The 144,179-nt window shown below is 42.7% G+C and overlaps 1 protein-coding gene across 1 annotated transcript; it reads right to left on the reverse strand.

Annotated features, from left to right (window-relative positions):
• Window positions 1-858: 858 nt before the first annotated feature.
• WNT7B (Wnt family member 7B) lies at window positions 859-97,010 on the reverse strand. Its single transcript, XM_037390431.1, has 4 exons — window positions 96,926-97,010; window positions 42,370-42,596; window positions 13,768-14,039; window positions 859-2,623 (listed from the first exon to the last, which is right to left on the reverse strand). The coding sequence occupies exons 1-4, from the start codon at window positions 96,994-96,996 to the stop codon at window positions 2,144-2,146; spliced, it is 1,050 nt and encodes a 349-aa protein (XP_037246328.1). The 5' UTR covers window positions 96,997-97,010; the 3' UTR covers window positions 859-2,143.
• Window positions 97,011-144,179: the final 47,169 nt, after the last annotated feature.

Consider the following 144,179-nt stretch of genomic DNA (forward strand, 5'->3'; position numbering starts at 1 on the left):
TTACAGTATCTAGTACCATAAGACTGTGCATTACTGTGTTTGGGAGCTTTATTTGCTTCCTGTCAAGAATGTAGTGAAGATACAGTATATCACTATTATTCAACAACAATACCCATGAATCAAAGAGACTTCAAATATGGAGTGACTCTAGCATTTTTGAGGGCCCCTGCTGACTTCTTTGAAGGTGCACTCGTTCACACCAAGGCTGGTATTTAGAAACCAACAGCAACAATGGAAAAAATGAGCTCTTCAGTTTTGGATTGCTCTGTGGCAGACTCAAGAAAGGGGTCTGATTTTCAGAGGGTAAGTGCTTGGGATCAGAAAGGCAGGTCCTCATGAGCATTCAAACGAAGGTCCCCAAGTGAGTAGCTACTTTTGATAATACAGGTCCAAAAATTATGGAGGCAATCCTGGCTCGTTCACATATCCAGCATGGGAGTTGGCAGAGTGGTAGCTCTGCCAGCCCCTTGCCCAAAGAGCATCATGTGGTGTGGCAAGTGCTCCCGTATCAGGTGGGGAGGGCTCATGGCTTGCAGCCCTTCAATAAAAGTAATCGAATGAGGCAAAAGCTAGTAATGCAGATATGCAGACATTAGGAAGTTTTTAATCCACGTTTTCAGAAAATCAGGTAGCGACCTTTGCTACAAGCAAACATTTGTCACTCAGTGTGCTGCATTGTAAGTGGGCATATCTGGCTCTCGGGGCTAAAAGCACTAGATTTTACAGTAGTAAAATATCCGAGGATTTTTTTTAAATCTCTCATAGGGAAAAGGTGTATGAGTTAGAATTGAGCGCTGGTGTAAAGTCAGCTTCTTTCTTAACATTCATATATTTACCGGGAGGTACATTATTGCCAACCTTAGAATAACAACGATGCAAACTAACCCAAATTTTAGCTTTCTTATGCTTGTGAAGCCACAACAGCTCACAGGTTGCAGCAACCTAGAGCTCAGCTACCATATTTTTATTAACATCTCAGTTCATACTGAGCATAAGTTATTTAAAACTATTGGTAATATTAACTTTCAACCATTAAAAGCAAAATGCAATGCTTGGAAGATCCTGCCAGTGCATTTGACGGCAAAGCAAAACCTTTGATATTTGTCGAAGCATGTCTTTGTATCATAAAACTCCCTACAGGGAGCTGAAAGCAGGTGCTCCATGCCTCAAGCCTGAGTCTAAAGAGTCATTCTTATTCAGGAGGCAAGCAGGAAAAGTCTTTATCAAGCATTTGTAACCACAGTTTCACATGATCTTTTTGCTTAGTTCTGGTAATTGCTTAAGGCCTACAGTAATTGAACTCTAATAGTGGAGTGACAACATATCAGTAGCATTGAAGAACTTAGGGAGAACCAAATACAAAAGTCATAAAGTCAGAATTCCAATAAGTTTACATTTAGTACAGAATTAAGACATAGCTACCCGTTAGTGCTTAGATTTTTTTATACTATTAAAAACATAAATAATTTTTTTTTAATGTTCATTCAAAGAGTTCCAGTGTCACTGGCAGCTGATGTAATTTTGTGAACATTATTTTTTTCCAAACTGATAGTGGAGTATTTCCACCAGAGGTTTTGTCTCCCTACCAGTTGTTTTCTCTCTACCTGCTTTCTTAGAAATTTAGGTTTTTGCAGGAAGACTGCTGTGTTCTAGTCAGTGAAGATTTCGTTTCCTTAAAAAAAAGTCTTTATTTGCACAGGGCTCGGTGGTTTTGTTGTTGCAAAATAGGAGAAAGTGTCTTTTTCTTTTAAGTTTCATGGGACCTGCAATGCAATCAGCTTCTCTGATATGTATAACTTACAACACTAAGAGAACTCTACGACACCCAGATTGTTGTAAAAAAAAAAAAGGGGGGGGGGGGGGCTCGGGAAGAGAGAGACAGAGGAAGTTTCATGTGGTTGTCAACATCACCTTAATCCTATTGCCCTTGTTTCCAAAGCAGTTACAACAGCCAGCCAGCCAAAATGCACCATCCTTAGAAGTGTAAGTAGTGGGGAGGGAGTGGTTGTTGTGGTGTTGGTTGGTTGTTTGGTTTTTTTTTTTTCCCAAAGAAGATTAGATGTGCAAAATGATGCTGTCGTTGTTTGTTGTACTCCACTTTCTTCACTCATGGTGATTTGTTCTGTTCATTTGCACGATGCCGTTATTTGCAGGTGAACACCTCTGTCCGCTCACTACATGTGTTGCACTTCACAAAGCAGCACCAGTGGAATTTGCAATTACACTGCCACACCTTGGTGTACTGGTGTGTGTTGTACCCTCTTCCACAGCACATCATGTCACACCCATCAGCGTTGGGAGAGGTACGGTTGCAGAGTCGTCCCTGGGTACCGACACTCCCCGTGGAAGCATCTTCCTCACAGTAGTTGGGTGACTTTTCGATATACACTAAATCCGTTTCCATGGGTTTCTGGTAACTCTTAATCTGCTTGATCTTCAGGAAGGTTGGCTGTCTTAGTCTACTGGCTCGTACCACCTCCACTTGCACTGCAGCATTGTATTTCTCTTTCAAAATATATCCAATTTCTCTGAATTTAGGAAGCGTTGTCCAGCAGGTCTTAGTTGTACAGGACCCTGAAACTCCATGACACTTGCACTCCAATTTCATCCTCTCTTCAAGAACCTATGTGTACAGACATTTGCATATTGTTACTGCAGGAAAACAGTATTGCAAGCTTGCTAAATCTCAATCTGTTTACTTCATATGAATATTCATTACTGCTGGTTGAATTTTACGAATGCATGCTTATAAATCTTCTCACCTCCCAGCAGAATGCTTATAACACATTTTGTTTTACATGGCATCTAGCTGGAAATGCAGTGTTTTGTCATTTTGTTAAAGAACATTTGCATTCTGTCTCCAAATATTGGAAACTATTTACTTAAATTTCACAAGACATGTCTTTAGAGCCAAAGTAATTCATGGGACTCCACTGACTTAAAAAAAATTATTCAAACCATTTTCTTTTTGAAAATTGAAAAAAAAATATTTTTAGTCTTGTAAGATTCAGAATATTTAATCTTAACTACTCTAAGTAGTGTTCAAAGAATGTTTAAAATTTTTTGACCAGCTTTAATATCACAGAACAATATATACTGTGTGGCTGGTTGGAAAAGCAGCCACATGTTTTCACATAAATTCATGTTTACTGCATAATTAAAAAATTATCCTGTACCAGCAGTGGCAACAGTAGCACACCTATTACCTATTCAAACCACAGAGCATACCATCCCCTTTAAAAGCAGCGCTCCTTACACTATTTAGCCCAACTATCAAGCAAATGTTCAGCAACAAATATATCTGTTGCACCAGGGCAACAATTACAATTGTTAGAGGAAATAAAATGCACTGAAGGGTCCTGTCAGCTGTGAGCCAAAGAGAAAGGGGAGCTTTTATTATTGCTATTGCTGGAGGAGGTTAAGCTAGAGGAGATTAATCCAGCATCAGATGGTCCCTAGAAGGGACCCAAACTGGTGGGTGCTCAGGCTCACGCTCTGCTCCCAGCCTCCCACCTCCACTGGCACATCCCTCCTTCTCCAGTCGTGGGTGTATGCCTGGGGGGAAGGCAAGCAGATGCCATCCCGCTCCGTGTGCATGGCGGAGGAGAAACCAGCCTCACGGAAGCGCCTCTCTGATTTTCTGCCCTTGCGCTACCACTTAAGCCTGACCACAATTACACCCACAGCCATCATTAGCTTATGAAAATCAAGGCCTAAGAACAAAGCAAACTGATCTTTCCCATTCGCCATGGGATGCTAACAAAGAAATATGAGCTACCGAGCTTGTCTTAAAGCATTACTGATGCTGCAGACCATCTCCTGTAGTGGTTTTGTTGCAGATCCCAGAACATGACTGAAATGGGCAAAGGATAAAAGGGCCGAAATCCGAGTACAATGGCATAATGAAGTAGAAGGGAGTAAAAAATGCTTACTGCTTAAGAAACTGGCCTTAAAATAAAAGCTGTAGGGATCTGCTTATCCCTGCAAATAGAGGGCACCCTCCTGAGTTGTTCGAGTTTCACTTAAATTGTATGTTTTGTTTATTTCCAGATTTCTGGGGTTTCAATATTGAAAAGAATATTTGGTTTTGATTCTGCCTTGCCAACACACAGTAGCAAGTACAAGATAGCTGAGCATCCTATTGAAGAATACCTTAGACCTCCTGGAACTACAGGCTTTGCCCAGGTCAAGGTCAAGTTAGCCTAGCAGAGGCAGAAGTGATATCCAGGAAGGGTTAGCGGGAAGAAGTTCCTATAGGTGTGACTACTATAAAAAAGAAAATCAGAAAGGCTACGATGAACTGTTTTTTTGTGGACACTGGAAAGGCCACTGACAAATGGTATCACCTTCCTGTATTCCCTATCGAAAAAAGAGAAAACTTGCCACCGTCTGCTGCAGTGGCAGCATTTCAGTGGTGGTGAGTAGGGGAATGCCTTATGAAATACTCCAGGGTTTTTCAGGGGTCTCCACTGTCTCCACTTCGTGCCTGGGCAGAAGGACATGATTTTTCAAAGACCCCAAGCACAATTGCAACCCTATTCCGCAAATCTGAGTTAGAATAATCTATTGGTGTTTAGATATGCATGTAAATATGTATAAAAGCGCTTACAAGATTTGGTTGATATTGCTGAAATGTGCACGTTTTTTGAAACTAGCCCATTTCTACAGCTTTCTCAGCCACTGGTCAACACGCAGCTGCAGCTACAAGAACTGCAGCAAAATCCATGAAAAAATGATGGGTGGAAGGAACCTTTTCTACACCTTCACCAAAAACCCCGAAGATCTAAGGACTTCCAGGAAAGCATTACCAATGGGATGGATCTGCCACACCTGATCCACTCCGTAAGTAGTAAATCTTGATGAAGAATACATGTTTTTTCATGTTCTGCACGTGTTTCTGTTGTCTGGTGTTTGGTTGAAAAGGCCAAGTCAGTGACTCGCTCAGAGTGGGAGGAGGTGAAGCTTGTGAGGCTCCTTATTCTCAACACCCTGGACACTTCCAAGGAGCTTCTGTCTCTGTCATTGATGTGCTTCCCTGATACAACAGAAAGTGTCATTGTTCCTGAAAGACAAAGATATCACCATTTCTGGTGTCCTAGGTGATATCTTTGTAGATGTATATTTATATATGGATATGTGTATATATAAATGTTTGCCTGTGGGTTTGTGTATTCATTGAGATGCTGCCATTTATACGCAGCACTGTCTGGCGCAGTCTGTCATACAACCTCCATCTTTATCCTAAGTCTTGATTTCTTTTTTTGTTGTCTTTCTGAAGGTCCAGTTTTATGAGTCATTTTGCTGTACAGAAATCTGATTTCACTGCTCTATTTTTTCAATGGTTCCCACTGTTTATTGTGCTGGAAGAACTTGCAAATATAAGCTGCCACGCAAGCTCAAAAACCCAGAAGTTTCAAAAAGTATTAATTCATGATTCTGAAGCCAATCTTACAGGTTTTTTATTTTTTTGGAGGCTTCTCTCATGAATGTGGAATGCTTGGGGTTACAACACTGAGCGCAGGCCCAATCATCAGGTAGTTAAATTCCTGAATGCTATAATTTGTGTGCCCACAGTCAGCTGTGGGTATAAAATTGTGCCCAAAAACTTGGAGGTCAGGGAATACAGGGCCCAAACTAAGCAGATTCTAAGCAACATTTTTTTCCTTCTTTCCACCCAGATGGTGTGGAGTGTTCCTCTTTGCTGACCAGCCAGCGTGCTCCATCTTTCCTGGAGGTATGTCCGTCTGCATGGTGTTTCAAGCAGCTTCCCACTTGCCAGCAAGGTGCCACTGGCAAAAGATGGCAGGATTTGACCCTGTTCATTCAATGCTGTGGATGAAGAGTGACTAACGTTTTTCTTCCTAAATCTCCCTCCAGCTCGGTTTTCCTCAGCAAAATTCCCATCAGAGCTTTGACCCTGAGCCTTAAAGGTACTTATTTACTCAAATGTAATACACTGTGCCAAGCTAGGTGCCTGATTAAAGATTGAAAATCATTAGCTCGTACAACCCACTCTCTCAGCAGTTTCATTTGTCATATGTCAGTGCCTTGTATCTAATCTTGAATGGTTTACAGCAAGATCTACCTCCCAGAGCAAATTCCCATCGTTGAACTGTGCTGCCTCAGACTAATCATAGGAACATTCCTTAGGTCCCTTTTCCACATACAGACCCACTCCCACCCCAGTATGATCTTGCCAAGTAAAATTTTCTAACTACTGCTACTTTGTTAAATGAATTGTGAAATATAATGTTTAAGCTTTCTTATCCCACATTTTTGTACCTATATAAATCATATGCTGAAAATGCAATTTGAAGGTTGTCCGCTGCCAGTTAAGTAGAAAACGACTCATGAAGAATGAAATAAAACAAAATGATACGCATGAAAAGAAATTATTTTTTTCAAGTTCCATATCTAGACCCAACTGCATAACATCAGATACAGTTTCTGTACATATTAAAAATCCTATCTGAATAAAATATGTAAAAACAATAGTAACATTTTGTGTGTGTTTGTTTTGGCTTGCCTGTTCTGGTTTGTGTTTTCCTTAGTGGAAATGCACATTTTTGGACCAGATGTTGAATGTAACAAAATCCATATTACTTTTTGACTACAGTATCAAAAAGAAATAGAAGACCTTAGGAGTCTTCCCCCATCAAATATGCAAGTTATCAATTTTTGTTCTGGGTAATAACAGTACCAAAAGAGATGTATCCTGGTCGCAAGATGTCAGCACCCCTTTGGATACTTGCAGCTGCAGCCACAGGAGCTGATGGCTTGCTGATGGTGTGTGGGCACTGGCTAACCTTAGTCTCAGTGCAGCCTGGGGTCCACCACTGCTGACAAAACGCTGATCTCATGGACCCATCTGGGAAACAAAGTTGAGTTGGTTTGGGTTTGGTTTTTTAACGTGGATAGCTAGGGGTATAACTAACATTAGTAGGGTGTAATGCTACTTCTCTAATACAAATGTCCTGAAAATATCCTTCATTAATAGCAGATCACAGAGCCCAAAATTGAGCAGTTCATGCCATGTCTCCTCGGGTAGTGCCAAGCCCTGAAGACATGGAGCCAGCAGGAGAGGAATATGGGTGCTTCAGCTGCATATTTTTCTTTTTGCTCCTCTGTGAAGCTGTTCCATCAAGCATCAAAACACTATTTATACTCTGTGGGATGGAAGATGAGGAACTGAATCACTGTGCTTACCCCTTCTCTTGTCACATCCCTATTTTTCCTTTTGTTTAATTTGATGAGAGCAGGGGGCCACTGCTTTGCAGCGGGTCAGTATCCAGCCACAGCGTGAGATGGTTTTTCCCTGACACTGGCCAGAGCTCAGAAGGGCTGGGGACCCTCTGAAGTACCAAGAGGCACCAACTGACCTTCTGCCCTTCACCTGCCTCCTTAGGTAAGGTATGCTCTCCCATAATATCTCCACTGAATGTATTAAAAAAACTGAAAGCCCACTGCTTTCTTTACCCAAGTTCTCTTGGCTAACGGGAAAATAAGCCTGGGATTCTGGGACCTCCTGCCCATCAGATGAAATTCCCTACTTTAATGAGGATGAGCTATAGAGCCTAACCATCTGTGCCTCTTCTCTACCTTCTAGAAGAAGAGAAAAAAGCCACTAAGTTTGAGCAATAAACCGCTGCAATTGGTTAAAACTTCCTGAATTTTATTTTTACAGTGAAGTGTTGCAAAAAGCAAAAATCTTGAGAAGCACCCTTCAAATCATCCTCAAACCAAGTGTGATTGCAGTATTTCACACTCTCTTCTATGAAATTTGCTGTAAAGCTTGAAGGTAAAATTTTACGTTTCATCTTAAAGGGTTAAAAATATTCCATTGCTGGTTTTGTTCTGTAAGGCTATATAGAGATGTCAGGTTTGAGGAGGTGCAGTAATATTTTACTAGATGGATGATATCTGTCTTGCATACATAGAATGATATGCATGAGCATGTGCATTTCTAGAATAAATCCATTTAGCAAGTCCTAAAATATTTGGCTATTCCCCCCCTCTAATTTTAAAGCAAAATGTTCAAAAGTAGGATAGTACCAGATGTAGCTTCTGGCAGTCAATATTAAGGGTGTGTTTCTGGAAGAAAAAAATAGGCTAGTAAATCCAGCCCGACTGGAAGCAGGAGAACTATCCTCATGAGCTTTTGAGCCAAAGCTTGAATATTCAGGACATATGGATAAGCATTAGTTATCCATCTAACCCACCCAAGCTGTAACACCAAACTTTTTGAAATTGGATTTATATCTGTCTGCAAATCAATTTAAGTGGGAAAGTGAAAATTATGCCATGAAGCACAACTATCGAAAGCTTTTCTTTCATGAGTGTTCTCACAAGGGATGTGCAGTGAAATAGTTTGTCTCTTTTAGAGAAAGAAACTTTCAGCAAATGATGGACTTAGGGCTGTAAAACCTGGAAAGTCGCATTCTTTAAATCACTGAAATTACTTAGGAAACAAAGTCACATTTTAAAGAATATTTTAGGCTTATAAAAACATAAAATTAGTTGGCTTTCACTTTTGAAACTGGGATTCAGCCTGCACTAGGACTTTGAACCGTTTCATCCAGAGTCGTTTTCTGGGCATTGCTTCTAACCTTTATGTCCTGTTAGGTGACAGTGAGGGCAGCCTGCAACGTATTACAACATGCTGTGCATCTTGCAGAAGTGAACTTACTAATTTAAATATTTCATGTGAGGTGAAGTGAGCTAACACTTCCTTACATATTTTGTGCACAAACATAGAAATGTTTTTAAAATCCATAAAAATGTACACACACACACACTCTACATGTGTGTGTGTGTGTGTGTGTATGTATATATATAAAGCATGGTGACCAACAAATCACCTCATTAGCTGTTCTACAGCCAAGGCATGTCAGCAAAAAAACCCTTCCCAGTACCACAGTCCTGTGGCGCCAGGAACTGTGAGAACAAGCCATGGCTTAGATGGAAATGTTGTCCCAAGTAATTTAATAATCTCTTCTGAAGAGAGTCTGAATTATTTTTTTTTTTGTCCCCACACTCTTATTGTTTCAAATGCAAAATAAGATGTTGTCATCTTCCAGGCATTCAAAAAAACCAAGAAGAAAAACCCATAGACATTACAAAGGAATAAATATTGGGATGGTACCAGGCTGAGTTGCTGGCAGTCAGCGTGATGGGTGTGTTTCTGGAAGGGAAAGAAATAGGCCAGCTTTTTCTCCGCATAACCACAGTCATTGTCTATCGTAAGAGCCTAATTGATTGATAAACTGTTAGAAACATTTGTTTTCTTCTTTTTGGTAAAAGCTGTGATCTGCTACCAATTTGTCAGCTTGTTCTTTTAGTTCCCCCCTTAAAAACAAACAAACAGAAAACCCCATTTTTATAATTGAGATTCCCCATGAGAGCGGTCATTGTTTTGAAGCTTTCAACAAAAAGTTAAGATTAATGGTGTGCATTCCCAGATGTTACTCTTTCTAAGTTCATTTATTCCAGAATAAGGATACTTGTTTCTAAAAATACATGGCAGAAAGCTATCTCATAAAACAGCATCAAAGCTTACTTGGTTTTGTTGGTATTTAATTTTTCATTACTCTATCAAATTTTTGCCCACAGATCTCTCTGCAATCATTCAGATTTACAACAAACCATTCTTTCAGTAACATTTGCATTAGACTTACACCAGTCTTCCTTTGGGGGCTTGTTTTCATTTACCACACTTGTACTTTCCACCCTGAATCATAGCGGCCATTTGAAAACTGATGGTGAAGTTAACTGCTTTGCTCTTTTACACAGCACGGCGCTGTTTTGCCACAAAGCATAAATCTTCCATCAGTAGCATCTCATGTCACCAGGAATCCCTAAGCATTTATTTCTTCCAAATGGCACCAATGGCAAGTCCATTATTTTGTCACTGTTGCTATTCATTATAAATTTATTAGAAACTTCACAAACTTGCCATTAGCTGAAACAGTTCTTAGAAATGAAATGCAGAGCCATTAGGGGAGGCAACATGGGGCAATCAGGGGATTCATTCTTTCCACTGTCATCAGAAAGCCCCTGAAAAACCTAAATAAATTTATTCCAGGGAATTACTTTATCAGAGTGTTGTGCTAAGCATCCCAGCCCCAGACTCAGGTTAAAGAGCCCCCGGAACTATTTCCCCCCTTCATCTGTTTGCAAAATTTTTGCAATTATTTATACAGCGTGCTGTTTTTTCCTCAAAGAGAAATTCCTCAGGACTCTATTTTTACCAACAGTGAAATACCAGCAGGCCAGCTTTTGAGAACATCCCTATGAGAGCAAAACATTATAGTCACTGATATAATTACAAAAGCCTCCAGCTTCCAGGCATGTCTGGGACAAGTGCTGGGAGAGACTGAGGGTGGGCAAGACTCCTGCCCCGGCATATGAAAAAATCCATGTGATGGTATAGGAAAGCATCCAAATATTTGCTCTGGGGGAAAAACTGGTGGTCAGAGTCCTGGATAGTGATCCTAGCAGTGATCTTCTGGCCACCTGTTAGAGATCTAGTGACGTTATCAAGTGCTTTCCACTGACTTCAGAGCAAGCTGAAAATAACTGTAGGTAGGGTTGGGAGCTCTCTGCATCCTTTTTTCCTGTTTCTGCCTTAGGAGCCTATGGGATTTAAGGAGAAGACTAAAAGGAAGATAACAGATTTATTGGCTAAATACCATTAATCTTTACCTAACTCAAAAAGCCAGTTTGGTGTGACTAAAAAAGAACTGTGAGCCTTACAATTAGAGTTGTAAATGTTGGGGGGTGAGGGTGAGTGGGTGCGGGATGTTAAATAGTGAAAGTGCTGTAAAATCTCTGTAGGAAACTACAAAAGCATATATATTTCCTTTACTGTCTTGGCATTCCCACTCTAAGGTTGAAAAGATTATTTGAGAAATTCAGAAGCAACAAAGAAGTAAAAAAATAATCTGAGTTGCCTGTGATCTCCTTCTTACCTTTTATTCCTATTCATAAGAAGGGGGAAATAACCTTGCTTTGGTCCCTAATAATAACAGTCATGAACAGAAGCTTGGTTCCAAACTGTTTCCGAATTTTAAGATTAGTCACATGCTGACAGAGTCTTGCTCAGAGAGGTACGAGCTTTTCCCAGTTGTGTTGTGAGATTTTTGGAAGGTGAAATGAGGAAGATGGAGGCTCAGTGTTGTGCTTCTCACAAATGTCCAGACGTAAATGCAGTTGTTTCTGACTTGAGTGTCAGTAAGGACCATGTGGAATGTGTCGGAATGACATCCACACATAAGCAAAATCTCCTGGTTTCAGATTTTGTGTCAAGCTCACAATGCAACCCAGGTTTACCCAGGACCCCCGTAACTGCCAAATTTCAGGTGAGTGTAGGTCAGATTTCAAGTCTGCCTGGATTCTCAGAAGGGACTTGTGATTTCACATTGAAATTGCACAAAATTCTGTGGCTGCTTTTGTAATGGCCCAACCTCAAAACAAAGAAAACAGCCTAGTTTCCAGAATTTTGTCCTAAATTTAGTTTCAGTTACTCTCGAATTCATAATGTCTAAATTATACAAATAGTAGATGATCTCAGATGAACCAAAATCACTAAGTATTATATACTGTACACCTTTGCATATCCATTTCATGGGAATGTATGTCATCACACCAACATTAATTCTAAACATGACCCCAGCAATATTTTATATGAGCACATTCCTTGGGATTTGATGGATTGTACTTAAAAACAAAAACAAAAAGCTACACCAAATCCTTTCAGTCATCCTTAGCTTTTAAAAGCGATACAATACATTAATGATTATAATGAATATATGTGGGTATAAATAACTACTGAAAATGCCAACAACAAAAAAAAGTGGCTAAATTCCAAAATACTGTTTATAAAAAAAATATGTTTGGGAAAATATATTGTCAGTATCTATAGGCCTTTTTGTTACTGTCTCAAAAACATGAAAGTGAGTGTTATCCTTTGTTTTCACAAGAACATTTGCAAAAAAAAATTAAGTTTTAGAAAGGTTAAGAGAAATGCATTTGCATGGATGCTGCTACCCTGGTATGTGTAAAAACACACACTTTGGTTTGTTTATGTCCCCTGCTTATGAAATTCTGATAAAGAGTACAAATGCAATTTGCTTAATAAGAATCAGCAACGTGGCCTAGTGGTTACTGGTTATTGGGTTATACTGGGTGATCTGGGATCAGTGCCTGGCTCAGATACTGAGCTGTCTTCTGTCCTTGGGCAAGGGACCTCACTGTTTTCTATCCATGCATCCGCTTTTGCTCTTTTGTCCCTCTTTCACATCTAGACTCTTTCACATCCCCATGTTCAAAATGGGACATGCATCAGCATCTCTGTGGCGGTGACACAGTGCCCACCACAGAGGATCGCCACTTTAAGCAGGGATGATAATGCACCTAGCAGTAATAAAATGCTCCCTTGCAAGTTTAACAGGTGGCTTCCATCTTCTTTTGCATCTGAACATAATGTATGATGCTGAGGTGAAACGCCCAGGCTAAGAGAAGTGGTGAGACCTGGAGTGGGTCTTGCAAGCTTCTGTTTTACCAAGAGAAGAACAGAACTTCTGTTCTTACACCTCTTAAGGATGCTGTTCTGTCTGGCTTTTCAGTCAGCTCTCTCCTTCACCTCTCAAGACCTCAGTGTCAACCATCATTCAAGTATCGATCCTGTCTCTTCATTTGAGATTATGCCCCATAATTGGTCTTTGCATCACATTGAATCTATACAGTACTTTCATGCCAGTGGATAACTGCTCGTACTTCAGTTTCAGTGCACAGCCAGCTGCAATCCCCAGGAGTTTTTGTTGCATGAACTGAGTGTTAATAAGGAAAATACAGGCAGTAAGGTAATTGTACTGCTTCTGTCACTGCCAATTCTGCCACCTCTGCCCACCGCAGCGGCCAGTGCTCAGTGTAGGACTGAAAGCACACACTATTTTAAAGGAGAAAATTTCAGTCTAACTTTGGGGGCTGGTTGTGGAGGACTGGTATACTGGAGTCTTCTACAACACCGGAGGGCAGAAGCAGCATGTTTTTAACCCTGCGGAAAAACTTGGAAGGGTATAGTAAAATCTCACCTGAGGTAGTTATACACTACGCAGAAAGATTTGTTATACTTTTTCAAGGGCAAGATTTGAGACCTATGAGGACTGTTATTCAATGGACGTATATTGGCATAGCTCTGTGATGTTTATTGTTTCCATTGAAAGCAACGTATTAGTTGTTGTAGACATTAAAATTTCTTCTTCCAAAGTGATTCTTTCGCAGCTGCTTGTAGCCCGCCGCTGAGAAATGGACAGTTGTGCATTTGCTATGAAATATTTCATTAGAGCTGTTGTCAAAGAAGTATTTTGGTTTGGAATGGAATAAATAGCTACAAATGCAATGCAGACACTCAGTCCTGTCCCATCATGGGCCCCAACATCTCTTGCTAGATTTTTGCGAAGGAGATGAAAAGCAAAAATTTATCGTTATGCCAAACAGCTCCACCAAAACCCTCTATGTTACCAGCGGGCCTGAAAAGAAGACAGGAAGCAGAAACGTTTAGGGGAGCAGCTACAATACATGGTCATCTCTGAATAAAAAGAAACACCAACAAAATATAAACATTAGATGCCATCAGGTAACTTGATGAGTGAGTGTGGGATAACAGCAGAGAGGGGTAAATTCTCGGGATGGCCTCCTGCCACCAAGCCAGCCTCCCCCCGTCCTCCAGTGCACACATTTCCCCATCCCTCATCCTTTCTGGAATACCTTTCTTCCAGCCTCATTGTTGTGCAAGTTCATCAGCCTCCGTGCATTCTTTTTGATTTCTCGGGCATCAACAAATCTCCGGGAGAACTCAATGCCGTATCTGATATCCGCAGAGCAGCCTCCCCACTTCCAGCCCTCCTCCTGGTTGTAGTAGCCCTGTTTCTCTCGGTCACAGCCACAATTGCTGAGGTTGCCCTGGCTGCAGGCGGCCGTGACAGCGTGTGCAACCCCGGCAGCAGTAATGGCATAGGTGAACGCAGCTTCCCTGCTTCCTGTGGAGAGAAGCCAAAAGCTGATGGGTTGGCAGAAAGGCAGCACTTACTAAAGAAAGTACACACATTTTCTACAGGAACGGTGTCAGGCAGCAATGTGAGGAGGGCATTAGTACTACGTGTGTATTTCTTATTCCTACAGAATTAGATATGTAATTAAAATGCTTGGCTCAACCAGGGCATATTACCCCAGGTAAGCACCAGCCATATGGTAGTCCCACCTAAACCCATTCACCAGGGGGCAATTTGGCAATGATTCTGGACAGTGGTGAGGTGAGGCAACTTGATTTGTTTTTACACTGTCTAGTCAGGTTTGCAAGCTGAACTTTATCTATTTCAGATGAATAATAAGCGAGTCACTGCCGGCAATGCTTACTGGAAAACGACAGTTACCTCTAACCGTTGGCACTGCATGGAAAAAGAAAAGCATTCAGACAACGTAAAAAATACCAGACCCTTTCAGACATGTGAGAGGACTACAACACAAATGAGGAAGATTACTAATCCACCTTTATAAATGCTCCAGCAGCTTCCGTTAGTGATGCTGAAAGTATTGCAAGAGAGGACTATAGAGACAAGAGCTGGGTAGGTTTTGTTTTATTTCTAGGTAAAGTAGAAGCTACCCCTTTCCCTAGCTGACTTCTCTGCGATATTAATTTTGCTGTAATGACCTTTTTCCACTCCCACTCTGACTCAGACCTCTGCATTACCTTGGCTATTGAGCATACAAGGGGTATGGAAGTGCTGTGGCAGCATTATTTCCTCTCCAAAACAAGTGAGATACTGTTATGGAAGTACAGCCTTGTTCAGAAAAAAGTCTGTTTAGAAAGTTCCTTTTTTTTTTTTCTGTGAAGCCACTGCTTGCCAAGGTTCCTCATTCCCAGTTCCATGTTACAGCTGTTGCTATTGACTATATGAAGAGAGGTAAATAATCCCCTTTCTTTACTGTACCCTGGTTGGCCGAGTTGCCTGTGGGGTGCACATAAGCAAGGAGATACAGGGGCAGAACAAAAGGGATGCTACAGCCCATTCCTGCTCTCACATGAGACCACACTGTCACTGACCTTCAGCAGGGCTGCATCACAGCCCTTGGCTTTTTGCTGTTCTGATCTATAACATTTCCCTACAAGTTCCCTTCTCAGCGCTATCATCGTTTTCCTCTGCATGTTTATCTGGTGATAAACAGGCAATCTTGTAATACTGCAGCCAAAGAATAACTGTAAAGAATTTGCAGAAAGTTGCTGAAATGCTTTAATGACCACACACAGAGCTTTAACATCGTTAACAGATTTGTAAAGGAAAAAAAAAGAATAAATTTTCCAGAGGAGAAAAAAACCAAAAAACCTTAGACGGTATTTTTAATCTTTTATTTTAGGATTCATATGTATCATAACTATTCTTGAATGACCAGTGCACACTATGGGGCTTTTTGTGTTTTATATTTCTTATTTTCACAGATAGCTTCCTGAAAGGTTACACCACTGCCGGATACGAGAAAGATCCTACAAGAAAAAATCATAAACTGGTTTTTGGCACCCTTTACTTGTTTCTCCAAAGCAATAAAAAAGAAACTTAAGGTAAGAGAAAAACAAAAGGGTGCTGTGTTCTTCAGGTACCAAGAAGGTTAAACTGACTTGTGTATTATTTGAGTACATCAAGCAATGGAAGCACTGACTTTGCTTTCAGACACAGGATTGTTTTGTTGGGGTGTACGATGTGTGTAGTCTGGTTCAGTGGTTCCCAAACCGTGGTCTGCAGAACACTGGTGGTCCAGGAGGCCACGGTAAAGGGTTCGCAGCTAATCCACAGAGCCATATTAAACACTGTTTTTAATAGTGTTTTCAATTAAAAGTTTGATGATAACGATGCCTGGTGGTCTGCAAGAAATTCTGAGGGTTGATAGCAATCCAAAAAAGTTTGGGAACCACTGTTTTAGTTCCTAGTGTGTTCTCTAAAAATGCATATCAATATTCATTCCTCTCTTCTTCACCCACCAGCTGAAGTCAAATCCGGGACCCGTGTTTTAAAATGTATCTTGTTGACTTTGTTCTTCTAAAAAAAAATTTATTCTTAACTATAAATTAAATGACTGGAAATACCAGATGTAATAGGAATTACATATATAGATAACTTTTTCTTTTCTTCAGGATGGGGGTAAATAAGAATGCATAATCAGACCCAGGAAAAATTTTTGTTCAGACACCTTTGAAACACATGTAGAAATGCTTATAAACAAGCAGAAACATATTCCTGTCAGGCAATATAGCAGCTGTGACCCACAGTTCAGTAGATTTACTCAGAGATTAACCAGAGAGGTTGCTTATGTTTTATGTTGAAGCTCAATACATGCCAAATGTATCCAGAGTAGAAGGCAAGCCATTTTATCACAGCCACTGTGTCTGTGACCTGTCTGTGAGTTTTCACATGGTGCTTTCCTCAGTCAGTTTTGTAAAACTGAAGAATATCCTGTCTTTACCTTTTTTTCACTCCCCCTCATCCCCGTTATACCCCTGATTACTTATTATCTTCAGGAAAAGAGGAAAACATCTTTTCTTCACCCACATGAGAGCTATAGCAGTGATGGAATTCTCTCAAGTAATGGAGTAATACCAAATGCAAACCATACTGACTCTCCGAAGAGATCGCTCTTCTGTTTCAATGCAGCTCTAAAGTAAGAAGGGCTCAGAAATAAATCTGGTTTGAAAATCCTATTCCTTTTGCAAGATCTCCTGCTAAGAAATAAGAATTTTTTAGGTTTAGGTTTCTTTAAGTAGAGGATGTTCCAAAACTTGCCTTGAACTTTAGTGTAAGCATTACTTCAGCAGTTCTTTAAAGTCCTAGGATCAGTAGAGTCCATCAGAAAATGCTGATGGGGGGAGGGAGGGGAACCTCTGTGCTCAAATAATGTGTCTGCTGTACACAAAGCTTTCCATTAGCATGTCATCACTTGGAATCAGTTCTAAGCAAGTCTTTGTTGGGCAGCTAAAAATATTTAAGTAATGATTCCTGTGATACCTGAATGGAGAACAGTAATCTCATTTTATGGAATTTTTTGAGATTTCAAAAATATTTTTGTTCTGCAATGAAACAGAGACAAGTCTTTCCAGAAATGTTCATGACATTAAGAAATAATTATAAATAGCAGTAGATAGGGAATTCAACCCAACTCTGAAGCTAGTTTTTTTTCTTTTTCCAGTGAATATCCTGGTCATCTGGTTATTTGGTGCTGCATATGCTCAGTATCTGTGTCTCAGAAGTAAAAATCTTGTTTGACTTCTTCAAGTTTTCTGTCACATAGATCAGAATAATTCTGTCAAGTTTTTATTTTGGTGGAAAAGACACTGTTTTGGCTTTTATTGTGACCCTTGGATTCATCCATTTCTCTGTTAGAAATGCCTGCTTTGGGGTCAAAGAAGACAGATCTGATTTAATTCCCAAAACAGAATGAATATTTACATGAGTAACATGAACGTTACTCTGTCTGATGTAATAATTGTCTGATCTGATAACTGCCTCATCTAAAAACTCCAACAGCAGATGACTACCAGTACTAACTGAAATGAAGCCTTTTGTCTTTGGTGAAAGCGCTGAAGGTCACTTCTTGCAATCTGCCATGCCATGAGAGAAGACTTGTCTGTGGTCTGCTGGTCTGAGTTACTGCCATTTACTTGAGTTCATTTGCATTCTGACTGAGGGCTGTATTTTAAAAGCACTCCAGTACCCACCAATGCAGGCAGCTGCTGCTCAGCCAGACAGATATTGGATCATTGCTTCTTCACATGAGTGATTTCTGGCAGATAGGGTGAGAGGAGCCTATTTATCCATTGTTGGAGTTGCGGAGCAGCCTATACCCCTAATTTAGATGTCATCTCTGACTAAGTTTTAGACTGGTAACTGAGCAGTCTAAACTTAGTACAGTCTGATGTGGAAATTATTACAAGTTCCATAATTGCTGTAGTTTACTACAGTCAAACATGCATATATTCAGCAGCATATTTTTGGCATGTAACCACAATCAGCTGAGAGTCATATACACTAAATACATTTTTTGGTCATTCAGCTGTGAGTGCAGGATTAAAGATTTAACTGTTTCATAGTTATTAGCAAGGCATCTCTTTTTCTGAGGAGCTAGACGAGAATATTTTGCTATTCCACACATCATTCTGAAATGGCTTATGTCAGCAGCTAGATGAATAAGACTGCCACTGAATGTCAGCTATTAGAACTGTAAATTCACTTGTAATACAAAACTGTAGAATACATGCTATTTAGCCAGTAATTTGCTAAATCTTTCTATCAACAATGATAGAAAAAAAATACTACACGCTACTGTTAAACAAAATAAATTCCTCATGTATTTACACAAGACACCAGATTGATTATATGACACAATACAATATAGGTCAGTGGTAACAAGAAATGAACCATGGCAGAAGTTTGATTTTTCTGCCAAACCTATCCTTTTCAACAAGTCTTCTTTTGCAAGTGAAAGCTGAGGACACATTCAGTCATTTTTAATGGGTAAAAGACAATAGGCACAGCTAGATGAGTAAACTAAAATGCAAACAGCACCCTAAGTAGGGCTGGATGAAGACTTTTGCAGACAAGTTTAGTTCCTTTGTAATTCTGTATTTTATTCAACACACTATTTAGCAATTCTCAAGGAAAATAGTACAGGCTCTTCTGTTTGGGTTCAGTCCAAGGGCAATACAAGCCAGCGAGAGTTTTCTCACTGTCTGGAGCAGATCCTTTCTCTATTTGCATTTTCAGTGTAATTGGTTTTGGGCTTCTTGGTTTATAATCTAAAAGCAGGGATTGGTTTAATTCCACTATCCCTCTAATTTACTATATCCACTGCTGCATATCAGCACTATAGACTACTGAAATCAGTTTGTCCAAGCAGAAAAAATCACCACAGAAAAACAGGGCTGGCAGGACCCTCAGAAGGGTTTCTAGTCTGACCCTTAACCCTATCATAGGCTAATAATGTCCTTCACAACAGCTTTTTATTTCTCCTGTTCTTAAATGTCTTCAGTAGTGGAGGTTCCACAGTCATTCCAGTGCCTCAGGATGCCTGCTGGTACATGTTTTACTAATTACTAATATTAACCTGAAACTGTCTTTCTGAACACAAAACCACCGCTGCTTTCTCCACAGATGCTAAGAACAAATTACTCCTTCCTTCTAGCAGCAGGAGCCTAGATGTGTTCCATCATCAGACCTCGCAGAGCATTTCCAAGAGCCCTGCTCTCCTGGCCGGCTGGCCTGGGCCTTGCAGTGTAGTGCCAGAGATGCGACAGCTGAGGTCTTGCCTGCTTGGGGTTAGAGCAGAAGGAGCACTTCACGTCTCACATGCTACATTCCTGTTTACTCATGCCAGCATGGTGTTTTCACAGCAGCAGGACACTTTTGACTCTTACTCAATTTGCAGTAGTCTTCTGTGCAGCTGCTCTCACACCAGATGTTTCACATCTTGCATTTGAGCAGCTGGTTATTCCCACGTACAGATCTTTGTATTTCTTTTTCTGATTTGCCTCTGCTTTATTTTCTTTTTTTCTTCTTTTCTGAACCATTTCTCCATGGTCATTTTCAATTTGACCCAAACTTCCTCCAACTTCCTTGCAGTCCTTCCCAGCCTGACATCCGTGGTCATGTCCAGCATGTAAATCAGTATTAGATCCAGCACAGATCACCAGAAAACCTAGTTATCACATCTTTCCATTTTGGTGACTACCCTCCAAGTTCAATTTCCAGATGGTATGTACCTGCTTGGTGTTTCCTTAGTTTTCTTATGAGAACATCACAGAAAGCAATGTCAAAACCTTCATTTAAGTCCAAGATATATAGTATAAACTGCTTCTTCTCTGCCTCTGAGGCCCTGGGTGGCAAAAGAAGGAAATTAGATTGGTTTAACACCATTTGTTCTTGACAGATACTTGTTGACTGTTACTCATCTCCATGTTCTCAGTTATGAGCTTACAAATGAGGTTTTGTTCCCATATTTTTTCATTTACTGAAGTTAAGCTGATTGGTCCTATAATTCCTTTCTATTTTTCTTTTAGACAAAGGCACTACATTTGTCTTTTCAATTCTTCTTAATTAAGAGTTCTCCACAAGTTTTCAGCGCTAATAGCTGTCAGGACTAACAGCTGTAAAATGGCTTCATTAAATGTTCCAAGGTAAGTGACAGCTAACTGGAAATCATTCAACCTGGACAAATGCTTACTTCTGTCTGGTGCCACGGTGGTATTCCTCTGTCAATTATATTAGTTCTATAACCACTCTGCTCACCATTGACCTTTCTAGCAAAGGCTGATGCAAGAAGCATTTGGCTTTCTTGACATTAACCTTGGTTTACACTCCCCCCAGGGGTCCACTCCACTGAGTAGTAGACCAGATTTTTTTCTTCATCTTCCACTCACTGATGAAGCACCAACTGAATGATTACTGTGTAGCCTGTCATCAAAAAAAACAGATATAACTATCCATGCTCGTGAGGTTCCTCTTGTAGCACCAGTGCTCAGAAGTGCTTCTGAATGATGAGCCTGGTGCAGATTAAATATCTGTTACTCTAGTAGGACTTTCAGGTCAAATCTGATGGAGTCTTCTGATGGTCATGTTGGGTGATGTTCTCCTTACAATATTTATTTGTTTCCCATTTCCTCCCTAAAACCCTTATCTTCTACTACAGTCTAATTAAAATAGTCTTGTTTAATTTTGTTTCATCCAGATAGGTCTTTTTAGTCAGACTAGAGCCAGAGCAGGACTTGCACATGATTTCAGCATCTTCTTCCTAGACAGCTCATGTTGTCTAGTTCTGGTTTCATGTGGTTGGGACAGAGAACATTGCAGATTTCAAAGCTGAGAATGTGTAGTGCTATGACATAATGGTTTATTTACAGATTCTTCTCTATTTAGCATTTTTCATCTCTATACTCCCACTGTTTTTATGGTTGGAGGTGCCAAAATTTTGGCCATCAGTTTAGAATCACTCTGTCAACTGGATTGTTTTCTGTTGCTCATGTGGGTTTGTCAAATTTTCTTTTAGAATGGGCTGTATAGGAGCCAGATGTATTTCACACTTGCCGTTTTGCAGCTCCTTGCTGTCACTATTTATATACTTTTGGAAACATGTCTATTAAAAAGAGCTATTTACTATGCCTCTGCTTTTCACATTTTTTCAAGCATTTTTCTAATTTCTTGGTTATTTTCTAAAGGCTTGGTGGTACTTTCCACCATGATTTCTGTAAGGAGGCTTCCAACAAGTTACAGGGGAGGTTTATTTAATTTACCCCCAAAACATATTCAGCTAATTCCTGGCAACTGTAAACAATAGTCAGCATTTCTGTTCCAAAGTGAGCATAATTTTGTTGTGGTTTTGACTGTCTTTTGGCAGCATGTCCCTTAGTGAAGTTTTCTGGGACAGCTCCTGTGAGGTAAGTTAGCTGTGATCTTTGAAAGGGTGTTTAGAAGTGCCCAGAGAAATATGAAATTTTGGGGCTGTAAAACTGTATTTGTTGCAGCAAATATTTCTTACTAACTCAGCCCTAACAAACAATCTGTATCTCATTCTTACAGAAACTGGGGACATTGAGTTTTGATCCAAAAGCACCACTGCTTGTTTTTGTCAAAGCTTAATCAGAACATGGTGTTAAGCACACATTTAAAGAATGCACAAGAGCATGGCCTGAGAAATACGCAGTGCACAAAGCGTGAGGGGGTAGTTCCCAGATACACTGCACCATTGAGAAAAGCCTGTGCAGTGTCACAGCCGGCTGTGTTTTCACAATGCTACTGCTAATACTATCGAAGTACTATGTGGGAAGCAATAGCTGGAGCAGAGAAATTGTCTCCTGCCTGCGTTCTTTTCTGGACCTACTGACGTCCCATTGTGGGACTTAATGATTCCCTGCTGAATGTTTGGTGCTTTTTCTTTTCAATGATAACTAGTGGTTTGATATATCATAATATATGAAAGCTCAGATGGAGACATCTTGCAGCGTACTGGGGTTTTAAAAAGTTCTTTGCAAGCCTTGTCAGAAAGCATGGACTCCTGAAGGCATCTCAAAGAAACTGGGTCCTCAAGTATGCTGACATCCTTAAATTAAACGGGGCTGTGAGGAACCAGATGTTGTTATATACTCTGTTCTATTCTATTCCATGCTAATAATTCAACCACATCAATCTATTCACAGTCACAGTTCTTATCTGTAGGATTTGCCACTGCATTATGGTCTCTTTTATTAAGTGCATTTCACAGGGAGAAATAAAAACGGTATTTAAGAAAAAGGTAAGGGAATCTATAGATATATGGGCACATATTTTTCTTTTTTTTTTTTAGGTTTGCTCTTGATAGTGCTCTTGCTTGAGACCTGTTAAGTATGGTTTAAATATGACCTGTTAAAGGCTTCTGAGATACCTGTGTGGTGCTCAGCAAGGGAAATGTTGTCCACTCTGATTTAAGAAATAGAAAATATGCTTTATGCTTACTACATCATCAAAAGAAAACCCCGACAGAAAAGAAACCACCACTCTGAACCTGTCAGGGAAATGGAGGACAGTACTACCACATTTTTAAAGTAAATTTCTTTTCAAGTCAATTTTCTTGCTCAGTTTAGTAGGGTACAACAGCAGGGCATGTTGTTACCAAACCATTTTAGTCACTGAAATTTTCATGTGCAGGGATTTTATAGGCTTGAGCCTTTAGTGAGTGAATCAGTCCAGAATGGATGTTCTCCTTGGCTGTCAATAGCAGATATTTCCAACCTAAATCATTCTATGATTCTGTGCTTGTATTTGACTTTGCTACAGACCTAATTTCACAAATACTCTGTCATCCCTACTACTACCCTCATAAATATTAAGAAATCATCGCCTTGCAGAATCAGACTTTCTCAGTGGGCTTTCTACTGGTTCATTATTTTAATTAACTCATTTCAATCATTTCAGTAGCCTGACATACGAATATTGTGTTGCAGAACATCTCTTTAAAAATAAATCTGCACTGCCATTTGCATGAAGTCATCTTCTGCTGTATTATCTTGTGTCACTTCTAACCTAGATAACAAACCCCTGAGGGCAGTGATCATGTCTGTATTCTTTTGTAAATCACTGTGCACACCTGTGCTTTGCTGTAGAAACATGTTAAATAATAACACCTTTTAAAGGGTTCACTGAATTATGAGTAGTTCTAAGCACTAAGTTCCTATACCTGTGCATGCCAGAGTGCCTGTGGGTGGGTGTCTGTGTGTGCGAACGTCTGTGTATGTTGCAGATGAAATTTCATCTCTTGCTTCAGAATTTCTTGAGGCAGTTTAGTTAAATCATGAATGTTACCTCAATATATTGTGCAGAACCTATTAGTGGGCCAGTAGCACTTTGCTATAATTATTGAATTATAGATATACTAAGTGAAACCCAGCTGAAATTGGTGTTAGATGCAAATGTTTATGCAAGAGGTAGTCCTTGCCTTAAGAAGCTGCATCTTTTAGCTGAGGAGGACAGCAGAAGAGAGCTACTATTGCCTCTTTTTCACAAGAGCAGAAGGAGGTTAAGGCATTTATCCATACGGCAGAAGAACCTGTAAGAGAACAAGCTGTCCTCTTGTTGGATTCCCCTTGTGCAGAGGAATTAACTGTAGGCTTCTCAGCTGACAACTGAAACACAAATTCAACCCCATTCTCTGGGAGGATGTCTCAGTGGGATAGGAGAGCTCCAAGAAAGAAGCAGCAGCTCCTGAAGCTGGGACTTCTCTGCTCTCCTGTTCCACATACTGTTCTTGGCATAGTACTGAACTGGTCATCTACTGCCAGAGCCATAAAGGGATTTGGACACAGCAATGCTCAGCATCACCATGCCTGCCAGAGAAGTACACTGCTAACATTCTGTACTCATACCTCCTCACATGCCATACCTGCACAGTATGAGATCCACATCCTTCCTTTACTTTTCACTTGAAAAAAGTAACTAATTTAAGTGTCTTCGTGGAGTTTTGGTGAGGTTGCATTTGCTTCTGTCCCTGTTTGGAGTTGATGATGTTTCTTGACTACTAGTAAGATGTGCAACTTTAAGCAGGATCTTAAAAGCTGGTTCTTCTATTGTCAGCATACTTTTTTCTCATACTCACTTCTTATGTTAGCCAACACCATTGTTTGATATATATATGTGTGTGTATTAATCTAGAAACACACACAAAGCAATAGCAGTAGCAAACAAGCCTAGACCAAGATGTTTCGTAGGTATGAGGTACTGTTTTCAAATTAGATGCCAATGTTTACAGTATACAAAATTAATTGAATCTATAGGACAAGAGCTAGGCACCTAAAATTAAATCTGCGAAGGGGTGTTGGCTCTAAAGTTTGTCTTTTAGATGTTCTTCCACCTAGTATTTTGCATGTGGCCTGGATAGGAATCCAGCCTTACCAATCACTGAGAGAGTTAAACACCAAAAATCAAGACTTCCAGAAGCTATCAAACTGCATGGGGAAGCCCCAAAGCTGGGAGCAGAAAATGCGAAGAAAGAGAGAGAATCTAAAGTTATCCCATCGGAGAGTAAAGCCAGATCTCCCTGCACAGTGAGCTTTTCCAGCTATGTTGGCAGCAGTCATCTAAGTGTAATTACTGAGGGTATATGGTGGTTTTAGCAAAGGAGATCCCACCCTTGAAATATTCCACTATCAATCCATTATCCTGTTTTATATTCTGAATGGAGAAAAAAGATTTCATTACATTAAAAGCCAGAACTTGTCTTTGTTGGTTTCACTGATTAGGATAAAAATATTCTACTGATAACTTCTACTAGTGTATTTTTCTAGGTTTTTTCAGCATATCATTTAACTTGATTCTATCAAGTACAGAATTAGGATGATTTTATATAAAGTACTAATTCTACTTAGTCATGATGTTTTTAAAATAAGGCTTATGAAGAGTAGCAGTATCTTTTTTTAAAGTGAATCACATACACTAAGCATCTACTTGGTCTGGCCAGGATCTGATAAATCTTTATTTAAATTGTTTGTCAGATTTCCAATCTAAATCCAGAGAAATATTATAAAATAGCATAACTATCCATCATTTTGTAGCTTTCACTGCAACAGCAACACAAGAAGAGCATTATGTCAAATGACCATGAAATAATGCCATCTAGAAATACCTTGATCTACATACCCTTTTGTGGCAATAGCAATGAGTATGGAGGAAGTACTGCCCAGCCTCAGAAGTAGTGACAGCCAGGCTGGGGGCCCTGAAAAGCAATTTGTGTAAATAGTGTACCAGAATGTTGCCTTTTTTCTGTAAAATTCTGCACAGGAGTGTAGCAGAGAGGTTCTCGTTGCATTTTCTAGGAATTGCTGTTAGATTGTCTCCTGGAGGATAATTCTGCATATTGTTCATTGAGGTTGTCCTACAAATCTGTTTCTTACATAAATTCCTGGCATGGTTTCTGATGCCTGGCAGGACAACTTAGAGGACCAATTCAAGATGTCAAATTTTGCAAGTAAATCTATAACGTGAGCACTATGGCTGGTGACTCACCACTCATCCTTTAGGTGTGGGGGCTTTAACGTGTTTCTCTGGTGCATTCTTGGCAAGGTAGGGTTTCACATTGAGACGCAGTGAGTCTTGATCTGGTAGTTTAGGATGTTACCACTCCCTTGATATCTCCATGGTAGCAGAAGAACTGTGCCTCGTTGGCTTAGCTTATAGTCCAGCCCAAACCAGCCCCTCCCTGGTGGTTGCAGCAGAGAGGGCTGGGGTTTGCAGGTCACAGTATGAGCCTGTGTTCTGCTCTGCTAATTCTGCTGCAGAGATCACATCTTCTAGGCATAGGACAAACAACTGGGCAGTAACCCTTTAAGTCACTGGCATCCCCTGTCAGAGCTCAGGTTTTGTGGAAAGCAAATTAGAAAGATCTGGTGAAAAGGCTGGGTTTAAAGCTGCTTTCAAATTTGCTTAAATATTTTCCAAATGCTCTTACACTGCTTTGTGTGGCTGCATTCACATTTCTGATACATTGACTTCCCTGACAATCTTCTGGGAGGAGACCTAGGTTCAAGTAACGATGTCTACGCTTCTTGGTGTTTTAAAGGGTTTCGCCTGTAGTCAAGTTTGTAACCCCAGTGAACAAGACATGGCACAAATCACACATATGAAAGAGATTTAAGAGTAAAGAGCTCAGACGGTTTTGGATAAATACACAAAGTTTAGATTCTGGTCCAAACCTCTCTGGTTTGCAAAATGAGTCTGGAAGCATCACAAGAGCAAAGTCTTTTTTTTTTTTTTTTTTCAGCTCTGGAGTTTCTGGTCCTGACAGGAGTTGGAAAGCGACAAGATTCACATAAACAAGGAAGAATTATATGAATCTTCTCAGGACTCATGAAAGATACTGAATCACATGTTAATCTGAACCTGTCCAGATAACCCTACCAGTCATGTTATCTTACCCAGTAGACTAGTGCCTGTTATTTGTTATTGTCTTGTGTTAAGCTTGTGTTTTGCCAGGTGCTGAGCAAGCTCACCCTAAAATGCTGATCCATCCTGCAAGAACTTGACAAATGAGTAGATGCCGGCCCTGTGAGTTAGCTGTCCCTTCAGCTGAAAAAATAAACGTTATAAGGATAAAAAGATCAATTTTCTAGCCACAAGGAGCTTCTTCCATTGTTTTTTAAATGCAATAGGCTAGAACCGAAGGATGAGTTTTAAACAAAGATCAGAAGCAAAATCAGTAGGTTTTGTAGGTACTCCAGCTTCAGACCAGGCTTTGTGACCAGGCAAGGAGGGACAAGTCCCTTTCTGCAGTATAAATACAAGAGTATTGAACCAGATAGATTGGTATTAATACCAGTCTTTGAGATGCTGATTACATAAAAGTACTTTTTAAAAAATGCTAGCAAATGTCCCTACTGCAAATCCACCACTAAAACAAGATATGGGTCTCATTAAATAATCTTTTTAGCCCCCCGCTTTGCAGCAGCCTGTTCCCACATCTGAACTTTGAAGCTGACCCCATCTTTGTGATGGGCCAAACCAAAAGCCAGATCTGAACACCACTGAACTCTGGGAAAGTTCAAATCTATCGTTTGTGTTCAGGTTGAGCTCTAATTAAAACAGACCAGTTAGAAGGCAAATGTCTTAAAACCAAAACAAAACAAATGTTTCACGTGAAAAGTCTTGGATTAGGCTATATGGTACCAAGTAGTGTTTTTGTCTATCACATGATGTCATGTTCCTCTGGCTATCAACGAACTGACAGCACGCACATGCTGCTGTAGGAGATATTCCATGCAGACACTTTGAACTTAACTTTGAGCAGGACACAGTATTCACAGAAATACTTTGTGCTGTGCAAAAACCCATCAGCAATCTTACTGCCACTAAGATTTGAGGGTAGTCTGCCACCTTTCAAACTTTCCGTGCCCATCCCTAGGAGCACAATAGTCCAAGGTCTTTTAAAAATCAGTGTCTTGCCTTCTTTGAGCGAAGCTTATGCCTCATTATGTCAGCAGTATGTGGAATATTGCCACTAATCCCTGAAAACAAACAAGAAAGCAGTGCTGAAGAAATGTTGGTTGTGTAAGAGGGCAGGGAAATCCCAGTTAACTCTCCTGCTATGGGCTTCTGTTTATACTGTAGTTAATACTACAGTGTCTGTAATAAAGCAACATGGTTGATCAATGGACGAAGGCAAAGCAAACAAAAAGCAAGGGAACTTGGTTTCACATTATTGAACTGCTGAAGTAAAAGAAAACGGGAGACAGCAAGGAGAAAAAGAAAGAGAAGGAGGCAAAAAGCACTCAAGCCCTATCGCTGGTGTCAGGATGTCACTGTGCACCGGTAGCTAGAAAAAGAGGGTGTCAGGAAGATTTACTTGGAGAATCACAGCAGATATACAGTGAGCGTACGGTAAGTAACCAGTAGTCTCTCTGCCTGTGGGCTTTGTTCTCTCTTTTTTATGTTACATGTAAGTACTGAACATGTAAGTATTTTCTCTTCTTGAAATTTGAGTTTAGGCTCTTTGTGGACAACTGCCTGAAGTTTCCAAACTACCTTCTTATGCAAACTAAGGTAATAAACTTACCAGGCCTGTTCTACTGAGGTTTTTCAGCATGGTCTTTTTTCCAGGCCTGGACTTTCTTTCTAGAAGACCAAATCCCTCCATGACATTTCTGTCCTTTGCTTCCTGTTTGGATAAGAAGACTTCAACAGCAACCATTTCTGTTTGAGGAGCCCAGAGTATTTCACAAATGTTTAAGTGAAGGTTAGTCCACGTTATTTAAGCCTTTCCATTCCCGGCTGAAATTAGATACCTTTAGTCTCCAGACAGTGAGGTATGAAGTGACCTGCCCAAGATCACAGGTGTATGGCACAGCTGGGAACAGGGTCCAAGTCTCCATTGCCTTCCTGGTCCGTGCTTTAACCATAAAATGATAATTCTCACACTGAACTAGGAGCCGCAGGGTATGTGAAAAATGTGAAAGGAAGGGAAATTGTATTGAGCATCTTGAGGTGACACCTTCCTCTCAGCTTGGACAAAGAGAATGAAAAGTTATTTTATCCATCCTGAATGAATACTTCTCAGGTCAAAGAATATTCAAATATTTTCACTTTTTGCTCAGAGGAAATTTTCAGTTCAGATGCTTGACCAAGTCATAATTAAAAAAGCAACCTTTCTAATCAATCATTCTCTAGCAATATATTAAATTCTATTTATGGCATCCTTTAAAACATACCAAAACAATAGAAAGCAGTAAAGGACCCACCTTTGCAAAGGAAGGAAAGACTCACAGTATTTTCTTCTGCATCAATTGTTCATGAAAAAAGATTGCAGGAACCTGGACATTACTTTAGAATTTTCTTTAAGGCAAGAAGTAGAGTAGAATGGAAAGAGCGACCTACTTGTGTCCTACACATGATTTACAGCAAATCTAGTTGAAAGAATCGCATGTTCTTGTGACATTGTGAGAAACGCAGCAGAAAATATATGTTTATCAACTTGCACTAATCTTTCTCTGAGTATGGAGTGCCACAAGTGCTTAGGAATGAGAAGAAGTTTGAGAACAAAAGCCACTTCATATTTTAGGAAAGTTCACCACCTTTGCTATGCAGTTAATAAAATACCCCATGTGTTTTCACCTGGGATACCAGCATTGGTAGTTTTCCAAAATACTGACTTAGACATCAGGACTATCCTTCAGAAATGCACTGACCTCAACCTTCTCCCAGCTACCTACCGTTAACAGCCAGAACTAACCCAGCTTAATGAACAGCAATGCACAGATGCTCTGCGGACTTCTAATTTTGGAGTCTGCTCATTGCCGTTCACCATTACCAATTTTTCTTGCTCCTGGCTCATCTCTTTTTCTTTCCTTCTCTCTTTCAATGCGTTTGTAGAACTGCTCCGCTCTTTCCCACATCCTCATGTCCCTGGCCAGGCAGTTAAAAGGCTTCCATCACAGAGATTGAAAACATACTCCATATTAAATGTAACAGAATAGTATGACCAGCAAGTCTATGCTTCAAACACATTTGATTTATATCACAGCTGAGAATAAACAGCAGGGGAAGCAACTTGATGGGTTGCTAGAGGCTGTGGCTGCCCTTTCTTGTGGAACATGTCTCTGTCACTTGCTAAATAGGTGCACCATCTGGTGGTAATTTTGGACTCCCACTTGTTCTTAAATTTCCAAATAGCAGTGGTGGAGTTCTGCCTGTGGTTGCAGCATACTTTATTTTATTTCCTTGCCACTATCTGTCTGAAAGTCATCAGCTAAGTCAACTTTTGCAGGTACTCCTGGTGAATGAGTACCAAAGAATAACTAGGACTTCAAATGAAGATCAAGTTCCTATGTCTGCTGTGTGGGGCAAGTGGGTATGACTTTATGAGAGGACCACATGCTCCCCTGAGAAACGTACATGGACAGGCAGAAAAATTTCATAGATATTAACAAGCTTGATACATAATTAGGTAGTCTAAGCTCCCAGGATAGTCAACAGGGACAGTCATGCAGTCAAATTAAGATCCAAATCACCCTCTGGAAGTGCTTCTCTCTCTTCTTTGACCATACAAGGAATACAGGCTGATAGGTTTCTATCTTAGACATCTTGTGCAAATGCCTGGAGCAATGTGGTATGAAACTGGGCCAAAGGAAAGAAGTGAGGAAAGGACTCCTCATTTCTCTGCTTTTGTTGTCTGAAGCCTTTAGTTCAGCAACACAGACAGAAACCATAGCTACCTCTTCATGCCATTCCCCTCAGAAGGTGCAAGGTTGCACTGATCATGTCCAACGGGACTTTGCATGGAGACCTCTTCTGAACCAGATGGATGGAGGCTGAATCAGACAGAGAACAAGTTTCCATGTTGTCATGAAGAAATGAGTGAACAGGTAAAAATAAATCATGATCCATGAGTAAACTTTTTTTGTTTGAGCAACTTGAATAGAACTTTCCAGTCTACAGCAATTCAGTTCATGTCTGTTGAGCTTCTATCTAGAGATAGAAATGTCTTCTTCTTGAGTATAGCTTTCTGGCATGAGCAGACTACTTAAAGACTCCTCAGCAATGCAAGTCCACTTTTCGCACTGACACTTAACCAGAGATTGAACCTCTGCAGTGGAGAGAGTATTATAGACAGCAACAGATTACACTTGCGGCTAAAAGGTGTCTCCTAGAGCCACTTCAATCCTAAACCCAAATCTGATCAAAACTGGATAGGTGTGACAGTTTTTACTAGCTGAAGGACCCGTCATCAGCTTGATCTTGCATGTTGGCTTTCACTATGACTACTGTATTCTGTAAGCCACTCAGGCATGCATTTAAAGTGAAACACTTTCAAACCTCTTTAACAGGACTTACAACGGAGAGTTTAAAGTTAGGCATGTACTGGGTTAACAGAGCACAACTAAAGTTGTTGGCCAGTTCGAATCCTGAGAGAACAGTTACCTCAGCACTACCATGCTACATTCATTTTTTCAAGCTTCCAAATGATAGATAATACAGTCCTTTTACTTCCTTGCTTTATTTCTTTCATTTTAATCTGACTCTTATATCAGTAACAGTTATGGATATGCAATATGTCAGTAAGAAATAAACTACAGTCATGGGTAATTTAATCCAATGCTAAAAAGACATGCATGATACTCAAGAAGGAAATTCTGTCAATTAGAAAATAAAGTATTTGTCAGATGTAATATTCTTGAATACACCAGCCACTTCATAACAAAAAGAAATTGTTCGTGACTGAAGGCAAGACAGCAAAGTGCATGGATTGGTGATCTAAGCCTGAATGCTAAAACATTTGTTTGCAAATCAAAATTTATAGATCAACGAATGCTGTGTGTTTTGTAATGTTTGTAAATGCCTCTCTGTGCATTTCAAGTTTTTCAATTTAGAAACAGATGGTTTACCAAACAGAACATAACCCAAAGAACAGAGGAAAGGGAGGGATGCTTGCTACAAATGTAACTCAGAAGTCTAATGTTATGTTTAGCCTGTCCTGCTTGATGTAGAGGTTGTACTAGATGACCAAGCCTATCATCTGTAATTCTAGGGAAGAGATTTTGACAACATAGTTAACCACAGTAGTAAAGCTCAAGGAATCTCCAAAGTCATTAGAACCCCAAGTTATTACAGGATCACATACTGGCAGGTTAGCTGCCATGCCATGCTACCTGTCATCTTAGGTAAAGAGCTTCCCTTGCAGTGGCAAGTTTTGGCAGCACCTGCCTGTTCACAAAATTGCTCTGTACTTAAAAAATCAAATATTGTATAGTTGATTTCCATTTAACTTCCATTTAATTAGGTTTTAGCTGAGTCCTTGCTATGAAATTCACCTCCACTTGGAACTTCTGCCCATACCCAAAAGCCAAGAGCCTTTTTAGTGGCTGTAAAACCCGGGTCTGTGGTGAAAGCAGTAGTAAAATTTCTACTGACAGCAATAGGACCAGATTCTGGCCCCTGTCATTTTGGATTAAGCCCAGCACCACTCTATTTAACTTTAAATGTTATTTGCCTTTCTGTTTTAAGAGTACATGACATTGTAAGTCACTGACCAATAGGACTGGGACACTGGAAGTGACTAATTGAGTCAACATGCTATGGATCATTTGTAGCCAGCAATTTTATTACAAAGTGACATGAAAAAAAATTACATTAAAGAACATTAGCATTCCAAGTGAGGCACTTGGAAGTAAGAAAATGTCAGACTTAATGTTGCTGCACAGTTAGCCCTGTTGTGTCCAAATTTTGGTACAGTATTCAATTAAATAATAGCCTAGAATTTGCAAACTACCTTTTCCGCAGGACGTCTGACTCACTCATCCCAAGACAGACTAGAAAAGTAACATGGAAAATTTCATCCTGAGTAGCTAAGCACAAGGTTAAAAACAAGAGAAAAGGAGGATTTTTGTTATGGACAATGTTGAGCAGGACATAGAGTTGCAGGTCATTACAGACTGCCTGTAAGGCCACAATATACATAACAGTACCTTTTTCCACTACAGCTAAGTACATATTTATTACAGAATAATATTACAGAATCAGGGTTGGAAGGCACCTTTAGAGACCATCTAGTCCAACCCCCTGCTAGAGCAGGTTCACCCAGAGCAAGCTGCACAGAGTCATCCCAGAGGGTTTTGAGTGCCTCCACAGGAGACTCCACAGCCTCTCTGGGCAGCCTGTTCCACTGGTCTGTCACCCTCGAAGTAAGGAAGTTTTTCCTCATATTCAGTTGGAACCTCCTGTGTTGCAGTTTGTTCCCCTTGCCCCTTGTCCTGTCACTGGCCACTACCGAAAAGAACCTGGGACCACACTCTTGACACTCAATCTTAATGTATTTCTAGACATTAGTAAAATTCTCCTCTCCATCTTCTCCAGGATAAACATGCCCAGCTCTCCCAGACTTTCCTCATACAGGAGATGCTCCAGTACCCTCATCATCTTCATGGCCCTCCACCGGACCCTCTCCAGTCATTCCCTGTCTCCCTTGAACCAGGGAGCCCAAAACTAGACAAAGCACTCCAGATGGGGCCTCACCAGAGCAGAATCCCTCCACCTGCCGGCCACCCTTCACCATGCACCAGGATCCCATTGGCCTTCTTGGCCACATGGGCACACTGCTGGCTCGTGGGCAACTTGCTGCCCACCAGGACTCCAGGTCCTCTCTGCAGAACTGTTTTCCAGCAGGTCAGGCCCAGCCTACTGGTGCATGGGGTTGTTCCTATCGAGGTGCAGGACCTACACTTGCCTTTGTTGAACTTCATTAGGTTCCTCTCCATCAACTTCAGGCCTGTCCAGGTCTGGCTGAATGGCAGCCAGCCTTTGGTGTACCAGCCACTTCCCAGTTTGTGTCGTCAGCAAACTTGCTGAGGGTACGCTCTGTCCCTTCATTCAGGTCATTGATGAATAAGTTGAACAAGACTGGGCCCCATAGACCTGGGAACACTTTAGGCCTCCAGCTCGACTCCATGCCATCGATCCCAACCCTCTGAGCTCTGCTGTTCAGCCAGTTCTCAATCCACCTCACTGTCCACTCATCTAACCCGTATTTCCTGAGCTTACCTATGAGGAAGTTATGGGAGACACGAGGTCAAAGTAGACAACATCTACCTACCTCCCTTCATCTACCCAGCCAGTCATCCGTCACAGAAGGCTGTTGGGTTGAGCAGGCATGATTCCCCCTTGCTGAATCCATGCTGACTACTCCTAGGATGATCACAGAATATAAAAAACCTACCTCACTCCCTTCCCCCAAAAAATGTTTCTTTTCCATACTGACACTTAAATGGAGCTATTCCATTTAATAAAAACCAGGTACATTTGGTTTTGAACCATTGAAACAAAGCCTTACACTGCATCCCCACATCAGTCCACTGTTTTCTGGGAGACCTGAGGTTTAAGGTCGCAAGAAGGCAATGTGTCATGCTATGTGATGTCTGTTACCAAGCTATGCCGTATGCTGTGGAACCCTATAGCTTAGAATACATACAGAAGCATGTGAGAGCAGAGCTCATGAGATACAGAGACTTGAGTCTCTGCAGTGACAGTTCCCTTCATCAATTTACATTAATGCACTTAACTAATTTAAACTACAAACCAAAATGGAGTTAGTTATTCACAGTCAGGTATATCAGTGTATCTTAGTTTGAAAACATCTGCAGAAAAACCTCAATTCCAAGAAAATCGTTATTTTTATAAGTGAAATGAAACAGAAGTTTAAAAAGTTAGCACTTCCCTCAGGATGGAAATTCCAGATTTCATTGAGGTCAACATCTACCATTTCTCATCCAGCTGCAAGCCACACAGAGTTCATGAAGTAATTGTGTTAACATATTAGTGCTATGTTTAGAATAAGGATGTCTGCCTTCTAAAGCAAGCCTGCTGCCAAAGAGGTAAATATTTAAATGGCAACAATAACATTTTACTTGAAGATAACTTGTACTTCAAACTTGTGACCCTTGAGTGAAAAGAAAACACGATTGAGCTACATTTGAACTAGACGGTAGTACCTTACAAAAGGACTAGGGAATAGACAATACAAATTGGGAAATATAGATCTATTTGGGAAATATAAATCTATTCATGGCTGGAAAGTATCATATGCTACAGATTATATATGCTAGACATTTCTTTTGTAGGGAGACGAAGAAAAAGAGATAGAGATAATAAAATTAATGCAGAAAAATGGCATTTTTTTCTAGTAAAGTCAAAAAAAATTTATTACTGTCAAGTCATAATTTACAAATGGTACTGTCCATTCATGTTTATCTTTTCAGCTATGATTTACATTGTGTTTTGAAAACATTACTAAAGTTTCACTGGATCATTATGAGGTTCTGGCATCTAAAATTTTTAAAGCACAGAAAAATTATCACCCACAAATTTTCAAATTGATTCACTAACTGGGAATCCTCCGTCCTCTCAAAATAGGATGTTTCTTTAATACAATAGTACTTCCTTAGAATAGAAAGATATATTTAGTTTTCTAAAAACCTCCAAGTGACAGAAACCTACTAAAATGAAGTCTGAACCTACCACTCTCATAATAGGCTGTCTCCCCAGTTAAAATAATATAAATTCTTAGCACAGTAGCTGTTTCATAACTTTTTTACCAATCCTTCCCAACCTCAGCTACCACCAGCTGGGAGGTTTATTTTCTTATTCTGGTTTGGGTTACTGTCTTGCTTTGCTGCTTGTGATAGCAAAAAGCTTATCCACCCTTCTACAGTCAGAAAGTATGAACTGAATCAACTTCATTTCCTCCAAAGATGATAATGCAAAGTAAAATAGACCTCTTACTTTAGTTTGTAACTGCTAGATTTTTTTCACAGCTTTTTTTCCACTGTTTTGCTTTCCATCAAGATTAATTGCACTGAAAAAAACTGTCCTTGTAAGGCATCTTACATGCCTTATAGCTTACCTTACTGCCTGTAGGGTAACTAGGTGCACAGGTCTTTAGGTGGAATAGCCCAGCTTTGCTCCAACATGGCCTTACTACCTTTGTAAGGCAAGTTGTGAGATAGTCACTGACATAACTTAAATCTTTCTGCAATAATATACTAATAAGCTAGAACAAATACAGGATATCCTTAAGCTTAAGGATATTTTTATTTCTCCTTCCAGCAACAACATGTCAGTTGTGAAAAGAAATGCGCTGTTTGAGACATTTTAAGAGACGGCTTTGCAATGAATGTTTGCAGTGTGATAAATCTTTCCTGCAAAATGAGCACGCTGAGGCCATCCTGAAATTCTGGAGTCTTTTTTCTCTTTACCAGCTGCCTCTGCCTGCCTGCCTGTAAGTTAGCCAGCCGGTATGGGTTGTGGTTCACTATGTGTGTCTTCTTGGGTTTTTTTAATTCAGCCTAGTAATGAGCAAACGTTCTCTCTAAATAACCAGGATTTATACATCTTATTATACACCACTGTGCTTCTGTTAAAAGCTATCCTTACATAAGCTACAGCTCATTAAATTTGCCATGGTATTTATATCATCTACTAGTTTAACTAAATCACACTTGCAAATGCAATGGCTCTGTACAACATTTTGTGGAATGGACATCAGCAGACACTCCGAAGTAGCCATGTGAATAAGAAAGATGCAGTTTCTATTGGTCCTATGTGGACTTCTGTAAGTTGCATACATTCCTAGAACAGATTTCAGCTGATTGAATACATCCTATGCACCTCTTTCCTGGCATCCCAGGCATGCTGCTGCACTAGGAGATGAAAGCTGATGCCATCCCCTGAGAAGTCACTTCTCACACTGCAATGTTTTTTACTATAGCCTAGCACCAACACAAACATCCAGTTCAAATTACTAGAAACAAGTTTCTTTCTGATCAGTTGCTTGGATCCTTATTGTTGTCTGGGACCATGTTATATGACAAAACAAAAACCCAGAAATTTTTCCACATTAGGTCCAAAAGCCACCGTGCAATTGAGGTTCACAATAACTGACAATGCCTAAACCAATCATAGCACCTACTGCTATGACAAGATAATTACTGCCTGCCTTTCCACCAGTGAAGTGTGTACCCTGCTCTGTATCATATTAAAATCTAATTCCAACTCATTTTCCCCCTCCAAATTGTTTCCAGCTGTACTGTTCCTTTCTTTCCCCCATATTGTTTTTATTGGATATAACGCAAGTCTGTAAAGATAGATTTTCCCATAATAAATACACAGATGTTAGAATAATAAACATACAGTCAACCTGATATATGAATATTACTAAGCATTAATAAATATATAACTAACAACATAAATCGATTAAAAAACTGGAAAATGAGAACATAAAGTAATAGAGAAAGAAATGACAGGAGGAAAGAAAGGCAAAAAGTGAGAGAAATGTACTTACTTTAGGCAAACTATCTGGATTCATTTATGGTTCCCTTTACTGATTTTTTGATAGCACTACAGCACAAGTATGGTTGTAAAGCATTCCTAAAATGTCCCTATCTTCATGTATTGGAAGTTTTCTGCTCATACTGAAAGTCAAGCTTTCCAAGTTGGCCAACTCATACCATACTAGACACTACTGTGCTAGATTAATGTATCTGCTTGGACACAAATTTCCATTTTTGGAGAATAATGAGTCTCTCTACTCCTCCCATTTTTGGTAGGAAGTTTTTATGAACATTTGGCATCTCGGTTAAACCACCATCATAGCCCAGAATAAAAATGACTGAATTCATATGCGAGTCTGAATCCAAATTTAATTAAGCCTATATATGGCCTGAACCAAAAATAATTTACTGACTGACACCCCCTCAGCATGTATGATAAGATGCCAACCATTTCTCCATGACACCATCACTTACATATCTTTCATGCCCAATTCCCATATTCTTTCAGGACTGCAGCTAAAACACTGGGATCCAATGTGGACTTAGTTACCTGTTTCCAGTACAAACATAGAAAGAATCATTTTTTTAATGAGGATCTTTCCTTCAGAAGATGTTCCCTCCCTTTCTTAGTCTTTCTTCTGTTTGGAATTATGCTGTCTTCTTAGAAGTTTTTGTGTGCATGTGTATGAGTGCATGCTTGTATATAACTCTGACATTCAACTTTATTTTCTGATTGTGTTTCTCAAAATAACTTGTAAAGTCTTCTTCACCTGTGAGTTAACAAAATCCATGCACAGATTTGTCTTTAGAACTGTAGTTTTCTCTCCCATCCCTCCCCCTTTCTGCCTGGAGAGTGGACCAGAAGCTCAGCAAATGCGTGGTAACAGTGAGCTTCTTAAGATGATGTTTTTCTCCTAAACATCCCATGGCAAGCAGGGTTTTAACCTCACTTCAGATGCATCCTTTCAACATGCCAGAAAACCACAGAACAATACAAAAGGTCAGAGATTTTTTAAAAACTTCAGAACTCCCTTGTTTTTTGCCTATTCATTGATTCTTCCCTGTCAGTGGCCCAGATCAATGATTTGCCAAATCATTGTAACAACAACACAACCAAATGAATACTAAATCATGATCATTTTCCACATCATGAGTCTGAGAAAGGAGACATCTACAGATTGCTTTTGATATCTGGACAGCTATATTTTTCAAAACCCTTTTTTGCCCTGAATTTAACACTTGCAAGAGCAGTCTGTTTATAAGCACTTCAATTTGGAGAACTCCAGCAGAAATGGTCAATGCACAAATAATTAGCCAGAATCATCCACTGTCAAAGAACAACAGTGGATTTCACTTTCATTATTGATTCTGACTCCATACTCAGAGGCTGCACTATTTACTTTGTTGTGTGGAGTTATTTGCTTCTGAACATTATTAGTGATCTGTAACTTTTAAAGGTACCTACATAACAGAATGTTCCAACCATCATTTAGAGGACAAGAGACCAGTCCCTCATGCTGGGGCTCTTTTGCATCAATAACCTGATAGGACCACAGGCTTTACTTTTCCAGATCACTGTCCTTGCCCTCAGAAAGTTAGGTCAATTCTCTTTAAACAATGGTTATCAATAACAATATCATTAACCAATTAATTTTTGGATCCATCTGTTAAAGAGGTAATCTTTGAAGAGGCAATATGTTGATGAAGCTTGCAACAAGAGGAATGAGTGGAGAGTGCAAAAGATGACTTTATGTGAGAAGGTGGCATGAAAACCAGGGATGAGTGCAGGAAGCTGACAAATATAAGTATGTGCAGAGACAGGATGAGTGAAGTGAGTGCAGTAGTGATTTTTCTTTGGGGATGGCATGACTATGGAAAAGTTCCCAGATATAAATATACCAAAAAAAGCTATGCACAATGCTTGGCTAATTCATCCCATGCTACATCCTTTGTTCATGCTATTAATTTGGAACTCTCCATCACTTTTTATCTCTGGCTGCTATAAATCTTTCACACCAACATGAACGCCCCATGCCTAACATAATTTCTACAGTTGTTACACTGTCCTCTAAGCTATTTCAGTTGTTTTTAATACAGACTCCCACGTATTATATAGGTGGTACAGCCCTCATTCACTGAAGAAACTCTTTGAAAAAACGGCTCAGCACCAATCCACCTTAGCTAACTTACTGGGGATTCCCTTGGCACAGTAGGATCCCCAGAAGCCACATGAGTGGACATTTGCTCCTGTGCCATGCCTTCTGGCTGCTGCTTGGTTGTGGCTGGAAGACATGCATAGTTGGAACATAATGGCACCCAAGAGATGTTGTTGTCAACAGGTGCACAGATGTTGGAGAAACCCCATGTTGGGTGAGTCTGGGGATTTGTTATGAGTTTTGATGGGGAGTGTTGCATCAGGGTACGAATTACCATAAATAAATCTGCACCTGTCAGTGTTAGTGGTAGAGTCTTGGCCCAGAGGCTAAAGAGTGGGTCCTTTCTTTCCCATACAGAGAAAAAAGCAACTAATTTCATGCTATCACAGCTACTCACCCTCTCCACGCTGTTACCTGAATAACTTGCCTTGATTGTTCATCTCCCTAAGCAGTTCTGGGAAGAACTAGATGAGCTTTCCTTTGGGTGAAGTGAAAACATGCCTATCTTTTTTAGTCTTAATTCTTTCTTCAGTCTCTTCAGGCAGAACCAAATGTCTGGTTCGGTGTTGCCATGTGTGTCAGATACAGACGTGTTTTGTTACACATAAGAATATTTATGCTTACAAGTATTTTGTACTTTTAAGTAGGGTTTCTTTAAGCTTCGTCCTTTTTTACTTTTTTTACATTTCCCCCCCTACATATTACTAGTGTAATAACACCACTTACTAAACCCTCTCCTTTTCCTAGATACTGACCACATCATCTCTGGGTGCTACTCCACTAATAAAACAAATAAAGACATGTGGATCATGGGATCCTTTATAGACCTGCATGGAACTCATCTGGCTTAGCTGGCAGGGTCATGTAAACCTTCTCCATCCGTTACAGTTTGTGTGGTTTCACACCCAACAAATGTCAAAGCAGAACTCAGCTGCAACTGCCAAGTTTTGTCTGTGTTTGGGTTAAGCCATAAAAGAACCCACCAAATTCCACATCAGTCATTTCAGAGTTGCAAGAAACCACCCAGGTTCGGTGAAGAGGTCAGGAATCTGGGAAACATTTTGGCAAATATGGCTTGACCAGTGGCTCAAGAAAACCTTGGGTTTTTCAGACTTTGCAGTCTGACTAACCTAATAGCTGGTCTATCTTGATGCCAAACAATTTTTGTTCCCTGTAGCTTTTATTTTGTATAAAAACGTTCAGAATGAAAGCAGAGGCATGACTTGTAGTCCTCTTTAGGCATTTTGGCTGTGCTCACTTGCAAGGTTTCTGAGGATGAAAGGAGTCTCTCTGGTGAAAAGGATTATTACTCATGAGTACAAGGATGGAGCTGATGATGTGCCACAAGATTCTCGCCTTAAAGAGGAGAGCAGAACTGGTGAAAACCTTTTCACCGGGAAGCTTAGTGATGACACTAATTTTGGTACAACCTTCCAGAGCGTGCCTCTTCAAGGACAGATGTTAAGAGGGCTTGACTAAGGGTCAGAGCATGCCTGCAAGCTTTGGCAGATCAACACAATACTGCATGAAGAAGTACATCAGTGGTATGTTTGGCAGTTCTGTATTTTCTGGCAGCAACATAATTTTGGACATCAACTTAAGATAAATAAGCATAAGCCTGACCAAGGAGGACCAGACCTGTGTGTCTAATAGTCAAGACATGTGGCTAGATGTTTTTCTAGTTCATTTAAAGTTGAAGGTAAAAGTCAAATGTCAGGTTATTGCCTGTATATGGTGTCTTGAGAATATTTAATGCCTTCCACTTACACTCTTTTAGACACAAACAGCAAGTAACCTAAAATGAACCTAAAGATTAGCCAATAGGACAAATGTGGGAAGAGACACTGATGAGCAAATGTCTCACCACCAGGTTTTCAGCATCAAAACAAAATTCTACCAAGCTTTTTTTGGAAGTTCGAAAGGTCAGACTTCTTTTGCCATTGATTTGGCTTACTGGGTCTTTTTATTATTAGTTTTAGACCTCTCCACTTCTGTGATTTGGTGTGGAGTAACGCTCACAGAATATGACAGATTCTCTGTGGGTGTAGCTGAGCTCAGTTCCCCTGATGCCAATGGATTTATTCAATTACAACACTTTATAGCTGGGCCACTGTGCCCTTTAAAAATGCCCAAACCTCAGCCAGACTCTCAGACTTGCATGTCCTTTGAAAAAATATTCAGTTCCACCATTGACTTAAGCGTACCTCAGCTTTTGGCATTCACTTCACAAGGTTGCTGGGGAAAAAAAAATGAAAGCCTTGATCTCCAGTAACAACCAAAGCACCATGGAAGTAATTTCTTCTTTGCAGGTGGGGTGAAATGTTATGCCTTTTTTCACACAACTTTAACGAGATCTTATGTATGACCATGTTCAGTTGTGTTGGAGGCACAAGACTTACCCAAACCATTGAATTCAAAAAAGAGGTGTTACCCAAGGAAGAATCAAGCACTAGAAGAACAGGATACAACCCCACTGAGAAGACAGATGTTATCACTCTGAGCACCCTGTGAGAGCCACATACTAAACAATGTTATCCCAACACTGAGCAGCAGACAGTATGGGGGGTGGTAAGTGGGCAGCCCTTTGGGGAGAGAGGAAAGGTCAGGGATAGGCTTAGGATACTCAGCTAGGCAATGACGAAAATTATGATCTCAGTGCTGGAAAAAAATTGCATAATCTCCCCTATGAAATAATGTCAAACATAGGGTAAATGGAAAGTGATCAATTTAACCTCTGCCAGCTAACAGCTTGTCAGGCCAAGGTCCTGTATTTTTCTTTGAATAGGTTTCCTGCCTCAAATCACTTGCAGTATTTTCTTTGCAGTATGATAGCAACACTAAAAAGGATGTGTACCGCTGCTTTATATCAGAAGGCCAGCGTTGTATGCACTGTACTTCCATCAGTTAATTGGGACTGTCCCATTACCTAAGCTGTTGGGAAGTCTGCAGAGGGATTTTTAGAGCTGATTTTACTTCCCTTTTGACTGGCCGTAACATTCACCACAGTTATTATGGCAACCTCTAACAGGACAACAGTTGGAAATATTTTTTCACAGGGTGTGATGATGCACAGGGTGCAGGCATCTGGGTCATTGCTGGGTATGAAGTTGCACAGATATGAATGACTTCATCTACAGATCACTAGAGATTTCATGTCTCTTGCCAGTTACTTTTCAATGAGTGGAAACACACAGACCACAGTTGTTCTTGGAGCATCACTGTTGAGCCCCAGTAGGCAAATACCAGAGGGTCATAAACCTTTGCAGGATGAGAATGAGAAAGCTAAAAGAACACCAGCCCCAATGCATCACTTCAGCACTGTATTAGAGATACCCTTACCTACTCGAAGCTCTTGTCCAAAGACTGTTTTCTCTCCCAACGCAGAGCAGTTCCACCTTCCGTACCGAAACTGGTACTGGCACTCATTGATTCCCATTTGTGCCCCTTCCCCGATCACAATGATGGCATCAGGGCGGCTCTGGCAGATTGCTCGCTGCCGAGGGGCCAGGCCTGGGATTTTATTGCAGATGATATTAGCTCCTAAAGCCACCACAGAAGACAAAGCTCTGAAGAAAAAAAAAAAAAAAAAAAAAAAAAAAAAAGCAGAAAGACAGGTTACAACCAAATTGAGGCCATTAATTGCTTTTGCCATGTGCTGCCATGCGGCAGGCAAGGCGCTGGGCAAAGGGGAGTGGTAGGAGTTTGGATTCCTATAATTATGCCAACTTATCCCAGCCTCTCTGATCTGTCAAGAGAGTCTGGAAATCTTGCAGTAAATCCTGATCTGATTTGTGCCAGAAACAGCAAAGAAACGGAATTTTGGCACTTTTGTTTCCAGTCCTACACAGAGCCATCAGCTGATGAGATGTGGGAAGCAAGACATATTTAAAAGCCAAAAACAGTGATAATTGATTGTCCACAAATTGCTGAAACTCATGTCTGCTTTGAACGGCCTTACATAGATTCAGGCTCGGTGTTTTAGTTACTGCAGCCAGTTCATCCATCCTTCATTTGAAAGTGTTAGGCACAATTTAGAGAATGACGACGCTACCAACCGTCTTGCCCATTGTTACACTCAGGGTATTAAGTGATTAATGAAAGTTCACCAGCATGACTGTGCTTTTAGATCTGGCAAATATCACAGAGCCCATAAGAGTAATCCTTAGTATGTGCCATCCAGACTAGAAATATTCTCATTCTTCAAGTATATTTTCAGAATTCATTATGAAGTTTGCATATAACTTGCACCTGCCATATGTTTTCACTTTAGTACATTTATTTTTCATTTTTCCGCTCACTTTTCAACATCTTTAGAAGCTACATTTTAGTGGTAATATTTTGAAAAAATAAGACAGCAGGGGTACACGTTCAGTGATGCCTCAGATCACATCTGCCAAGTACCAGCCAGGCCCATGCTGGGATGCTTCAACTGACTCTGGACAAGTCAGCAGGAGCAAAGAGACCAGTGTAGCTGCATTAGCAAAACAGGCCTTGCTCAGCATGGTGTGATGGACCCTGAGACAGCTACACAACCAGTCTGGCAAAGCACCTGCCATGCTGCCCAGCAGGCTTTCCTGCTCCTCAGCTGGCAAACCAGGGCACCAAGAGCACTGCTGCTTCTTGGCACCTGCAAGGATGCCTCTCCACAAACCCTCTCCCTTCTTTAGCTTGTCCCAGCTGGTATTGTATCACGTGGGTAATTTCATTTTCCCATCAAATTCTGTTGTTGACTGCCTCTGTAAGGTAAAGGTGATTATCCAGATCATGCTGCAGCACCTCGGGCTTGAGTGGAGTTCCACAGTAACAGGTCACAATATATAAACAGGTTAGTAGCAGGATACAAACTAACTTCCCCATTACCTTCCTCTCCATCGTGAACACTGACAAGCCTTTCTTCTGAGTATTAAAAATTTCCCACTGGAAATGTTGCTTTTGGAAAATACTGACTAAACAAAATTGAAGAATTTTATAGGAATTTATCTTCATCAAAAAGGTAACTGCGAAATTACATAAATGTTACATTTCAACTTCATTTCAGAGTGTTTCATTTTGCCATTTCAATAAACTACAGTAAAGCCAGAGCAAAAAGGGTGAAATGGAGAACTCCACCCTGGCCAAAATGAAATACCACTTTTACTGTGAAATGGAAATTCCATGATGATTCACTCTGCCTTCAATAGGTATTTGTGCATCTTTACCGAAGTTAACAATCCATGAGATATTCACTGTGTTTTTTCATTTATGGCTTGGGAGGGGTTTATAGATACAGAGACAAGGTATTGCAAACACAGAGCATGCATGCCATGTGGTATGACCTATTACACAAAAATAAGAACAAAATGCAGTTGCAGCTTCCACCACTCACAGTCTTTGAAGCAGGAGCACTCAGATCTGTGGCTTTAATTCATGTTCCTCTGGGTACTGAGCAACAAAGCTGAAGCATCAATTAGACCCAGTGAGTCCTCAAGACTCATGCAGGTTTTGAGCTAACGTTTTGTTTCTGGCCCATCTCTATTTAAACAACTGAATCAAATATTTAAATTACAACATCTTTAAATGATGACTTTCCAAGAGATATGATAATCTTATAAAAAAAAAACTATGAGTCTGATGTAGAGATCAGTTTCTCTGACCTTTACAATGGTACTTAATATATTAACTTATGGCTTCAAAAGTTGATGAAAATCACAGGGGCAAGTATCAATATCTGGCTTTTTAAAAATCAAGCACTTCCTGAAACAGACAAATGAAGGTGTTGTTTTCTTTCATACCTGACCTCTCTGACTTCAGCAACTTTCCACATCAAGTAGGATGTACATTCTGAAAATGTTGCAGTAAAATGCAAAGAAAAGCATTTTTCCTTTATAGCTGATATGTCGTGTCCAGGAACTCTTTGATGACCATAAAATGCCAGGACCCTTTCTCAAATCATGTTAGGATCCACATCTGGCCCTTCCATGGTTTTCAAGTTATGACAAGGGAAAGGTACCTTGTATAGAGTAAGTAACCTGAAGATGCCGCAGGGACAGGGGACCCTGCCATTACAGTTTAGTCGGTGGTTCTTCTCCCTGAGGGAGGCTGAAGGGAACCCAGGTCAGCCACTCACTCTCTACCGGGATGCACAGGCAGTGATTCAGCTGAGGAAAAGGTGGATTTCTACAGCTGTTCTTCAGAGCAGAGCAACAGCCAGGGCTCCCTGTCACCAACACCTCCCTGGCTCAGCATATGCAGCAGTTCTCTGGGTGCCTCTCAGGCTCTGCCCCATCCTTACCCCATCCCCTCCACCTGGCTTGGCATGGTTCTCTGGGACAGAGCAGGTGCCCAGGCATCCTGCAAGACCTCCCCATCTGGTAACCCATCTTTCTTGCAACAGCAGCTGCTACAGACACTGACCTTTTTACCCTTCTAGGAAAACCTAATCCTGCAGGTATCTGGGGTTGGGCCCTAAGAACAGACCTGCACATTCAAAATTTAACTTCATACTCAACACACACGCACAAGACATGCAGTTCTGGTCCCTTGGCTGCCTGATGGTCATTGACTTACTGAGGCCACACAAGCAACTTACTAATAAAAATTGTATATAAAAATTATTTGTATATGATATAAATATTTTTTTAAAATAAAAAAAACTGATAAAAGCTATAAGATAGCTTTCTGGCATAATTTTTTTAGAAGTGCTGAGTGCCCACAGTTTTCACTATTTTCTCAAGTTGAGCAGCAAAAACTTATGACGTTCAAACCAAGGAAAGCAAGAAAGAGTTGGCCACAGTATCTACCCCATATGTAATTTCCAGTTTAGTTGCTTCCTCCATACATATTGCTACTGTCACATAATTAGGTTAAAGAGTGTATTTTTTGGTCCCCCATTGTTTTCAGAATGGGCTTTGGTCAAAGTATTTTAATATAGTGGGTCAATTTATCCATCCAGAAAATAAGTATGACCATATCTGCCTTAAAAGGTGTTGTGAAGATATCATAATTATTATGTTTGTAAAGTGCTTTAAGATATTCCTCATGAAAATAATTAAACTGCAAATATTGGGTGTGGAGTGGGTCTTAGTTTTGTTATTATTACTTGCAGGGACTTCCCCTTTTCTGGCCTGAACTTACCAGCATATTCCCTCAGATTTGTTTAGCCTACTTTTGAATTGTTACTATAATTTTACTGCCAAAAGAAATGCTGAATCATGAAACTGAGGTTTTGGAAAACTTTATTTATATTAAAGAAATGCACCCAACAGCATTTCAAGCTTCCTCTCTGTTATTTCTTGTGGCATGCCTCAGTTCGTGCATCTGTCACACACTCAGGGGGGTTGTGCCATGCTCCTTCCCCTTGGCAGGTTGAAGGCTGCATTATTTTTTTTACTAGATGGAGAATGTTTCACTTTATAACTGTCAAAAGGCAGATGCCCATGCCATATTTTGGCATCTCTTCCCATCTAATCTTTCCCTGTGGTGCAACTTCCTTGATTCTTATCACAAGGAAATCCTGAGTGCAGCATTTTTGTGAAGATTTCTGGTACAGTTTACAGTAATTGTAACCATCCCGCACTGCGACAGCCCATGCACACTTCAGAATTTGATGCTGCGTCGTCCACATGGGTTATCCAATTAAAGGTCATCCACGTGGGTTATCCAACTGAAGAGCATTAATGGAATAATGTCACATGTATTAAGCAATTAACAGTAGAGACTGGCATATAAAGAGTTTTTACCTTTCTTCATCACTTAGTCATTAATCCAAGGGAAAGTTCAGCACTGAGATTGAGCAATAGTTATAAACAGTTACATCCAAATTAAAAAAAAACACTGATCTGGGCTTGGATAGGACTTTACAGTTCAAACTTCCAACAAACTAAACCTGAGGAGCAATGTTTTGGAAGGCCTGGCTGCTGCATCAGAATCCTGAAACATACATTTTTTAATTCTTTGAAAAAATTACTATGACTGCAGTCATAGCAAGCAAAAGTTCATGGCAGTGGGAGACAAATTTCACCCTATTTTCAGAATTAATGCTTGTTTAATTATGCAAAGATAGATGACTACTGTCACAAAAAAATGAAAATTGTCCCCAAAAATGTATTTCTTGTTATGGTTCTGTCTTTTTTCTGGGACTGAACAACTACAGCTTTCCTTTTCACAAAGTTATGTGGAAAAATTGAAAGATCACAACGATGAAAATTACCATCTATTCCAAGCAATTCATAAAGGTAAAGGTCTTTGAACTACACTTCAGAAATTAAACGTGAAGGCCTAAAATCATGTGAGTTTTAAGAACATAAAATGTAATGCAGTGTTGCTTATCAAAAAAGTGTAGTCTTCATATATGATTTACTTTCTTGAGTCTCTATTTTACATTTGCAAATATAGGCATTTGCTTAACTTAAGCACATTAGTAATTTCATTGATTTCAAATGTTGTTACACGTTTTTGCAATTCTCAGATGAATTTCCACATAGGAAGGTCGTGACGAACTGTAGCCTATAGAGGGTCTCAGAGTGTTTGCACAAGTGGAAAATACATAAATATAAAGTAAATCCTTATAACGAACAGTTGTACAACCACATGCACTACATGAGGACAATTTTTTCTTTTTTTTCTGGTTTAGAAGAATCCAAACTTTGACAAAATTATGAAAGTAGAACTGTCTACGTCTAGATAAACAGCAGTAACTAACCAGTTTTCAGTTGTCCCCAGGCTCCTGTACGAGCACAGGTGTGTATGAGATTTCTCCAAGGTGCTTAAAATTCAAGTTCCAACAAATATAGAACAACAGGAAGACGTAAAATAGAGAAACCAAACCAAGAACACATTTCATACAGATGAAGCACTTAACCAAGTTAGTTTTAACCTTCTGATTAAAAATAATAATGTCCGAAAAATTCCTCTTAGCAATCCTTGCTCCTGGGCAAATCACATATTATTGCAGGCCAGGCGGAGCTTCAGAAGCTACCCTTTCTCCTCCACCACCCTCGCTTGTATTCCTGGCTGCACAGCAGCACAGAGCACATTTCCCCCTGACCCGCTGCGCCCGCCTTACTACAGCCCTTCGAACAGGCACCTGCAGGGTCACTGTCATCTCACCCTAACCTCGCTACTCGATATTCACATGAAGCTGCTGTTGGGGGGGGGGGGGTCATTTTCCTCAACGAATGAAGGGATTTAGCCACCAAAACCCCATTTAACAGCAGATGAGCTGCATGGCTCTAAACCTTGCACACTGTGCTGAAACTTACCCCACCATAGCTGATAAAATTTCCAATAATGGATTCTTTGTTAGAAGGAACCACCAAGATACTTTGTGGTGACACTGTGACACATCTGAAACAGTACACCACTACCGAATGGTTTACTTAATTAAGAATTCCTAAGTAAATATTTTGAGCGTGTATCAGTTGCAGAAATTGGCAGGAGCATCCCAGGCTCTGAATGCCATCTGCATATGTTTAGGCTTTCAATTGTGTTTTCCACCACTGACTTTGGGGAATCCTTGTTCAACACACGTGTTATTGAAATGGAAATCCAGTAGGGCCGCATGGTGCTGTCCTGCAGCGCACCCTTCTCTGCCAGAGCTCCGAGCAGAGCCTTCGGACCCGCGGGCTGTAGGCAGCAACGTGTTCAGTCCCATCAAATGAAGGGCAGAGGTTTCTTTGAGGAGCTCACCCAGAAAAAGAGCCTGCTAGGTTATAGAGTACAATTGCTTGCACGGTCAAGAATGAAAGTGGTGGGCTAAGTTGAGGTTTGATTCACACGAGGGCAGTGTGCGCCTCGGGCTAAATGCCTGCCTTAGAGAAGAGTGGGAACAAGGACCCCATCCCTATATGCAGTAGTGACGCGGAGAGCATCAGCAAAACTTTGGATTTGTGTCCTCCCCTACCTGCCAGCTGGGAGGCACAGGGTGGCTGCTACGGAGCCAGCAGCAAATGATTAGGCTTCAGGAGGAAGGAGTGGGACATTGCCTAGCAGAGAGATGCCCGCAGGTCACGGCGCCGGTGCAGCGGCGGCCTGCGTGCTGCCCCTAGGACCCCATGCTCACAGGCTGCACTGCAGCAGCAAGCATGGGCTTGCACCCACATCAGGCACCCTGACAAAGGGTGGCCTCAGGGCCCACGTGTTTTCCACTCCTCAGAGATGACACCTTTATGCAGTCCCTGCTGATGTGGCATTTACCTGCTGGTTTTCTGGAGAAAAGCTTACACGAAGCACCAGAAGCAGCAGTGCAGGTGTGAACATTATGAGCCAGAATGGAGATGGTAAAAGCCCTGTTACCCAACAGAGCACCTCCCACTACAAAAAGGGTTTGTAGCTCTTAGTTATTGTGGAAAACCATAGGAATACCAGTGGTCCTGAGCCTGAAATGGAGGATAGCTAGGGAGGGGCTATCACTTTGGTTTCCTAACAGAAGACAGCTTGAAGCTCCAACCAAGAGCCCAGGAGCTATTCCTCATCTAAATAGCATTATACCATGGTAAGAAGACTGGGAGTGGTTAGGAACAAAATTTGGCCATCCTACTCACCAGCTGTCACAGATTCCATCAGTGCTTGGTACTGGCCTTTCACTAATTCTTACTGTTCATGCCAAAGCAAGAGAAAGCAAAAGCATCTATGGCTCAGGAACATTTCTGGGATGGTGCCACCTGAGGATTATGCCAAAAATGACAATCCAGTCTGATTTTAAGTTCACCTATTTCTTACTTGGTTTATGGCTGGTCCACTGCAGTAATTTTTGTTAATCAGTCAGGGAGGCAACACAAGGTAAGTAACAGTAGGATATCCTGAAGACCTGTTACATCTCTAGTTTACCTGTACACAATTTTTTTACACCAAGGGAAGACTCATGGAAAACAGAAATGCCTCACATGCCCTGTTGTATAGACCACACTGTCAAATTGGACATTTACATTGGACATTTACTGTCTTACAGGAAGCATTCTGAATTTTCATGGCAAACTACTATATAAGAAGGGGTTTTTTTCTTGTCTCCAATCACATTATTCTAGGGGCATCTTGCTATAGGGTGGAAAGCATTCACATCTTGTATATATAAAAATTAATAAAAGTAAAATAGGATGTTAAAATATCTGAGGTGTTGAAAAAATCGATTCCAAAGCAATTTGGGTTTCAAGAAGCGTTCAGTCTGCTAAACCAGAGTAAACTGATAGGCCTGTGTTGGAAGCTGCAGGAAGGCAACAGCTCTCCCGGTGTGCATGGGGTTATTTGTGAAAAGCTGGCATATTTCTGCTTTGGTCTTGCCAGCAATGAGGGTGGTGACACCATAGCATAATTGAACTTATCTGAGTAAGTCTAATGAAAAATGGTGTTGATATAAACTTATTTGATTTCTTTTAAAAACTCAGGACTTTGTCAGATTTAGAAGTGAAACTGAAACACTTCTGTTCCATATATTTTTTTTTCTTACGGTTATATAAACACAGTTAACAGGACCTACCATTTCAGTTTCTGCAAGCATCCACACACGGGTGTTATGCCCAGCAAAGTAGCAAGAAACCTCCAGCACCAGTAGCAAAAATGTCCATCGTGAATGCCAAGATCCTGCTGAGTCCTTGCAGTTGGTATTGATGTCTAGCACTGTTATTTGCCTTCCACCCCATTTCTGTTTTCCTTTAGCACTAGAAAAAGTCATGCTGATACCTAACAGAAAGGTTACAGAGTTGTTTGCTGAATAGTGATCCACCGCAGTGGAACGCAAAATTACCTTGCAGAATAACTGTGGTGGGATATTGCAGTTCCCTGGTGGGGCAATACAACTTTGAAATACCAAAATGACTGGAGGAGGGGTAAGCCACAGATTTTCTGTGTCTACACAAAAATAATTCAATATCATGGAGAAGAAAAAATTTCACACTTCACATGTAAAATCCATGCTTTGTTACGTTTTTCAATATATCAAATAAGGATGAATAACTCGTTCCATTGTGCATCACATATGCATAGATATGGGCATTTTCCAAACTTTATCAATTCCAAGCCTTAATTAAGCAACCTGGAGAGATATTTGGCTTTGTCCAAAGTTTAGCAGTTGCTCTCTCTTGTGGAAAGGTTAAAAGTGGAAAAGAAAAATGAAGTTAATAGCAGGTGTGCATCGTGAGTTTGAAATTCTTATATTGTTCTGCTGGTGGAATCTATTTTAAGATATATGCTTTGTTATATTTTCCATTTAAGTATATGAAATATCTTAAATTTGGGGCTTTGCATGCACAGGATTTCCATGGATATGATACAAAAAATTGAAAGGGGAAAACATGTCATAGTGGGTCTAGAGGAAAGGAAGATAGCTGCTTCCCAAAAGGAGATCATCTGGCTTTACTAGTAGCTCTGGCAGTTCAGGTAGGAATGCATTTTAGCCAAAATGTGAGCAATGAGAATAAATTCTGAAAATCTACTAACGAGCCATTATGTTGGAAAATTTAGTCTTTTGTGTTAATATTAACAGCCACTACAGTGAAGTCTTAAACATGAGGATGAACGCATGTATGCGGCTTTAAGCTACACCTGAAAAGCTGTACAAAGCAATCTCAGAGGTCCTTTCAAGTGAGGAAGGTAGAGAGGCCATATTGACCCCACAGACGATGTGCAGTTTGGACTAAATGACCACTGGAGGTTGCTATTTGTGCACAGATATATGACCACAAATCATCAAGCTTTCTGACTGGTCTTGAATTAGCAGCAGAAGAGAAAAAATTAAATTCACTTTGTCAGTGACATTGAATTTTTATATACTGAATACACCAATGTATTGTGAGTCATGATTTGTTTCTTCCTTTCCTTATCACTATTTTCATGGTGGCAAATCTTTGCTAAGGCCATGAGATATTGGGATATGAAATTAAATAACATCCGCCAACAAAATTAAAACCAAAAACCCATAGGCTTGTTGCTGCCAGGTTTACTTACTGGCCTGTTTCTACATCTGGAGTGGGCGCACTGCTCAAACCAGTGGCAGCTCTCGTTGTCCCCATCTGTTCTAATCCTCCCACTTAAGACAAGATCAATGTCTGCCAACACAGGGGATGGAGACCACAAGGTCTTCCCTTGATTTTTCTCTGTAATTGATGAAGCTTTAGGATGACACACTGCCAGGGTAAGGGCAGCCTCTCCTGCACAGGTGTGCAGGAGGTAAGGAAGTGAGTGTGAGGACGGGGCACATCCTTGGCAGAGCCCAAGTGTACCATGCAGATCATTGGTTCTTTTGGTTGCAGAGCCTTGAGCCCCAGACTTCTTCCATATCAATGGCCCACTTTCACCTTTCCCTCAAATTACAGTCGTTGGTGTGCACTCATTTTTAATGAGCACACTTGCATTGTTTCTAATATGTGGGAAAACTGGGAAACACGAAGTCCCAGAAGCAGAAACGGTTGACTTCTCCAGGTCTGGCATGAATGCAGGTATTCTTTCCTTTTTCAGCCCAACAAATTACATCATGGTTTCTCCCAGGTGATTTGCTTTTGGAATCAAGGTATTTTGTCTCTTCTAATATTTTTCTATTGATTTAGAGAACTCACACCCATTCTGCATGTGCTACCAGTAAGCAATATGCCATGTCACATCAGTCAGTGGCAGGCTGGCATGACCAGAAAGAGTGTCCACAGAAAATTACACAGGCACAAGCTAATGGACGCAGCAGGGAAGCATCTGATCAATTTTAGGTGACGTGGCAGGTACAGCCTCCCTCCTGTCCTTGGTATTGGAGATGCAGAGCAGTTGGACAGTCAACCCACATCTCAGACCAGGGTACTTCTGCACCATCAACCCACTGTGAGTTCAGCCTCACACAAACATACCCAGACCAGCTTTAGGTGACCTGCCAGAAGTTGCAGTGTAACCACCATAAATGTGAGATCAGGGGCTGGTTGCCTGGGTACTTGTCCTACTCCTGGGACAGGTTTGGCAACCAGGAGGTTGTGCTGTTAGATGGGTAGCTTTAAATGAGTTCAATAGACTGGCTGCAACTGGAGCATGCTCCTCAAACAGAAGTGCCCTGAAAGTCCCCTTCAGCCTGAACAGCTCAAGCAAGATCTTGCAAAGCCTTGATTTAAAGAGGGAAAATGCTGTTAGGACCAGCATATTAAATACAAGACATATATGACAGATTTCAATATTCTAGATGCATATTTGACACCCGTTCTGCCTTCCTGGTCATGTAGCCCTATTTGCTTCAGTGGAAGATTTCCTACTAAGCTGCCAGTCACCCTAGGTAAATGTATCAGAATATGTCCCTGCAAGAAGACTTCATAGTAAACATCAAATCCCATCATCAAAATGAATCAAAGATCAAAGAGGTAGAAGCTTTGCCCTGAGGCAGGTAGCTAAGAAATACAAAGTGCAGAAATGCTGCATTTAATAGTTTTTATATACTTTTAATAAATATTTGTCTAAAAGCAAAAGAAAGAAAAAGCAGCATGTTTTTGAGCAAATAGCAAACTGAGGTGCGCTTGTAAAAATATTTTTTTAATAGCCTGTTAGTGTATTAACTAATCTTGCCTTTTCTCTTCAGAATCTGTTTGGTGACCTTTATTTCCCAGTAAGAAAATTATTTGCAGCCTTTCTGCACCATCATAACCAACTGTAAGCAAAACTGCTTGCCACTTTTATGGAGCAGGCCTGCATTCCTTGCACCCAGCAGAACTCCCACTGCAGAAAGAAATTCTGATCCATTGGATAGATAATTTATGCTTAACTCCCTTACATGAACTATCCCATTGAAGTTGTGAGGCAGTTTCTCTACATGAGGATATTCGTGTCAGTAAGAGAAGGAAAGAGGATTTGGTAGTACACTGAGATTCATCAGACCTTCAAATCTGTTCCCAGAAGTTGGACGTTATTATAAAATGGCTGCAGTCTGAGAAAGCCTTGAGAGTAAAGAAGAGGGAACCCTCCAGAAACAGTAGAATATAAAAAAATATATGTATTTCCTATGCAGTTTTCCAAACATTCAAAGCGCTATTGTATTCAGCATGTGGGCTTCCTGCAAACAGAAACACAGTGTTTTATAACCTGAACTGTCAACACTGGCGCAAAACAATGTAACACCCAACAGGGCTATCCATGAATTTCTAAGGTTTCTTTCAGCCACTTATTTCAAAATTTTAATTTTGAGTGATATAAGAGCCATGGTAAACCACACAGTAACTTTTCTAGTTCCCTGGCTTGTTGAGTTTATTCCAGGTGTTCACAAGGATTAGCAAAAGCCATTTTGAGTAGTTTTTCCAGAGGGCGTTTCTAAATTTGGTAGGCAGCCATAAAAATCGTGCATCTGTGTTATTATCCCAGTGCCCCGTGCTGGGTGTGTCCCTGGCTTTTTGAAAATTGCTATAAGCTTGTGAAAGCAGCTGGATTAAATACTTCTAAAATCTCTCAAAAGATCACACATACACTGACAATCATACAGATGCAAGCGTCTACCTGCATTTTTGTTATGTTGACCCCAATTTAGCTCCTTCTTGCCTTCAAACTGAAGATGCTGTTGGCTATGGGCATCTTGCATACCTGTTTTCCTCCAGTTCGCTTTCTAAACCTAATTTTGAAGAAGTCTCTTTATGGCCACGTAATCCAAAGAGTCAACATATTTGAAGGGGTGATAATAAAAGTTTGGGATTCACAGCTGAGTCAGCAGAGGCAGTACTAAAACAGCTACATAAAAATGAGTTGTATGAAATCTATAGAGTATATGGGCAGATGGTGTGGCGCATACAGTGTCAGTCAGTGAGCACCCAGGGCAGGTTAAGGATGGCTGAACAGCTACACCTGAGCCACACTTTTGTCTTCATCTGTCTGCCAGCCTCACACTCAAAGATAAACCTTCCTTCACTGATAACAAATACTTACTCTGTTTTTTTCCCCAATGCTGTCATTCTTTGGCCACTGATTTTTTTTTTAACCTTTTTACTCTTAAGAGCAGTAGAAATTGATAAAGTGTAACCTTTCTGTCAGAATTACATTTAACCATTCTAAAGAAGAAAAACTTAAGCTAACAACAGCATCGTAGACTATAATTAAGTCTTGAAACTACCAAATTTTCCTAAAAACCTAGAACTTCAATATCATTAAACCCTAAGGCATCTACCCTCTACTCAGAAAGTGAGGTTAGTTAGAAAGGATTGTGATTACAGCCAAGGATAGTCCTGGACATGCTCCACGGTGTGAAATCTGCAACCTATATCCTTCAATTCTCCCGGTGGTTACCCAGATGATATGACCCGCCTCTGCATATGGTATTAAGGCAACCCTGGCAAAACAAAGCACATGCCTGTCTTGAAGTATACCAGCAGAATGTGTGCATCAAAGGATCTATAAGTACATGCCAAAGCACTCTGTTGGACTGGCATCTGTATGCACAACAGTGTGCAGAACTGGCGGCTGTATGCTTACATTGAAAGGCTCCCATTAGGGTGTTACAAGACCACAAATGCTGGAGTCTGAATGAGTTGCATTCCCCAGAGAGAGTTTTATGAGAAAGAAACGTGGTAAACAATTCTGCCTGCATGGTGATGGGAAGGCACAGTATTAACAGAAGGGAGTGAATAAGACGGAAAATAACCCTGAGGAGACAGTAGTCCTTCCACCTTCCTAAGGCAGGATCAGGTACATCTTCCTCACTCCTGACAGATACTTTGCACTATTTATAAAAACACCCTAACTTAATTTTCCCTAAATTTCTGCAATTAAAGCTCAGTGTTTCTTTTCTAATGCCCAATGGAAAGAGAATATTTTATCCCCAGAAGCCTTGCACTGTCTTCTTTTTTTTTTTCATAGATCTGCAAAGCAAAGAAGTCTTCATTCAACTTTTAGTCTCAGGCATGAGATCTTTGATCATTTCTATCACTCTTATCAATGTTCCTTCCCACTGGTCCATGTTTTTCTGCACAGCAAGATAAATATCATTACTAGCACTGAAGGAAATACACTCCCCTCTCCTCCTCACAGAGATGCAATAATAAGACAACTGTCTTTGCTACCCCACACGTTTAGTGCCATTCTGGATGCTGCCTGCCACCCACTGGTCCTGGGCTGCCCTTAGCTCTAATGTGGGCAACATCTCAGTACAGCTATGATCAGTGGGTATCTTCCACTCTTACCTTTCCTTAATCACCATCCTTATGTCCCAAACCAAACCCCAAAGTGTCCCTCCTTCCTTCATATCACAGTCTGAAAAAGCACGTAGCAGAAAAGACAGGTGTGCTGCTCCTCTGAGGCTTGGTCCGGTGCACAGCTGTCCTATATAAGGGGAATGACCGGTTCCACTGACCTAATTAAGGACCAGAGACCTCAGGCTGCCTGCAACACTGGGGGTCCCTGACTACCCATGTTAGATTAACCACTGCAATAGCTGTAGGTGAGAGGGAAGGAGTTGGTTGGAGAAATCACTGTAATCATATTAAGAGGCAAATTTAATATATTGAGTGTATCAAAATAAACACTCAACACTGAGGTCTTCTTTTGTAGCCTTCAGAGTGGTATAGGAGGAAGATGAAGCAAAACACTACCAAATCTAAAAATAGGTACATGTGGAGGGAGGAGAACTGAGGTAAAGTAATCTTTAGTCCTCATTTCACAGTGAATTTCTGTTGTTTCTGACTTCTTCAGTTCCTGTATGGACCCAGTGCTAAAGCTATCTTGCAGCTGTGTCAAATGGGTCCTGCAAAAATGGTCTGACCTTGGAACTTGTGCCTCATCCCCTCATTAGTGGAACAGCAACACTTGTGCAATCAGTGTCCAGTCAACAGTCCTTTGATGTGCATATAAGGGGAGTTGTAGCATCTGACTTTGAAAACATGGGACAGATGGAAGGGAAGTATGGTAAAAAGTGTAGAAACACAAATTTGTATAGATTATGCTTGATATTTACATTAAAAGTTTTAGTGTCTGGGACATGGTAAACTCTGGCAAGTAAAAGTATTCTCACTAAATACCTAGAATACAAAAAAGTCATGATTTAAAAAGATCTATTCTAAGAGTCTTGAAAGCATTGCATATGTTGGCCCCCACCGGTACACAGTCTGAATAAATCTAAACCAAGTTTTGGTGCAGTATCGAGTGGAATTTCAGCAGAGGAAATGAGTTTCCCGGTAAACCACAGCCAAAGTAGGCTTGAGCTGCTTTGCTTTCATTGCACTTCTGAGAACTGGAACAACTGCTCAGGAGAATTACTGTAATCAGAGATCTGTGAACTGGCCAAGAGAAGTGAGGTGGCATCACTTCCAGCCTTACTGGGTCATTCTCTTACCTCTCAAAACAAAGCCAAAGAAGTTTTTGTTGTAATGTGTTGGTGAAAAAGTGTCTTTCAGTTGCAGGCTGAAATGCAGTTTCTATTTGTTTGGTTTCTAGGCCAGCCTGCATGCTCAAGGGACCCTAGGAGTTAAGATTGACTCTAAACTGTTAGATGCTTCTGAATTTGCTATAATTAATGGATTTTCTATAGACTATGGTATAAAACTTTGTATGCAATACACTTTAAGTAAACAGCTCTAGAATTATGCCAATGTCTTGGGGGTTTTTCAGCTTCTGAGTATTTCATCACTAGTAAAAATCAAAGTGCCTGATTCTACTGGATTACCATTGCATTATTCTGTCACAGTGAATCCTTAAACTCCGGTTTCTCTAGCTCACACACAAATTACTTGTGCCATATCTTCAAGCATTCCTAGCTTAGCCTATAGGATACAGGATGAAAGTTTACTGTCATGGCAAAACAAACACTTAGTATGGGGAAGGCATCACTGTAATATAAAATTGGAAGCTGAAAGCCCAAAGTAACTTTGGGAGCTGGGTTGTGGTTTCTTTGGATCTTTAATCCCCAGAATGGCTCAATTTTTTTGTCCAAATTGTTCACCCAGGTCTAATGACCATTGAACAGTGTAGCAGGCACTACACATGAGATAGGATTAGAAGGTCATGGGATCAGTCCATAAGTAAGACCACTCACCCCTGTCACAAATCTACTCAGTTGACAGACAATTCTTTGTGATGAGTTGGCCACCCATTTGAAGGGTCAACAGAAATCTCACTTATTTTGAAAATTTGACCATGAGACACAAGCTGCCTTTCTGTGTGGGGAAGGCCACCCCACAGATGCCCAGAAAAAAAAAATCACAGTTCATGCTGTTCAAAATCTGTCCTCCCAAGGCTCTTCCTGTGGTGGCTAGTGTTTTCCAAGCTGAGTGCTTTTACTCTGACTTTTGATGTGCTCTAAAAAACACTTGCATAATGTTGTTAAAATCTTTATTTTAAAGGAAGAACTAGTTGCAGTGAATAAACACCATATGTATTTGTTCAATAACATTAATAAAAAGCACATTTTGAATGCTTTCACAAAAAAAGGTATTATAAAATAATACCTTAATGCTATGTCTTAAAGTATACTTTAGACATCTCAAACATCTTGTTTGTTATGCTTCAAAACTTTCTGTCACCAGAAAGAGATAAAAAAAAAATCCACAACATTCTTTCTGCCTTACAGAAGTACAAGAGTAAGAAAATCACCCCTTTGGGGTTTTTTGTTTAGTGTTTGGAAAACTATAGCTTCATGAAGGATCCGATAACTAACCCATATGGTGCAGATCCTGATAATACAATCCAAACATCACAAACCAACTCCCAAAAGGCAACAAAAATCAGCGTCTTTGTTGTAGAATATAACAATGCAATCTCATACCAACCCAAAATCCAGTTCCTCTGGAGATACCAGATGCCTAGTTCACAATGGTGATAGATGATGACGCATGTCCTGCAGTTTGACGTTGGCTACTAGAGATGAAACAGAGGGCTTGATCTCTTGTGGTATTAAAAAAACCTCTGGCATTTTTTGGAATCAGAGAACTGATGGAAGATCAGATAATTATACTTGCCTGTGTAAAATTCCTGTAAGTATGAACTATATATTGTATTCTTTTCTTTCTGTTTAAACAGTTTTTCTGCATTTGTCTGTACAATGACCATTCTAGCTTTTTTTCTGGTAAAGCTGGGGCAAGAAACCTGCTGATTACTTGAGCAAATTTGATAGTTTCCTGCTAAATGGTTGATATTTTCCAGTTCAGAACTGAATGATTCTGCCTAGGAATTCAGACATGGTTTGATATTGAACTCTATGGCCCAGTGAATGTAAAATTGCACCCACATGTCAGAAGCCTGCAACTGTTTTGGTACTCCAGAAGGGACAGAAATATCATATATTCATGACTTAGTTGTACACAGCACATACAAAGCGTAGATGGATGGGTCTTTAACTCAGAAAGAAAAGGTGTACAATTTTGTGTGTTTGTTAGGATGCTCTCTGGCTGGAGAAGTGAAGTGATGCCAGGATGGATTTTGGCCATAACCTACCACAGAGGAATTGTGGGTGGCAAAAGAGACAGACTTATGAAATGGGCTTACTACTTTTGAATTTAAATCATGTACTTTGAGGATCTAGAAATGGTAATGAATTAATCCACAATGCATGGAAGAGGATGATCATTGTTGTTTTGCTAATTGAGGAAAATGTGATTCACAGAACTGGAGACTTCAAACAGGAAGCTTGATGTTATAAAGATTTTTATTCCATAGATCCTTTTTTAACCATAAATATCATGATCACTTCTCTAGCCAGTTTGGTTATTTAGCTCAAAACCACCATTGTTCTATTTCAGTGAAAGACATAAACATTGACAGTTTCTTGGTGAAGGTGTTATTCTCAGTTCTGCCAAATGTTCAGCACAGCATATCCTCCACCTCTTCACAATATCACTGCATAAAACCCTAACAGCGCGGAAAGTTCATCAGGAATGATAAATGTTTCCCATGACAAAAGACCTGTCACTCAGAAGGAAAATGTAATCCCAAAAGAGAAATAAAATAACTTGTGGTATAAGATCCTAACACATTGCAGCCCACTTAAGTCACTTCTACTGACTGAAGTCTACAGCAAGATCTGACTGAAATGTTAATAACTTCCAGGAATAAAATAGGAAAGACCAGAGAAAACTGGAAAGCTTGGGAGAAAGAGACCTCACAGACCATACCCGCTGTCCTCCATTGCTAGAGTGTCACCTATGTCCGTAATGTGGTCACAATTGTGACAGCAACATAAGAAGACCTATGCAAAAGACTGAGCAATGTGAAGGAGGCAGAAGGGAATACAGTCTGGTCTAAAGAAGCTGTGTCTGTGCTTCATAGGGTTGTTAGTCCACGCCAAGCACCACCCTGTGCTACTGGTGGTACCCAAGCTAAACAGGACACCAACAGCTGCACTGTGCAAACCTGGTGATAGTGATCCCAGAGAAGATGTGCACTATGGCAGAGATGATTGAGCTGCTTGACCTTAGATGATTTGATGTGACAAATACAGGAACTGCTAAGGAAATTAGACTCTACATAGCCTGGATTAAAAAAAAAATAGAAAAAGCTGATAATTCAATAGTGGGGGGTTTTCCAAATCATGGCTTTTTTTCCAGTTATAGAAGAGATTCACATCTAGCTCTTCCAAGATATAGTTTGTGTATTTTAAAATGTAAGAATAAGAGGAGAAAAAATGTTCTGGCACATTTTGGGGGGTAGGTTTCTAGAAACTGATGTGCTCCCTTATTTCCCTTTCCACACTCAATGACTGCAGTATTCAGTGCTGAACTGGAAAAATCTCTGAGGGTGAGGAGGTAGTTCTATTTCTGTAACTATTAAGTCCTTGAATTCTGTGTAGAAACTTTCAATGAGGCAATGGCAGATAATGGCAGTTGTGTTGTTCTGGGCTGCTGAAAATTATCCCAAGGCTGGGCAAACTCACATCATTCAAAACTACTAATTTCATCATGATCTGAATCAATGATGTGAAACTAAGAAGCTGTATTGTATTTGCCTACAGCAAGTTGTCTCCTTGGTCACTGATTCTTTGTGACATCCTTGTATCTTCATGGGTTTAAAATTCTGCACAAAATACCACAGATTCCACCAATATCACCTGTGCTTCACTTAATTCTGTCAGCTCACACAGAAGCTAATATTTTCAAATCATTGTTACTTCAAGCTAGAGGGAACGGAATTAAATATCCCTTACTGCAAAGCATGGTAAACTATTGGGTAGCTTTTACTTTTTTTTTACTTTTTTTTTTTTTTTTTTTGTCTTATTGACAGACTGTCTTCCTGGTGGCTGAGATCCTTGGGTTTGATTGCAAGCTGTTGACTTGCAAGCTTACAGCTGGCCTGGCCTGTGTTAAGTCATAAGGAAAGTTGTGTAGAAAGCAGCCAAATTGTAACCTGACACTGGAATAGATGACTAAAAAGAAAACATGAAGCAGTAGATCCCTGCGAAGATCTTGTGAGTTACTGCAGCCAGGAATCGAAGCCAGACTTCTGCAATTTCTGTACAGCAACTTTATCAAGGAATTAAGTGTTGCTGCAGCAACTCTATACTTATCCTTGCTACAATGAGTTCGTTTCCATTATTTTTTCTTAATTAGCATCAGCTGTCAGTGGGATCCAACACATTCTGAACCTTCCTCTGAGCATGGGGAGACACTGTGCAGGCCAACCAAATAATTTTCAAACCTGCCCTGTGTGAAATAATGAAAGCCTAGTGTCTTAAAACATGGGAGATTGAAAATTCCTAGCAATAGCAATAGATGAGAAGTGGTACTGTTAGAAGTGTGAATACTGAGGAACAGAAATATGCAAAAAACTGCTTGCTTTGAATTTGAATGTGGCAATTAATCCAGAACATCTTCTGCTTCACAAAGCTTTTAATGAACTTTAATGAAAAAGCTGGAGAATATCTTAAATGGCTCCCTACCATCTTAACTCGGTGAAATTTTTCACACGCCGTATGTTTGCCAAGCAAATCTTCCTCAGCTCCTCAGTGCTTATTGAAGCCTGCAGAATTATCCATTCCCTTTTGGGGTTAGATGCCTCCAACTACTATAGCACAACGTAAAAGGGATCAAAACCCCACACAGGAGTTTGTAGAAAACTGTTAGCTATGATTTTGTATAGATGGACATCTTCAGATAGGATCAAAAGCAAGCAGTTTTGATCTTGCTGGACACTAGGTTAAGTTTTTTCTAGGTTTAGTTGGCTGCCTCAATATCCTCCACATTTTAGAGGCTTACAGCTTCTAAATGGCATGGGACACCTCGCTGACATATATTAGTGTGGTATTTTACCATGTTTAGCTTCCTATTGTCTTTCTGAATGAGAAACCTTAGCACTAGAATGTTGGGGATGGTGATAGGCCAGATCATCCCATGTGTTTAGAATTTGAGATGGAGATCTGAGAATTGTCCTCTGGAGTCACAGACTCATCGAAAATCAGGCACCTGACTCCAGACTCATGTGGCTCTGTTCATATGTAGGGTATCAGTTCAATTCCTGTGTTCACAGCCTGCGTCGTGGTGAGGGATGCATCAGATAGGTGCAGGATATATCAGGAGTCTCCTGGTCCTGAAGAGCAGCCTACACTTGCTCTCCCTTGCTTACCTGTTCTTCCAGGAGGTCCATAGCAACAGGCAGAGAACCACTTCTCCAGTGGCCTGGATACTGGATCAAAATAACAAGATCTGGTCCTAGTCTTGGGTCTAATTCGCTGTGTATCTTTGGCCACGCTGCTTCATAGCCTTGGACTTCTTTCCTGCTTCCTTGCATTCATCTGTTTTTCACCTTCCTAGACAGTATGTGGGGCCAGGACAGTGACTTGCCCGTTCTTGTAATCTCTTCCAAGGCAACAGACTCAGTGCTACACATTAATTTAGTTGACAAATTAATCAGGAAGGCACATACCAACTGATTCTCACATAGGTACTGTCCTTTTTAAGTGCTTCCCTCTGCCACCCAGATTATCCTTTTCCGACTCTTTTAATGATCCTGATCATTTTCGCTGCTACTTCTGTTATTCATTTGCATGGAAGAAAGATGTTGGGTTGGGATTCTGTTTGTCTTTCTAGCTGCCATAGTTTTTTTTTCCTAGCTAGGCTGATGTTGTTGCCAAAGTAGTAATTCTAAAACAAACCACAAAACCATCTATTCACTTTTGCCAAACATACATCAGTTTTTTCCAGCTCCAAAGAAGGTACATGAGTGTAGGTATAACACATCTTAAATGTCTCCTCAGGTGGCTCAGCAGTACCATCTTAAGGACCATTTCAAATTCAGCTATGTTAAACAGACTAACTAACTACAGTGTTAGTTACATGCCTAAAATGTTAATGTTGGTTTGTATATCAATTACCTCCCACTAAAAACAAGGAGGACACACTGAATATATTATATTTCAAATTCTTACCATAAATACAGCCCAAGTAAAATACAGGCAAAAGTTTTGTGAATTCATAAATTCTATTTAGACTCCCCAGTTGGCAATAACACACCTCTTCCCTGCTTCACTGTCCTTTCCTTCCTTGCTTGCTGCACATTCCCCTTGGTCTGGAGAAGCTGAGCTCCCAACAAACTGAAGGTCCTGCACTCTGCCTTGGCTGGTGCAACCACGGGACACCCAAACCTGTGCTGCCTCCCACTCTTACATCGTGGAGGAGCCAAGTGGCTGCATGCTGTCATCTAAAACTTTGTAACATCACCCAAGTCCTCTTTTGACCCCTAAAGAGGTCATGAATTTCTTATCTGAGAAAACCTGAAGTAAAGCACATGCCAGAAAGGATCCAGAGTTTATCTGAGCACTTCCCAAGGTGAACAGCCCACCAGTCCCGTTAGTGGTTTGCTGTAGCGACTCCTGCTGTAATGTTTGCTGCCATAAAAATCTGAATGATTCTGTTTTCAGCTCCCAGTCATTGACTCAGACACTAACGCTTGCCACAGCAAAGCAAACAACAGACAAAAAGAAAACTGAAACCTCTGCAGTGCGAGGTTTCTGACAGCAGCATCCTAAAATATCATTGCTTTCTCTTTCTTCACTAACCAATCTCATGGCTTTTCCTCAGGGTAGTTAAATGGTGAGAGAGTAAATTTAACCCATTGCTGCTTGTGACTTAGTTTCTTCCCAGCTGCCCACTCTCTTTGGGTGTTAAAGTCCAGACGATACTACATTGCTCACTCTACAAGTTTAGCCACAACCTAGTGACCTCTCAGAGGGAGAGTCTCACCTCTCCAGGCCTGTCTCTTGGCCTTGGAGCTAACACTGGATATAGGGGAGTTAGTTACTGCTAGTTACAGACGTGGCTTCATGGGACCCATGGGGGAGCTGCTGCCAAGCCACAACATCCCTTTACTGCTCAACCACCCAGCAGCCATGGTGTGATGATGTCTTCCAACTAATGCTGCTCTGACAGAATTTGGGCTGATTACCATGCAGATGGGAGATCTCCGTTCCGTGAGCTTTAGTCAGCCTCAGGCCACCATTCTTCTGTTCAGATGTGTTCTATTATATCCTGCTTCTACTACCACCCTTCCTCATTTACCCTGGCCTAACACAGCCAAGCTGGTTTGCAGGATGCACCTTTTAAAAGTTGGTTTTTTTCTTAAAAAAAAAAAAAAAAAAGTAAAACCAGAAACTTCCAGGGTTGATTTTTTCTTTCAAGCAGTAGTTAACTCCACCCTTGTTACAGATACCTACACACACACATGCACATATACACACATACCTATGCTCACACACAACCCAACCTTGCTTTCCTTCTCTAGCAAAGTGTAATCAGTTGTAGAAATTACAGCGTGCTCTAACATCTTTATCTAAAAATACGCTTAGTTTTAATAAGACCTAGAGTTTAAGAGTGAGGATGGATTTAACCAAAAGCTTGTAAGCGAGGGTATAGTCTTCAGCAAACTGCCCTGTGAAATTACCACTGAGCGGTTTTCTTTCAGCTATGTGGCAAAGTTTTAATTTGCCTTGTGAACGCTTCTGTTTCTTTGGCAAGACACAATGTAGTTCTTTTTTTTTGCCCTGCAAAGGCATCCAAATATGTCTCTTCATTTACTGAATTGTTGACACAAAGGAGTCCAGTGTAACAGGCCAAGTCAATGTATCTCTTCATTGTGAGTAAGGCTAGCAGGATTAACCTTCCAAAATGAAAGGGGTGCAATAAGCCAAATACCAAAGTCATTAGAGTAATATGAGGGATGAATTTGGGCAATGCCTCTAAAATCCCAAACCATTAAATTCTAGGATTTAACAGGCTTCAATTAAGTTGTTAATTTAAAAGTGAGTGATCTAGTATATTGTGATATGTCATATAGGAAGCCTCAGAAAATCAAGTATGGAAAGAATTGTTCCCTAAAATTTAAAAAAAAAAAAATAAAAAAAAAAAGATAGACTATTTACATCAGGGTTTCATGTCCTTCCATTTAAACCACTGTAAGCATACATAATATTAACTGATAGAAAGTAACTCTGCACTAACAGTTTAAGGTCATGAGGTCAAGCACTTGTAAGTTAGGAAATGCCAGAATGAGGACTGACAGTGAAGCTGCAATTCATCTCCTTCTGTGTGTGCATAGTTCAAAAGCAACACAATGTTTTTTTTCCACAGGACCCTGTCCTCCACTTAGGGCACAGGATGGATGCGCTCCCTTGACAAGGGACTGCTCTGTCTTGCTTTCTCTTTGTTCATCGTGCAAGCCCCAGGCTTTAGTAGCGCTTCAGACTTCATTTTATTGATGAATTCTGAGCTTGACCTTGGCTTTTGTATAGTGCTGATCAACACAATCTGTGAGAGAATGACAGAAACATCATTTCATAACACCTCTTTGAGGAGAGGAGACATGATTCCTCCCACATTAGAAATTTAGCAAGATGTAGCTATGAAGTATTCACCAATCCAAGGAGCTCAGCTTGACAATGCTTAGGACACCAACCTTCAAAATATTTTTTTTGTTTGAAACACTGATCCTTCTGACTGCTGCTGCAGCTGGGATTGCTCCCCACTTCAGCAAGTCACATCCTGGGAACACTAATCAAGCCATCAAATACAGGGAACAGGTACTACTAGCTTTAAAAAAATAAAGAAAAAGAAAGTTTAAATGGCTCAGCTGGCAATACACAGGCAGTCAGGCCAGGGGAAAGACCAGGATGTAGTTCCCAATTGCAACATTCAAATGCCTGGACCCACAGGAGCCTCCCGCTCTCCCGGACAGCCTGTGCTCAATCACAGCCCCTGGAGGAAAGCCTACTGACCCAAAGTCACTCCAAGTGCCCCGGAGTGTGCACTCCTGAGGCAGGGATCCTGTGGAAAAATGTGACTGTGAATTAAAGATCAGATACTAATGCACACTTAGGTAGGAGCCACACTCAGGATCTATTGGCAGTTCTCAGGAAAAAAAGAAATAACTTCTCAACTGAAATTGAGAAGTTCTTAACTCTTGAGAATTCTTAACCCAAACTTCAAATGCCAGATTTGTACACAGCTCTGACACCAATTGCAAATTCCTGTTCAAGAGCTCTTGAGATTATGAGAGAAATGGTCACGAAGGTCAGGGCAGTGTCCCTTTCTGTAGGGTCCTTCTAGGAGATTTCTAAACTGTCTTGTCTGAAATTACTAGAGGCAGTCACAGAACAGGAAAAGTCTCAACACCAAATTAAATGCATAATGACCCCTCCTATAATTTCATATAAAAATTCTCCCTCCCTGCCTTGGCTTGTATGTATAGTCCTAATTTATATCAGCTGTGGCCCTGTTTCTCATCCTTATAACCATTCTGAATAATGCTCTACTCAACCTGTAGATGGAATCACCTGAGAAGGTTGAGAGTCCAGCATAGACGATAATATTTAAAATTCACTACAATCTGTCTTTCAGAAAAGGGAGGGGGGGTGGGGGGGTGGAAATCACTTCTGCATGTTGGGATTGCCCAAAGTTTAGGCTTTATTTTATAACGTTCTAAAAGGATCAGAGAAAGCTCTGTATTGTCCTAGGTGTTGTACTTACCTTCAAAGATGTACTTTTATGGGTTTTTTTCACGATATCTCTTTTGTTATTAAAATTAAAAAGCTATGTAAGAAAATTGTTATAATGCTTATCATTTCCTTCACCCTTCAGTACATTTTCTGAAGGAAGAAGAGAAATGAATCATTGAGAGGTTATTGCACTCCACAGGGCAGGTCCTTGTGAGAGAGAATGTTGTGAAGAAAAAAGGAATAAACAGTGGTCTCCACATCAGCAGGGCTCCCCAAAAGAAACTTTCAGAGTTAAAAATATTTCTGCATAGACTGTAAGCCTCACATTCAGCACCATCTGAAAACCCAGGCAAGCAAGACACATCAAGCCTAAATGAAGTAACAGTTTAAAAAAAAAATCTTGCTTTATGGGCAAAACTTACGGAGTTATGGAAAGAAAAGCCACTAGAATAAGAAGGGGTTTTCTTGCATTCTTCATGCATCCTAGCACCCTTTTAATAAGAGTTTACTGGGAAAAGCAACACAGCATCTTTCTGGAAAAGCTAAACATCTGATCTTGTTGCCCATGCCACATAATTGCTGCTAATCCATATTCCATTATGTCATACTCCGCAATACCTCTTCCCTTGCATGCACAATCCTGTTATCTCTTTTTCCTCCACTCACATCTTCCTCTCTGGTCCTTCAAACCACAGGGAACAGTTTTCATTTACTACTTTCTGAGAGTTCGTTGTTGCTAAAACCTCTCTGGTATTTATGATAAATATTACTATCTATAAGATTCAAACGACTTACACAGCAGCCCTCTGCTCTTTCACGGTATTTGTGTTCCACCCACACTCTCTACCTTCCCAGATCTGAATTCTCTCTCTGTCCCTCCTTGTGACTCACTCTCGCTGCTGGAAGTCCCAAGCACACTCTGGTAGCTCTAGAGATTGTGCCACCTCTCCCCAAACTGCTGCTGAACCTCTTTCTTGAATTAGAAAAGAGCTCTGCTGTGCCTTCTCCTCACCTGCACAGCGACCATGGCAAAGGCTAAGAAGTTGTTTTGCTTCAGGAACAGCAGTGGGTTGGTATAAACAGGTCTTCACTATCCCACCTTCAAAGAGATGTTGCTACCTATCAGTGCCATCACCCTACTCAGTCCAACAGCCTAAAGGAGGATGCCACTGCTGCAGCACCTCTGGACTATTTTAACTTAGCGAGGGAGTTACAGCCCAAATTCATCAATCCAAACATCCATGCAGCACAAAGACTGTCAGTGCACATTTTCCCTTACACTGCCTGGGATCCACATGTATCATGTGATCATGGAAACAGCGCAGTTTGGTCCTCAGCCCTTTTAGCATCTCACTTGCTCCTTTCTAAGTCTCCTGCATCTCAGCATTCAGGCAGCCAGGCTAGGCCTAATCCATTTTAAAGGGAATTAAACAAAGATGTTTGGTAGTCTTCTTCACTTCTTTTCTGTGCCATACACAGTGCTGCCAGAGGTGCCCGGGTTAGGTAACTGGATGCCCCAGGTTCCCTCTACCATCAAGGAAATAGCCAGCCACCTCCCAGGATGATTCAGAATGGAGGTGGATTGAATTACCACATGGACCTGCCTGTTTCTCCATTAACTATAGGAGGCACCCAGGGAGACCAGACTCCTAACTTGAGAGCCTCTCCTCATTGCCTAAATTTGGTTGTATGAATCCACCTCTGCATGTTGCTGCAGATAAACATTCAAATGGATTGCAACACACCACTGCCTTTCATGGCTCCTTTTGTTCTTTCCTTTGTTTACCTCTTATCATGGAGCAATTGTGGTTTCTGCATATTGACTTTTTCAAAGGAAAAATCCTACACACAAATGTATATCCCAGATGACTTTGAAAAAAACTCTGGATATTAACGCCAGGGCCAATTTTCTGCCACTCCACAGCACGTGATCTATGAGGAGCCACCCTGGTATGCCTTGGCTTTACCAGGACCTACCAAATATGAGTAGAAGCTGCGATATCTGCCATCCTTCTGGGCCATGTTAATGCTTGATGTGCATTATCAGCCACTTCTGGGCTCGATCCAAAGCCTATAGAAAACAGCGGGAGTCTTTTCACTAGATTAATTGGACTGGGAAGTCAGTTCTCATATCAAAAAGAGTACTTTGCATGTTCGTTGGTAATGACAAACAGTTGAGTTTCAGATGTTTCATGAGAAAGGGGTCTGAGCTGCAAGTGGATTGAGGTGCCAGTTCTCCAAAGATCAGGGTACATTTGGGTCCGCTGTTAAGTTTCCAGTATCTATACTGTTTAACGCTGCTGGTGGTGCACTAATCTTCATTTGTTAGGCTGGGGATGACTTGTCATAACACATGAGTGGTTTAACAAGTGAAGATAAGAGCCTTTTCTAACACTAAGCTCTTCTGTATCTGCTTCATACAGCATTCTGCATTTGAATAACAGGGCTGTCTCAGTAATCTCTGACTTGCACTACCATTTATGGCTTAGCTTTTAACTTTTATGCAATTAGCAGAAGTGGTAGCATTTATTTGCTTTCAAAGGAGACTATTCCCTCTTTCTCCCTCCCACTGCAACCTCCACACCCTCCCCTTCAATCAGCTGTGTCTCAAACTGGGAGGGAACTGGAGTAATTTGACGCATCCTATTAAAGCAAATGATTGTATCAAACAAAGATGGCTTGAGCAAAAGTCCGTCAAGAGACTCTAGAGTCTACAAGAGTCTCTAGGGACTCCAGAGAAATTACTGTCCTCACTGGCAATATGTATATAGGAAACCAGGGTCAGTATCAGCACTCATTATTGTCGCCTTAGCGTTCCTGTCCTGTGCAAGACTTTGCCTGTTCCTAAGGTTTTCCGTTTCCTTCCCTGCTAGACCAGGGGATGGGTGGTAGGTGATGAACTCCACTGGTGCTAGTGATTGGCCCTGCTAGAAGTTACTTGGTACGGGCAACTGTAGAGCAAAGCTCCAGCTTAAAAATAAATAAACAGCAAATGTTGGAATGGCAATGAACAGGAAAAGACAATGCTGTGGGAGGAGTGACCAAAACTGAAGGGTTATGCCGTGTCTCTGTGCCTGGGGTGGTGAGGCAGCTTAGGTGCAGCTCTGTGAGAAGAGGCACCAAGAAGGGAGGCAGTGCTATATGCATAGCCAGGGACTGTGTGCATCTGCAGCTGAATGTACAGACAATAGCAGACATGTGTGAGTGAAAGAATGTTCTCCAGGCTTTCAGGGAAGGTGATTACCCTCAGTAAGCTTTTAACAGTGTTAGGGCTGACGGCAGAGACAGATAACTAAAAGGAAGTCTGTCCAGCACCCAGATTTTTCCAAAGAACTGGAAGCCAGATTTCCAGCACAGGAGCAGTCTGATTTCCTAAAGAGCTCATATCTCCTTTAGGCATCTACGTGATGTTACACATTTAGCATGTTCCATATGCAGATTCGTCCCTTTCAATTTTGGTGATTGCAGTCAGATTTCCCAAAGAGGTTTGAGCTCCTGCATTAAAGACAGCTCTTAAAAAGCAATGCAAACTGTCCAAGCAAAGATCTGAGAGCAAAGGGATAAACTAAACAACCCTGGTCAGGAAAAAAATGTAACTGAAAACAGTCTGGTGAAGCAACCACCCACCCGAGGGAGCATGCTGTGACTGAAGCACACACGTCACCGGTGGCTGCTGACGACACGCAGCCTGTCTGTGTTTGCCCCACGGAGCACACCAGGCATGGGCTGTAGACATGCTCTTAAGAGCGTGTGGAAAGTTTTTAACACACATATGTTCCCACTGACTTCGAACCAGAGCCAGTGGGATACTCCCAGGCTTAACTGCTTTGGTGAAATTAGGCCACAAAACGTCAGCCTCTTGCTGAACTGGGCTAGGCAAGGAACCCGATACAACACATTGCTTTGTTCAGCACATGCACTGATATCGCTTACGTTGTGGTGGTATCAGCTGGTAAGCTGTGGCAATGCCTCCTATGTTACTTATCCTGCACCTCTCATACTCTCAGTCCATTAACCCAGCCTTGCTGGAGCCACTTCTGAAGCTCCAAACCTAAAGCAGCGGTTACAAACCACTAGCATATAAATAAACATATTTCCCCTCAGAATTGGTATTTCCTACATCAGAGATGCAACAGTCAGCCTTGGATGACTGACAGGCTTCACCACTGAGGAGCTAGGAATGGTCTTCTGTGTATTTCTAGGCCCTATACATTCATACTTACTGAATCTGAGGCAACACACTATCCACTCTTATGTAGACAGTGGCCTCAGGTTGCCTAAAAAGCATTCCTGTTATGACATGTTCTCATTCACCCTATGGCCTGTAGATTAGGAGGCTTTTCACACTTTAAAAAATGCAATTGCATTTTCTCCTGATTGCAAATATCTACACTAGATAACAAAATATCCCATCCAGTATTGGGACCAAAGCCAAAGGACACATTGCTGAACCTCAGTTTCTGTATCTACACCAGCTGCTAAGTCATTAGGGCAGTGTCAGCTGAAGGGATTTTGCACAACTGAACACTTTCACACCTGGACACTTTCACAGCTCCACAATGCTGCTGCTGTATTATAGACAAGTCCTTGAACTTTCAGTATTAAAAACACCTGGCTCTAAAGGAAGATGGGCATGACCAGTAGTAAAAATAACATGTTTCATAACTCCCTCAGGTATTTCTAGGGTAAATCTTTTTTTCTGTACAGGGCATCACACAAGAACATAGGAGGCAGGCACTGCCGGGCATCACTCTGTGCACCATCTAGCTGCGATCACATCCCAGCATACAGGAGCACCCACAGAGTCTGCTTGTGCCGTGGGGCTCCAGGAAAGCCATCCCTGGAACACATGATGACAGAGGCAACAAGGCTTTGCTGGCAGTTTACATACATGCAGCAACACGTTGCATATATATTGGCAGGCTCTCGCACAGACAGTAATTGGGACCAACTACATTGACATGTCCTCCCTCACTATTTGGAAGCTGCAGGGACCATTCTGATCCTGAGTATTTTCTTAACTAGTGCCTTAGCCCTCCAACATATAAATTACTGTAACCTTGCTGCTCCCCTCAGTCTGCAAGGAGTCTGAAACTATAGCTCTGAGAGAAATGTGAGCTGCGCAGCTCATGCTACAAATTTGCTTTTCCTGAAATCTGCCAAAAATGGCAATTAGTGTGCTTAACCGTTTCACTCCTAATAATGTAACCAAAAGCTTTTAGGCAGTGTGCTCATGGATGACTTTGTTGAGGTAACAGCTAAAAGGGATGCAGTGTGGAGAGGGTTCCTCAGAGCCAGTGGTGCTGGTGGAACTTAAGGAAGGAATTCAAGCTCTGCACTTTTGCATAACAGCCTTGCTTTACCTCCTGTCTAGAAGGTGTCCCAAGGGTTCAAGCCACCTAAAATGTTTCCTGTGGAAGCTTGCCAAGCTCCAGAAGTACCAGCTCCCGGATTCTTGTGTCCAAATCTCTACTTCTTCTCCAACAACCTCCTGAATTAAGGAGGCATGGGGAAAGGATTAATGTTGCATAATTAAAATCTGGAACAACACAAAATGCCGTGTAATTTATATTATAATATATAAATGCACAAAATAAGTCTTTTAACTGCACAAGAGGTCATGCCCAACCAGATGTCTCATGTGACTTCAGAGGTACAATTTAACTGCAATGTTACTGTGACACATGTTGCTGGTGCAGGTACAGGCCAGATGAGCACAGCTTCATTTATTTTCTCTCATAAAATTCAAACTTGTTTACAAAGTCACAGCTGTAGTGAGATTAGAGATTTTGATGAACAGTGTGTGTTAGACCTTGGAGCTAATCCAGCTATAGAGGTGGTGCAATACAGAGGAGGAGAGCAAGCAGACATAAAAATGCTAATGAGAATGCACGTAGGGTCTTAAAAGAAGAGGTGTAGACGAGTATCATTCTGATATTAGTTTTACCCCTGTGCTCTGCAGGTTAGTTGGCAGCAAAGTCCAACATTTTTCTATCCAGTCTGAACCATGCCAGCATAATGCCAGACAATTTTTGAGAATTCCCTGCTCCTCAGTAGTTAAATTTTGTTCTTTGCAATTTTCAGATTTCTGACAGAACTGCTGGTGACAGTTGTAATAATATTCTGTAAAATGTTGTGGTGGTGATTCTTTGAATGCCTTTGTGGTTTGCTGTCCAGAGTTATAATAACCTATGTTTGCCCAGATATGTGTTCTCAACTTGGAAGCACTGGAGCTAGCATTTACTCTTCTGCCTGGGTGACTGCACGTGTATGCCAGCATGTGTTGCTGAACATGTGAGCGAGACTCTCTCCGGTGTCTTCCCAGTGCTTCCCAGTCCCTGGGAAGCATATTTTTGTGTTCACATCCCAGGGAAAGTGAGCAATGAGGTTTATTCCAATGAGCAGAATCCACTGATGGGGATCATAGGTGATTTCTGAGCCTCCTTTCAGCTTCATGTGTTTCTCTATTAGTTATCTCCTTAATCATTTTATTTTAGAAAAAATAATGGAGGGAATAGAGGACAGGGAGAAAAAGAAAAATACAGCTCCATGATTGTATGACAAGAGTGAAACCAGCACAGCCACAATGACATTAGTTTCAGTAAGACAGTTTACTTCAGATGACAGTCTTGCTCTGTTCGTCTCAAGGAGTTGAATTTGGGCTCCTCAGAAGGATGAGATACTATGACCAGCTTATGTTAACATTTGCCTGGTCTTAGGTCTGCACATATATGTCCTTAGTGAAAACTGCTGAGTGAAACTTTGAGAATCAGGATTGTGGGACATAGGTTACATAGGTTGAAATCATAAACGTGTGTATGAGGCAACAATTTCAACTAAAACTGCATGCAACTTTGGAAAGAGAACTCTAAACAAAGCTAAAAAGAAGATCCCCAAACCACTCATAGTCAGTCATAAAGGACCCTCTCCTGAGTCCTATATCTCGTAAACCCTCTATATATATTTGTGCTGATGAAGAAAACAACATAAAAGAAGAGAGAGATGTGAAATATGCATGGTACTGGATTTAGTTTTATATAAACAAAAATATATCCCAAAAATACTTTACAAAGTAATAAGCCAGACCCTGGTAGCGCGTGGATGCTATAAAAGCCAAGGTCTCTAGTCTGTGCCAAGCAATAGCTCCTATATATATTTTTACAACTGGATCCCAGTCAGCTGAAATATTGAAAAGAGTTAGCTAGTTAGCTCTAGAGATCGGAAGAAAAGAGGTGAATTTAATTTGAGAAGAAAATCTTTCATGGTTTGGCTGCACACAAACAATGCTATACCCCCTGAAAGCTTGGCTTTTGAAACAAATTCATGCTCTAGAGGAAGGAAAAGCTGAGCATCCCCTCGGTAGTGCCTGGCCCAGTTCAGCCTTGCTCACCAGTATTACACAGTGTTTGCTGTGACTGAAAAATTGTAATATTATGTGTTGCCATTACGCTCTCCAGTTGTGGACTCTCAGGCCAAAGAGTACATTTACCCCAATACTCACAAATTAAATGCTGCAAAGAGCCTTTAATCCACGTCCTTTCTAACCATTAGTATCACAGCATTTCTGAATCTCTAAACCTAAAAGTGCACCCACGTAAGGCTTTAGGTTTCATTGATGGTAGCATATTGGGATGCTAAACAGTAAAACTGTCCTTAGGAGTTCAAGAGCCTCATCAGAGATCCCAAAATCCTGCAACTAAGCTTAGAGCTAAGCACAATTTATGTGGAGCAGCCATGCAGAAAATCTTCTTCCAAAGCCAAATTCTCTTATTGATGTAAACTGCGCTTTGTCTCTTACCTCTTTTACATTCCCTCTCCTGCACCTCTCCCCCTGCCCTCTCCTCAAAAGGGGGATCATCCTCTTCTAGCTGAAATTAGCCAGCTATGAGTTGTGCTCTGTCCTTTGTTGTCTCTCTTCCTGACCAGCGATGGTCAGTCACATCCTTTCTGAGGACAAATGAGCCTCAGCAGCACAGCGGGTGTCTCCGGGCTGGGGTCAGTTTCCTGAGCTGCTCCGCTCACACTTTCTGATCATGCTTCCTAACACCACGCTTGCCTCCTGGTTCCAGGCTATGCTCCTCTCCAGACTCTGGTCCTCACACTGAATTGCAAAAAAGCTGCTCTCAGGTGATTAAATTTCTGACCAACAGACGAGGTCATGACTAGGACCAAGAAAACAGGCTGAACGATGATTCAGCTAAATGCTGAACCTCCCAAGAACTGCCTCCCTCTCTGGCAATCATCCTAAAGCCTGTTTCATTCTCCAGCTCCAACTTTTCTCTTTTCCATGCTCCCCTAACTTCTCACTTTCTCCTTTCTAGCTGCTGGGCTCCTTCCCCTTTTCTCTTCCCAGTCCTCTCACTGTCCTTCCCACTGGGTTTTCCACCCCACACTTCTCTCCATTCCCTTCTCCCTGGAGCACACGCAGGCCCTGCCCTGACTGCCCCTCCCTGGCTGCCTATCACTCCCCATCACCTTTCATCTCAAAAATCCTGAGGTGGTAAGTTTGGTCCTCAAACACAGCCAGCAGGCTGAAAGGGAAAATCTGACTTACTGATATAAACTCATATGTCCCAAGCTGAGATTTCACTGTCACTCTGACACTGTACATTTTCAGCTCATTTTTCATGGCTTTGCTAGTGAAAAAGCAAAATTGACAGCTATCACCCAAATTTAAAGCTTGATTTAGAAAAGAGTTAAACATGTGTTGGAGTCCTTTTATTACTTGTGGAACATACAAGGGTGCTAGGGACTGTATATGTCCTGTGTTTTCCATGTTTGGGACACAGTTGGCTTAAATACATGCATGTAACTACAAGCTTTTTTAAGCCAGTATGCCTACATTTCTTCTCCATGTGTTTTCTTGAATTTAAACCTCAGCTGCTATTGAAAGGGAAGCTTCTATTCTGGAAAGAGAAACTATACATAAAAGAGCAAATTATTCCAAATAAACAGGGAAACTTTTTTAAAAGAGAGAGAGAGCGCTTTGTAGTGAGGCATTTATTTTTTTAAGAATTCAAGAATTATGACTTCTATACATATCTATATGACTGTATATCATCTGTCAAACACAATTTTCCCCTACTCTTTCCATCTTCTTCTATTTCTCTTAACAGAAACAATTTTTCACAGTGGAAGGATACACTGAATAAAATAATCTATTGTTTATTATTTTAAACAAAATAAAAGGAAATCCAAAATATGTGTTTCACAGTCTAATACCAATAAACCACTGTGAGATGTCTACTGGTAAGATGCTCCTGACACTTTTGTGTGATACAAAGCAGATTCTACCAGAGCCTAATAATACCACCCACTTAATACCAACACTTTTTCCTCTATCTGTTGCTTCTGAACTTCCATAGCTGTAATGGATCTGCTCAGAACTTTCTATCATCTTAACAGTCACTTCTTTAATATCACAGCATGCTTCACTTCCACATGTAATAGAGAAGCAGCTAGGTGACTCACTGTTCTGAGAAGCTAATGCAAGCAAAGTAGTGCCTTTGTGCTAGCGTAAATGTAAATTACCCCCAAGAAAAAAAAAAAAAACGCAGCCACCTCTTGGGATTTGCTTCAGCTCAGTGGAGAGCTGGTGGCAATATTGCACAGCTTTGTATTATCCAAGAAAGGCTGGAAAGACATCCCTTCAGCATGCTGGCAACATGCTTCTCATCCCAGGTGTCCTCTGAGACTGGGTCTCTTCTGGGCCAGAGACACAGCCATAAGAAGCCGTATTATTCATTGCCAACTAAACTAAGAATTTCAGCTGGCCTTAGCTTCCCTCTCAGGTGTGCTGAAGAGGACTGCTAATGGTTTGGGAGCTAAGCTGAGATTCAGAAAAGCTCCACTCCACTTCCCTGCCCTGCTAGGCTGTGTCATTTGAGCCAAATAATTCAGCCCCTACCTCCTGCAGTTCTGCAGCATCTGTGAAATATCTCCTGACAACATGGGGTGCTAGTGGGCATACACAAAAGTTTGTAGCAGCTTCAGCAGGGACCACTGACAACATAATTAGCTGCTGGAAGAGCTACCAGCAAAGCTGGTTGATGCCACAGATCTGACACAGATCTAGGTATCTCCAAAAGAACAAGAGCAAAAGAAGCAATGTGATCTTCTCTTTAATGGCAGTTTCCCTGCCGAGGGACTGTGTGATAAGTTTGAATGTGTAAGGCAGTTGTAGATCCAAATATAAGACCAGCTGAGGTGCCAGAGTGTGTAACCGCTGTCTCTGAGAGCTCATTTTGGATCATGCCACATGGATCTGCCACCTGCCATCTTCCAAAATCTTTCCCAGCACCTGAACCCTCTACAATCAAGTAATGAAAATTATGTACCTTAAAGGGCCAATATGCACACTAAAAATCTGAAGATCAGAGTAGAATCTAGGACAATAAATAATGTTTTCCTTCTTTAAAAAAATTATTCCGGGAAACTGTATGGCTCAGGGGATTGGTATTGGGATACGGAGCCTTTCATTGCTGATCCAAACATGACCCAAGTCAGTAGTGACCAAAAAAATGGTTACCGTTTGGCAGATGCTTTGTGGCCTAGAGTATATAAAATGAGTTGATGGTCTTAATCCAGTTCCCAGTGGATGACTATCCACATCACAGAAACCACTACCACAATTGGCACCCTTATTGGCAGCCTTAGCAGGTTGGCCAAGGATTAAATAAGTACAGAGACTGAGCCACCCGCTTATGCCTAGCTGGAGGTTGCCCCTCTAGGTCATGGATGAGACACAAGGATGGGGTGGAGTGGAGAAGCTCACACACCCTCTGCTTGTGCTGTGCTGGTTTTGTGGGTAAGGAGAGGAATCCATTTTCCAGGGCTGTGATTCAGGCACCCTTCATAAGCAGTACATTCATGTACATGCATTTAAGCATGAATTTAAAAAGGAGTCAGAAACTGAGAGAATTTCGGAGCTTGCTCTCAAAGAATAAGGCACCATTTCTGAGGAATTCATCAAAGTCACAGTAGTTATACCAGGGCTGCATTTAACAAAATGCATACAAGCAACCTGTAAAGCGGCTCTAGTTTGAGAAACATTCCTTTTGCTGTGCTATGTTGTCAGTCATCGCTTTAATTATCTCACAAGATATCTTAGAGTGAACATAATCCGTGCCAGCTATTGTCAGAAAGCTCAAGCTGATTTCTAATTAGGTATACAATGGCAACAATCATGTAAGCAAAGATCTGATGCACCTCCAAAAACATATCTGTGCAATACGAAGAAAAGCAGGACTTTTGCTAGTACTGAAAGTGTTTTTCATTTTTGGAGAGGTAAAATACACCAGCCCCTCTTTCCAATAAACAGCACTATCCTAACAGAGTACAACATGAGAGCTAAATCCTGCAGTTATTCAGGCAACATTTGGATGGAGCCAAAATTTAAACTTAACGTTTAAATTAGACAGCACCTAGGCTGGCTGAGCAAAGGGCAAATAGCACAAGTTCTGCATGTGCTTTCCTGTGTGAAGGCACAGAGAGATCTTCCCCTGCTTGCAGCCCAAGCAGGCGATGCTGGAAGAGGTACCACAGCATGCAGGCAGGAAAGGCTTCCGCAAAGTCACACCAAGGCCTTGGCAACACTTGAAGTCACTTCTGTGCTGTTTCATTTTATACCTCTTACAGCATTGCAGCAGACATGGCAAGCAATGACGGCTCTGCCCAAGTAAAGATGTGGGGAATTAATTCTGCGAACAGCTGGATTAATAAGCCCCTTTCTTATTCACCTCTGTGATAGCCAGAGTGCCTCATAGTCTGTTGGACCTTATTACACCAAGTCTTTGACAAGAAGGTAGTATCTGAGTTTGTGAGTATCTGACTGGTATTTTTCACTACCAGACTGATTTAACACCTAGCTTCCATACCTATAGTAAGACCAGCCTGTGAAAGCAGGGCATTTTCAACCTGCCTAAATGGCAGAAGAAACTGTCATTTGATCTTTGCTGCAGTACGGCCCACACGTGTTTTAGTTTTGAAAGCACTTCTTGCAAAATGGAAATCCCAGGAAGCAAAAGTGTCAAACTCTTACAACAAGGTTCCTTGTCTGTGACACATCAGAAATGGAGTGTCTTGTCCAAGGGAGCCGTTTCCATTTGGTTTTATTTGCACCTGAATTAATGCTCAGATCATTGTGAAGGGTCTTTGTGAAGGGAAGGTCCAGGTTCGGAAATAAGCAGAGTGCAAAGTGATAGGAAGTAGGATTTCTTCCCTATCAGCTGCAGAAGCACCACTCAGCACAGTGCATTGCCTGACCCTGGACATCCACATGCTCCTGCCGTGCCAACACATGTTAGATGTGAAGAGCACCCTAACAGAAGTACTTGACCTAAACCGAACAAATTTCCTAATTGCAGTAAGACAACACTTGAGGGTGTGGTTACCACAGAAAATCACACCCATGGACAGATTAGGAGCACCTGGCTGCACCTCATGCCTCCTAATGTCCCAGGGGCATGATTATCTCATCAGGTGCCACCTGCCAAGTCTTGTTGCGGAGGAGCTGGCTTTGGCACGCTGTGCAGCTGGGGTGGGGAGAGGAGAGGAGCACACAGGGGCAGGCACACATGCTTGTCTCGAGTTCATTCCTTAAAAGTGAGTATTTACAGCAAGAGGATGCCTTGGTTCTGCTCAGAAACATGTCTGCATTTGGGGTTGCAAAGGAGCAAGCCGCTGCTGTTTCTAGATTCTGTCTGGCACCCCCACACGCTCAGTCCTGCTTGCATGGTGTGCTACTGGCTAAAGGATGCCCCTGAACTTGCCAGTCTCCAGCCACAGCTTTTCCAACCACTCAGCGCAGTCTACAAGAGACCCAAACAGGTGGATATGCCTGGAAAATTGCTTGGCTGGCAATTTGCAAAATCATTTGCCCGTTTTCTCTCAGAAATGCTTTGACCATGAAAACAGCATACCAACTTCCAAATAGATAGCATGTGTCCAGGTGAAGTTATGCTGTGCACATCGCCTCTGCGTGCAAGTCCTTCTCGCCTCTCCTATTCTCTTTCATCCCCAGTTCAAGGTGTGAAACCTAATCTCCGCATGGCAATTAGTGGATCATGGCCCAGCAAGAGAAGACAGACCAACCTCTGCCTCTGCCAGGGCTGTTGAGCTCCTCTGGAACAATGAAGATCACAAAACACAAGACAAAGCTCTGAGCCCAGAGGTAAGTTACTCTCGGTCGAAAGGATCTGTCTAGGGAACAAACTTTCAGAGATTAGACTAATCCTGAGTCTGATGACCTTTAGGTCATAGTGCAAGAACTTCCTCTTTGATACATCTTTTACAACATAACCAGAGTGACATTAACAACAATAAACTGACCCCATCCCTCCCCTCAGAAGCACCTACCCTAGGCAGAGCTCCCCAGAGACAGAGAAGGGAGAAGAACAAAAGACTCCAGGAAGTCTGCTAGGGATGTGCCAATCTAATTATTATGTGCAGTGCTCAGATACTGTGATGAGAGGTGCCAATAAATGAAAACAACCAAAAACTGTAAAACTAGGTGATGTACCCTTTAGGCCATGGGAGTGGAGAAAAAGGAATTTACCATGAATCAGATGAAGCCATATTTATTTGCACTCCCACCCTCAGCCCTTTTGTAACATCATAGTCCACTGGATTTGAGGCTACCCTGACAGATTTAGCAGTAGTCCACAGCAGTAGGGAATAGATTTAAGCCCTGTCCTTTGCTCCTTGCTCACTGTGCTACCCAGCAGTGCTGTTCTCCATCCAGCAAAATCTTCCTCTCCTTTAAGGCTCAGCACAACAGGTCTGATTCAGAAATGTTCCCCTTCCTCTTCATTCCCCTTGAATTTCTCACTCTGAGTCATTGGACTACAATATAACTTTAATGTGGAAAGTTTTGTGGGTACGTTTTGTTTTCTTTTAACTTCAGAAAAGAAAAGGTACAACCAGAGGGGGAAAAAAAAGTGTCTCATGGTTGAGAGGACTCTTTTAACCAAGGAGTCACATGGCTCCCTGGCAAGCAGCCAAAGGAGTCATGAGAGATGCTGCCATTCCCCTCAGCACTCCCTTAACCATGTCCTGCCTGCTACCCAGCCTGCCACCAGCCACCTCGCACCCTGAGGCCAGCGGCTGTCCTTGGCCAAGCCTTGCTTCGCTGTGCCTATGGTGGCTGCCTGGCTCCCACGGAAGGAGGAAGCACTGTCAGAAGTGATGCTCATAACTTTGGTAAGCAGCATTTTCCCTCTGCCCTCTCCCCGAGACTGCACTGGACGTGGGGGTGAAGTAGGTGATAGCAATGCCATGTTTCAGATGAGATGTAATCATGCTGTCTTTGCTGCTTGTGGTTGGAAAAGAGTCACTGAAAGTAATGATGTGGCACTTACGCCGTGTTTTCCATTTTCAAAGTGCTGTGGCAGCTTTCTCTCTCCTGCCCCTCCCCTACTTCCAAGCCATGCCAGCATTGTTATTGCCCTATTAAAGCTGTGGGAAACTGAGGCAGGCAGAAGTCAGGATACTGCTATTCAGCATCCCAGGCGTTGGTCCAGTCTCAGACTTTGTCTTCACTGCAGAGTGAAAGCCACCATGGAAAAGCATCATCTTTAGAGGGGCTATCCTACTGCCCTCGCCAGGGTCCAGATTAATTAGAGATGCACTTGGGTTTTTTCAGATGCTTTCTTGCCTTGCTGCCAGGGATGTCAGGACTGGCGCTGGTCCTACATGTCCATACAGCTCTGCTGGGCGCTACATAGCAGCTGCTGCATTCCACCCAAGTGGTAAGTGAAATGATCCTTGCCCAATTCACCTGAATACTGGAGGATTAGTTCACTTATGATCCCTGAATGAAAGAAACTATTATTAAATAGTAGTCACATTTCATAATTATGTCTCACTTCAGTCAGATTAGGAGAGTGGATATGATATCCAGTCCCAGTACTTCAGCACTTGAACAATTCCAAATAAAACACACCTCAAATTGTTTTCCAGGCCCTACTTGCAGGAAGATAGTGGTTTATATCTTTATGGGCTTACACTTACTTCCAGCTCTGAAAGCTGGGCTGCCCCACAATGCGTAATGAGCAAATGCTGCAGTGCTTTTGAAGTGCTTCTCCCCTCAAAAAATAAATAAGGTTTTGTTTCTATGTCAGCTCTTACTTTCACCAGAGGCCATAATGATTCTTTCAGTAGCCCATAGAACTGATTTTGGGTTTTGTCTGACATGGCCTCCTATTAATATTTCTTTTGCTGTATGTTCTCGGAAACTATGGCCACATTCCCTTTAAATTGCATAATATGGCAGCCTGGGCCAAGGCTGTACTCAAACGGATACTGGAAGAACAAGGCTTGTGCTGACTTTTTGTTCTCCTGTCACTGGCACCAGTGTCACTCCACTGAGAGCAGCAGCATCGCTCCCGCTTTATTAACTTGCTGAGCTGTGGACGTAACCCCAACGGAGAGAAGCCTTAGGCCCTCAGGGATGAAAAGACAAGATATAAGAGCTTCCCAAAATGCTACACAGATCTACAGTGATGGCTGTCCAGAAGAAAATATTTTTGAATGCCTGCCTTGGGCATTCCAGGTATGTGCTGGTAGAAGATGCAACTCATCATCATTATCTTTGCACCACAAATCTGCCGGGAAAGTCCCTAGAGTTCAATCCATTTTGAAAGTGATGCCACTGATTTGCAAAAGGGTGGCTCTACTTCAAATTAAAAAATTGGGATATGCAGTAGGGCGGCCAGTGGACTTGGTGCCACTTCACAGAGAAAAATTATTCTGCAACATGTTAAACATCTGAGGCTAGCTTTTGCCCTCATTTGCACACTTGCAATACCACTGGATGTCCTGTTTTTTCTTATTACTCAGGAACTCTGGGTGAAATTTGACCTTGAACAAAGAGCTGGAACAAAGACTATTTCACCATGATGATTAAGTGGGATTTTTGCATAAACGTGAATTTTATCCTTTGTGGGTTCCTGCCACGAGGGAAATACGATCCGCAAGCATAGGCTGAAAAGAAAATAAATCTTCAAAACTGTAACTATGACATGGGTACAAACCATATGCATTATTAAAACTATTTCTAGAAAAAGATACAATAACTTTCTAATTTAACCTGTCTTTAGATTTTCTAAAGAAGATATGATTTTCTGTAAAATAATTATATGTGATAATCGTTTTGCTATCAGGTCCTAGTGGAAGAAAGATTTTTTTTTTTATGATGAAAGCAATTATTTGGCCTTAAATATCTTAACTTTAGAAAAGATGCCTATACTCTCTTAGAACTGAATGAGGCATCTAACTTTCAGCTCCATGACACTGTCAAGAAAACTGCCTTTTAGAAGGAAGTCTGAGGGAAAAGTGTGGAAAAGACAACTCAGTGGTTTATCTAAGGGTTTGTCTTAGCAACATTTAGGCAGTAACAGAAGAGAGAAGTCACAGAAATATATTGCATATGGGCAGAAAAATTCACTGAGAAAACACTTCTAAGTCTCTGTATCTTCAAGTTTGCTCTAGTTGAAGTATTTGCAACACTCCTTATGCATGTGCTGTGGCAAAAGCAAACACATAGGAGTTGTCTTGACAAGAAGTAGCCAGCAAGTCCTATGCAACTCTCCACAGTGGGGGGAAACTGTATCCTTTTACCTTTGGGGGAGGATTGAAGGGAAAGTAAAAGAGGAGAGGATGCTAAGAACCTTTAAAGGACTGAAAGGCATTCTCCAGGAACCTGCCTTCCTTGGCTTTTCTTCCAGGGCGCTCCTGTGTCTGATCTCCTGGTCTGTCTTAGCCTCCCAAGTAATTCTGGGCTTCTAAATCCAAAGCTTTTGGTGACAAGTTGGTTCAGCTTATTGCCAGGGTATTCACATGTGCATGGCACAGTCTCAGAACCCAGAAGTCGTGGAGATTCTGCTTTCATGTGTAGATATTTTGGTCATGGTTCTCATGACTGGTCCTCATACAACTCTTCTATGTAGAGTGCTGCTGTAATGCTATAGAAGTTATATACCTGGGGCAGGTTGGGGTAATGCTGTACAGGAAGGCAGTGAAGCATCAAGGAGGAAAGACCAAAAACAATGAGAAGAATCAAGCAGGCAGGTGAACCTGGAGTTGCAAAAAGCCATCTGACAGGTAGCTAGCAGGTAGAGGTGTTATGCCATCATGCATGAAAGACACCAATGAGAGTCCATTGAGGGTAAAATGACATGCAAAGGTTACAGGCTGAAGAAATCAGGCTTGCAACATTAACCAGTTCTGTAACGCATGGTGTCAGCACATCTGCAGATCTCCTTTGGTCTGTAGCTGGTCCCAGCTTTCTGATGCTTGTGGTAACTTGGGAGGAGTAGAGGGTTAAACTGTATTTTGGAGGTTAGGAATCTCTCTGACAGCATTTTGGTCCAAATTACACAGTCCCATGCACTAAGAAAACACCTGGCACCATTCTACCTTTAGCATGCCACATTGCCAGGTACACGTGGTGCATTTTTTCCATTGCATAAAATGTGTTTATCAGTCTTAACTGTATAATTGCAGCTTGCTTTGTTTAGCTCTTTAACACCTCCTTTGAAAGATTGTCTTCTGAGGGATTAGCCTTGTTCTTTGTTTAATATGCAAGCATATCTGCATTTAATCTTACCTACTCATCTGAATATTTCATGTTGCTTTATACCCACTTGTTACATTATGTTAGTAATGCAACACATGTAATAATTCCATACTGTCATCCTACAAATTCTAGATGCTTCCATCTTTCCTTATAATTACTGAAGTCATTACTTTTTTTCCATTTGAAAGCATGCTGGACATCTAATTGCCAGAACCTGTTTGCCACAAAGGATTAAGAGAGTTGCCTACATCCAAATGCATTTGGATTCAAGCATATTCAGAACTTGAATGCTTGGCCTAGCTCATGGCAGGGAGCAGGGTGGCCAGTCACAGATACACCAAAGCTCTGTGGTTTCAGACAGGGAATTTTAGTCTGGGTCTCTCCAAGAAATGGTGTACTCTATCTTCTAGAGCTACCAAGAAGTCATATCACAATCACTCTCCCATCTTTGTGTGGCTGCTTCAGTATAGGAAAATAGCCTGTATCAGGCAGGTAAGCCAAGCTCACAGTGATTTTGGCAGCCCAGCATGAAAATGTTCTTTATCTTCCTTGTTTCTGCTGAGCAAAAGCATTAGCTTTAGGTGATCCTGAGAACAATCAATACCTTTTGGAGGTTCATCTGTTCTGTTTCTAAGCCAACACATCACTGGGGCACAGTAAAGTTGAAGTTCCGTTCCAAATCCTCTTATAGACTACTATTATTACAATACCATGTAAAAGGAGTAGCTAAGGATCTCCACAGAGCTCGCCTCGGGCATGGGACAGTACACAAATAGAAGCTGAGAGAGCAAACCCACCCTAAAGGGTACAGAGTCTCAGTTGTAAGATGAACAAGGTGCAAAAGCAGGGAAATAATGGATTTACATCACAGTCCAGTGACTGAGCCAGAGACAATCCTGTTCCCACAGCAAACAGTTCTATCACAGAGGTCAATACAGCCTCGATCTAATGGGGATGGGAAGAGTGGACCAACCAGTGTAGCTCTGACTGTATCAGCTAATGTGGGAGCATCAGTCACTCTGGTTGATATGAACAGCAAAGCTGTGCCTGCCCTTCCCTTGAAGGCTCTGCACTGCAGAGCAGGTTGGCTGTGTTCTGCTTCTGCAGCTCCCTCCTGCACTACACACGTCAGGAGACAAACTCTGGGGACTGTCACCAGCAGTCCTAATCTTTAGGGATTTAGGCATGAGTACTCCCCTGTAGGCATATGAAAAATACGTGTTTCTTCTAACCCGCTCCCCTTGAGTGTGGGGAAGCCCTGTTGTAAAGGTTGTGAAATTGTAAGGACATGAGAGCATCTGCAGAACAGGTGCAAAACGTGCAGAGGATTTTTCTCCCTCTGTATTTCCTAACCAGTCAGTAATATCTGCTCACTAATATAAATTATTTGCTGTATTATGGTGTTAGAATACACAGACGCTTTGAAGATTTATGCTGCTATTACTACATACACACACTCTCTCATGAGTTACTCCAAATCGCTTTATAGCCAATAACTGAATTAACTCTGTCTATATGCCAGCAGATAATCCCCAAAATAAGCTTCTTAAGAACCAACTCTTGTGCTGCTGGTGAATGCATAAGTGCTGGTGAATGCCTAAAGAAGATGAACAGTGAAAGGAGTACACAAATGGAAAGTTAGAGTAGCACCATCTTCCTTAGAAGAAGCTAAATATGTATATGTGTACAGACACATGCATACTGAAAGACGCACTGCAAGAAACAGTGCCAGACAGTGTTATATATAATCCTGGGGTTTAGACATTTATATTAATTACATCAATATTATTAAATGTCAGGTTTATATTTTAAATATAAATATAAATAATTAAATAAATATAAATTAAACAAAATATGTCCAGAGCATTAAAATGCATAGATCATCCTACTACCAGCTGTTCTAGCTGCAGTCAATTTTCTTTTTCAGCAAGTCAGACACTAATTGCTTCTGGTTGTAAAAATGTTTACAGTGTCTCAGCGGGCCAAAGGTTAGTAGGCAATTGCACCGAAGAAGATTACTTTGTCAGATAGCATACCTACAATATAGAAATCAGCTTTTTAAAGGAGTTGGTTCTTTAAACTAATTTTGGATACAGTCTACTCCAACTTAACTTTCCTCCCAGCTAGTGCACACAGAACACTGAGGCCCCGGTGCCTTTTTCATTCCTAAAATGACATTTCATTTTATCATTGTCTTTTTCACTCTGAAAACCCACTTTCATCACGATGGGATTTTTGCTTTACAGCTTTCCTAGCGGGATAACGGAGCTGAGCCGTGCCCCCCCGCCCCGCCCCGCCTCACACGCAGTGAGAGATGGAGCACAGACACCCTGCGCTCGGTTCGCTCGTCCGCTAAGTATTGCGCCGGGTAGTTTCATCTCTGTCCCTGAAGGACCAGCAACTCCGAAGCCGAGGAGTTGCTCCCGTAGCCCAAAGATGATAGAGATCTCGGGCAAAATTAACATAACTATTGACAGTCCATGGGAGCTCACTAAAGAGCAGCTTGGGAAGCATCCTCCCCTCCAGAGAGCGAGGGTAGCAGAAACAGACACCAGAAGATAATGCTCGAACAGGCTCTACTATGCTTTAATCTTCAAAAGCTACCATTAGTAAGCCAGAGAAGTATATTTACCCACAAGATAAACACCACAAGTTCGCTAGGCTACTATCCATTAGGCACTGAAATAACTCCTCTCTTTTAACTTTCCAACGGGAGCGAGGCGAAGCATCGCAGCGTGCCCGGCTGTCCCCGCCGCTGCTCCCGCGCCCGGGGGGCCACGGCAGGGGGGCGGCAGGGGCAGGACACGGCCGAGATGGGCGAGCCCGGCCGGAGGCTGGGCCGGGGGCTGGGCCGGGGGCTGGGGCCGCGGGTGGCACGGAGGCAGAGCGGGGAGAGGGCCGGCCAGCCTCTGCCCGCCGGCCCCGGGTGCGCTGCTGTCTCCCGGGGAGGCAACCGGCTCCGTCCCTCTGGAGTGATGGATGGAGGGAGGTGCGCGTTGCCTGGGGGCTCCGCTTTGTTGGGTTTCACCTCTGATCCCTTTCCCTTCTGCTCTGCTGGGCTGCAATAGCCAACCCGGCTCCGGCTCCGCGGGTCCAGCTCCGAGTGACCTGCCGCTGAGGGGATGAACCGGGGATGGCACAGGGAAAGGCGAGGGAGCATTATTTACCCGCAACAACTTCTCATTGTCGCGGAGCAGCGCTCAAAAGATCCCCAAGCAGTTCGCTCTAAATAAAGCAGGCATTGCTTCCCTTGTATTTCCCCTCAGCAGTCGCCTTAGTATTATTATTATACTTCTATAGCTTTTGCTTTCGGACCTTATAATTATGTCACACAGCAAGGGAAACCACTAGCATCCCAGCATCTGGTGTGCGGTTTAAAACTTTTGTTTTAAGATTTGAACTATTTATAGAAGGAAAACTTTGTAGGATAGTAATTTCCTACGGTTTTGAGAAAAATATGGCTACGCTTATATTATAAGGGTGTATTTATTTATTTATTACGACTTCTTCCTCCTGCTTAAAAAAAAAAGATAGCCCTGCAATTTTTTTTACAAGCTATTGGTCACCTACCAGCAGACATATCCCGCCCGTGAATAGAAACGGGCGGCTCTGGCTGAATTAAACCTAACGTGCTTCCATAAATCAAGCGCCTTTAAAAATCGGTAGGCAAGGCATGTGCATTTCATTAAGAATTAAGAATGTAGAAATAGGCGTTTAGTTTCTTTTTATGGGTGTGTTTATTCCTACTTTTCTTCCATAGTGGTGGATTATATTTATCCGTAGCCCACAGAAAATACGCACACGCACACACGGAGGAACACACGCACACGTGCTTGTCTATGTGCATGTGTTCCTGTGCATGCATAGAGAAAGGGAAAAAAGAAAAGATTCGTATATATAGATGCACATCCAGTTCAGGGGCAGGAGCTCAAATTTTGCACCCGCTGGGGTGCAAAAAACTCTGAGCTCGGTGCGGGGGTGGGAGAGAAGGGAAATCCGCCCGGACCCGGCAGCCGAGGTGAATGTGAGGCCGGGAACACCGAGGCGGGTTTTCCACATCACCGACCCCAGCTCGCCCGAGCCGAGGGGAGCCCCTCCGCCGGGCCCCCGGGCCGGACCCGGACCCCCGCTGCGCTCCCCGGAGTCTCCCCGGGACCGATCCCCGAGCGCCGGCGCGGCGGGGCACGCCGGGCTCCGGCGTGGGGAGATGCTCGAGGGAGGGAGAAGGGTCCCTGCATTAAGCCGGCTCCACCGTCCGGGGGACCGGCCGCCCCCAGCGCCCTCCTCGCCCCACGGCTGCCCCACAGCCTGGTCAGGTCTCGCCCGGAGCGCAGAAGCCCTTGACAGTTCCCCGGCAGCCCCTCCGGGCTCCGGCTGGCGGCCTCGGCCGAGCCCGGCTCCCCTCGGCACCATGGCTGGCCGGCGCGGGGACCCCGGCCCGCCACCCCCGCCACCCTAGCGCGGCGCCCGGCGGGGACAGAGACCTGCCGGGGGACCTGCAGGAGCACGACGGCGGACACTCTCTCCGCAGCCCGCACGGACTAGCCCAGCCGCTACTTATCCACCGCAACGTTAGATACAGATATAGATATTAAAAAAAAGAGACCGAAACTCCTTGCAGTCCCACCCACCGACTCTCATTTCCCCCACCCCTACCTCCACCCCCTTCCTCACAAGGAAAAGGTCCTGGAGCCAGCTCTAACCGCGGGACTGGAGATCCCTCCGGAGCAAAGGCAGCCGGCTAGCAAGCGCCTCCGCGGCCGGGGGCTCTTCCCCGGGCTGCGGGGCTGAGGCGCTCGCCGCCGGCTGCAGCACCCCCGAGCTCCTCGGGATCTCCGCGCAGAAACACGCTTCCCCCGGCGAGCGCGAAGCGATGCCCATCTCCGGTCTGGCGGGAGGAGGAGTCGGGGTCGGAGTCCCCAGGGGAGACGCCGGCCGCTCAGTGCCCCGTTGCCCCGCCGCCCTCCAAGGTGCGCCGCCCCCGCTGCGGGCACGCCGGGCCCCGGCCTCGCCGGCGGGGCAACCCCGGGAGTTACCTGGCGGTGTGCACCTTCCCCCGGCAAAGTCCGACCGGCGGCGCCGGCACCGCCACCGGCACAGCACCTCCGCCGCCGCCGCCACCACCGCCACCACCATCCTCACCACCACGCACTGCATGGAGCTGCCGCCCGTGCTGGCTTCTCCCGGCTCCCTCTGCTTTGCGCATTGCCCCTAGGTAGCTGCTAGCGGGGTCATTTCAAACAGTATTTTGAGAAGAGAAAAAAAAAAAATCTGGATCACTTACAGGTAACTCCCACTGGTAAGGATGAGGAAAATCTGAGGGTAATACACTGAGAGTAACACACTGCGAGATGAAAAAAGGATCATGGCTGAATCCCGTTTACACTCTTGGAGTTCGCTTCCTTGGTTATTCCTTTCTGGCCCCCCCTGGTCGTAATTCCCCACCCTTTTTGGTGTCAGCTGTGGCTTGAATCTGAGTTGGAATCCAGTCCCTTGGGCTTGGGGGGGCTTTGTCTGTTTGTTTGTTTGTTTGTTTGTATTGTTGTGTCTAGTATTCCCCTGGTGCTAATGCTGCTCCCTGTGCAGAGTATATGCTGCTGCTGCTGCTCTCGCTGCTGCTGCTGCCTCTGGGCTCCTGCCTGTCATGTCTCAGTGGTTGGAAGTTGTTACAGTGGGTTCTCGTGTTGGAATGAGGATGGTTTAAGGGATTTGGATGGCAGAAAGTGCCTCTCTCTCTCTCTCTCTCCCTCTCTCTGTAACTCTCCTGAGACTCGGGGCTGCCATTGGGCAGTCAGTCATTGCAATCCGCCTACTTTTTTTCTTTCCCTCTCCCTCTCCCTCTCTCTCTTTCTCTCTCTCGTGGTTTTTTGTTGGTTTTTTTTTTTCTTTCTTTCTTTTTAAAGGGGAGGATGACAATGGAGAGACACTGATCTAGCCCGGGATGCAATGAATCCGTGCGCCCTGGCGGAGCCCTCTCCGCACGCCTGGCTCCGCGGGGCGTTGTGACAGCCCCCCCTCCGCTCGGCGAGCCGTGGCACCCTCTCAGCTCGCCGGGAGAGATCCTGAAGGAGCTGGCAGCTCCCAGCTCCGCTCTCGGTTAATTGCTTTATTATGGGCGGTTGTCCCAGTTCCCCTGAAGGGTTCCACCGGCCCTCTAGCCTCGCAGGGGTTTGGCTGTCGTTGTCCCCGGTGTTGAAAATTAAGCTCCGGTTTCAGGGGAACCTATCCAAAAAAAAAAAAAAAAAAAAAGCGTATCTGTTGTAGTAGCCCGCCTGAGTGAGAAATAAAGACATGTACACGCGTAGCTTCCTGGCGAGATTGAATTTCGCGTGAGGGAAGGGGAGGGAGAGGACTGGTGTGAAGCAGCCGGGGTAGGGGGCGAGCGGAGGGCGCCCTGGCCCCGCACCTCTCGCCTCTCCGGCAGGAAGAGCTGTCGTCTCCTCTCTTCACTCTCCCTCTCTCCTTCCTGAGAAGATGCCAGCCCGAAGAGGCGTTTCCCGGCAGGTTAGTTGCCTCTCCCTGCCTTTTCTCCTCCGGCCCCTCGGAGGCGCGCCCCGGGGGAAGGGATGCTCGACCCGTCCCGCTCCGGCGGGCGGGAGCCCTTCGCCTCGCGTAGCCCCAACTGTGCAGGAGACGGTCGCTCTTCCTCTTTGCCTCGTGCGCTTTTGTCCTTTTTTTTTTTTTTTTTTTTTTTTTTCGGAGGGAGAAAAAAAGAAGTTTTAGTGGTGGGAGAGATGGTGGAAAGACGTGGGCTGCGGATGCCGGGGCTAGGGTTTGAAAATGAACCCCGAAAGCGAAACGTGCACCGCAGATAATTTAACACAAATGCAGCCGAAATGAGCAAAAACCAGGCTCCGAAGGCTCCTCGGTCCGTAGGATTTCTAAATGTTCGTCTCAGGTTAATCGACTAATGACTCAAGGAGTTTTCTTGGCCAAGAGCTCTACCAAAAACCCTGGGAACACCTCCTCCAGCTAACCAGTCCCAGTACATGGGTGCTGCTGCCTCCGTGACACAACGAAATATTCCTTCAGACAGAATAGGAATTGCAGATCTGGTGTAAAAACGTTGTCTGCCACCCAATATGCGATAAAAATCTTTTCGGGATTTGGTTTCATTTAACCACTTTCATCTACAGGTTCAGTACAGACGCTGGGACAGTCAACGTCCTTTTGAGAAACGCTGATCTCGGTTAACAAGACACAGAAGCTTCAGCCTTTCAACGATTATTTACATCCCAGAATCGTCTTATTTATAATTATGTAAGATTCTAAAACCGTCGTATTTATACTTCTTCAAGTGTGCGTGTGCGTATGTATACATATATATAGACACATAGATGTGTATCTCCTGTAATGCCCGTTCTTCCTCTCAGGCATGCAGGCTGTGGTTGGGGCAGCTGTGCTGAACGTGAACTGGGAGAACGGGTAGCCACTTTTGATGTTTTATTTCTAGCATTTGTTCGGCTTCGGATATATTTTTAAATGTGCATCTGCTTTTAAAGATGTGCCTGGGGGAAAGAAATAATAATAATAATAAAGTCATTTGTAAAAATGCAATGTGAATGCTGGTGCTGGAAACCTTCGAACTGGTGCGGGCAGAATTTGACCCAGCCCAGCTGAAACGAAGACGGTTTAGCAATCTCCAGAATTTTCGGGTCGAAGCTGGTTTTATCCACAGCTTAGCTGTGTAGGGGAAGGCAACTTGTATAAAAGAAACCAAATCGTGCCGTTTCTTTTCGGAAAGTTAAATTTTATTCTAAAACCACGGGCCGGTTATTACGTCGGAAAATTAATAGTGATGATGATGATGATAAGAATAACCTGCTAAATTCCATCCAAATGGTTTCTATATGTATGTCAGCCGGGGGTACCGAGAAGCGCACTTGTTTTGTTGATTGAAGCCGAGTATATTCCCTTCAATAAAATGGTGTGGCACTGGAGGCGAGGGTACTGTTGGTAACACCTAATACGGACATTTCAACATCTGTCGTTCCTTCTTCCACAAACACGTGTATTTTGGACAAAACAGAGGCACAACGGCACTGAAATGGTTGCTGACACCATAGTCGGGCAGATGAACCAGAGCAAGCATGAATGAAGTATTTCCTTTTTCTTTTTCTTTTTTTTTCCTCTTTCTTTCTTTCCTTCTTCTAACTGTCTGCTGCGGTTTCCTTCTTACCCCAAACCTGGAGAGTGTCCGGTGCAAGAGCCCGTCGGAAGCCGGTAAGAGCTCGGAAGGTAACGCCCGGTAGGCAGCACACCGGACTCCTTTCTGGTCGGAACCGAGTATTTCTTGTATCTCACCGAGCTGCAAGTCTCGTCCCAAGGGAGAGAAAGGGGGGCAATGATGAGTCTCTTAAAATGAGCGGATGTCCGGCTGGCGGGGAGGGCGAGGAGAGGCGGCGGCAGCGGCACAACGAAGGATGCCCGTGGAGGGGCCGGGGAGCGCAGCGTCCCGCCGAGGGGACCGTGCCGGGCAGCCCCGGTGCCGTAGCCGCACTGTCCGGGGGTCAGAGCGTAAATCCTGCCGGTCTCCTCCCGGGGCCCCCGCGGCCTCGCCGGGGCTCCCGACGCTGCCACGTGGTGCCCGCCGTCGAGGCTGCGCCCCAGCCGCTGCCTGCCGCGGGGCCGGGGGGGCGGGCCGGGCTGGGCCGGGCGCCGGGGCTCCCCGCGGCCGGACAGCCCCGGGGATGGACGAGGGGAGCGGGATTTCGTTGGCGTGTGCTGTAAACGCCACAAGGACAAGGCGAACCTCGCCGTAGGGGCGGAGAGCGGGGCTGGCTGGCCCGTTCCCTGCCGCCGCGTCCCTGGGAGTCGCGAGAGGGAATGGCGTGCTCCGGCCTCGCCAGGGTGGGCCGGGGGGTCCGGCGCCCACAGCCTTGTGTGCCCCTGGCTCCGCTCGGCTTTGCCACACGGGGCCGGGGGAAACATCCCCGCCGCCCCCCGAAGGGGTGCCGGCGCCTTCCGTTGCTCCCTTGGGCAGCGCCGGCTCTCACCACCTGCATCCCACCAACCGCACCCTGACCTCCGCCCCGCGGGGGAAGGGGGTCCTCCCGCTCCCCGTAGCGCTGCCCGGCTGTCCCCCTTCATTCCCTCCAGAGAAGACAGAGAAGAAAAGGGTGGGGTTTGCCCCAAGAGCCCTCATCCGAGCACTGCCCTCGGCTCCGTCTTTTCCAAGGTCACATCACTCATCCCCAGCGCATCCGCTGTCACTTGCATCTGTGGTACAGCTGTGGTTTTTAACTTCCGACGTATTTATTAATTAAACTGGAGCCGAGTGCTCTGCAATCTTCGCAGGAAATATTTCTGTTTTAATCCCGCTGCTAGCCGAGGTCAATATTTGGTGTGATCTATTTTCGCGAGAGGATACAGAGAGTAAGCAGGTTGCAGACGGGTTACGCTTCGCTGCCTGAATGAAAACGTCATCGACAGAAATATCAAGGGATGCTTCACCTCACGCCTCTCTCTCTCCAGCAAACTCGAGGATAGGGAATAGAAATGGGAACAACGGGAATTCCCTGAGAGGAAGGACTACCTGAGCGGGATCTTGCTCTCTCCTCCTAACTGGACATAGCGGCTTCTTTACGTGTCACCCCATGGGACACCCCTCGCCCCGTTCAACAGCCGGGTGAATACTTAATGTATTGCGTTATTTTCTCGCCCCTCTGTCTCATGTTTGCCACTGCAAGTGGAGCTTTTAGCACGTTTTATTAAGACGTGAACACGTGCTCCGCAGCAAAGGGGAGAGAAAAAAAAGTCTGCCAAGTCTAACCTCTTTGCTACAGCTGACACAATGGCTCTCTCCTTCAGGCTGCAAAATAAACCTAATGCACTGGAAGACAAACTACGTTTTATCTGACTTCATCTCCTCCACCCCCCACCCTCCGCCTTTTCTATGCAAAAAGCTCACTGGAAAAGGTATCATTACACTCAGAGGATATGGTTTCAACAAAATGGTAGTTCCAGTGGCTGATGAAAGAGGAAATAATTGCATCCCACATGCCTAACCTAGAAGTAGCCCTGGATCTCAGAGCAAATTTATCTCCTATTGTTCAGAGAAAGTGAAGTATCCTCATCACCTTACAGGCACGGTGATGGATCTGATAGGGTTTCTGTAAGGGCTTTTACTGTTCCTGCTGTCCACTCAGTTTTACTTCCAGGCTCAGTCCAACAGCATTCTTGTGATTTTTGCTCTGAATCCCCTTCTAAAATAGCCACAAAATCAATTTCGAAAAGAGATCTGCTTTCCAGGCTGCAACATGTGCCCAATCTTCCGTTCCCTTTAAAAATAAAACCGCAGTGAAAGAGAACAGCAATATCATTACCCTTACTTTACAAAGATTTTTTTTGAGCTCGCCTGCCTCTCTGCGAGGGATGCGTTGTACCAAGTCCTCCAGCTACTGAAGCAGATGGGGTGCCCCCGTCATCGCTTCATTTATGGATACACAGCCTCACCAAACTCACTTCTCATCCAAACCCCTGCCAGACTGAGCCGGGAGGACGACAGAGCCCATCGCTGTCGACCACAGCTACGACAAAGGGCGGCGCAGGTATTTAGCCCCGCAGAGGTTAGGGCACCGAAACACCCTCCTGCCTCCAGCAGGCAGGATTTGGGGTGACCCCCGGGCATGGGTGTCTGCCAGGGCAGGGGTGGGCGCGGGCTTCTCACCGGGGGCGGGGCAGGGCAGGGGGCAGTGTGGGGGCGTCTCCCGCGCCCCCTCCGCGCCCGCGCATCCTCCGCGGGTCTCCGGCGGGGCAGCGCCGCACTCCGCCGGCCCCTGTGGCGGCACCTGCGGCTGTGGGGGCGGGCCGAGAGCCGCGCCGAAAATAAATGAGTAAGTAAACACACAGAGGGGTGCAATCCGGCTGGTGCCCGCCGAGCGATTTGCTGGGGACCCTCCGGGAGGCAGCCCCTGGCTTTCGGCGGCGCCCTGCAAAGGAGGCAGCCCTGCCCTTGCTGCCCGCAGCTGGGGGAGCTCCCGGGGCGGGTCACCGACCCTGCTTGGGCAGCGCCGCTTCCCTTCTCACCCCCGAGGAGCACGATTTAATTTCACCACCACCCCGGTGTAACATTAATCCTCCGTTCTGGCGTGCTCCCCGTGGCAGATTCCCTACCTTCCCCCGCCAGCCCCCTCCTCTCCGCCACTGCCCGGGCTGCTGGCAGCGGGGCCGGGGCTCTCCCCGCCGCGCACCGTGTCCGGAGCAGAGCCCGCGGCGGCGGCGGGGCAGGCGGGCTGCCACCCCCAGCAGGTCCCGGCGGCCTGGCGGGCAGGGCCAGGCAGCTCCCCGCTTGTGGCTGCGCCGCTGCCCTCCCGCTCCGGGCCGGGCCGGGCCGCTGCTCCGTGCTGCCGGCCGGCCTGCCCGTCCCTCCGAGGAACTGCCCCCGCAATCCCGCCTTTGGGGGCTGCCCTTTGGCTCCCCCTCTCTTCCCCCTATTGATTTCCAAGATGGGAAGCGAGCGTTTTTGGATTGCAACTCACCTTATGCATTCTTGATCATTAAAAAAAAAAAATCCCGCAGCTATGCAAAGAGAGGATCTTTAAAGAGTTTGTAGCTCGACAGGTAAGGACTCGGCTGGGGCTCAGGAATGTGGAAATTCAACTCAAGTCAGCCTACTGCGACGAGCAATATTAATAAGGGCATACAGGTACGGGGGGGGAGAGGCAGAGGGAGAAACTTGGCAACTAAAATAACAGAGCGATCTCCATCGCGGTGATCAAATACCGAGGAGCAAACAGCGGGCTGCCCGGGAGCCCCCGCTGCCAGCCGGCCCGCGGGCCCCAGCCGCTCCCTCCGGCGGAGCCCGCTCGGCTCGCCGGCCCTTCAGCGCGGAGGCAGCCGGACCAGTTGTCAAGTTAATTTCAACACGTCCGTGTGATGGATAGAAACGCAAATTGTGTCTAGGCCTGCATAAAACAAATCCCTGAGTGCAGGTTCAGAGCAGGGATTCCCCTCCTCCCGCCCCTTTCGCCTTTTAATACTTCAGCTCTGCTCTATTGTCCCAGCAGCAGCAGCTCTCTGTCAGGCTGGTTTGTTTTTTGGTTTTTTTTGCTTTTTGGTTGGTGTTTTTTGTTGTGGGTTTTTTTGGTTGGTTTTTTTTTTTTTTTCCGCTGAGGGTTCTGTACGCCAGAGATAATATTTAAGTTCGCTTAAACAGTACAAAATAAAAGGATCCGTCACCACCCGCGACCGACTCCCTCCAGGCTCAGCGCTGCCGGAGCGCCTCGTCGCTGGGCAGCCCCGCAGCCGGGCATCGCCCGCCGCGCTGCCCCGGGACCTGGAAGAAACACGGGGGTGCTTCGGGGGACTGCCACCGCTGGGACACCCAAGGGAGCGGGGTGGGGAGAGAGAGAGAAATCGTCACCTTTTTTTTTTCCTCCTTCTTCTTCTTGGGTTGGTTGTTTGTTTTTTTTTTTCCTTTGCGACATTTTGTTCGCAACTCTGTAATAGCGTGACCCAAAAGCCAAGGAGATTTGTCGTGCACAAGGACTTACCCTAATTTGACATAGATGACTCCAAAGCATAGAAACACGTAGAAAATCCACTTCCGAAAGTTTCTGTGCATGATCTAGAGAATGGACTGAGCCATAAAAAATTGCACAAAAAGTCGAACTGATCTTGTCGATTAAATCCCAGTCAAGAGCATTGCTGAAGCTACCCAGGAGCAAAGCCGGCCGAACTGTAAAAAATCCACACCGTGCAGACAAGCAGCTCTTCCCAGAGCCATAGTGACCGAAACCGGCTCCAATATTAAAACTAGAGAGGGAGCAAAAAATAGAAAGAGCTGCTCAAAACGGTAAAACAAAAGCCCAAGACAGACAGTCTGAGGGAAAAAATGAGCAAGCACTGATCTTGATCAACTGCCTCATAGAGCCCTGAAGTTCAATGTGTTTTTACTTGTTCTGACTTCCCCAGGTAGCACTACGTATCTTGCAATCTATGGCTCCAGGTAGGAGGATCTCTCTCTCTCCCCCTCTTCCTCTCCCTCTCTCTCTCTCTCTCTCCTGCTCTTCCCCCCACCCCGATGTGTCAGGATCTAATACATATCTTATCTGTCTGTGTGCATGTGCATGTGTGAGTTATGCGTGTGTTTGTGTTTCAGAAGGCATGTCCTTAAGCCGGAGTGTTGGGAAAAACACAAGAAACGTATCCAGTAAGGGAAATAAAGGACTCGTCCTCTGAAACCGAAGCATTTTTTCATTTCCTCTAGTATGGTAACGCGGCTGGAATTGCAATGTACGGACTTCGCAAAAGAGATTGTTAAAACTTTTTTTTTCTTTTTTTCTTTTTGCTTTCTAATCAAAAAGAGGCAGGCGTTAACCCCCGTTTGCTTACAGCTCCGTAGGCTAAAAGGCGATGTGTCTGTGTGTGTCAAGGCTATTTCTCTTTGGCCATCCGAACCTGCTGTACACAAGCGCCTGTCACTGGATTTGAATTCATTTCCACTCCACAGTAAGAAAACATTCTTCCTCCTTTAAGAAACACATATACTTGGCTTTTAACACGAGTTTAGGATACTCAGTTTGCTGCTCCTAGGGAGATTAACTGGCAAGACAAAACCTCACTTCATGTTCAGACACTAACAGTCATGCAAGGCTTCCTTTTCTTTCTGTCTGTCTTTCTTTCGTCTGTCTTTTCTTTCTTCCTCACTGATCTCTGAGCTGCTCAGTTTATTCCTGTGTTCTGTGGAATTATCTATTCCAGTCTACTACACAATGTGTGCCTGTCTGAAGGCATATATCTACATGCATATGCACGCTTAAATAACACTCAAATACACGTTTGTGGGCTGTGGTAAATTATATAGATATGGATAAACCCATGCACCTATGCCCACTTCTATACATACATTTATATACATGTAGTAACAGTAAGCACAGATAGCTCCAGGCGTCTCTCAAAGAGAATCGGCTAAACACACACCAGTGAAGGCTGAAAGGAAAGCAGGCAGTGACAAGCAAGCAAAAGAGGCTGAACACAGAACTTCATCGTAAAGTATCTATCCTGACGGAGAGCACAAAGGATTTTTGAAAGCCCAGCCAGGCTGCCGTGGTTGGAGAGATGCAGTGTGAAATCGCAGGTCATTTTTAGATGATTCCCACAGGCAGCGCTGCCCGCACCTTGCCATCACCCACCCTGCTCTCGGAAACGGGGTGTCCTGGGGGCTCTGCGCGGGGATCCCAAGCCGGTCCCTGGGAAGGGCCAGCGGGAGCCAAGCGGGACAGAGCAGGGCCCTGCTGTGGGGAGGCTCACGCCGGGCCCCCCGTGCTGCCCACCCCACCGCCGCCCTCCGCTATCTCACCCTGCTGATCGGTTTCGCTCTGCCTTTCCCCCCGCATTCCTCACGTTTTATTCTTTAATAACCAATGCTCCGGCTCTTGCAGGCACCCAGCCCTCCAGACCGCTTCTGCTACATTTTCCCTGATATTTAACTATGAACAATTTGTCCTTTTAAAATGCTGAGTCTTCCTTTCACACTCTTTCCCTTGTATTTAAATGCCCTTTATTCTTTCCCGCCCCCCCCCTCCCCGATCTAATAGTTTTGGGGTTTTTTCCCCATCCCCACTGTTTTATTAGGGATTCTTAGACAGGCCATGTTTCCCTTTTGCAAAATCATTTCTCCAAGAGCCTCAAAACTTTACGCGGAGCTGCCTTCAAAACTCTTCGACCGACATCCAGAGGGCATTCAAGATGCAGCACCCCCCCACATCCCCACCCCTGCCGCCCTTGCCCCCTATTTTTCCGGTCTTTGAAGCCTGTGGAAGGCGAAGTCCCCCCCGAGAGCCCGCGGGTCGCGGAGCGGACGCTGCCCGCGGCGGGGCGGAGGCGGGCGGCGCGAAGGCCTTCCCTCCGGCGCGGCGGGCGGCGGCAGGGCCGAGGCGGCGGCAGCGGGCAGCCGCGAGGAGCCTCTGCCCCAGGCCCCGCAAACGCCGGCGCGGCGCCCTTGCCGCGGAGAGCGGGGCCGGCTCTGCCCCGGCGCCGGGCGCGGCCGCGTCCCGCAGGGTAACACCGCCACCCAGGGGCGGCAGGCGGCGGCGCTGCCGGGGCGGGCCGGGCCGGGGCGAGGAGGGCCCGGGCGGCTGGGCGAGAGCTGCGGGGGCTGGTGGCGGCGGAGGGTGCAGCGGGGGCTCCCCGTTCCTGCTGTGATGGGCTCATCCCGAGCCCCGGGCTCTGCCCTGCACCCCGGGCCCTGCAGGCCGACTCCCGCCGCGGCCGCTGGCTCCAGGAGCGCAAATCCCGGGTGCATCCCGTGGGGGCCCGCTTGGCTCTGCAGTGCCCCCCACCCGGGAGCAAACCCCAGCGTGGGTCTGGCAGCCGGCGGGGGGGCGCCGTCTGCGTACAGAGACTAGACCCTGGCCAGCCAGGGAAGTTAATGAAGGGGCTCAGCAACACAACTCTTAGTTGTTAGGATTCTTCTCTAAAGATCACTTAATACGCGTTCATTTGCCTTTTTTCTCGCAAGACCCATGGAAGCAGGACTGATTGCCGCCGTCTCTTCCATAACCCTGTGCTCCACCAGCCTAGTGCGTCCTCCTTGCTTCTTTGAGCTAGTGAGTATTCCTCATCTTCCCATGCAAAGCCAAGAAGTTGTTTTTAACAACAGAAACTAAACTAGATTGTGTCTAAACTAGCTTGGAGATGCCATGGTTTAAAGGGCAAAATCTTTTTGTACTTTTGACCCTTACTCCACTGTTATCTTCAGCTAATTGATTTGAAGATGCTGGGCTGGGGAAAAAAAAAGATAGATTTTCTTTCCTTCGAATATTAATTTAACTATTGCTGAAAGCTTAGGCTGAGGGTAAGATGATTTCATGAAGCTTAATTCTGTGATTTAAGAAAAAAACAACTGTAGAATATTAAAATAGCTAATTCTCACATTAGCATTCAGAAATTCACATACTTAATTTTATAGGCAAAATGTGTGAAGCTCGTTGAACTAATTTAAATAAATATCACCTTCGTAATGCTAAAAGACTTCCTGAAAATAAGGTAATATTCATAAATACAGAACCATTGGCAGATGTGAGCTGAAACCATTTGCTGAATGCTGTTCTAGTGCACGATCATAATTCATTACTCATCCAAAATAATTGTCGTGGCAGGTGATACAGTTGATTGAAAATTCAGTAAGTAATTTTTCCACCCATTGATCTTCTGCTGACAAAGCTTAACATTCACTCCCCTAAACCCACAGAAGGACAGGTCATCTATACCACACTGCTGCCTGGTGCCCATACTTCCCCACAGCCTTTTGATAAAATGGCTCCTGTGGTTAAATATTTCAAAAGCCTTTTGGACTTCTTCAGCTTTCAGAATCCATCACAAATGCATTTACCCCCACTCCAACTGAAGAGGCGTTTCCTGCACCGAAGGTGGAGAACCCAAGTGATCTTCAGGTTTGCCTGACAGCTTAGTCAACAGGAGGTTACTGCTGGGTGTGCCGTTACTTGGGTGTCAGTCTCTTAAAAAAAGGAGATAACAGGAACGAGATTCACTGGCCAAGGCATCGGTCTTATTTTATTCCAGACTGCACGGCACCCATACTGTGCCACAAGGGACACTGTGCTGTTAGTCTGATCTGGGCTACTATGGCTAGTAGGGCCTTACAGACAGGGGGCTCTGTCCCAGCAGAAGGAGGAATCCTCACAGCATGAGGAGAGAATGACCACTGTAAAGGTCTGTAAATGGAAGTATGAGCAGTGTAGCACAGGAAAGGAATTTTAAACTGTCAGTCACAGCTCACATAGTCTTCCCTAGGGCAAGCACAGTGTTCAAAGTCAGAATGAATCCCGTGAAATTTCTGGGGAATGCAGACAACAGGGATAGTTTCTCCGCGACAGGCTGCTTTACGTGCCTTTCTCTTCTTTCTGTACTGCTCAGATCAATCACAGGTGACTAGTGTGCTTGTTACAGGTCCCAAAGACAACTACAGGGAAAATCCAGCTGCATTTATCCCAGCCAGCCACTGTCTGGCACTGTTGCTCCATGCAATTGTAGATGAAGGCCCCCATCTAACCCTAAGAAAAAAAGTGAAAATGTTCCTCAGGGAAAATATACAGAGTATATGTGGTTGAAAAAGAGAGAGAGGAAAAGAACTAAAAGAAGAAAAATGAAAATAAGAATACAAAGAAGGGTATCTTATAGCTGACCATGATCTTACACATGATTTATACATGTTCTTACAAATGTATATGTTAAGTATATGCATTTACTACTAGTTTTTAGTATTTTGTATATGTATGTTACCAGACCTTTGCACATTAAGTTTTTTCTTAAATTAGTCTCTCTCATTTACACAACTGCTTCCTAGGTCTAAGATGCCCATTCTTTCTGAGGGACTACCAAACCCACTCTCTGTCTCTAGGGCTTTTTTTAAGACTTGGAATGTCCTTCAGTGAGTTTCTGATGCCCAGTCCTGTTCTCAGTCATCTGGCATTTGAACTTTGATTCAGGAGAAGGATATGAAACTCATCTGGTGAGTGATTATGCTCTTGGGACATACATTTGGCAAGGTGTCCAGCACAGCACCAATTAATGGCAATAAAATCTTTGCACCAAGGTCAAGGTTTGAATCTGGTCTGACATAGAAACTAAATGCCATTGCTACACTTAATTGGTCTCTCACTTGGTATTACACAAAACAATATTTGTCCACAGCTTTGATTACCAGTGGCTTTCATCTCTGTGCCTTCCCTGTTTTCCATTCCCTGTTTCTCCTCCTTTTTTCCTTCCCCCTTTTTTATATGTCACTGCCTGGAATATGTTCTGCTTCTCAGGGTAACTGTCTTCCTGTAATTCCTAAGCCTGCTAACATGTCATCATTTTAGCAGACACCAAATTAGATTAATAAGTAACAGAGGTGTGTATGCTCACTTGCTTCATATGTTTCACATTTCCAAGTTAATCCTCATTTGAAAACTGTTGTTTACTTTTTGTTTTGACAAAGCTGAGGGGCATTGGGCAAGCCACAGAAATGTATAATTGGATACATTATATGTGTCTGGGGGTACCAGCATGATGTGGAACTAACAGACTTTCTCACTAACTCCTCCCTTGCTAAATGGATCTTTATTGGCTTTGTTGCACTGGACTTCTCATCGTTTTAAATTCTTTCTTCTGTTCTGCATGAACTGGCTTCTTACTTCTTGGCTAGGTTAGTCTGAAAGATTTTCTGCAGAAGAAGGTTCAGCAGTTAAAGTGGAACATGGTTTAGCAATATCACATAGTTGCAAAAAAAGTTACATGCTCTGAATAAACTGGTACGTTGTATGTGAACTAATCCTTTCACTCTTTGCAGCACTGGGAAGGCTACACTGATGAATGAACTGTGTCTTCTGAGCAGCATACTTCAAGGATATAGATCAACTGGAGGTGACCCAGAGGTGGAAAATAGGAAGATGTGTAGAAGACATGATCCATGAAGAAAAGTTGAATCAGCTGCGTTTGTTTATTTTGCAGAAATATTGACTAAGCAGAGAGAGGATAATAGTCTTCAGATGTGCAAAAATGGCAAGGTAAGGACTTGTACACAGATGCATGGGATGAATGGATTTGAGCAGCATTTAGAGAAAATTAGTTTAGGAATTAGGGAAAATTTTCCCAAGATTTAAGATTAGGTGAAGTAGACATCTACAGAAATTTAGTTGTACAGGATCCTACCACAGGCTACAGGCATCAAGGTCCCTCTTAGACATGACTACGATTCTGTGACTCTGCTTTCAACCACTGTGCTATGAAAATTCTATGCTTCATAAAGCATGGTGAGATACAGAATAGACCTTCTCAACTTACTCTGAAGGAGTTTCAGAAAGCATGTAACTTGACCAAAGGATATTGTGGTTTGTATCCAGGAGCTCAGAGGAACACCCAAAGCAGTTGTCTCTAGGGCGTATTTCATGAAGTGACCCATTTCATCTTAATCTTGCAGTAGCAAGTGCTCTCACAGGTCCTCACATAGAAAACGTCTAATAAAAGGAGCCTTCGCACATTCCTGATCAAGTTCAGTAATACAGAGACTTAAGGTTTGAGACTTTAGGTTTTGAAACTCTGTGAACATCTTTCATTCCATGCTTCAAGTAACAATAGTGAGACAACCTCATGGAACCCAAGTCTGCTGTTTGCCTAAGGTAGCCCAAATGAATGCAAACTAAATATTGAGTTCATCAAGGTTTATACTGGAATAAAGATAAAATTAATTTAGTCTAGTAATTTCATCTGTAATCAGCACAAACTTTCACTGTTGTTTCTGTGTTATGTAGAGAGGAATCCCTTCTCTTCCCTTTTTCTAGGAGCCGTTGCAAGTCTCTAGGTTGACAACTATATATGATGAAAAAAGGAAAAACAGGAATCAGAAGTAAATTTTGTTGTGATTGACACGCTTATTCCTGTTTTCTAATCATATTCTCAGACATATCTAGGGGGGCACACATCTCTTTTGTTATCTGTGTTTTCAAATGATGACTACTAAAAGTACCACGGTGGTTTTAGATTATGCTTAGCCTTTAAAATCATCTTTTCAAAAGCTGACTGAATAGTGTTATGTGATACATTAAATTATTCTGCCTGTCTATTGTGTGCTGGAATTTTTATAATATTAAAGGGAAGCTACATACTGTCTATAAGAGTCTATAAGCAGTCTATAAGAGAGTCTTTTTTCCTAACTGACATTCTTCTATTGTAACCTTACTCCATCTGCTGCAAAATTGTTTTTGGCTTCTATGAATTGCAAACCAGTAAGCACTGATAATCAGCCTGAGAAGACTAAAGCTGTACATGTTCTGTGTATTTTGTCCCAGTGAAATTGCATGATTGTAGATTTCAAATATGACTTAGAAATTACTGTTTGCATCACAGGAACAAACCTTGAAAGCTCGCTAAGGTAAAGAGCATCTTTACCTTGGTTCAGATGCAGTTAGACACACGGAGCGTTTGTCATTAGGGCAGCATCCCAGTGTAGGTAAGGCCAGAGGGTGGGCCCACAGTGCCAAATTATGGGATGAGGTTATAGACAGGGAGCATGGCACTCTTCTACCAATGCTAAGGGGAGATTGCTTCCTTGCAGAAATAAGAAAGAAACACTCTTACCCTTTAAATACCAAACAGAAAAACCTGACCAGGCCCTACTATAGCCTTTCTGCCACTGCAGCTGTCCCCTCATTCAATGTTAGCTTCCTCCCTACTATGTGTAGCTACATTGTGAATCTAGAGTTGCAGGTCCTTTTGATTCCTTCTTGAGGTAACCCTCTGAGAGGGTACTTTTCATTGTAAAAAGCTGAGGTACCTTGGTAAGAATCTCCATACGTATACAATAGGAATGCTCATTAAAAAAGAAGTGGAAAAGAACATACAGGGGAAAAAATCGTTAGTGATAAATAAAATAGTACATATAATGGTTCTCTCCTCCGATTGAGTCAGATGTCAACATTTGGAGATCTAAGGTCTAGCAAGGTTTCCTCTCACCCTGCTTGCTTCACCTCCATCCATCCATGCCCCCGCCTCGTTAGACAGTGACAGAGAATTTACTCATTTCTAATTTGAGCGGTTTGGAGATTAATCACTTCCCATTGGTTTGACCACAGCATGGATGAGCTTACCTCTTTTTTCATTTATCAGTATATTACTGGTGATACAGCTTAATCATGTGAATTTTCTTTAGCAGTTCATCTTACTGCTTTCAAAGGTATTACTCATCTCTCAGATAAATCATTAAATGTGTTTCTGGCATTAGAAGAAACACATGCTTCTGTGGGATTGCCATGAGACCAGTAAATCATCACTGCATTTAAACATTACAAAAATTTTGAAATTTCACTAACTGCAAATAATCCTGTGAAAAAAACTGCTTTTTTTCCTTTCTGATTTCTGAACTACATTTCCCAGAAATCTTAGGACTAGAGTCAAAGTACACATCCGTCTCTTGCTACAGCAGCTCTAGCTATCTGGTGCAGTCTACTGCTAGGGAAACATCCTAAAAGGCAAACAGTAAGTGCAGAAAACCATATAATAGCATCTTTTTTTCCTCTTATATCAAGGAAACAGTCAACAGATTTCAATAACCAGTAAGAAACTTTATAACAGGCATATGTTTAGGTCATATTCTGTATCTTGTAATTGAGCTTTTAAACATTCATTTTTTCCTGAGAATAACTCATTAAAGGATCTCATAACCGTCTCTGCATAAAAATACAGGACTTAACAGGCTTTATTCATATTGAAATTATTAATTTGTTTTATTGTATACTGTTTGCTATTTTGAGATAAATCTCTATGTATGTGTGCCCTCCTGTTTGGAATAAAAGTATCATCTCTCAATTTTATGTATGTTGTTTTTAAATCATATACAACTGACAGTACATCACTGCCAGATTTCCAAGGTAATCACATGCCTTCCAATGCTTGATGTTTTTAAATAACAGATGAGAACCTCTGAATTTTTTTTTTCCATACATGTGAGATGCCAAGAAAAACTAAATGTAATTTTTTCCCCTCCTCCCAGAAAATATGGCCTTCTAAGAAAACACATCTAGAATTGCTATTTTAAAAATTATCCTGATTATTAAAGTAAATCTAATAATGGGAGTGGGGGGAGAGTCCAAGCATTAGTTTTGAAAGCACAGGATTGATGATACTAATGTGCCAACCCAAACATGATGACACTGGCTTCTTTAGTTTCCTGTCTCTTCCGCCCAGCTGTTATGAAGGACCATCTACTGCTCTCAGGATGGACTGCATTTCATTTAAAGCTACAGTAATGATAGCTCTGAGATATATGTCCATTCATTAGCCTACTTCTTAAGAGTTTGATCTATTTCTAGTGTTTAAAATCTGAAAAACCTGCCTCATTAAAGAGGTTTTCAGGTGAAGACGATGCCTAACCAATAGTTTCACAAGGTTGTGTCCAATTAAGTTTACCCTTCCTCTGTTTTCTAAAACATTTGTTTCTTTTACACTGGTATTTTAATCTTTGCCTCTGTGTATCAGGTTTTGACTAACCTAGCTATGTTGCCACACTGCAATTGGATGATATAATTGCATTGGATATATTAACTGAGTTATACAGAAATGACCAGACTTTGGAAATAATATAGAAACGTTTGCCACTCTTCCCTTTACAGTTTTCAATGATTCATCAGATAATGTTGTTTGTGTCATGTCCTCCCCCAGGTCACTGAATTAAAATGGTTACTTATCTACAAATCTTTCCTACATTTTCTTTCTATTACAGTAAGTCTCTCTTTCATCAGGATTATCAGCAAAAGCTGCAGGATATTTTTTCTGGCTGCAGTTCAGCTTCATGTGGGGGTACTCACATGCACCCTGCAGTATTTTGTGTAGTTATAAGCAATTTATGAGATGTTTAAAAGTGCATACTTTACTTTTCAGATTTAACTCTTTGCTTGAATCCAGTGTCTGATTAATCTCAGTACAAGATTCTGTAGAGACCAAGGCCTAAATCTTAAGTGGTGTTGACTGCCCCTACTCTATCATCACATTCATTGGAGCTGAAGGGTCTCAGCATTATTTTTTTTTGGATGCAGCCCTAACATACCTTACACACATTATAAAATCTATTTAAAAAATTATTTTCAAACCAAGCACAGGCTTACTGAGCAAAGGTCCAAAAGGGCAGAAGCTTCCCTGTTAGGCCTTTCTGGCATGACACCTGCACTCCTGCAGTGGGGGCTGGACTAGATGACCTTTAAAGGTCCCTTCAAATCCAAACCATTCTATGATTCTACAATTATCTGAAATCATCATGTGGCTGCCATAGCCCCCATGTCTCCCCGCTATACAGTGTGCTCCCTGAAAGCTGCAAAGCATGTGGACAGGTTACCTAAGGAAGCATGCAAAAGAGATTCTGTAAGACACCGGGCTGGCAGGTGCTGGGCTACTGTGATACCTACCATCCATGATGGCAAAACAAGTAAAGCAAGGAGAAGCAATCAGTTATTTAGTGATGTTAGCAAACAAAGTCTCAGTGACCTTGCTTTAGCACAGAGTCTTTAATACTCTGTGGCTTCTAGAATCAATTTATCTTTCTGCTTTTATAAAAGGAGGGGGGTAAATAAGTATAGGTGCCACTGTGCTTGTACCTGTGCACTTTCCAGCCACTCTTCCCCAAGCCTGTAGCGCTGGTGGGGTTGTTGTAACCCAAGTGTAGGACCCAGCACTTCTCCGTGTTGAACCTCATACAGCTGGCCTTGACTCATTGCTCCAGCCTGCCCAGACCCCTCTGCAGAGCCTTCCTATGCTTCAAGCAGATCAACACTTCCAGCCAACTTGGTGTCATCTGCAGACTTACTGAGGGTGCACTCAATGCCCTCGTCCAGATCAGTGAAAAAGATATTAACAGGATTGGCCCCAATACTGAGCCCTGGGGAACACCACTTGTGACCAGTTGCTAGCTGGATGTAACTCTATTACTACCACTCTATATATGAAAATGCAGTAAGCCAATGATAATTCTTCCGGTTTTACTGGCTGGCTGTTGTCTGGTCTGGGTAGAGAACAAATGTAGTCCAGAATCTAGGAATCCTAAACTACTGGATTTTCTCTTGTTTCTCTGTTAACCTGACATCCTCTTTCTCCTCCTCAAGCTGGCACCACAACACAGAATTGCTGGTTAGCAAGCTTAAATGATTAGTCCCCAACATCCTTCCAAATCCACAGTAGAGCCCTGAAATCTAGTACCACTCTGTGGGATGTTCCTCACCACTTCACATTGTGTTTGTAGGGTCTCTGAATGCAGGGGAGTTTTATGCAGAGTAAATTGTTCCCTCTAAAGCGATAGAAAGCTTTATTCACAGAATCATTATGGGCTTGTTTGTGTGCATGCCAGAGCAAATACAGTCTTTTGCCTTTTGCTCTTTGATTGGTATAACAGGGATCTTTCAAACTACAGTTGATTGTTACGCTATTGTCTACTAAGTCTCCATGAGCTGCAAACTGACAACATATTTACTGCTTTTATCAAACACAGTCTCTTGGTTAAATGTCTCCTTATCATATTTTTTCAATCCCTATTTTCTTCTTTTAGAAAGTTGTAATTTGATTTGAGTCTAAAGGCAATGTTCCACTTTGTCCACAGACAATATCTCTCACAATCAATGGGGCATAAAGGTAAGGAGGGGAAACCCCTCTTTTGGCTGACAGCTGTAGGTGTCCATTTACTTTTGGCAATTAAAACAAAACAAACATGATTTTTTCTAGAAGATTCTTTTCAACTTTCCTATTGTTGTATGGGTACTTTTCCTTTGTAATATCGAAACCAAATCTTACTTGTCATTCCTTAGAACTGTATTGCGTCAGCTCTTGTAAAGATTGCCTTATTAATAAATCTTACTTTTTGGTGTCATAATACAGAGCAATCTCTTTGCTATACGTAGCATAAATATATGCTTTGGAAGAATTTGATATAGGACAGTAAATATTTAAATGGCTTTAAGGGTGGCTATTACACGTACATGCTGACAAAAAAAAAAGACAAAGAGAACAGAAGTTGTAAGGTAGTAATACTCAGAGAAACTGGGAAAGAACAGTGATATAAGAGAAAAATGGTGTGCAGAAGAGTCAGCAGACAGTGAAAAGAGGTGAAAACTGGATAGGAGTGAAGGAAAGAAGGATTCTGGGACCAAATGAAAGAGAAGCACTTCGTTAAAATGAACCATTGTATCAAAAATATACAGGATTTGTTTGTAACTCAAGAACGGTATTTTGAAAATAAAAATGAAAGCTGCGTTCAGGAATGTAATCCTACAGCAAATGTAGTTTTTCTGGAATCCACAAGACCCTGTTTCTGCCAATGATTTTCATAGCTATAGCTCCTGTTTTTTAAATTAGAATCTGTTACTTATCCTTCAGACTGGTGTGGCTTTTCTGATGGTCTTCCTTGTAGATACTGACAGACTAACTTGGTTCCAGTTATTTTCAGTGTAAGACATCCTGCTGATAATGTAATAAAAAAATACAACCCTTACCCGTAGAAATCAAACAACTGGCAAGTGAGTGCCTTCTGCCTTTTAATTCTTTGTCACAGGTTACTTCAGCTAGTCACTGTTCATGTAGTTTGTCATGACATTAAGGAAGTTTGAGTACACTGAATTTGACACACCTAGTACTAGTTTTCACTGAATCACTGACTGACTGACTGACTTTGTGTGAATCATTTCCATCACTGTGCCTCCTGCCTTGGTGAGGAGATGGGCACATTCATGCTAGTTCCTTCTCTACTTGCTTTGCTATCAACTCACAAATAGTGCTACGAAAGACAGCAGTGGTATCATTAGTGAGGCAAAACCTAAACAGATGGCAGTAGATTTGGCTGATACAAAAGAAGCAGTAACAAAGCCAAAGAATATAAATATACCACTGTCTTTGGACGTCTTTGAGCCAGTTTTGCTGAATGGGAAGTGCCAAAACTGTGAGCTAGACCTCTGTATTCATGGCTTGCAAAAGGCAACAGGGATATTCTGATGTTATTACTGACAAGATTTGATTTTGTCAAAAAAAAAAATTGCTAAAAAAAACCCACTTTCCTACATAAAGGGCAGGGTATTGGCCACTCTTGCACAATTCATAATGAAGGCACTTCTTCAGAAGTCATCCATAGATGCGAGTGACTGCAACAGCTGTTGCTGTGGGTATTCTCACCTTCCTTTCTTTATCCGAGACCTTCCTTTCTTTATCTGATTACTGATATGGATTAAACAGGGGAAAATTATGTTTTCCTCACAGGGACAGAAACGTAAGGAGATTAGGCTTATATTGTTGAAGACACCGTATGTATCTTGTGAGATATACTGATACTCCCTGAATCACTCTGGGCTTTTTCAGGGAATTTTGTGGAAGTAAAAGGCTTCTGCTTTCAGTGGCCATTTCTACTCCCTTCATAAACATGGATACTAAAATAATGATTTACCTGTCTTTCCTAAAAGCACTAAAGTTTCCAGAGACACTGGAACAGGCTTCCTAGAGAGGTGACCAATGCCCCAGGCCTGTCAGTGTTTGAGAGGCATTTGGACAATGCCCTTAATAACATGCTTTAACATTCGGTCAGCTCTGAAGTGGTCAGGCAGTTGGACTAGATGGTTGTTGTAGGTGCCTTCTAACTGAACTATTCTATTCTATTCTATTCTATTCTATTCTAGTCTAGTCTAGTCTAGTCTAGTCTAGTCTATTCTAGTCTATTCTATTCTAGTCTATTCTAATTTTCTTTGCCATGCCATGCCATTTCTCAGTATGCAAACAGTCTGTATGAAAAAATACTTTCTTTTTCCAGTTATTTAGAGAAAATGGAAGAGTAGATTGAATCATACTCAATCCAGCCAAGATAACAGCAATACTGGTATACAGCTATACTTCAGAGGAAACAATTCAGGATAATAAAGGCATACCACTGATGCAGAAAAAACTTTCACTCTTCTGCCAAAAGACTCTCTGTGTGTTGCACTAAGCACAAAATATTAAAAAACCATATATATCCTAAACAAGTTTCCTTGGACCTTAAGGTACACAGAGAGCCCCTCATTTCACTCAGGGCTCAAGTCCAAACCACTGCATTAAAATTAAAACCATTATTCAGAGGTAAGAACATAAGAATGGATACAAAATGTCAAAACACACTCCGGTTTGTGCACCATCCTGGGTTTTGGTGTTGTTTTTTTCTTTGATTCATTGGATAAAAACTTTACACACACAAGAGGATTGTAATGGTGTAAGACAAATCTCCAGCTGTGTAAACCTCAAGTACTTATTTAAAGGAGCTCACTTGTATTTCTTTTGATAGGTCTACAACTTTCGATTTCTCTTCCTCCAGTTGTTAGTGTTTTACCACTCTCTGTGTTCTGCATCTGGGTTTACAAGATGCTACTGACCACATAAACCAAATTTAATATCCTTTATTTGGATTCCTACCAAACCACAAGACCATATATCCTATTATTATTTTTGCTAAATTTTTTTGTCTCTCATTTTTTCTTTTATGTAATTCTCAATCTTACAAGAACAAGCCCAACCCTTTCTGTGGTGCTGCACTAATGTAACTGAAATTCAGATCTACCCCTTAGAAATTTAAACTCAGTTTCTTCTGTTGATACCAATAATACTTTTTCCATAGACTTCCTCATTCTCCCACTATTGTTTTATGTTACAGCAGAATATTATTCTAATTAAATCATTTTTCAACCAATTTAATACAGCCCAAAAGTGGATTAGCCAGCAAGCGCTGGTAGACTGCACATCCATCAGTTGACAGCTACAAAATCCCTGGATAATTAAATCCAGTGAGAGATCCAGAAAGGGAAGGAACAATTCATTTGTTTCCTAGTCCTCCATCTGTTGCTGTTCATGCCATACAATTGAAGATCAGCTCCTTGGCCTTTCTTCTTCCAGCCACCCAAAGCTGGAAGTGGCTTCTGCCCCTGGGGCAGGAGAAACAATGCTTTGAGAAACTGAATGCAACATAAGGGAGAAAAGGAGATGTCTGATCCCACCATCCCCTCTTGTCTCTGGCCAGGAAGTTTCTTCAGAAGTCACACCAATACTACAGTACCTACAAAGGGATTTGCACCATGATGTCTGTGTTGATGTAACTACAGCAACCCTATGGCTTGCAAGTCCTGAGTGTGGGCATTCTGTAAACCATCTGTAAACTTTCCTAACAGCAGGACAATGTATGATACCTTACTGTTCTAGTGAAGTAAATAGAATGTCATAATTCCATTACTAAGTGCTGATGGGTTTCTCCTTTGTGTGCTTTTTTATGATGGGTTTTTTTTCCTTCTTCACATTTCATCATGTTTTGACAAAATAAGAGGGTGAATCAGATTTCTTTGTGAGCTTAATTTCTCTTTCTCTCTCCCCTCCTTTCCTATCTGAAGTAAATGTCACCAGAAGATGCAAGCGTGCAGGTTCTCCAGTCATGATTTCTTTTAATCATGTTCCTTTCCTAAGCAGTTTTTCTTAGATTGCAGCAGTTATCTTCAGAATAAAGAATGAGCTTGAACTTTTATGTTCAGTTCATAACAGGATGTCTTCCTTCAAGCTGGCTGAAAAACACTATGCTAATACTAATGCTAATACTGATTAGTATCAACATTACTATTTTTGCTCTTTGAGAATGCTATTTACTATTTGTAAATAGGAAATTTATTTTTCATACAAAATTTTTCGATAGCATTTTCTATATAATTAATGGCATTATGATGTTCTTCAAACTGAATGTGACTGGTTATAAAATGTGTGGACTTTTTCCCTGCTGTACTGGTATCCCCCATGCTGTCTTTTCCTACTAACACTGTCAGAACTGCCACACTGTAAAAGCTGCTTAATCACCACTCTTGTCGGTGAGTTTAAAAAATATAACTTCAATGAAAGTAAGAGGGCCATTTCTCCTTTTGGACATCTGCCAGTAGATTAATTGGTGGGCAAAAGGTGGTGAGGGCCTGGGTTTTCTTTTTCCTGCCTAAAGAAGTGGCTGTTGAGGGAGGCTTGAGGAAGCTACTTCAGTAGGGAAAAGCTGAAAGGGTTTGTTAGTTGCTGTGTGTGCAGGAGACAGATGCTATAGTGCATTTTTGTCAGTCTGAAATAAAACAGCTTTTTTAATGGTGTGGACGCCTCCCTGCTGCCCAGAGGGTGCCATGAACAATTGGAGTGGAATGGGAATTCCGGGGAGGGAGAAAGATGAAAGAGTCACGAGGCCTCCAAAGGACTCAGGCTGCCCATTCCACAGACCTCTAACTCTTGTCCTAACATTTTAAAATAATCCTCTGGCATTTAAAATAAACCTAATTTTCTTCTCCTTGGACCATGAATATTGTAATATTTCTCCTTAACTCTTTGGATCCGGCTCTTCTGACAGAGGCATACAACAACTCCCTTTCTCCAACTCCAAAAAGGCATTTTGTAGGGTATGTCTTTATTTCTTTACCTGACCAAAGGGACTCATGATTAAAAAGTATCCAAAACAGGACAATCCACAAATCTTGGCTTTCTAACTCACCGCATCTTAAAGCCAAAAGCACTGAAGTGATGAACAGCTTGCAAGCGACCCTTGAAACAGGCGCCACACACACCCACCCCCCACTGCCTCACACAAGATGGCCACACTGACGGCCCCGGGTGGGATGGCGGCAGCCTGGCAGGGCTCCACCGCTCCCTGCCCCGAGCCTCACTGTTTTTGGGGGCTTAAGCTCAACTCCACATTAAAATATATCAGTCTGAAGGGTCAGGAGAAGGTCTGTCAAAACAAATTATAGTTCTACTGGAATAAGTCATACTAAAGACACAATGACACATGTGTATCTGGAGACTATACGAGTATAACCATCAGCTTTAAATAAGGGGTTGCTAATTGAAGTATCTAAGTGTGATTACAGCTGCAAAAAATTTTTGAGACGTAAACGGTGCTCACAGTTGGTGTTATTTCGTGGTACTTCTGACAGCATCATTTATTAAATGATACAGTGCAGCATTTATGTACAGAAGTTGAGCTTCTCTATGTCACAGTCTGCCACCACTTAGATTTGTGTGCTTTGGCACCCAAGCCAAGATACTCAACGCCATTTTGGTGTCCAAGCACTAGTGAAGTAAGAGGGAATGGGGCAACTAAATAAAGTGCCATGACGCTGTGTAATGAATGCAGCACCTTCCTGGAGGAGGCAGACCCCTGAAGGCACCAGGCAGCATCCTCGACAGAGACTAGCTCAGCTTTACAAAATGGCAGAATTAAGGGTCTTCCTCCCACCTCTCAATCCAAGCTCACTCTTCCCAACCTGAGACAGCCTCCAACACCCTCAGTCCTTCACGGTACACACTGCGGCACCTCTATTTGTACCCAGCTGCCAAAGGAAGGGGAGGATGAGCGCCCGATCCAGGTGGAGGACATCTCTCTCACAGGACAGCCCACTGACTGCAGCGCTGCTGCCATGGATTGTGTTCCTCGGTTCACGTAATATTCATCCATAGCCCTTTTTTTACTCCCATGAAATCCCAAACCATTATTGTACCTTAAATTAGTATTTCAGTGCATGAACACTGAGTCAGCAACACTGTATATAGTATCAGCTAATCTTTGCTTTTTAGCAGTAAACTCAGAATAAGACCTTGATTACCTGCATAATTAATCCCTATTCACAGGAATTTGCATGCCTGAATAATTAAAGAATTAGGGCCTAAAAATGAAAAGCAAGCAAAGCCTGCATTTTTGTACTTGAAAAGCTTTAGCAGTCGTCATGATAGTTCGCACCACACAAATAATTCAGACTGAGCTTCCTTGCCTTTTTTTTTCTTGCAGAAATCCTCTTAGTGTTTCCTAATTAAATGAAAATATTTTATAAGCCATCATTTTGTGACATCACAAGAATATTTTACACTCTGGATTAGACAAGCTGGATTTACATTTTCAGTGTTTGTGATCTGATACTCAGAGCCATTTAATGGAACTATAAACCACCATAAAGTGGTGACAAGTCATGTACTTTTTAAAAGATGACAAAACCCTATGTTCTGCTCATCAGCTGAGTTTAACTCAACTTTTGCTTTTCACCTTAGTGCTTTTACCTTAAAACATTCAGGCTGTAAATAAAAATTTGACAAAATCCTGACAAAAATTATACCAACAGCAGGTTGGGGGGGGGGAGTGTATATATTGTAGGATGCCAAGTCAGCTTTCAAAGGCGATTTTTTTCCCTCACAAAACCATTAAATTTTCTATTTTCAGCCGTAACCACCTCGCTCCGCCTGCCCGGTGCCCTGAGGGGTGCCCCGCCCCGCAGCTCCCGGGACAAGGTCTCGCCAGGGCGGGAGGGGACCCCGGCGGGGCGGGCCGGGTGCTGCCCAGCCGGCAGCAGAGGGCGCCCTGCACTCGCCGCAGGCTCGCCCGGCCTGTCAGTCAGCGCGCGGAGAACCTTCTGGAAGGGGTTGTTTACGTCTTCCGCCCGGCGGCCCGTTACCGTCCGTGAGAGGCTGAGCCACGGTGGGGGCGGGCGCCGGCGTGTCCCTTGCTGACCGGACGCTTGGGTCCCCCGGGGCACCCTATCGCGCGGCACCGGGCTGGGCGCGGCACCCTGTCCGCAGCAGGTTCTCACCGAGCGTCGGCTGCGGGGAGCCGGGGCGACGTGGCGCCGGCCCGGGGGGGCACCCACGCGTGTCCAGCCGTTACCCCGGCATCGCCCCCCCGCCCGCCAGGCGCTGCCGCCGCTGCGTGTTCCAGTGACCGCGGCGGGCTGCGCAGGCGGGGCGGACACAGGCCTGGGGGGGCACTGCAGTTTCCCGGTTAAGCATGCACGGGCCGGGGAGAAAGCTCGCTCGCTCCCTACCCCCTTGGCACGAAGCTGGAGTCGCTTCGGTGCCAGCCCGGCCCCCGGTCCGCCCTCGGAGGCGGAAAAGCTGCGCCGCGCCGCTCCTCTCGGCCGGCACCCCGCTCCGGGGCAGCCCGCCCCGCCTGCCGCCATGCAGCTGCGGAGCGCTGGCGCGGCCGCTCGGCTCTGCGCGGCCCCGGTGGCAGCCAGCCCGGCTTCCCGCCTTCCTACATTTTCTCTCTCCGCCCTTTGCCGCGCTGGGCTCTCCTCGCTGCCCCCGGCCCCCCCCGCGCTGTGCGTGCCGCTGCAGCGGCAGCCCGGCGGCAGATGTCCCCATCCGCCCCCCCGGCCGCACGCACGCACTGACAGGACGCGGCCGCTCCGAGCCCGCCTTTTTCCTGAGGGGAGCCTGCGGGCTGCCCCGCCCGGGGGGCCGAGGAAGGGCGACGGGGCGTGCAGGGTGCGGCCAGCGGGACCCCGGGCCTGCCAGGCTGAGGCTGGCTGCCCCTCCGCCGTGGGAGGGGGGAGGACCCGACGGCAGCGTGCAGACATCTTTATTTTCGGTCCTACCCCCTCCGCCGGGCTGAGTGACAGCCTTATTTTCATGGAGGGCCCTGCCTGGAAATACAGACTAGAGGAGGTTGCGATTCTCCTCCCTTATTATTATTATTTAACTTTTCGGCTCTCTGAAACTGCAGCGCTGTCGCTGAACGGGCGCGGTGCGGCGAGGTGCAGGACGCTGCCTGCCTGTCGCTGTGCGGGAGCCCAGCGGCGGTGTCCCCAGCCGAAGGGCTCTCGCACCCGCTTCCCCCCGTCTCCCACCGCCAAGCCTTTGCGGTAACGCGGCGGGCAGGACCGTCCCCCCTCCCCCGGGCGGGGCCGGGCCGCGCTCCGCAGCCGGGCGAGGGAGCGCAGGGGGCAACGCGGAAAGCACCTTGGCCCCTGAGCAGTCACTCGGCTTCTTCGCAGTCCCCAAATTAATGCTCCTGTTAGTATTTGATGTAATCCTGTCCTCCGCTGTCCTTAATGCGCAGGAACAGGGTCTTTCGTGGTGACTGTTTAAAATGGCGAGGATGTCTACGTGCTGCTTGCATGGAGTGACCGTCTGATCCTGCTTGTAGTCTCCTTTCGTTTTGTACTGCCTTATTTCTAAGAAAAAATACCAGAATGCGAACTTCCAGAGTGCCCCTGTCTGCCCTTTGCCTTTCAAGTAATTGCACGCATAATATTCGGGGCCCCCGAAGTGTATTTAAAGGACAAGGTTGCTGAAATCATACTAATTTTTTAAAAGTAATCACACCGATTATTTAAAAATATATGCATTGCTCCCAGGTCACAGTTTATTGCTACACCTCCTAAACTCTTCGGTTTTTACTGTTGGTGAAGAGGAAGGTCAGTCCCGGGATTTAAAACTTTCCCCGAGTTGGATTGTGCATTTTAATTCTGGCAGCCAGCCCCGCGGTCGTTAGTCATGAGCAGAGGTAATAACCGGGGAATGAACCATCATAAAATAATCCGGAGGTATTATGCAGAGAATGGTACGGTCGTATTTTATCACTGTGGTTTATCACACTGCTTAGATTCACCGAGGGATCGTTCTGTTTAATCCATTTTACTAAGCGCTGTATAAACCAGACATAAAGACAATGCCTGGCTAGAAAAAACGCTTCTGTTACTGACTTTGCATTACCTCGGGTCTAATTTGCTCCCGATATATTTAAAGATGCAGGGTTTTTTTAAAATAAAATAAACCTCAATCAGAATATCTCAATCTTGGGTATGCCCAGGGCACTGCACTGTTTTAGGAGGTTGTACAAGGCCTAGTGCAGACAGACGAGATTGCTGCTTCGTGCAGAAAAGATAAGAGACATCGCAGGGGAAAAAAAAAAAAAAAGTTAATTCCTTGCGTGGTGGGATCGTCGCGGAGGAAGATCCGAGCAACAGTTCAGTCATTAGGCACATGCAGTGCTGTGTCACTGACCGCCTGCCCTAAGCTTTTAGTTTGGGTTTGGGTTTTTTGGTGTTTTATTGGTTTGGTTGTGCGTGGGGTTTGGGGCGTTTTTGCTTTTCTGAGATCTCAACCATGCTTTGAGTTTAGGTCTGCGCTAATTTTTTTAACTATTTCTGTTCCTAATTTAACGATCAGGGAACAAAGCGTGCGGGCCCGATCCTGCAGCCTTGCCTAGCCCCGTACCGGCAGGGAGTCCCTGCTGGTGTCCGTGTCACCCCGTGCGTGCTGTGGGTTCCTCGCTTCCATCCGTGGGCTTGCTCTGTGCCACTGCATCTGAAGCCTGCCAGCTAGGCGCGGGGCTGAGTTTCAGACACATCACCGTGAAGTTTTAGGGGACTAAGGGAGGTTTTTTATACCCCCGCCTCGGAGCACAAATGTGATGGGTTGCAAAGGTCAGACGCGGATAAAAAGAAACCGCGGATGTCGGGAAGCATCACTCGGTTCTCGTGCCTCGGCAGTTTTGCTACAAGGTTATTAGCTGGTGGCCCTTGTTCCCTAAATATCCCCTCCGCGGGTCGGTGCCGGTGCTACGAGACCGTACAGGGAGTGTAACACTGCCGAGATTCTTATTAGGACGGCGGTAGAAACGGACTGGCTGTGTTTCCAGAGGGAATGAACGCGTTTGCGGATTGAGCTCGAAAATGCAGCTGTCACAGTGCTAACATCCCCTAAAATATTTTTTCGTTTCTGATCGCGTACATACAGCACCACCCACCACCCCCCCTTTTTTTTTTTTGCTTTAACTTTCGCACAGTTTCTGCAGTGCTCACATCTGTTTATGTCATCTTTGGAGAGTGGTACAGTGAGTTGGGGATTGAAATGAAGTCGCAGAGCTTATTGTTTGTTAATGTAGGTGCTTAAAGATAGGCTATTTAATAGTTAGGCCTTTATTGAAAGGTGGCCTGTTTTTTCCTAAGGCTTCAGTACCCAACACCTTCCAGGGACATCAGCTGGAACAGTGAGTGCTGAGCCAGTGGAAAAATACTTTCAATTGTATTAAAAATGGAACCAGGAGGCTAAGGGTCGTGTTCATCTTGCGATACATGGGACTAACTCTGTGTTCTCCTATTTGACAGCCCTCTCGCTTTCATCTTATGCCCGCGGTAAGTGGAAAGTGACTGGAAATTGCAATGAAGTTTCAAATAAATAATAACTTTCATGCAGCATTGGTGATTAAATAACATGGGTCATTAAAACAGTTAATGGATCGTTAATAAAATAATTTATTTGAAACGGGAATGAAAGCAGAATATTGCGGGGTACTTGATAATCCCGTTTAAGCCCCTTTCACTCCGCCTTGGAAGGAATATTTGCAAAGCCCCTGGCTTGCTGCCGCTGCCTGGGAAGACTGGCTTTACTGAGAGCCAGGGAGCGCTCCGGCGGGAGCCCGCTAACCCATCTGTCAGCTGGTCTTGCGATCCGCAGGTCCTGCTCCGGCTCTCCGCAAACCGAGGCGACCACTGCTGACGGCGGGCAGCTGCCACGCGTGTCCCCACGGCCGCGCCGGGCAGGGACGGTGGCGGGGCGGGCGGGGAGGGACCCGGTCGGTGCCGCCCGGGCAGCGGCAGGGCAGCGCTCCTCTCCGATCCCACCGCGCTTCCCTGCGAAGGCACGGCCTCTCCGAGCCCTGCCGCCGAGGCACCCGCCCGGGAGAGCTGCATCATCCGTGTTCAGCGTCCGTCTCCTCTCGCAAGGCTGAGGGAAAATAAACATGGGGACACCCAGCAGTAATTCTCGTCGGGCCTCGTTCTGTTCCCACGGAAGTCAATAGAAGTTTTGTCTTTCACTTCATTAAAACAGTATATTCAGGCCCTCCTCTTCGCCTCCATGTTTGTTTGGTTTGGTGGGTTTTTTTCCTTTTTTCTTTTCTTCTGGATATTCCTATTAATGGTAATAGACATGGACACGAAGTCGGTAATTAAAAACCCCAGAACAACAAAAGCCTGAAGTGAAAAAAAAAACCAAACACCACCACAACATACAAGCAAAAATACTAAAGTCTTATTTTGTGAAGTCTCTGTTGCAAAAATAATTAATTAAAAATCAGTTATTTCTAGCCAGGGAAAAAGAATAGCTACCGTAGCCCTTTTACGTAAAATGCTTTAGTTCTTAAACTGTTAAGGTCATATTTAAAATGTTCCGTATGTCTGTAACAGCGTGTTACTCAGAGATCTTAAACAACTACGGTTGCAGCCAGTATTTTAACTACAAAAATAACCATTAGGCGATCGGGGTTTTTAGAAACGTATCGTGTGTTGCCTTCCAAGCACGGGGACATTGGGGGTGGCTGTGTGTGCGTGCGTGTGTGTGTGTCCCGCCTTATTTTTTTTGCCGCCAGCTATCGAACTTCAACATCAACAAGCTTTCCTGGAAGGTACTGACAGCTTTCGGGCATGGTCTGTTACTTTCCAGTCATTTCCAGGTAAATTCCGATGTGGTCTCTTAATTAGTTCCCGTATTTATATGTTTATGATTTAAAACTAATCGCGGCAAAGCAGCCCTTGATAGTTGGACGTTGATAATCTATACTGTTGATTGGCTTCCCAAGAAGGAGCCGTCGTCTGTATTCACGCACACCACACACACCCCCACCCCCATCCATTTTACTACCGCTTTCAAATAATTCCGCATCCCTCCAGCAGAAAAGGCGGGCGGTGGGATGGGGGGGTTTATTCTAAAATGTTATTTAACGCGAAATAACGACGCGTTTCAGCATCCACAAAGTACTGATATCCAGTGCCTGTCCTTAATCCATCACCCCGAATAACGTTGTCTCCAGGGCAGGCGTTTGCTCTCCCGGCTCTTCCTGTGTCCTATTAATAGGACAAATCCGCCTGCACACGACCCTTCCTACAAATATTCGGCGACATCGCTGGCTGCAGAATGGGTTCTTTAAGTAAAAAAAAAAACAACAACCAACAACAAAAAACCGCCAACAAACCAACCACCGTCTTTTCCCTTTTAAAGCCCTTCGGTGGGGAACTCGGGGTGGAAAAGTCGCATGTGTGTACATCTGCAAGCGGGTGAGGCTCCGCACCTTGACAGCAGAAATCTCCTGGCTTTTATCAAATAAATCGTGTTTAGTTTTGGGCTTTTGTTGTTGTTGGATTTTTTTTCCGTCAAGGAAATATGTTTTGGTTGGTGTGCAAAAAGCAGAGCGGCCGTCAGGGACTAGCCTGCTTATTTCCCCAAACTTTCTCAAGCGTTTTCAGGGCGGGAGGTGAAAGCGCTTTATTTTAAAAGCCTCCTTTTTTAAAAAACAACAACAACAACAACAAACTGACCAAACAAAAACCACTCCACCCCCCTTTTTTTTTTCTTAAAGCCTCCTTAAACAAAAACAATAAAACACACCTCCCTTTTTTCCTTTTTAAAGGTAGATTTGTCCTTAGCTGAGGGAGAAACCCAGCGCCTACTGCCCCTGTGAAAAGGATGCCCACAGCAAGAAATGTGGGCAAAGGCGAGCTAAAAAAACCCCGTTAACATCATCGCTGTAACCAGGTACCGACGAGGACCATCGCCCACCCCGGCAGAGCATCTCCGTGGGCTGCAGGTCCGCCCCCCGCCCCCCCCCCCCAAAAAAAAAAAAAAAGCAGTACCTGCATTTTGTCAATTCTCCTGAAGGGGTTGGAGGATGCATTTGCTGGAAGATGGGCCATTTTGGGAGTTATTAGGAATGAAGGAGAAACAGCTGGTAAAGATGAACTGGGAAGCTGTTTCCACACACCCCCGCCTCCCCCTTTTTTAAGGGATAAAACCAGAGCGCATTGCCCAGCATGTACCTAAAGGAACCTCGTGGTTTGCACTCCCGTTTTGATCTGTCGGCCCCTTTTCGTTTGTAGGTAGGCTTTTGTGTGTGCTTGTGCGTTTTGTTTCTCAAAAGTAGCTACATATTACTTGCTGTTACTTATTGTAAAGATGTTAAAAAATCTGAATTCGCAGCCTGCTAACAGAGAGCTCTCCTGGCAACTAAAATAAGGGTGTCGACCGGAGTTATGTAGCATCCTTCGTTTTTAAGGGAGAGGGGCTTGAAATCAGGAATGCTTTTTTTTTTTTTTTTTTTTTTGAGGCTCTTCCCTTTTAGTATTAAAGTAATGTAGGAAGAAGACATTTCTTCTCCGTGCTCGTTTAGGCTAGCCCTCCCTTGGAAACTCCAGACCGGAGGGAAACAGGCGTGCATGCTTTTTCTCTCTCTTTTTAAAAAGATGTTTGTCACGCTGCAACCATTATTCCGAGGAGCCTGCGATGTTTTCATTCACCGCCCGGTTTTCAAGGCTCCTTTCTTCATATCGCAGCCGGCTGAATTTGAGACTCCGGAGCCGAAATTAGGAAGAAAAAAAATATCGAGACAAAAAAAAGCAACCTTTCCTCCCCATCACCCCCAAACTAAGCTGCCCTCCGATCAAGGCTTCCCTTGTCCCGCCTCATCGCTTGGGGAAATTACCCCTCGTCCCGTCGGCACGTTTAAGAGTAATTTTAATCTGTCTGAACTTTGTAACAAAGCTGGTTTCCGAAGGAAATTTCCACTGCTGCTGCGGCCTCGCACCAGAGGGCGCCGGGAGCCTTCCCAGGCTGCTGCCGCTTCCGAGCGCTGATGGAAATTAACTCCTTGGGCTCTCTCCCGAAAGGCTTTTTTAACTTTTTCCTTTAAAATTATACAGCCTTATTCTAACTTTTTTTTTTTTCCCAGTAGAATGCGGGTGTGTGGTGGTGGTGTTGTTGTTGTTGGGGTGTGTGTGTGGGTTTTGTGTTTTTTTTCCGCCGCCCTTGTATTGCCCTTTCCCAGCGCTGCAAGGGCTTCACCCTCCCGCAACAGCCCCCCGAAGTCTCAGGAGATTTACAGCTTCTCTCCGTCTCTTCTAACTTCGTTCTAATTAAGCCACTGGAGCACGTTTGCGTGACATTACCGTGTTTTCCCTCATAATTGTCTGGGATAAAAGTTTGTCTGGCTGTGTTTAAGCTTAAAGGGTCACTTTGGGTTCTTCAAACAGAACAACACTGAAGCAGGGCACCAGAGGAAAAGAAGCGAATAAAACGCTCAAAAAAACATTTCAGTCGAACACCTGTAGCATTTAGCTCTGTGACTGAGGGGTGCGGAGCCAGCCCCCCGTGTCAATGCTGCACGGCCGAAGCCTTTTTTACCTGAGACCTCAGGAAATTCAGGGTTAGCTTTCCCATGGCAACTCTAACACGAGCTTGTTGCGGGGACATCATATTTGTGCCTGATGTGCTTCTGTGCCTTAATGATTATCTGGTGCTGTTGCTACATCCTTACTTTTCGGAAAGATGGGGTAGCATATGCACCACCACACACATACTCAGGATTGCATTGTGTCCGGCACTGAGTACCTGCACACTTCTAGACCGGTGGGAGGGAAGCACCATGCTAGAGGAGTTTGCCACAGCTCAGAGTAGTACAAGAAAAAAGTAACCTCAACCCAAACAGCAAATACTTCAGGAAATTATAAAGACTTTACCACTAACAGGAGGTTATAAACCCTGAACTTCAGCAAGAACATTTCTTGTGTTTATCTGAATATGTAAATATTGTTGCTTACCCACTGAGACACAGTTTTCATGGTAATGTACATTGATTATTCACTGGAAAAAAAATAATCAGGAAGGCAACCTGGAAGGTTTTTTTCAGTGTAATGTGTTTTACTCATACATGGGGGGTGTGTGTGTGTATACATATATATATACATATAAGTACTGAACAGAAATCGTAACAAAGAGCAGATGGGAAAAACTTTATTCTGACTTTATTTATTAATTATAGCAGTCTGTTTCCAAACATCATTCTCCAGATTCTGATGAGCAGTTGGCTTCTCGAGTATTCATTCCCACTTGAACATTTAGGAAGCAATTTAGCTGCTTATCCTATACACCTCCCCTTTACTCACTGAAACGTGCTCAGATGAAAACTTCAAGGCAAGTATTTCAGAAACTGCTTGCTGCTGCTTACATATTTAAAGGAAAAGATGCAGGCCTGAATGTTGATATTGGGTGACTCCCATCCTAATATGATGCATACTACCACATTAAAAAATGCTCAGGCCTTTTTTTTAATATAACTTTTAAGAAGCACATAAACATGTTTGCTTCATGACCACTATATTTGTGCTACATCTAGCAACCCAGCTAGATCAAGAACCCACCACTGTGGGATCTGGACATATGTACAGTAGGTAGTTTCCAGTGAAGCTTAACAAAAAGGAAGAGAAACATATTTGTTGTTGTTATTACTATTATTATTATTAGTACTACTATTCCCATCTGAAATTTGGGGGGAAATTAATTTCATACTAGCCAATGCTTAAGTTTCTACAAAATCTTTGATCAAACCAGCAACTAAAAAAAATATAAAATATCGCCTTTGTCCCAGCTCAGTGGCTTCATTGCAAGTTTAGTTTTCCTCTAGTTTTCTAATACAGCTAACTGAGAAACATCATTATTTTTCATTCCTGTGTTTTTTTTTTTTTTGTTTGTTTGTTTGGGTTTTTTTCCATTTCAGTTTTTAGATGTGCGAATCGAAAACTAGCTGTTTGAGATAAATGTCTGTGGTCAGATAAATCCAGGGGATGCAGTTAAAAAGATGGATGGGTAAGCACTTTGGCTGATATTTTAAGGGATGTCAAACAAGCTTTTTGGAAAATACCCCATTAAGAAATGCAGTGGAGATTCTTCAGCGATACTTCAGAGAAAACCTTCTGCTGTTACATTAATATTTAGAGCACTGTAGCAGAGGAATATCTAAAAGACAGGAGAGGGGAAAAAAAACTGAACCAAAAAACAGAAGAAGGAAGAATAAACTAAATATTAGGATGTGTCATTTCCATGTTTCCTGTAAACTTTTTTCAAGAAGCTAGATAAGCTTTTGCTATTCACATAACACTTAAGGCTCAACAGAGATTCAAAATGCATGACCTAAAACATTATTTAAAAAACTAAGCATAAAACATAAAAACCAATAAAACCCCCCACTTTAATAATGGAGGCTGGTGGAAAAGCTCAGTTGAGAAATGGTGTTTGTCCTTGTGTTATTTAAATTGAGACATGGATTTTAAAAATTTATGGGACTGTTTCTTCATTTGTTTAATTTGACATCTGTCAATCATAAAAAAGGAAATGGATAAAAAGCTGCTGAATGTGTTCAAATCTCTTTAAAGGATCAGATTTTATAACTTTTTCATGTTGAGTTTTATCTTTGAGATGTGTGCATAAGGTGAGAATTTTTGTCTCAGTGCAAATAAGACAGTGTGGTGGATTTTGTGAGAAAGGATCCTAAAAGGTAGCAGCATAATAAACTTGAAAATACATGGTGTTTCTCTGTGCCCAACATGCTGTGCATGGTGGAACTCTAACATTCAGAACCCACTTACTGTTAGCTGTGCAGTGGTCTCAATGGACATTAATGTCTGGCCATGATAGTGGCTGATGCTTGATACCTTGCCTGATTTTTATTTTTATTTTTTTAAAGGGGTAAGGGGGCCTTTGGAGACATTCCTTGACTCTTAGAATAAAATACAGGGGGGAAAAATTGCGTTAAAATACAATTTGGCCCTTATGCCATTTTCACTGAAGCTGATGGTAAAAACTCTCTTTGACTTTACTGGGAACAGGACTGAGCCATTTTAAATGCTATGTTGTAATAGAAACCTTTTAAGTTTTAAATATTTCCATACAGTGGAGCAAAGAAGTCTCAAACGTCATTAGAAAGACTGCTTCTTGTTAGGCTGTTACAATGTGCTATTTCTGTTCAAATAACGTTTACTAATATGAGAGACAAATACATTTATACACTTTGGAAGTCTGACACTACAGTTGGGTGTTCACAGCTTTTATACATTATGGCATTTATGAAAATAATTTTAACTCTTCAGTTGCATATAACAAAGCACAGATGTTTCCCAGCAGCATTTCCTCATCAGGCCTTTCAGCTTAGCCTTACTGGAGTGTAGCAGAGTTTGGGTAGAGTTAAGCTCAAATCAAAATATTCCAGGAGTACAGAGGCACTACGTGGTGAGGCAAGGGTAGGAAGAGGGAGGAGGGACATGGATGGGGGAAAAAATCTTCTCTAGCTGTGCCAAGTCTTCCACCTGTGAGACCTTGAGGAATTGTAAGTTCTTATCTTTGGATCTTCTCCCCTGCTTGGCAGTGGCTTTTAAAAGGTTTAAGTGAGAGAGCAGTAGCAGAAAAAGCCCTCAGAATATCACACCCTGGGAAGTTCATGGAGGTTTCCTTCCCCAGATGTAATGGGGGCTCCAGGGTTCAAAACCAAATCTCTGCTCCTGGGTTGCTGTGATGTCCTGCCCAGCACCCAGTCGTCTTGCCCAGGGACACACTGCGGAAAACACAATATCCATAAATTACTTGTTTGTTTGTTTTCCCCTGGAGTTAGCTTGGCTGGGTAAGCACAACTGAACAGCATTCATGTAGTCATTCAGGTCTTCACAGTGATCTTCTAAGTGTGTGCGTGCATGTAAGTATTGTCCGAGTGATGATTTACCTGATCTTTTGCCCAATACCACTACAAGTCTCTCTTTTCTTTCTTTTTGTGTTTGTGTTTGTCCAGCTGTGGTCTCTTGTCAGACACTTAATTGTAAGCTCTTCAGGAGACGAAGTGTCTTTATAATTGGTGTCTTTACAGCATCTTGTGTAGTGGCCCAGGTTTACAAATGTTGTTGATAAGCTGCCCTCATCTGAAGAAAGACAGACTGATCTTTTAAATCCCTATTTCCAAGTAGATGATGATTAATGAAGAGGAAAAAACTAAACAAAGAGGAGGAAAAGCGAGAGGGGGCAAGATACATCTTGGTGAGAAAGGAGACTTTTGTTGTTCTCTGCATTTTCATTGTCTCAGGAAATACCTGCTGCTCCTTCTACGACCTAAAAATGTTTAAAGGTGTACTGCAAGGGAAATCAAAGCCAAAAATGTCAAGGTATAGAACCATATGAAGGAACCATATCTTTCTGTGAGAGAGTTTAAACTGTGGCCTTTTCAGAGAAAAAAAATACTATCAACAAAACCATGATGAAAGAGAAAACAGGAAAAAAAAAAAAGGTAATAGTAGTTGAGTAATCTTTCCTTGTGCTTTGGGCTTGATCTTGAAGAACATCTTAACCAGGTATCTCTTAGGACCATAGTGGTACAGTATAGATCAGTTCCACATGTTGTGGGTCAAAAGTGGTCCCAACTGTTAGAGGATAATGATCAGCAGAAGCTCAAACTCCTTAAAGTCAATAGCACCTTGCTTCCTCCAGTCAGAGGAGTGAAAATGCTCTATAATTGCATCCTGAAACTGTTTACTGATATCTACCTTTAATCACTGAAAGCAGTTCAGTCTCTTTTTGGGACAGGAGTGAGCTTAAACATTCACAGCTAGTGATTACAGCCAATTGTGCCTTCCATTCTTTCAGGACCTGAACTGCTGCTGATTCATGGATGTGCATGAAGGTATAAAAACTGAGCTTCAAATCAAAAAACTGGGAAAACACAGACACAGATGTAATGAATACCAAAACAGCTTGTAGGATTATAGATCTTCACATAAATGCAAGCATAAAAATGACCAGATTTTTACCAACAGAGCTTATTAGGCATATTCTAATTGCACTAGAAACAAATATTTTATTTATTGTTCAAATTAGGGCAACATAGTTCCTTTTTATTCTAATCTTTCCCTTGAAACAAAAAGGGATTCTCTCTGTGGATATTAGATTGAGTGGGAAGAAACCTCAGTGCCATTTTCAGGTGGGGAAGCAATGCAGGGCTGGGCCTGTACATGTGCACTGGCACCAGCAGACTTCATGGCTCTTTTGTTGTTGCTTTTGTTTAGTACCTCACCTAACCATGTTTGTACCCACAATGGGAATTCCTAAGCACTCTGAAGTAACACAAGTCAATAGGAGAATCAATACAGAAAACTTTGTGTTGTTTTTCACCTAATATACATCTGAAGCTAAAGCTTCCTCTTTTCATTACTGCACTGGGGCACATTCCACTCCTTTACCTTAATGTCAGCCTTATATTCCATTTTATTGTTTGTTTATGGCAACTTTATTTTAGATTGAATTTACAAGCGCCAATACCACCATTTAACAATGCTCCTCTGTCTACATTTGTGCTATTTTCCAGTGCACTCCAGTGGAGCAAACAGTAAAATATATGGTAAAACAGCTTCCTGTTTTGATGAAAAATTGCTAGCAGTTATTAACTTAACCAACAAGGCAATAAAAATGAAGTGCCCTGTTCATGAGTGATGCATATCCCGCATTAAGACTAGATTTCCTAGAAGTTATACACTGAAGTGTTTTCCAACAGGTCTTTACTGTATAACATTCACAAAATTTTGTATTCAACAACATTGTTTCCTTGGGTCTTTTGAAATGCAACAAGAGGACCACAGCTGAGAGAGAATCAATAATACACATGACTAAAAAGTTGTGTTTCATCAGTGGGAAAGCTTAGGGAAAATGCTAAAAGAGTTGTACATTATATTTTTCTCTGACTAGACTTTACTTGATTGATCAAACCGTAAGGCCATTATTTTTTATGTTCTTGAGGAAGGAATATTTTTGCTATTTGTAAGTGAGTATTTGTTCAGTTTTGCTATAGTAATAACTACCTATCCAATCAATATAGATTTTAAAATCTCTTTTAATCTCTTGAACAAATACGTTTACAAGAAAAAGTCCAGTTTGTTTAGAATCATGGAATGGTTTAAGTTGGAAGGACTTTGGAGGTCATCAGGTCCAGTCTCCTATTCAAAGCAGACCTAACCTACTCAGCTGTATTGTTTTGGTTTTTTTTCTTTGTGTTTCAATACCAGTATATTATGGCAATAGATCTCACTAAAGAGCTTGTTCCAAACCAATTTCCATTTACTAGATTTCCCTTTTTATCCTCTCTGCTATGGATGTACCCTGTAGTTACCTTTGGAATCAACAGTCCCTGTTCTTCAAGTTCATAATTTATTCTGCTCTTGCTTCTTGCATTGACAATGGAAAAGAATAGAGACTAACCTGAAGATCTAGGGTAAAATACAGTTCGGAATATGTTGCTTTCTCCTGTGTCAGGGGGTTTATAAAGTATAACCATACCTTCAAAACAAGGTTATTGCTTTGAAGCTAAAGGTAGTTAAACCATTCTTCCATCTTTAGGCCCAGAAGAAAATGACTGAGTTTTCCAGACATTTTCAGAGACAATGAGCTGCTGATTTATGATTCTTCTCAAGTTATAGGAGAGCTGAACAAAATGTAAAACTAAAGGCCTAGCTTTGCTCTCAGTTGTTCTGGTATAATTCCAGCTCAGCTTCTTTGGTGTTGAGGAATTTATTCCAGTTTTACACTGCTGTGACCAAACCAGAATTTATTGTATAGTCTGCATCAAAGAATTGGACCATTTTCTTCTATTTTCAGAAGACAAGCTTTCTCTTAGTTGGTCTGTAGCCTCCCTCTCTCAGCCTTTTCTTATTTTATAATTTAAAAAAATGTATATTTTTAAAACAACAATGACAAACTCCCTACCTGTAAAACTGTGTTACAGACAGTCTTGCAAACTCTTGTTTTTTAAAGAGAAGTCCCCTGCAGACCATGAAAATGTCCTGTTTAAATATGATGAATACTGCTCTTAAGCAGTCCTGGAGTCCTTTTATTTATTTATTTATTTATTTTTAAACTTGTTTTGTCATTGATTTAGTGACTGCTTTTCTTTGTGTTAGCTGTACAGATACATATAGGCAAAACAGCAAGACTTGCTTTGAAATACTCAGAACCAACTTTTGCAGAAGAGCCCTTTAAACTTGGGAAGGATTCTGTGGAAGATTCGGTCATGTTTAGAAACCATCCAAAGTAGCTATGACAACTTAATGTTCCAGGGCCAGATCTTGTGCACATACCAAATCTCTGACACTATCCAAGATCCTTATCCAATGTGAAGAGGAAACTGTAAAATTAGAAATGCCTAAAACAACCCCTAGAGAGTATTGCTGATTCTTGAGAAGATCTATTTTTTTTTACATCTTAGAGACAGCTTTTTCTTAAAAGGTCTAAACCAGGAAAACTGTAAAAGAAAAGAAACAGTGACATGAATAAAATTTCCACAAACCCTGGAAAAACAGGTTCCCAACTAGGTCCCTTTCCTTTTTACTTACTGGGATTTCTTTAACCTTCTTTGGTCAGTTAAATGGACTTGGACTGTTTTAGAAGCCTCTGAAATATACCAATATAATTTTATTGGTCTTATATTTTAAATGGGAGTGGTATCTAATCTCGGTTTCATCTCCCTCTAACCTGGATCATCTGGGATTAATTCTAAATTCAGACGAGGAAGGAGCACTCAGAGAGCTGATCTTAGCACAGGTGAGTGCTCAGAGTCTGACTGATCACCATGTACCTGGTCCAGGTGGTTCAGATGCTGACCATGAGTTTTTTGGATATTATTTGATATATGGAAGTGAAGTGTTTCAACTGATAAAAATCTATGCAATGAATATGTTGGCTACAGCACCTGCAACCTGTGCTTCGTGGTAAAAGTATTAATTCTCCTAGTTATTGATTATTAATAGTGTTTCTGCTTCCCATTCCTGAATATGCATAGCAATGAGATTTTTGCATCCTGTCTGCATCTGATTTCTTTCTCTGGATGTAGCAAGGTTCTGCAGGACAGGTTTTTCTAAAGGAAGAGAGAGCTGGAAAATGCATTACTAAAGGTACTGATTTAAAAAACCAGGCAAATAAAAAATGTTTTTGTCTCAGCAGCCAAGGTTTTAAACATTGGTTCAGGTAGAACCAAACCCAAATGTTTTAATAATGGCATAGTAAGATAACTGTCTTCTACAAAATATTTCTGGCCATTTTCAATGAAAGTAAAGAGAGTGATACATCTGTATAAATAGGATTAGATGGTAATTTTCATTATTTCTCCTTTGCCCTCTCCTTTTACTAGCAGCCCAGTGAGTAATTACCTGGTGAACTAAAAGACAAAATGGTCAAATCTTGTCTAGTAAATTTGGAACAGAAACTGCAAAATAGATATCCTAACCCAGAGGCCTTAACCTTTTCCCTGTGGGGTCATGCTCTTGAATGCTCTTGATCTACTGAATTAATACAGTTAAAGGATTTTCTTCACTGGAAAAAAATGTTCAGATTTGTTTGCCAGATTTGACATGAGTTAGGGACTGCTTTGATTTGTGAAAACTGTATTTTCAGTGAATAAGTTATCCAGGAAAAACTGTCCATCATTATAACAGTTATCTGCAAGTCAGCGTTAACTTGGCAACCTTAATGTTTGGAAGCAGATGTTAACTCTATATAACACTGAGTTGTTATTAATGTACTATATTGCAGATTATATGAAGGTATCAAGTTTTCAAGTGTTTTTTGAAGTCAAAAAATGCAAAAGATAGGCTTTTTATGGGAGTGTGGCTTTAGCTATGTTCTATATACCTTGTAGATTTAATGATTTTTCACTTAAAGTAACAATCATTAGGTTAATGCACATATTTAGTAATCAAAGACATGTAATATACTGCCTGAATACAAAGGGTCTCATTTTGTTTCAAGACCTTTTTAATTTTCCTGATTTATAAAATGACCAGTGTTAATATTGCATCGGCACTGTTTTTCTTTGTTTGACACATGACTTCAGATGTCTGACTGGTCCTGGTTCAAGGTATCTGTCACACAAGTTACAGAATTTCTCTCAGAGAAGATTACTTTGTTTTTAAATCAGGTGAATCAGAAACTATATTGTAAAAGGCTACAAGGCACTTAAAGGTAGTGGAGGGTATACTTAGTGATAGCAGCTCAAAACAAGGATGGCTAAAGTGGTATGAGCCTGACATGTATATAGGGATGACATATGACTTATTCTTTTTGTCCTTTTTGTTGACTAATCTTTTTGTCTGACTCTCTGGAGTGAGGTATGCTGGATATACTGTGGCTTTTAACCTGCATGTAACTATAAGGAAGAACAAACTGTCATTTTTAACACAAGGCACGTGAAGAAAAGCCCATTCACATAATTTCCTACTCAAAGCTATTTATCAAACTGTGTAAGTTCTCCAGCTTACATTATTTTTTCTGAAGAGCTTCATACAAAAAGTTTTTTTTTTTCCTGGCAAAGCTAATGAGGTCCCATAGCAAAAAGATACTAAATATCAACAAGTAAACAGATAATCTGACATTAATGTTCAATGTGTTGATTCATTTCTAAATGCGTATTAATTTTGTGTAACTTCCCTATCCCTGTAGTAGCATTGAAAGCAGGACATCTGTAAGCTCAGTAATTAAACAAATTAACTAAACCCCTTTTTTAAAAAAGACTGCATGGCAGTGGTCCTACAGATTCTAAAAAAAGCAAGTGTTTTTTCTCTGCTTTCCAAAGCTGAAGCTGATTCTGCTCTAATGTGCGTCACGACCCTGTGTCTCTCATGTACCAGCAGTAATAAGAAGCTTCACCAATTGCCTTGCTAGTGCAGCAATCAAATGCTGCTACCACAGAAAAACTAGTAAAGCAGTTCTGACATTCCTGTGATCCATCAGCATCACCGGTCTTCCTACCTCCTTTTTTGGAGGACACAAATTAAATTTTTTTTGTAGTTGGAGTTGAGGGACAAGACAGCTTATTGATACATTTAGAGGTAACAGAGTTTTTTAGATCAGAGATGTTGGAGGTGTTCCTTTTAGGACCAGGCCTACATTAGAAACCTTTACTTACACCATGATGTTATCCTGGGTCTGAAACAAACCCCATAAATCCCACCTGCCGTGTGGAGCTCGGCCAGCAAAGTGTCTGGTGTGAACACAGCTGTGCTGCTAGGAGAAAGCTGCTGCCAGATTAACCTGTTGGCTTCAGAGCTTAGCATAACTACAATGGCACAAACTCCCCTTCAGGTGGCAAACCTTGCACCCACACTACAGAGCACTGCTGTGGTGGCTGCTCTGCTGTAACACTCACGGTGGCTGTAGCTGCAGATGGATCCTAGTCTGAATCTAGGAGAAACTCAAATACTGAAGGCCAGTAGTTGAGATATACCTTGTGTGAGAACAAAGAGGAGATAGATACTGATAACGGGATGCTGAGAACACAGCAAGAGTCATCGGCAGGGCTGGTAGTATGTGTCCCATTGGACTGCAAGAACCCCTTTGAAAACTTCCCACTCCATAAATATTTTTTTTTCCTCCTGAAGTTACATTTCTTGTGTGTGCCAGTTTCCACAGGCTGCAGGAACATCTGCTGATGTGACTAGGTTTTCTTTGCCTCAGAAACACCAAGCATTTACATCCTTGCATTGGCAGCTTTCCTGTGGTAAGGAGTCTGTCCTGGGAGGATTGCTCCATGTAGTAGAAAGGAGCTGGGTCTTCAGCCAGATCCCAGTGGGACTGTAAATGGCTCTGGTGCTTAGCAGATACTACAGGGAGTAAGAATTCTGCTTGCTTCACTGTCACAGCAAAAGGCCTGCACAAAACCATAACCCAGCAGTATATCAGGTTCAAAGTATTTCTTCTGTCATCACATGCATCTGCCTTAGGTTATCAGAAAACTACAGAGAATTACACCAGTGAGGAAATATTTGAAGGTCAGCCCAGGATCAGTCTGGGTTACAGGTGATGACTGTGCTTTTGCTAAGCTTTCTGTCTCTGATACCTGTTGATGTAGGAATGGTCGATTTCCTGGGGCTGCCAGCTCCCAGAACCCGTTAGTGAACATGACATTTGGTTACTTTTTCTTCCTGGCATGAATGTGAGGAAGGCTCAGATCAGCTGCAGCAGCGGCAGACAGAGAAACATGGCTATGATGTTCTTTGACCAAGATCAGTTGTCCAAAGCACTTCAACATAGAAAAGAGGTCACTGAACAACAGGAGTGAGTGGAGTGAAGAAGCTGAAGAGGGACTGATTGTTCACTGTTTTCTCCAGTGTGAGAAGTGGGGGGCATCAAATAGAGCTTACATTACTCAATACATAGAAAATATCTCTGGTTCCTGAGTGGAGGCATTTAGAGGCTGGATGAGTATTCAGGGCAAGTATCAGGCACTGATGTTAGACTCTAGGCTATTGCAGGGCAGCTGTTTCTAATGTTTTTTTCCTCATTAGGAAAGAGAAAACTAAATACCCTCCTCTGCTTCATGAAGAGGCTGACAGTGAGCTCCTGTGAAGACAAGGAGGTGAGGCTGCAGGTAAAGAGAGTATCAAGAATGAGAAAAGAGGAGGAATGCTGCCAGAAATTCAGTAACTTCTGGAGGAAACAGAAGAGTGGCTGCAGCCTAGCACATGCAGTGTCCACATACAACCATTTTCCCTGGTACTGGGAAGTGCTGTGGGTCTGGAAACCTTGTGAGTGTGCCCATGTGTACTGCTCCACGAAGTTTCAAACTTCTGTCCCTAGTGAACCAAGGTGCTTGTAGCTTGGAGTACAAGCCAGCCAGCCAGGGCTCCTCACCACCATACGTGATGGTACGAGGGGCAGCCCCTTTATGGTCTAGTTGCTGGGAAAGGGAGTGAGCGGAATATGAGCCTGTACCACTGCCTTGGGGGCACAGTGTTGGGCGTACAGCATGGCATCACGGGGGCTTACAGTAGTGTTGGGTGGGAAGTGGCCAGGGTGGCTCACGAGGCAGAGGAGCTCTTCAGGGCCTGTGCTGGGCTACTCTTGCACAGGAGTCACCTGAGACAGGAGATTGTGGGATTCAAAGCATCCCTCATCTCCTAGAGTAAGCTGTGGAAGGTGCAGTTGCTGCTTATGCAGCGTGGGATGCACTCAGCCCCACCAAACACAGTCCCACCAGCCCACAGACCACTGGTGTCAGGGATTCACTGAGGGCAATGACAGTGGTGGCAGAGCTCTCAGCAGCCTGCACTGCTGGGGCAGCTCCAGCCTTTGGCCTGTCCTCGGGAGGGTCTCGACCACAGGCTCAGTGGCAGCCTGCTCAGGTGTTACAGAGAGGACCTCTCTTCCTGCCAGCGAGGCACGCACTGGGCTGTGATCTGTGTTTGTCACAGTTGCCTCTGAGATGAAGGCCTGCACTTCCTTGTGGATGTGCCCAGGGAGGTGCATAGCAGGTCTGGACACAAAGGGCAGTCAGCAGGGGAAGGGGACCAGGGGAGGTGGTCTCCCACAGTGAGCAGCCCTCTGATAGAAAAGAGGTCACTGAACAACAGGAGTGAGTGGAGTGTCTTTGGCCAGGAAAAGTGCTAAATGGTTGTTTTGATGAAAGTATTAAAGTATTAAAAGTATTTTTGTTTGAATATTAGGAACTAGTTATTGATAGTTATTGTATGAATTTGATAATGTAGACATTTAACATAAATGTTAAAGTGTAATATTTTGACATTATTGAAATGAAATTATTAATGAGTCAAACCCAGTAATTTTGACAAACGGTATGCTGTGGAAAGTTTTCATTTTCCTATTCCAATTGAAGATTTTAAAAAAGATAATCCAAGTATCAGAATTTCTAAATGAATTTTCTGAAAAATCGTTTGCTTCCAAACAATACTCAAGTCATAAGATACAGCAATCAAAGTATATCAGTGGTTCTTTTATTGGGAACAACCTGTTTGTTCTTAACATGCCAGCAACTATGCCTGCAGTCAGACTAACTTTTGTAAATGGGCAGAGACCATGGTGTAAGGTCTGCTGCTTTCCCACCATGGAGGAAATGATCTAGCACCAGCCTAGAGACGATGGTAGCACTCCTAGAATCTCAGAGCTGGAAGAATGAACCACAAGAGAACATGGAACAGTTTATTTCCAAACTAGAAAAGCCTTTGCCCCTGAGTATTTTTAACCCACATATTTCAGAACATGTCAGACAATTGATTAGCAATCTGTTGCTGAAGTGATGTATTTATCTGATGCATGGTTTCACTTAGCAGCTACAACACGTACAGCAAAGAGCTGAAAAAAATGAACTGGAACTCTATGCAACATCTTTTATTCAAAACAGATGTATTATTTGGTATATGTTTAACATTCTCCACATAATCCCAACTTGATCCTTAACCATCATGCATTAGAGTGTTGCTTTGAAAGAAGATGAAAATGGGCTGCTAAAATGCTGCCTATATAATCTGAATTATTTTCAGTCCTGTTGTTAAAGCTTAGAGATAAAATTCTCGTTTGAACCAAAGTTGAAGGCATTGTGTTTGATATATTGGTATAATTCCTGCAATATAAATACTCATAAATTAAGTTAGTGGTATGGTATGATTTCCTGTAATCTGTTTCCAGAATCAATATTTTATTGAATGAACTTCTTATTTTAACTTCTCACTTACTGACCCAGTGGCATGGCTGTAATGTGTGCTTGATCACTCACTCTCTTTTATTTTTGTTAAAATCAAACTTGACTATGCAGCAGTGTAGACAGGGCATGTTTTTGGAAGCATTGCACTTACTATTGTGTGGAGAGATTGAAAATAGCACTGTTGTGCCCTAATGCAGAGACTCCCATCTAAACATCCTGTAGTAATTTAGAAAATGGCTATGTAACATTACCCCCATTTTGTGGGCAGGAAAACTGAAGCCATGATTATTTCCTTTTTAAAGGATGCTTAACTTTAAGCACCTAGTATTACATTCACTTTTCTAAACGCGGGTTTTATTTTTAAAAATCCTTTATACATAGCAATTATAATTTAGTTCATTACCCAAGATTTATTGCAAGCTTCTGCCAATGAGTGTGTAACCTCATACACACCAAAAGATTGTTTATTCTGAGCAAGCAAAATTATCTCACCTATTGCAGCCTGCTGGGAATGTGTTAACAGCTAAAACCAGCAGTAGATGAAGATGCTCTGTAGTAGACCTGGTGGCTGGGGTGGTCCATTGACATGTGATAGCTCAGCCTTCTCCTCTGGTTTTTGGCCCTCATGACTGCATGAACAAGCCAAATTTCAAGTAGCATGATTGCCATGTGCTGCTCTGGGTTTAGCCTCTTTCAGTTTATGTCGCAGTAGCATAAATTATTTACTATTAGCAGCAGTATTAGTAGGATTAAACCTTTTGCTGTATATGCTTCCCAGCAGGAGGTACTTGATCTCCTTCTGATGCAGAGGCAGTGACAAAGATAGATGGGCAATTCCAAATTGTTTCCTTAGTTGACTTTTGACAAAGTTATGACTGCAGAGAAGCAGATTTGTGTGTTTTCTTCCCCTCATGTTACTTGTACGTAATTATAAAATTCCCACATAACTCTGTGTAAGTCAACTGTCCCCTATAGTTAGAAGTTACCTAGTGCAAACAGCCTCCTAGACTAGAGGGGCTGGCAGTCAGACACCCCCCTACTTGGTAAAACCCAAGAAGAGTGAGATCAATTGTCTGGTGAAGAATACAGAAAGGTGGGAACGTGACATCCATTTAGGGAACATTTTAGACATCCCGGTTGGCTAAAATAAAACACAATAAAAAATGAAAGCCCTACAACGAACACTTGAAAACAGCAACCAAAAATACTCAGTGTTGTTGGTCCTGATGGTCTTAGACTTAATGATTTTCTGCATTGCCTCTGAAAGAAACCATGTTCTCTAAGCCGAACTGTAGCTTTCATCAGTTAACCATTCTCAATTATAAAGGAAAGTTTGGTATATGAAATCTAACATCTGAAAAAAGATAGCAAAGAAGATCCCAAAGCTATCTTTTTTTTTTTTTTAATAATCTCAAAGTTGCTAATACAAATTTTCCTTCTAGAAAAACCAGTGATTTTTGTAAGCACTTAGGACTGGAAATACTGAAATACTTGTTTAATAATAACAATAATAAATATAATAAAGCAAATATTTAATAAAAATGTATATAGCATATTTATCCAAAATCATGATACCTTCTTCAACAACATCAGCTTTTTAATAATGCATAGCTTCTGTGCTAAATCCTTTTCAGGAACACAAATATTACTAGTAATCACCAACAGTCCACACACAGCTTCGGGTACTCCAAGTCTCCCTGGAGCTTTGGGTTGTTACAGCAAAACCTGTTGCTACATTTTTAAGCTGGAGAGTCAATGATTTAATGATATCCCTCTATTTTTTCTTTACCCTTACTTGTTCTGTGACTATGCTTTATAGGCTACACCACATTTAAATGTACAGTGATCACACTGTGGGTTTTGAGGGTAGGGAGGGGGAATGCAGGGGAAGCACTAACAGAAAAATTGCTCTTTCTGTGGTAGCTAGAACAACTGTATTAGTTGAAACCACTTTTTTTATCAGCGTTTAAAAATTATTTTTCGATGTGGTAAAAACCATTGTATAGATGGAATTCAAGCATATTTTTATAAAGGAAGAACTGCTTTGTTTTATAGTTAGGTGTTCTGTACTTAAAATGCCTCTACAGATGAAATTTCCACTTTCTTTGTCCTCAGACATTTAATTCCAGATGGACAGAGAATGAGCAAGAAGGTTTAAGTTGTGGACAGATGCGGTCCCAATACTTCTACTTGTACATCTTGGTCTGTAAGTTTATACGTAGGTGATGTCACCAAAAAACTCTGAGACATCACAGATATACTGCCAATTCATTTGTAGTCCTGTTACTGAGAATTCACCTGAAGCCAGTGAATACTGACTTTATATGAGCATTATATGAATCTGGCATTTAGCCTCATTTTGCTCCATTGAATTGTCCAGCACATTGCTCTTGATGTCTCCAAAGAATTTAAGTCCATGAAGGCTGGTATCATTTACCAATGGAGTTTAAAATGGAATTTGCAAGATCTGATGTTCCTGAGGGCAGCTGTGTAGTGCTGTAGCATGAAGGAAACAGATCTCCAAAAGATGCCACCATGAGGAAAGAGCAAGGCCAGTCCTGGAAAATGCATTGGCACAACAAAAAGTGCAGTAGTCTGGAGAAACAATGAATTGGAGCAGAATAATGTTATATCAGCTCTGTATGCTTTTAATAAATAGTTGGAAAGTCTTCCACAAGGAATTTCCGTTCACTTTTATCTCCTTCAGGGGTAGAAGTTGTTAATTTGGTCCCACAAAGAGATGAACTTCCTGAGCAGGCACATGTTAGAAGTGTTAAATTGGCATAGGAAGTTACTTTTTTTGGTAAAACATTTCAGATTTATGTTCTCACTTCAAACAATTAAAAGCATAGGGCCCAATCCAGAGCCTGCTGAAGTCACTGATAGCTGCACGCTGACTTTCATGAGCTTTAGAGCATGCTCTTTTTTTGTGCTCTTTTTTAAAAAATTGTTATTAATTGCCATTTATACAACAGTTTTAAAAATCCAGAGAACTCAAAGCACACAAAGAATTTGCACACCCTATACAGGCATGACAATGCAATACAACAGTTCAGGATGGAAAGAGAAGGATACTGCATCCAACAAAACCAGCCTCTAACTTCTCTGCTACTCCCTGGCTGAGCATAAAGACAGTTTCCCAGCTCTTCATTGACTGGATGGAACCAACAGCTTGCTGCCTGGGTTTGTGTTTCTCCTGGTAAACCACTATTCATCTAGTCTCCAATCTACAGAATAAAGGAACTGGATAATCAATGACACTCTCATCTGTCCATATTTAAACATTTATGGGATAGATGTTGACAGATGATCTCACCATCTAAACTCCCTTTGTAGTTGATGGAAGGACAAAGACAGTTCTGCCTCATATTTATACTCCTTTTCAAATAAGCAAATGTATATACATATATACAAATTTAAAAACTCACAAAGGTTATTTGAAATGGTATCATGACAAAACTTAAGGAACAGAATTAGGTGCTCTTTCCTAGGCTTGTTTTTTTGCCTGTGCTTTGCCAATGCAAAGTCAAGTCAGTGTGCTTTCAGCAGCTGGAAGTATGGATCTATTGGAACTCCAGCAAAAATATGTACAGCAGATATAAATGCAAATAAAATTCAGGGTAGGTGACATCTTTCTTGGATGTGTATTACTGGATATTCTATTTACAACTTATACTAAGGGTGTGAGAACATCTACAGATAACTGAGTTGAAGCTTTATTTTGGTTATGTTAATAAAGTGTTCACCATCCTGCTTTTCTTCTGGGCTTTTGCATTACTGGGCCAAAAGCTGTAACATCATTAATGCAGAAAGATTCTTTTTTGTCCTATGTCCAGTTGATCAGCTTTTCCCTTGTGCTTCACCCTGCAGCCTCCCTCTGAAAGAGAGCTGTAACCTGGGAGTCACAGACCACAACAGAGTGCTTAGTTTTCTAAGAATAGCTGAAATCACTGCCATGTTTGTGCAAAACCATTTATCTTAGTACAAAATCAGTATCTTGCCTGGCCCCGAAAGCTTTTCTGACAAGGCTTAAACTCAAAAGAAGTCTCAGTCCTCCCTCAACACATGCGATTTTGCCCATCATGAAGGCTGCAAAAACAGCTGTCCTGGCACACCTGGGATCACAAGGAGACTGGTTAAAAACCTGGAAGACAGACACTTCCCAGTCTGAGCTTTCTGTCATGGAAGCAGGCACCATAATCCAAACCTGACTGATCTGTTGCAAAAAAACCCCAAACTGAAGGAAAATGTCTTTGTAGTCAGTTGCTGTTTCCGGGCTGTTCATGAACTGACAGAGCCCTCTCATGTTTTATTAACGTAATCAGTGAATCATCATTGTAAGCTGACAAGACAGGCAGATAGATTTGGAGGAGTTCTTGAATGCAGACAAAGTAAGTGTTATGTACTTAGGAGATCTGCGTTTGACTGATAACAGCCTAGTCAAATTTGTAGGCCTACGGCATATCTACACTGGAGTGAAGTGCCATGACATTTTTTTATTGTGATCCTGATTGCTTTGGTAGGGTGAGCTAGCAGAGAAAATGAATAGTGGGAAGAAAACCAAGCACAACTGGCCTGTTCCTGCAGGATGCAGTGCCTCTGTGGGTACAGCTGGGTTGTGCTGCTGCCCATGATGGTCCTCTCCTGGGCAGGGGTGGCATGGGGATCTCTGCACCCCACAATTACACTGCACAGCTCCTGGTGGCACACCAAGTTATGACTGAAAGCTAGAAATTCTCTCCTCTTCCTCATGTCTTGATACAGAAAATACTTTGCCAGGTCCTGTCAAAAAAGAAGTTTCATTGGTGTGATTAAAAACTACTCATTTAACACAAAAGCCTCCTATTACAGCAAAGCGTCTGCTTTGTCCACAGAAAACTGACCTTGTTTTCATTTAAGCCATATCCCTTTACTGATGTTTTCATATTTGTGCTACATTTAGATAAAGTTTACTGACAAAATGTGTCTTTCCTCTTGTGTGTTTATGTGTTTCATGGTTCAGCACATCTGTGGAACTGTTTAGCTATCAACAAAACTAATGCAATACAAAACCTCTGATCTCATTGTGGCTTTCTCTCACCAGCTTGGTTATTATGCTGCAATTATGCCTAAAGGAATATTCAGCTCCAGGCTGTTCCCCGCTCTTCTGCCTCCTGGGGAGAAGCACTTATCTGCTGAAGATACTTGGGACTTCAGTGTATGGCTGCATCCCATTCAGCTGCAGGAACCAGTGGCTATGTGAACATGAATGCATCTAGAGGTAGGCAACCTGCTAAGCCCTGCATTAGACACATCCACTTGGAATTTTATCTTAGCAGGGATGCAGAATCCCCCTTGCTAGAGCTTGCGGGGCATTTTGTGGGGATGGATGACTGTCATTGATCCTTAACAGGAGTTGGGTGTCTGTTGTGCCTCTGGAAAATCACCTCGATCTGACTGGAGAAAGTCACTTTATCTTATCAGCCAGTTCTTTCACCATATTTCACACTTTCTAGCATTGTGGGAATGTCATGTTCATAGATGAGGGATAAATTTAACTCTCTGAACGAGCCTGGGTGTCATCAGTTTAGTGATACTGTTCAGGTGAGGAAAGAAACGCTACATGATGGTGCTTATTCATGCTTGTAATAAAACAGTATCACACCAGCTGCTGTACAAGCTTACTTTGAAAATTACCTGCCAAGTAGCTTTCATCTTCATAAATGCACACAGAAGTGATTTGGTTGTATTAGCATGAACCTTTAAAAAAAAAAAGTTATATGTTATGCAACTGATTCTTAGCTCTTAAATCCTCACAGGTGAAAGAGGCACACACTGATCAGGACAGAGTCACATATGAACCAGTTGAATTGGGAAAAAAACCTTTGCAGTGGCTCTGTGTGTAACAGTTGATCAAATATGTCCAGGAGCATCCTAGGCTCAGGAGCCAGTTGACCTGGAACAGCCCACATTTATGTTAGTAAACTCCTGGTCCCTGAAACAGGGCATTTGCATGCAGATTGCCTAGTGGGAACAGTCCCTGGGATGATTCATGTGCCACACTGTGGCCAGGAATTATGTGGAAGAGTTTTATTTGGCTCAGGCCAAGCAGTGCCAGTGAACATGCTAATGGCATGGTCAGTCCTGTCCCAGGGCACATGCAGCTCAGGCACTGAATTTATCAGTCTGTAGGTAGCTACTGATCGCTACGGTTCCTTGGTTCTTAAGCATGCCAAAACCATGGTCTTACTTATAGGCTTTACTTCTTATATTCCTTCACTGCTGGTGGCCCGCTCCAGAGCTCTGAGGTATATTTTACTTATACATCATTGTGTATTTTAAATTCTGTGATAGTTAAAGTACAGCTTTGTGAGAAGGTATGAAGTTCTTCTTGATAGTAAGCATGCTGAATTGTCTGTCATTTTTTTTTTTTTTTTAAAAAAAAGAGCAGAGAAAAGACTGTATCAAACAGGTAAATCATACCTGACTGATCTCCTTGACTTCCAAGACAAAATCACTGGATTTGGGGAGGAGAGCACTGGGTGTCACTTTGGTAAGGCCTTTCAACATTGTCCTCTGTAATGTCGTTGTACCCAGGTTAGGACTTTATGGTCTTCGTGGATGGACAAATAGATGCAGAAAACCCCAAAAGTTTGGATGGTCAGGCTCAGAGGGTAGTGATTAATGGGTCATACTCTAGCAGGAGGTCACTGACAAGGGGAACACCACAGGGGCCTCTCCCAGGACCAGTCCTGTTCAGCAGTGACCTGGATGAGGCGATGGAGTGCATGTTTATTAAATTTGCAGATGACGCCAAATTGTAGGAAGCAACTGATACACCTGAGGGCAGGGCTGCCATTCAGAGGGCCCTGGGCAGGCTGGAGGAATGCTACAAAATTTGACAGGAATAAATGCAACGTCCCGTGCTTGGGAGAAAAGACCTCTGCAGTGATAGAGGCTGGGGAGCAGCTTTGCAGAAATGGCCCTCGTGGTCTGGGCAGGCAGCAAGCTGAGCATGAGCCAGCCCTGGGCCCTGGCAATGATGATGGCTAATGGCATCCTTGGCTGTGTTAGCAGGACCACAGCCAGCAGGCTGAGGGAAGCTACTATCCTCCTTTATCCAGCATTTGTTAGACTGCACTTAAAGTACTGTTTTACCCACTCCTCCTGATACAAGAGAGGCATCGATAAACTGAAGCAAGTTCAGTGGAGGACCACCAGGATGGCCTGGGGCTAGAGCACTTGTCTGGTGAGGAAAGCCTGAGGGAACTAGACTTGTTCAGCCTGGAGAAGAGAAGGCTTCAGGGGGAGTTGAGTGCCTTCCACTACCCACAGGGAAGATATCAAGAAGATGGAGCCAGGCTGTTCACAGTAGTGCATGATAGGAAGATGAAAGACAAAGGATGTAAGTTGAAACAAGAGGTGTTCATGCTGGATATACCCCCCACACTTTCTCACCAAGAGGTGAGTGAAGCAATGGAAGAGGCTGAACATAGCCTCCATGCTTGCAGGCTTTCAAGACCCAGCTGGGTGAAGCCCTGAGCAACCTGGTCTGACCTCATAGTTGTCCCTGCATTGAGCAGGAGGTTGGACTGAGGTCCCTTCCAACCTGAATCATCCTGTGAAACAGAGCCAGATCCTCTGTGATTCACTGAGGCTCCCCCTGAAAGGTGAGCCTGCTCGGCTCAAGACGGTATCAGTGAGGTGATGGCTTTTTTACAGTATCATGCTTACACAATGGCTATAAATGGAAAGAAAATATGTGCAGATTTAAAATGTTAAAACCACAAGTGTAATAAATATCTCCATTTAATGTCAGTGAGTTAGTGCTGAAAAGGTAAAGCAGAACATCAGATGCTCTTTTTTTTCCCCAAAGCCCAACTAACTTCACAGACAGAGAATGCCTAGAAGCATTTTATGAGTAACCGATTTCAGCAACAGGATTTGTGGCTTGCATATCATTGTGCTAACACTACTGCAGCTACTCTTTCAACAGTTTGGCTTACACGTATGTATTTCACCCAGCAATTAAAATACATACTTCGAGTAATGTGGTAATTCAACATGCAAAATTCCCTGGGTGGGCTGCAAATCCCTAATTATATGTTTTTGCAAGTCATAGAAGTTTTGCATAATTGTTCTTACTCTCCTTTCCACCTTACAATGTTTCAATACAGATTATTTTTTAGAAAGCTGGGAGCCAGGTG

The sequence above is a fragment of the Falco rusticolus genome, chromosome 5, assembly GCF_015220075.1.
Source record: "Falco rusticolus isolate bFalRus1 chromosome 5, bFalRus1.pri, whole genome shotgun sequence".
NCBI lineage: Eukaryota > Metazoa > Chordata > Aves > Falconiformes > Falconidae > Falco > Falco rusticolus.

Excerpts from the sequence above, each read along its gene's own strand:
- WNT7B (XM_037390431.1), bottom strand. The coding sequence starts at position 96,996 with ATGCACAGAAACTTTCGGAAGTGGATTTTCTACGTGTTTCTATGCTTT. Across the intron at positions 42,597-96,925 it reads GTCATCTATGTCAAATTAGG|AGCTTTGTCTTCTGTGGTGG; the intron begins GTAAGTCCTTGT and ends TTTTTTCTTCAG. Across the intron at positions 2,624-13,767 it reads ACAATGAGGCTGGAAGAAAG|GTTCTTGAAGAGAGGATGAA; the intron begins GTATTCCAGAAA and ends CTGTACACATAG.